At 43.8% G+C, this 103,300-nt stretch overlaps 1 protein-coding gene across 2 annotated transcripts; it reads right to left on the bottom strand.

Moving 5' to 3' along the window:
• Positions 1 to 3,492: 3,492 nt before the first annotated feature.
• Positions 3,493 to 102,897, bottom strand: LOC117403401 (angiopoietin-related protein 7-like). 2 transcript variants are annotated; one of them, XM_034921440.2, is made up of 8 exons: positions 102,674 to 102,897; positions 97,618 to 97,705; positions 75,735 to 76,429; positions 44,762 to 44,993; positions 19,797 to 19,934; positions 19,295 to 19,511; positions 18,417 to 18,612; positions 3,493 to 4,795 (listed from the first exon to the last, which is right to left on the bottom strand). In XM_034921440.2, exons 3-8 carry the CDS (start codon positions 76,089 to 76,091, stop codon positions 4,649 to 4,651), a joined length of 1,287 nt encoding a protein of 428 aa, XP_034777331.2. In that variant the 5' UTR covers positions 76,092 to 76,429; positions 97,618 to 97,705; positions 102,674 to 102,897; the 3' UTR covers positions 3,493 to 4,648. The 2 variants fall into 2 exon arrangements, with proteins under 2 accessions (XP_034777331.2, XP_058880311.1); XM_059024328.1 differs by lacking the exons at positions 97,618 to 97,705; positions 102,674 to 102,897 and adding an exon at positions 89,957 to 90,053.
• Positions 102,898 to 103,300: the final 403 nt, after the last annotated feature.

Here is a 103,300-nt window from a genome sequence, read left to right as displayed (position 1 = left end):
GGTGATAACTCTCTTTTACAACAGGAAATATTTTGGATATTTCAATTAAAAGCTACTGAATCTCCAGGATTAAATGAAGACTAGATTATAGACCCTACTTATGAACTGAGTGTTATTTTTTATAGACTCTTTTTGAATTTTTGGTATAATCTTTTTCGATATTTATTGTTTTGGTTAAGCTGTGTTTAATTAATTAACTTGTGTAATTAATGTAATTCATGTCAATAATTGAGTGTTAATTGATTGAATGTGATTGCTTATGTATTGCTGGTTTGCCAATTGAGACTATAGCCTGATGAAGGCTAGTTTCGCCGCTACGCGTCGGTAGTCTCTTTGTTTTTTAGAACATGCTGGCTTTGTTCTACTTTTTAACATTCTGTTTTTGGATATGCCCCGTTTAATAAAGTTTTTTTTTTTACCTATAAATTTGTAAGAGTGCCTTGGTTTTTGGTGATTTGCCTGATGGATTGAATTAAATCTGCATGAAAACAATGGATACAGGTATCTTTTCACCTATATTTTTTTTTGTACTAAACATGTATGATGTGTTTAGAAAAAAAAAATAAGGACTGCAACACTATAAAATGAAAATCAAATCTAATATGGTTTGTTTGTGTGACTGGTCTGCAAACAAACAGGAATATGGAAAGACACGAATAAAGAAACTCATTGTGTGTGCTTGAAACATCTGATAAACCATTTCATATTCTTCATTTATAACTTCCATAAACACTCAATCAATTGTTCATTAAAGTTTTAACAATCACTATGATTATATGCAAGTAATATTCTGTATTTTCATGTGCATTTCCTGAACAATAAAATGTCTGTAGATTCAGCTTTACAACCTTTGACAAATATTTTTATTCAAATTAAAATTTAAGAATATTACAGTAGAATTTGGAAAACTGTGATCAGTTACATTTATTCAGTAGTTTATCTTTATAAATGTACATTTTTAATTAATTTAATTACATTTATTTTAGACCATGATTGAGACCACTAAAATATATATAATACAGATCAACTGTAATCCAGAAAACAGTATTTTGAGTGAAAACAGGGTTTAAAATGTTAAGAAGAAATTGCAAATAGAAAGGTAGAGTTTTTGTGTATTTTATATGTTGCAATGGATGAATCTCTAATTTCAAATGCAAACATAATTGCTTACTTTGGATTTTACTATAAAATACATCTGTCCGTATTAATAAATGGCACGGAATTTAAGCATAGAGTGGTCTAAATCAGTGGTTCTCAAACTGGGGGGCAAGGACTGTATCGGGGGGGGGGGGGGGGGCATTAAAGGTTCAAGTTTTTTTTTTTTTTTTTGTTTGTTTTTTTAATTACAACGCAGATCTTAACCTAGGCTATACTGTATACCGGGCGGATACTTTATTTGGGCTTCATTGGCTATTTTGATTGGATCGTCAATAATACTTCCACCAATCAGAGGGTTGCATACAGTACTCATAGCGACCCTGCCCTCTGGCAGACTGGTATACAGAACATGTTAAAGAAGCACTGGACAAGAGGAATAATGTGGCAGATATCAAAGTGGATATGAAAATGGCAGTGATGAAGCGAATTTGCTTGAAAACATTGAAAGTAGACGGGACATTTCCATCAATCGATTTAAAAAATCTGGAATTGAGGATGCAGTCAAAAACCCAGAGGCACTGTAAACTGCGCATAGTGCAGGACTGTTGTTTCTTATGTTAAGCATTTGTGTGTGTGTGTGTATTATTTTTAATAGGGTTTAATTAAGTACAGCCAAAATTGTTTGTGTCAGACTTGTTGAAAGTCTGTAACAAAATGGTTGATTGTTGTTGTCGATACGTTGTAGATACTATTAATGCAGGCATCAAGCAGGTATCGCAAAGTCCAGAAAACAAACAAACAAACAAAAAAACATTAAAACGTTTTGCACCATATACAACTGAGCTGATTTTGACAGTGTTTGCTAGTCTATTAACCAGTTTGAAATGATTTTGAAGCAATTAAAAGCATTTTCGTTTCGGGTTTATTGTTAAAGATTTCACATGTGGCTATACTGAGCTACAATTACTGCATGGTAGTACTGTGATCATTCCATGATGTTATGTTGTGAACCAGAGTTTTAAAACTGAGAGATATCAAATGCTTATCATAAAAGTTTACTGGTTCTTAAAATTAAGGGCCATATAAGAGCGATAAATACTGTAACTGATTAGAAGGCTTTCTTTGTTGCTGTAGTTACATTGTAGATGCTATAAAGGCCACAATACACTGCAATTTCAGTGCAACATGGTTATCGCATCATTATTGCACAGTGCACTGGTGCTTGATCGGATTGCATCCTATCGCAAGCTGTCAAGCGGGGCTCTATTTTCATGCAATCGAATGCAATTGCCCTGGACAAGTATCCAATCAGTGAGCAAGGAGGAGTCACATGACAACAACTACACTAACAGATAAGAACTTGAACTTGACAGGAGAGAGCCCAAGCAGCAATTTCCCGCTCTGCTCCGGTACTCTTAGATATACACATGAAACTGTGGTAAGCGGGTAAAAGTTTTCTATGAACGTACAAGTTTACAAGCACCTGGTCAGTTGAAACATTTTAATAAAAATAATGGAAGGGGAAATAAAACTACAAAGTAATCAATCAATTTAAGTAGCTAACCAAGAAAATGTTAGCAAATTAATCCAACTGAAGTACGAAAGGCGAGTTATTTGTGGGGTTTAATAAAGTGTATACACATTGAGTAAAACTTAAACCCCCACAAATATTTCACCTTTTGTTCTTTGGTAATGTATAAAATAACGATGAAAATAATAAGCCCATCATTTAATCAGTAACATATATTACTTTTTTGTAAGGGATATACCGAAACAGTCATAAACTGAGTGCTCTGGATGATGAAATTTATGCAAAAATAACAATGAATGATTTTTTTAAAAATAAATCCTTAATACATTCTGTAAAATAAACACATTCAGACATGTTTACAAGCACAAAAGTACACATGCTGTATGTTCTATGTGCATAGCAACATCAAAATATGAAACAGGCGCTTCCCAAACCCCCTCTATATATATATATATATATAGTGCTTCGCATCCGATCACACCCTATTGCACGGAGCGATCAGCCGCGACCGCATGTGATCGATTGCATGCAATCAGATTGCACCAAAATTGCATAGTGTATCGTGCGTGGCCTTAAGGAGTTGTGACTGGTGTCTTTTAAACTTGCATATTTTTGGATGAAGTCCACTGCCATCCGGTAATGTATGTTGTTTATCAGCTTACTATGTAGTAAGCATCGGTCAGAATCGGTAAACTGTAATTTGCAGTGTTAAGTTTGCTCTTATTACGATGGATCAGTGGCTGGTTCAAGCAAAAAAAAAAAAAAAAAACCAGCAGTGACATAAGGAGAAGCCGCAGGCATGTTGGATTTTTTTTTACCAGTGTATGTATGTATGTATGTATGTATATGTGTGTGTGTGTGTGTGTGTGTGTGTGTGTGATGGGGGTGGGGGGGTGTCAAGTACCACAGACAAGAGGAAGGAGGGTGTGGCCCAAAAAGTTTGAGAACCACTAGTCTAAATAACCTGATCTGGACAGATCACAGTACTCGAGTCCCTAGAGTAGGCGTCTCCAACCCTGGTCCTGGTGAGCTACTGTGGCTGCTGGTTTTCGTTTCAACCAATCTCTGTTACTTAATTGAAACAATTATTGGCTTAATTAGTCAAGATTAACAGGTGTTCCAGATCTTTAGTCACTGATGATGTAAAGACACCTATAAAACCTGCTGGATAGGGGCACTCCAGGACCAGGGTTGGAGACCCTGCCCTAGAAGGTGTAAAAAATACAAAACAAAACAAAACTTTAGTTTTGTTGACCCATAGAAATGGGGACTTGAGCTGTGAATGTATGAGAAGTGTTTTATTAGTGTGAGTCCACTGAGGAGCAGAGTTTTGACAGGTACAGGCGAGTTTTCTAAAAAGCCATCCATAAAAGTAGGCTGCTTTTCCCATAAATAAATGGTGATGTTAATCCCCTAAATTTCAATGAGTTATCATTAAATAATCAACATTGCAAAATGTAGAACATCAACATACTCTTATATCCAAAATTAAAAACACATGCTATAACACTGCCAATCAAGTGTAAAGCCTTTTACAGATAGAATTCTCTAGAAACATGTTGATGCTAATATTATGATTGCATTGCATTTTAACATGTTGATGCTAATATTATGATTGCATTGCATTTTAACATGTTGATGCTAATATTATGATTGCATTGCATTTTAACATGTTGATGCTAATATTATGATTGCATTGCATTTTAACATGTTGATGCTAATATTATGATTGCATTGCATTTTAACATGTTGATGCTAATATTATGATTGCATTGCATTTTAACATGTTGATGCTAATATTATGATTGCATTGCATTTTAACATGTTGATGCTAATATTATGATTGCATTGCATTTTAACATGTTGGAATCTTATGAATTGCATGTGACTGTTTAGCATGACAGATCTGGGCTTGGTTCGCACTTTTAGGCCTGGTGCTGCTTTGGCTTTCAGTTCAGCTGTCCGATATTCCTTAATGGAAAGCTTAGGATGAGTTTATGAGAAAGTCCCTCAACTCCTTTATGGGGATAGGCGGGGCCGGAATGTGCGTGGCCGGATCATCATGGTGACTTTTTTCAGGGAATAATAATCCGAGTCCTTCCAGCTGTACCACACAATCCCATCAGGACCCAGCAAATTCTTGCCCTTGGCAGAGTATCGACCACCCTGTCAGATAAGAAAAAAAGATTTTATAATTTAATTTTTGGATATTGCAACAATTGTTGTACATTAATCATTACATTGTTGGGGTGTTTTATGCACAGTAGCGTAATAACGCTTATAAACACATTCCCTGTCTATCTGTTTGTACATGGTGAACTAACCTTCTCCAGACATTTATCATAGCTTCGTAGCCTACATACTATTTGCTCATAGTTCCCTATCAAGAACGAAATGTAACCGTTACCAAATGGGTATTTACCTGTAAAGACCCCGAAACCTGAATCTACCAGCATCATTTTTCCTGTTGGATGCCTCTATTAAAAAACCGGGGCATACCTTTGGTGAGATGCTGCAGCGCTTTCGCTGCGTGCGGGAATCCATGAAGGTGTTTTCATCCCAGTTTGATATCAAGCAGGCTTTGTTGACAGTCCAGTTGCTGTTTTTAGCAAGCTGAGGCAGCAACTCTACATTCTTACCGTACATTGCTTTCTATTTGCATAATGCCTAGGTTTTATCCCTGTGGCCAGACTGCCACCCGGCACAGTGGCAAGAGCTTTAGGCCAAGCCACAAGGTGAGCAGCAGCCCTAGGGGTTTCCTGCCACAGGCCCAGGGCCCCTTCTCTGGGGGCCTGTGGTAAGAATGACGTCACTGGCCAGGCTGTTGTAATCAGGACGAGACTGCAGGTTTGTAAGCGCTGGTGCGCACGTTTAATTATAAAAAACAAAAAATAACATGGACAGAAACTCTAAACAAACACATTTAACAAAACAAAAGGCACAAGGGTCAAAACAAAAGGTTATTCAAACCACTCACGAACGTAAACTAACACGGACGTAAATATAGTAACGCACAGAACACAAAAAACATACCTTCACCAATATTAATTGGGCATACTCAGGCACGTCGACCTGTATCTGGACCGAAGGAGGTTCAAAATTTTGATGATGCAACAGCTGTTACAGTCTTTCAGGCCAGGCAACTGGTTCACCGTGGTCGACCTCAGAGATGCCTATATCTATGTCCCCATAAAAAACGGCGCACTTAATAGCAGATCCGCCATGCCGGTCAATTTGACCATTTTAGGGTTTCAAATTTAAATAACTCTGTGTTAGTGAATCCCATGCACATGTCCATTGTTGACTTTTCCTAAATATATTAAATAAATAACCAGTGTTTGAGCAGCAGATTTACAAAAATGACGAAGTTATAAAAATGCATCCCTAGACCTGCCAGACCGGTCATATTGACCGGGTATTACAATACATGATTTTTTTTTTTTAATATAACATAAAATATTCAATTTTGAATATTTTTTACATACAATATACAAGACACCCTAACCCCCCCCCACCCACCTATAGGCCACATCACTATGTATTTCACTGTGGAATGTGGGATGGTGTGGCTGTATGCTAATCCTTTGCAACTCCCGTCTTTTTTGACATGCACAGCGTGTGGATGTAAACAACTGCGGATTACAATTTTTTTATTGACAATGTCAATTAATCTTTTTTGAGAAATATTGGGATATTATTTTGTTTTATTTGAGAGCAACAACTTACACCCGGCTTCAGGCAGATATTTGCCCTGATCTGATTTGTACAACAACAACTCCAAGATGGTCACTTACCTCGCAACTCACCTGGAGCTATCACTCTTTCATATTATACAAGGAATGTAATGGGGAAAATATCAGGAGGAGATATTTCATTTTGGAACTAGCCACAAAGCTTCGGCACAAACATTTTGATCACAATACTGCAAAGCTGCACTCAGTGTACACACGCCAGGTAGGTAAACAATAATAAAACTTCTGATGTTTGTGCCCAATATGCAGAGTCAAAGTACAGTCGAGACAATCACTTCTCAAGTATACTGTAGTAAAATAGGACTCTGCAGCCTTGAGTAAACATAATCGTAATCATATAACAAGTTGCTTACCCACGAGGCCTTGTTTTGATGTACTGTCCTCAGTGACTGAGCACCATTGACATTTGTATACTGTATTTAAACTGCTGACGCGTGGAGGCGCTTTTGCTAATTGTAATGCGATGTGGCCGAGGACAGTGTAAATGATCAGGCTGGAGTCTTGATTTACAGTTTTTAAACCGGTGTTGGTTTTATTTTTCTTACAGTGCGGTGGGGAAACAACCGCTAATAAAACAGACAAACAAAATGAACCTAGCTCACAGTTGGCGCACTAATTAAACATGTGGTACCTGTGCATACATGTGGGAACTCATGACATCTAGTGGTCAACCTATTACACTGCAGGTACCAAATCTCATTCTCAAACTAGCATATTGATTCTGCACCACAATAATCATATCGGTCTGCTTATAAGAATCAAATCATCCGGGACAGATGTGATTCTTATAAAAGGAGTGCGCTGTAGTTTCTTTTGAAATGTTTATTTTATTATAGTTTTTTTATTATTATTATTTCTTGTAGTTGTGCTGTATGTGCTAATTTTGAACTTTTATTTTAAATTTTCCATTAAATACGGTGTTTCTGCAATGCAAACTATATGAAAATGAAATGTCTTTCGTTTTCATATCGAAGCTGTTTAAAAATGTACCGGTTAAAATGACCGGCGTCGCGGTTCTAGGTAATAAGAAAATCCGGAGGTTCTAGTGTTAAGTACTAGGGATGTGCTTTTGGTACATTTTTATGAACGTTTAAACTCTTTGCAATGTCAGCGTTTAAACCATATCTACATACACACACACTCATTATATTACATTCTGATACTGACAGTCCTGGTTAGTATTTTCTAAGCAAATAAGAAAATAACGTTTTAACATCGCAAAGACTACAAAGTAAAAAAATAAATAAAAAAAATAAAAAAACACCAACACATCAAAGTATATATTGAAATGTTTATATTTATGGTTGTAATTAAAGTTGCAAGTGAAGATCTAACTTTATACTAGATACATATTGAACACATTTTCAGATAGTATAATGTTTTTAGAATAGTGTGTTTCTTAAAGGTTCATTTAACAACAAAACAGGAATCTATTACGTTTTTTTAGTTTTTTTGTTATAAGTAACTTTGCCCAAAATGATATGGTTTAAAAAAATAATAATAATAATAATAATTATAGAGACGAACATCACCCACTGTACAGCGAGAAAGTGAAAGCGAGTTGTGCTTACAATTGAAAAAAAGATGGAAATACTGTCACTTCTGGAAAAGGTAATTACCAGGGATAAAAGAGCACTGTGACTGATATTAAAAAGTCTGCCTCAGAGATTTAAAAGTTTGCGGTCTTTGATAGAAGCGGTGTGATCTTTATATAACATCTACTGTTGCTCGAGACGACTACTTGAGCATTACAATTTCCGAGTACTCAAATCAAACGCCACTCTCCTCTGTTCTAGTGTACATAAACCTCCCAAACAAGTCATATTTTAAATGCCAAATTAACACACAATCAAGTAATATATTAAGTCATTAATATAATGCTTGCCTTCTTGTGCAGTTAATAATAATTATTATTATTATTATTATTATTATTATTATTATTATTATTATTATTATTATTATTATTATTATTATTATTTATTTATTTCTTAGCAGACATTTCTTAGTTGTATATGGTCAAGTATTACTAAATAACGTAAAGTATTAACATTCGCATATTCACACAACTTTACATTAAATTGTAAAAAGAGATGCCTGGCCTACCTGTTTGAACGGTGTCTCAGTGATCCTTTACTTTAGTGCAGTAGTTCCAAAATACAAATAAGAGCTGTACTAAACATAAACGGCCATTCGGTCAAAAAGCTTACAGAACAATTTCAAGAGAAAAAGGCCTTCCACGTATGGGAGGAATGGGGTCCACGAGCCTGTGGTAATTGCAACTTTTTCTCCCTTTTGAAAGTTTTGTATGAACAGCTGCAGCACGATTTTCTTAAAGTTTTTCCAGCCTTGCTGTTATTGTTTTATGGGTCAGCACAGTATTGGGATAATCTTACATCGGCTTCAAAACTGTTGCATTCACGGTTCACACGCACTGTCCTCATAGGTGATAAAACTCAACAGAGCTCAACCAAGTGTGTGTAAAGTGCCGCACGATCCAGGACTTGCGTCAACGAGTAAGTCTGTTAGAAATGGAGCTGGAAGAAATGAGACAGCAACAGAGCTTGAGGAGCGGACACACCCACAATTCATGGAAGTCTGCACCCCTAGCAGACTGAAAGGCACCAAGGAGATGGAAGAGATTCGAAACAGCTGGGTTCAGATAGGCAGAAGCAAGGAAAAAAAGAAACTTCGTCAAACAGAACCACCAGAAATCCAAACATCCAACAAATTTGAGCCACTTCAACATTTAGATGACCAAAACCAACATCAAGAGAATGAAAGGAACAACATCCAGGACCCTATAAACAGTGCTGGCCAGGCAGCAAAAAGAAGGGAGGTCATGATTGTTGGGGACTCCATATTGAGAAACACAGCAAGTTCAGTTAGCAGTTTGGACCCCCTTACTACAACAGTGTGCTGCCTTTCAGGAGCCTCTGTCAAGCACATCACTGAGAACGTGGACAGGCTCCTAGAACGAACAGGAGATGACCCGGTAGTAGTTGTCTACATCGGTACAAACAACATTGGAAGAGACAGGCCAAGATCCCTGCAAAACAAATTCAGAGAGCTAGGAAGGAAATTAAAAGACAAGACCAAAACTGTGGTATTTTCTGGGATACTGCCGGCACCTTGCAAAGGTCCATATGGACAGCTGGAAATGCAAAATCAAAATGCATGGCTGAAATCGTGGTGCACACAGGAAGGCTTCACCTTTCTTGAACATTGGAGCACATTCTACAACAAGGACTATCTATATAGGTGGGATGGACTGCACTTAAACAGAAAGGGAACCAATCTACTCGGAGAAAGGATCCTTGAGGAGGTCCAGAAGCATTTAAACTAGAAAGGAAGGGGGGCGACCACATCAAAACAAGGGCAACAACTCAGGTAAGACAACTATTAAATGTATTTATCTTAATGCTAGAAGTCTCAGAAACAAAATGTTAGAACTTGAAGCTACTGCACTAACAAGTAACTACGATGTGATAGGTGTTACAGAAACTTGGTTGTCTGAGAGTGATGGAGACGAATATAATATTAGTGGGTACACACTGTATAGGAAAGACAGGCAGGACAGAAGAGGCAGAGGGGTAGCACTATACATAAGAAATAGTCTTGAAGCCCAGGTGTTAAACCTGGACAAAGAAAACAACGCCGAATCAATATGGGTCAGAATAATGGACAAAAATTCAAAGGGCATAATAATAGGAGCATGCTATAGACTGCCAAATTCAGACGCTGAACAAAATAATCTGTTATACCATGACATTCAAAATGCGTGTAGAAAAGGAGAAGCCATACTAATGGGGGATTTCAACTAACCCCATATAAAATGGGAAAACAAGATGGGGGGCACGACGGATGAAATTGAAATGGTGGAAATGACAAATGACTGCTTCCTAAAGCAATTTGTCAAGGCACCGACTAGAGGGGAGGCATGCCTTGATTTAGTCTTTTCAAATAATGAAGACAGAATAACTAAAACAGAGGTCAGAGAGCCATTGGCAAACTCAGACCACAACATGGTCTCATTTGAAATATTTTTTAAAACCCCAAAAGTAATGACTAAAGCTAAGGTTTACAATTTTAGAAAAGCAAACTATGAAAGGTATGAAACAGAGACTAACAGAAGTAGATTGGAGTAAAATAGAGAAAACATCCACAGAAAAAGGGTGGCTGTTTTTTAAAAATGTAGTACTAAAGGCGCAAAACAATTACATCCCAAAAATTAGACAAATCTAAATCTAAAACAAAATGGCCAAAATGGTTTAATAGATCAATTAAAAAAAAATATTCAGCGAAAAAAGGCACTTTACAGAGCGTTTAAAAGGGACCAAAAACAAAGTACGCAGAAAGAGTACTTGGAACTGCAAAGACAAGTCAAAAAGGAAGTTAGAAAGGCCAAGAGAGAGATAGAAATCAATATTGCTAAGGGGGCTAAAACCAATTCCAAAATATTTTTCCAATATTATAACAGCAAGAGAACATTCAAAGAGGAGGTTAAATGTCTAAGAGACACAAATGGCAAAATCATAGATGAAGAAAAAAAAATAGCAAATATATTAAATGACTTTTCACAGGTTTTTACAAAGGAGGACACGGACAACATGCCCCACATGTCGACCTGTTCGACCTGTTCCTATCCAATTTTAAATAACTTTTAAATAACTTTAGCATAACAGAGGCAGAAGTGTTAAAGGGACTAGGAGCTCTTAAAATAAACAAATTCCCTGGGCCGGATGAGGTCCTCCCAATAGTACTCAAAGAAATGAAAGAAGTTATTTACAAACCGCTAACCAAGATCATGCAACAGTCTCTTGACACAGGGGTTGTACCGACAGACTGGAAAATTGCAAACGTAATACCGATCCACAAAAAGGGAGACAAAACCGAACCAGGTAACTACAGACCAATAAGCCTGACTTCTATTATATGTAAACTTATGGAAACTATAAGAAGATCTAAAATGGAAAATTACCTATATGGTAACAATATCCTGGGAGACAGTCAGCATGGTTTTAGGAAAGGGAGATCGTGTCTAACTAACCTGCTTGACATTTTTGAGGATGCAACATTGACAATGGATAATTGCAAAGCATACAACATGGTTTATTTAGATTTCCAGAAAGCTTTTGACAAAGTACTGCATAAAACATTAATTCTCAAACTGAACGCAGTAGGGATTCAAGGAAATGCATGCACATGGATTAGGGAGTGGTTAGCATGTAGAAAACATAAAGTACTGATTAGAGGAGAAACCTCAAAATGGAGCAAGGTAACCAGTGGTCTACCACAGCGATCAGTATTAGGTCCTCTGCTATTCCTAATCTACATTAATGATTTAGATTCTGGTATATTAAGCAAACTTGTTAAATTTGCAGACGACACAAAAATAGGAGGAGTGGCAAACACTGTTGCAGCAGCAAAGGTCATTCAAAATGATCTAGACAGCATTTAGAACTGGGCAGACACATGGCAAATGACATTTAATAGAGAAAAGTGTAAAGTATTGCATGCAGGCAATAAAAATGTGCATTATAAATATCATATGGGAGATACTGAAATTGAAGAAGGGAACCATGAAAAAGACCTAGGAGTTTATATTGACTCAGAAATGTCTTCATCTAGACAATGTGGGGAAGCTATAAAAAAGGCCAACAAGATGCTCGGATATATTGTGAGAAGTGTTGAATTTAAATCAAGGGAAGTAATGTTAAAACTTTACAATGCATTAGTAAGACCTCACCTAGAATATTGTGTTCAGTTCTGGTCACCTCGTTACAAAAAGGATATTGCTGCTCTAGAAAGAGTGCAAAGAAGAGCAACCAGAATTATCCCGGGTTTAAAAGGCATGTCGTATGCAGACAGGATAAAAGAATTGAATCTATTCAGTATTGCACAAAGAAGACTACGCGGCGATCTGATTCAAACATTCAAAATCCTAAAAGGTATAGAAAATGTTGACCCAGGGGACTTTTTTGACCTGAAAAATGAAACAAGGACCAGGGGTCACAAATGGAGATTAGATAAAGGGGCATACAGAACAGAAAATAGGATTCACTTTTATACACGGAGAATTGTGAGGGTCTGGAACCAACTCCCTAGTAATGTTGTTGAAGCTGACATCCTGGGATCCTACAAGAAGCTGCTTGATGAGATTCTGGGATCAATAAGCTACTAACAACCAAACAAGCAAGATGGGCCGAATGGCCTCCTCTCGTTCGTAAACTTTCTTATGTTCTTACATACCACGGTTTTCTTGTCCGGTTCCTCAACATACTTCCAAACATGGCTTCCTTTGTTTAGAAGTGCCATTTTAAATATAGAACAAACTCTAACCTTATTTAACCCCGCCATGGAATTTATACCATACCACGCCTACTATAGGCATAAACACACACAGTGCACCAATGAAGCACCAGATCGACCAAGAATAAAACCCGCCCCAGTGTCAATCTTTCTGTTGCACCAAATTAGATAAGCTACTTGGAGGCAATTGCCAAACACCTTCCTTTTTATAATATCTGCCCTTACTGTGGCACTAGAGCAGTCTGATATACGGCGGGCTACTGATGATAAATTACTAAAATTAATGCATAAAAAACATGCGTTTTGGTGACATTTAGCTCCCTATGCCTTTTTGAAGTGTAGGGAAGCTATACTGGCCCCATTGAGAGTCAAAGGTATCAGAGTACTCTATTATTTGTGCCCACTGTTCCCAGTCTCCAGCTCAAGCAGATGCTCACACGTAACTGGCCACCTTCAACGAGTGCAGAGAATTGCCGCCTGTTAGAGCTATTCATCTCAACAGAGCGCTCATGGTAATGATGTTCCAGAGCTTCTGGACGAGGGCAGCAGCTTCTCAGACCCTACCTTTGGATCTCCTGCACATGTGCCCTCTGCAACCTAGTTCAACAGCAAGGCTTTTTCAGCCAGCGTTGAACCGCGACTGCCTATTGACAGTGTTTCATCAGTGTCTAAAGGCACTCTCTTGGTGCAAACATTCTGCCCATCTACGACTCGGTGTAGCGTTGGGCAGTGTCACCAGAAGGGAGGCCGTCGCCACGGACGCGTCCATCCTGGGCTTGGGTGCTGTGTAGAATGGTACTCAACATAAATGTTTTGGAACTGCATGCAGTTAACTAGCCTTGCAGAATTTGTTGCAGAAGGTTCGATGGAGGTTCATTTGGGCGAGGTTCGGGAGAGCAGAGATAGATCTCTTGTCTCCCAGGAATCAACCCATTGTCCTCTCTGGCTCTCCATAATATGGAAACGCTGGCAGTAGATGCCTTGGCACACCAGTGGCCAAAGCAACTGTTATATGCCTTCCCACCGCTTGCCTTGCTCCCGCTGTTTCTGGAGAAAATCAGGTAGGACCAGGCTAAGGTACTCCTAGTAGCCCCTTGTTGACTCAGGAGTCTGGGTTAAGCCCTGAAGCAGCTCCTGAGCGACCAGCTATGGAGACTGCCCAAATGGGGACCTTATGGCATACCAACCCATCAGACCTGTAGCTCTGGGTTAGGTGCCTGAACGACTGCTTTGAGCCATCTGGGTCTGTCCAATAGATTTATTAACCCTCTGCAAAATGCCACAGCAGTGTCCACATGTTCCCAGTACGGGTACAAGTGGAGTGTCTTACAGATGTGGTGTCTGCCTTGCTCTTATTGTATTATTATTATTATTATTTATTTCTTAGCAGACGCCCTTATCCGGAGGAGTCACCCTGGACCCCTACCTCTCTTATTCACAGCACATCTCCACTCTGGCACGCACTTGCCGATTCTTCCTGAGCAACATCCGAAGAATCCGACCCTTCCTCACCAACTACGGTACCCAGCTCCTGGTCCAGGCCCTGGTACTCTCCCGCCTAGACTACTGCAACTCCCTCCTGGCTGGCCTCCCTGCGTCCGCCACCCGTCCGCTCCAGCTCATCCAGAACTCTGCTGCCCGCCTGGTGTTCTCTCTGCCTCGCTTCGCCCACGCTACTCCACTACTCCGCTCACTCCACTGGCTCCCGATCACCACTCGCATCCAGTTCAAGACTCTCGTACTAGCCTACAGATGCCTTGACCAGACTGCACCCAGCTACCTCCAGACACTCATCTCTCCCTACACCCCCACTCGACCTCTCCGCTCCGCCTGCACTAGAAGACTGGCTCTACCTCCACTACGCTCCCCTGCCTCCAGAGCCCGCTCCTTCTCCACCCTTGCTCCGCAGTGGTGGAATGACCTTCCTACAGATGTCAGGACTGCCCAGTCCCTGACCACATTCCGGTGCCTCCTTAAGACTCACCTCTTCAAACAGCACCTGTAGAACTCCTCTGTTTGTATCCTGGGACACTATCACCCTTCATTTAAATGTGCTTTATTTTGCTCTTATCTGCCCCCTATTTTACTGCATTTAATCCTGTACTTCAGAATACTGTAATCTGCCAAGTGTTTAACCTGTACTATTTTGTATTTAATCATATCCTGATGTCCTGTCCAACCACTCTCTGCTTGACCCTCTCCAATCTGGCTTCCGCTCTGCTCACTCCACTGAAACCGCCCTCCTGTCTGTCACCAACTCACTTAAGTGTGCCCGAGCTGCCTCTCTCTCCTCTGTCCTAATTCTCCTCGACCTCTCTGCTGCCTTTGACACTGTTGATCACTCTATTCTACTATCATCTCTTGCTGATCTGGGGATCTCTGGCACTGCTCTGACCTGGTTCTCCTCCTACCTCTCCAACCGCACTTACCAGGTAACCTGGCGTGGAGCAACCTCCACACCTCACCCTCTCTTAACTGGAGTCCCCCAAGGGTCAGTCTTGGGTCCTCTCCTGTTCTCTCTCTACACCCGCTCACTGGGCCCCCTCATTGCATCCTATGGTTTCTCATACCATTTCTATGCTGATGATGCTCAGATTTTCCTCTCCTTCCCCACCTCTGACTCCACCATCTCCTCCCGTATCTCTACCTGTCTGTCTGCTATTTCCTCCTGGATGCACTCGCATCACCTCAAACTCAACCTCTCTAAATCTGACCTCCTTTTCTTTCCCTCTTCCTCCCCCTCCTCTGATCTCTCTATCTCTGTTCCTCTGGAATCTACCACACTCTCTCCCTCTTCCTCTGCTAAGAACCTTGGAGTCACCCTGGACCCCTGCCTCTCTTATTCCCAGCACATCTCCACTCTGGCACGCACTTGCCGATTCTTCCTGAGCAACATCCGAAGAATCCGACCCTTCCTCACCAACTATGCTACCCAGCTCCTGGTCCAGGCCCTGGTACTCTCCCGCCTAGACTACTGCAACTCCCTCCTGGCTGGCCTCCCTGCATCCGCCACCCGTCCGCTCCAGCTCATCCAGAACTCTGCTGCCCGCCTGGTGTTCTCTCTGCCTCGCTTCGCCCACGCTACTCCACTACTCCGCTCGCTCCACTGGCTCCCGATCACCGCTCACATCCAGTTCAAGACTCTTGTACTCGCCTACAGATGCCTTGACCAGACTGCACCCAGCTACCTCCAGACCCTCATCTCTCCCTACACCCCCACTCGACCTCTCCGCTCCGCCTGCACTAGAAGACTGGCTCTACCTCCGCTACGCTCCCCTGCCTCTAGAGCCTGCTCCTTCTCTACCCTTGCTCCGCAGTGGTGGAATGACCTTCCTACAGATGTCAGGACTGCCCAGTCCCTGACCACATTCCGGCGCCTCCTTAAGACTCACCTCTTCAAAGAGCACCTGTAGAACTCCTCTGTTTGTATCCTGGGACACTATCACCCTTCATTCAAATGTGCTTTATTTTGCTCTTATCTGCCCCCTATTTTACTGCATTTAATCCTGTACTTCAGAATACTGTAATCTGCCAAGTGTTTAACCTGTAGTACTTTGTATTTAATCACATCCTGATGTAACTATCACTATTTAATCATATCCTGATGTAACTATCACTATTATCTGCTGTATTATTGAATTGTGGTTTGTCACACTTGAACAAAAATTATTGTATTTCTTGCTCTTATTGTATTACTTGTATTGTAACACTTGAATGTATTTTGTATTTGCTTGCGATTGTAAGTCGACCTGGATAAGGGCGTCTGCTAAGAAATAAATAATAATATTAATAACTATCACTATTATCTGCTGTATTATTGAATTGTGGTTTGTCACACTTGTACTTTGCTTGAACAAAAGTTATTGTATTTCTTGCTCTTATTGTATTACTTGTATTGTAACACTTAATGTATTTGCTTACGATTGTAAGTCGCCCTGGATAAGGGCGTCTGCTAAGAAATAAATAATAATAATAATCTGCCTCATGGATTTGACCCCATGACTTGTCCCATGGCAGTATTATTGCAGTTTTGCAGGACCTGTTTGATGAGAGGAATTCCCTATTACATTAAAGGTCTATCTGGCAGTCATTCGGCTTGCCATGAAAAATTGACTCTGTCTCCCAAGGAGCTCAGCTTCCTGGCAGGGCAACATTTTTTAAAGTGGTTCAGCGGTTGTGGCCACCTAATGAAGGACATTTTTCATCGCTGGAGGTTAAACGTGGTGCTCAATGCACTCTTGAAGTCTCCATTTGAGCCCATGCATTCCAACTGAGCTGAAATGTCATCACTCAAGAATAGTTTACTTGCTATCACCTTCGCAAAGAGGGTGAGTGAGATGCAGGTTTTCTCTTAGTGAGAACCTACTTAATTTTTACAGAGGCCAGGACAAGGGTTACGCTCTGTACCAGTCCTGCTTTTTGCCAAACACTGTCTCGGCATTTCATGTCAACCAGTCTGTGGAATTGGTGGTTTCTTTCCACCTCCTTCCAGTCTGACAGGGAGCTGCAGCTCCAAGCGCTCTTCTCAGTGCGAGCTCTGGCGTGCTATGTTGACAGGACAGTTGGAGGCAGTCCGGACGATATGTTGTCTGATCTGGGACATAGTCCCATGGTCAAGCCTTCTCTATGCGAGGCTGTCCAAATGGATGGCAGACACATGCAGGACTGCCTAAGAGCTGACCAACTTGCCCCCTCCAATGCAGCGGTGTGGTCTACTCCCCATACCTTTACGAGTATTGAGGGCGGCTTCAAGGTCAACCCTTACAACATAACATAGAGGTGAGTTTCTCCCTAAATTTTTTAGCCCAAGCTTCTTGTTACTGGTGTTCCGAATGGTAACGCACAAGGCAACCTCAGCTTAGCCTTGTAGCATTCCAGTCGTTCTACAATATTGCCCTTGCGACAGCTTTGGTACACTCACCCATTAGGTTATTTATCATAACCCTGGTTCCTTGAACTAGAAATGTAACCATTAACCTTCAAGGTCGCTGCTTCCTTGATTGCAGCATGCTTGAAGGAAAAATGATGCCGGTAGCTGTGTCTGCAGTTATCTTATGCCCTCCGGGTTGGTCATGACTGCGTCACAGGTGCTGATGTGCAGCTTTGGTATATCTATTCAGGTTTCGGGGTCTTTAGAGGAAAGTACCCATTCGGTAGTGGTTACATTTCTATTTCAGGGAACAAGGATTATGGTAATAACCTAACGTTAGTAAGCATGTCAAATAATGATCGAAGCAGAAACAAAAATAGGTAATTCTATTAAACACAAATTATAGGATATTACAGGTGTAAAATGTATATGATATAAAGTATGTCTTTAATACCAGCCATTGGTACCCATGCTGCCTCACTGGCTCAGACAAGGTGTGTCAGGTATGGAGGGGGGGAGAGCAAGGCCCTATATTATTAGGTAAAATCGAAATGCCATTGCAGTTAGCATAAGGAAGGACAGATTTTGAATCTCAGAAAAGTGCAGAAAAATATTACGCTATTATGTAGTACTTGGCTGCCTCAGTTGGTATGCATTATTGCAGAGAAAAGACAGCAAAACCATTTTATCCTTAAGTTTTGGTGGCAGGAGATGGAGGAAAATATATAAGAAATTGAGACAACACAGGTAAACACAGGTGTATTTAAGTAATGAAATGCCGTACCGTGACTAACCATTAGTAATTGTTGTAGGAAAGGAGGCTGAGGTTGTTGCCCTGGGTTAACTGATAATGTACCTTGTAATAGACTCCATTGAGGTTGGTAAAGAAACACTGATGATACCACCACCCCCCATGAGAGATCTCGGCACAGATGTTTCCAGTATCTGGAGTGCTGAAACTGCGCTTGTTGTGATACCAGCTGAAGGAGTCCTCCACTGTCCCACTGAACCCGTTCACATGCAGTCTGTAGTGGTTAGCTTCCTCCTCAACACTGTCAGAAGTAAAAAGTAGGTGGGGCTTGGTTAAATCACATAATCCCAACATTACATATAGAATAAATATTACGTTTCAAACTATGTAGTACGTTTATGCCCCAAGCGTTCATCACTTTACTATGCTAATTTCTTACCTAATCATGTTTCACTGCAAGCAGTATTTCCAACATAAAGTATACCACACTTCTTAAATCTGTGTTATTGTAAAACTTTAACATACTTTACTATTAAATAATGTGTATGCTATAACACACAAGAAGGTATGGTTGTACCGAGGTCAAGTCAGTGGGTTGTCTTCCTTATACAACCCACTGACTTGACCTCGGTACAACCATAGTGTGTTACTGCGCATAAATGGCTTATAAAATCTAAAATAAAATATGCTTATAATATATGGATAAGTACTATAATTGCATCTCAGCCCATACGAAAAAAGCCATAATTGGTTCATCCAAGCATCCCACTCCGAGGGTTGGTATTAAATGATTATTTATCACACACTTGCTGTTGTATCTTGGTTTTGTGTAGTGTACCATTGCTTTCAATCCTAAATAAATTTGCCAAAAACAAGTCTCTGACCTTAATATGTACACTGTTTCTACAAGTGTCTTTAAATCAAACTGTCCTAGCTGTTTATCATTCAGTAGTTACTGATACGGTTCCATTGCAAGTCCCTACCTGAAGCTCTCATATAGTGCATGCTTGTGCTTGTTATTCCAGTCCTCCAGGTCAATGCGGAGAGAGTAGTCCCCCTGGCTCGAGATGTCATGGATGTGGTCGTTTCCCAGCCAGAGCTCTGTGTTCAGATCCCCAAAGCCTTCCTTGTACTCCTTCCAGCTGCGGTTGAAGTTTACTGATCCGTCCTGTCGCCGCTGAATCACAGTCCACCCTCCACCTGGCAAGCAGGGAATAGGAGGGTAAAGCAGCCTCAGACAGTCTGGTGTTTTTAAATTCCTTACCTACTATTAGCTTTAGTATAATTTTCACAGTTCTACTTATGACAAGCTAATGTCTAGGCTAATACAGTATGGTATTTGAATCAGCCTCTCTGAAAGGGCTGCTCCTAATGCTAACCTTGTAAAGTCATAGCTTTGGTTGCAAGTTCAACTCCACAGTAGGAAGGGTCAGTGGTCAACAGACAATCAACTTTATTTCGGTTTAGTCATGGTGCTAAACTTACCTTCAGTATCCATGTCACAGAAGACCTCAACTGGCACCCCTCCCATGGAAGGTACAATCGTGTAGATTCCAGACCTGCGCACCCCATTGTAATAGATCGAGGCACAGTCTAAGGGGCAGTTCTTCACGTGCTGTACTTCTAATAGGAAACAATAACATCATCTGATTTCTATTCTTGCTTGATTAGTGGCCTTATTTATTGTGAGTAGTGTTAATACTATTTTATTAACACCGATGTTAGCTGTTACCAGAGGCAATTTAATGGTGTAATATATTAATAGACTTGCTTCTGTAATATTGTTGTTACACCTTTCAAGATTCACATTGAAGTACACACATAATTTGACTACATGGAAAGCTAAACTAGATTAATCATTAACAATTCAGCAAATTATGCTATATAAGGATGAGTCACTTCTCAGTTGCATACTGCACTTCCTAGTACTATGAAAGCAAGAGGCTTGAATATATCTAGGTGGCACCCTGGGTTAGTTCACTCTTGATGGATATTGGAATTGGGAAGAGTCATGTTTGAAGGAAACCTCATTTGAAGATCTGTCCAGACTCACCATTCGAAGAGAGAAGAACTCACAGCATCCAGTGTTACATAATTCTTAATAAATGAATAGATCACTGAATTATTTTGTTAAACAGAATTCTGTTTAGGCCAGATGCAGGAAGAAATGGGCACTGCAGGGATTTGGTGCAATGGCGCTAATACAAATAAAATATGAGGTTTTAACAAAAAAACACTGCTCCAGAGCGAAATAAAAGAGATAAATAACAAATCACGAACACCAGAAATAACAATCCTAGGTCAGGCACGGCAATTGCTGTCACTATTGCTACAATGGTTGGTTTTACTTTTAATTTCCTTTCTCCCCTTGCTCTCCGGTACTCTCCTCTGTACTCCCACACCCAGAGTGCAGAGAGCTGAAGGCTTTAATGCAGGTGACCATCTCCCATTTAACAACAAATGAATCACTTAATTAATTCGGGAGATGGCCACCTTCTACACAGGGTTTTTAATTATACACTGGCAGAGGACTAGCTGCCTAATCTCGCCTCTGCCAGAAACAAAACAATAACAAAACACATGGCTTTCTCCATCATTATATACAAATAAATAAATCATAATACAAACACAAAATAAAAAACTGCACAGAGGCGGAGGAGTACTCCATTTTAAAATAAATAAACAATACTTTTTTTTTTTAGATACCATAAAATAAAAACAAAACAATACTTTAACAGCAGGGCTTTGCCCGGCCCCCTTTTATGTACAGGGCTCCTCGCCCTGTCACAAATACATATTTAATTCCCATGATGTAAGCATCTATCAAACTGAAAACATTTCACATGTAAGTTAAACAAAAAAAGAGTCAGTTAAAAAAGATAAGAAAGTTAATATAAAACTTGCAAGTTTTTCAGGCAGGAAATCTATAGTATCTAATACAAGCTCTTACATCACATTCATTTATTGGTCAAATCTACAAGCCAGTTACCGGCAAGATTCCATCAACCTAAAATTTATTATGTATGCGCGGGTTTGAACGAAGGTTCTGTTTAATGTCGATTTTACAACCAGCTCAAAAGGGGGGTAAATCCCCATCGATATGCATGAAAATTGGTGTGTGTGGTCGGACAGGCTCAGCAAACCCTGTGAACGGGGTAGCATTTGGTGAAATACTTTTTCAGATACATCGTGGCGATAAAAACAGCTGTTTTTTTTTTTTTTTTTTTTTTTTAAAGAAAAATTAAGACGCTTTTATATAGTACTTTTTGTATCTCAAAAAGTACTGCTAAGTAAGGAACCACACTTGGCATGTTTTGATATCGTCATCCAACTAACGTTAGCTAATCACTTCAATTTGGCTTTAGGTGACTAAAGCATAATAGCAACCAAAAAAAGAAAGATGGACATAAGAAAGTTTTTTTTTTACAAAAAGTCAAAGTGTAAGTAGGAAGATGTTATTAAAGTAATAAACACAGTTGATAATGATTCTCATAGCAAATGTAAAAATAATTTACTAATGAAGTTAGCAGAGTCATACTTTCTCTCTAAACAGCATGCATCAATTTATCATTTTATCAGGCGAGTGAAGCAGTGCAACCTGGTAAAAGCAGTACAGAGGCAGGAGAAGCAACAGGGTCGCAGGTGAGGTCTGTAATGGCTTAGTGATTATAACAGTGAAAGTGTTAGACTCAGTTTTTAGATATATTATTGTTTGAGGCACATTGTGATATAATAGTAGGCTAATGCTGTATAGTAATACTCAGCAAATAAAGTTAGCATAGCCATATATTTTCTCTCTATATGGCATGCATCAATTTATTATTTTATCAGCTGAAAGAAGCAATGCACCCAGGTAAGAGCAGCAGCACAGACACAGGAGAGGCAGGCAGAGCACGTGAGCATGCATGTGCTCATGCTTGTAGCGCCAGGGGTATTGGTAGCTTACAGTAAGGCTGGGATAGGTTATAATTCAGGTTATTAGTAATTCTACAGCAGGGATGTCAAACCAGCTTCCAGGAGAGACACTTTATCATAGTGTTTTAAGTGTATACCAGCCAACTTCATGTCAATCAAATTGTCCTCGATTCATGTCCAGCATTCATTTCAAGCCACCAGAAGTTACCATTTAACAGCTGTCTCCTAAAAAATTTCTTCCCGGGGGGGCATGCCCCCAAACCCCACTAGCAACCGTGACTCCGCCCCCCTACAAAATTGTGTCCCCACCAATGTTCAAACCAAACCTACGCCCTTGATCGCTGCCAAAGGACGTTTGAGATTTTTGAAATTAACAGCGCGCGCTGGTCCACGAAGTTGTTCTTCAACTGCTACAGAATGTTTGATACCTTCTTCACAACGCAAAGTAATTTACTGACAGGTGGGTAAAAGCTATTATTAATCATTTGTGTTGATTTAAGAAACCCCTGAAATAAGGATGTATCAGACAGCAGAAGAACATCCACGAGTAAAATAAAAAGTTATTGAACTTTTGTTAATGAAATAGGTCAATAACAATATATTTTTTAGAAAGTATAAGACATGGCTGATGACGATAATCAATCGGCCTGAATTGAGAAAATAAATACTATTCGCAGCGAGTTGTCTAAAGCCAGTAAAAATAAATAAATAAATAAATAAATAAACACATTACAATACAGTATATTATTAATACAGTGGCAATACAACTGTAGTAATATTTGTCAAGACAGAATATTCATTTTTCATTTCATTTTTAATAAATACTCTTAGTATATGTGGCAATGTGCCCCGCCCCTGTGTGCATTTGTGTGTTACAGTGCCTTGCGAAAGTATTCGGCCCCCTTGAACTTTCCGACCTTTTGCCACATTTCAGGCTTCAAACATAAAGATATGAAACTGTAATTTTTTGTGAAGAATCAACAACAAGTGGGACACAATCATGAAGTGGAACGAAATTTATTGGATATTTCAAACTTTTTTAACAAATAAAAAACTGAAAAATTGGGCGTGCAAAATTATTCAGCCCCCTTAAGTTAATACTTTGTAGCGCCACCTTTTGCTGCGATTACAGCTGTAAGTCGCTTGGGGTATGTCTCTATCAGTTTTGCACATCGAGAGACTGAAATTTCTGCCCATTCCTCCTTGCAAAACAGCTCGAGCTCAGTGAGGTTGGATGGAGAGCATTTGTGAACAGCAGTTTTCAGTTCTTTCCACAGATTCTCGATTGGATTCAGGTCTGGACTTTGACTTGGCCATTCTAACACCTGGATATGTTTATTTGTGAACCATTCCATTGTAGATTTTGCTTTATGTTTTGGATCATTGTCTTGTTGGAAGACAAATCTCCGTCCCAGTCTCAGGTCTTTTGCAGACTCCATCAGGTTTTCTTCCAGAATGGTCCTGTATTTGGCTCCATCCATCTTCTCATCAATTTTAACCATCTTCCCTGTCCCTGCTGAAGAAAAGCAGGCCCAAACCATGATGCTGCCACCACCATGTTTGACAGTGGGGATGGTGTGTTCAGGGTGATGAGCTGTGTTGCTTTTACGCCAAACATAACGTTTTGCATTGTTGCCAAAAAGTTCGATTTTGGTTTCATCTGACCAGAGCACCTTCTTCCACATGTTTGGTGTGTCTCCCAGGTGGCTTGTGGCAAACTGTAAACGACACTTTTTATGGATATCTTTAAGAAATGGCTTTCTTCTTGCCACTCTTCCATAAAGGCCAGATTTGTGCAGTATACGACTGATTGTTGTCCTATGGACAGAGTCTCCCACCTCAGCTGTAGATCTCTGCAGTTCATCCAGAGTGATCATGGGCCTCTTGGCTGCATCTCTGATCAGTCTTCTCCTTGTATGAGCTGAAAGTTTAGAGGGACGGCCAGGTCTTGGTAGATTTGCAGTGGTCTGATACTCCTTCCATTTCAATATTATCGCTTGCACAGTGCTCCTTGGGATGTTTAAAGCTTGGGAAATCTTTTTGTATCCAAATCCGGCTTTAAACTTCTCCACAACAGTATCTCGGACCTGCCTGGTGTGTTCCTTGTTCTTCATGATGCTCTCTGCGCTTTAAACGGACCTCTGAGACTATCACAGTGCAGGTGCATTTATACGGAGACTTGATTACACACAGGTGGATTCTATTTATCATCATTAGTCATTTAGGTCAACATTGGATCATTCAGAGATCCTCACTGAACTTCTGGAGAGAGTTTGCTGCACTGAAAGTAAAGGGGCTGAATAATTTTGCACGCCCAATTTTTCAGTTTTTTATTTGTTAAAAAAGTTTGAAATATCCAATAAATTTCGTTCCACTTCATGATTGTGTCCCACTTGTTGTTGATTCTTCACAAAAAATTACAGTTTCATATCTTTATGTTTGAAGCCTGAAATGTGGCAAAAGGTCGCAAAGTTCAAGGGGGCCGAATACTTTCGCAAGGCACTGTATATGTTGTGTGTTGCGTGCGTGTGTTAATGTTGGTGTATAGAGATTGGTACACGGGATATAAACGGGTCTGTGTTTCACGTGTATTTAAAAATGTAGATTTGTATTTTGGCACGAGGAGGGCACAAATCACTTCACATGCTGGTTAAATGTAATATGTGAGGGTTGCACAGAATTAATTCACGTGCTGGGATTCAAGTGAATAATTAATTAGTAATTGAATCCCAGCACAACAGTATATATAGATGCACATTTCTTTCACTCGGGTTGGGTGTTCAGGGCGAAAGAACGGGAGAGAGAGGAGATAAAAATAATAACAAGAAGAAGAATAATAATAAGTGTTTCTCACCGTGTTTGTTCATCCCTGTTTGTTAGTGTCTGTCCGTTTTATCTACCTGTTTATTTTGGCTACCAGTGCCGTGTCCTGTTTTGTGTTTCTGTTTCAAACTTTTTATTTTCTGTTCTGTTTATTAGAAAACCCCAAGTCTCTGTTTATTTCCTGGCTCTGGTCTGACGCCACCCACTCCGGCCGTCTTTGTGACAGTATATCACAGATTATTATATACATTTTCAGATATCCAAATCACTATACAGAATTATATTTGTTACATTTCAGAAACCTTTTTTTTCCTTTGGTGGTTGATCCAAATATCTCCTATCTAATTCAGTTAAGAACTGACAAGACTTGAAAGATGCGCCTGACAGATAGAAGAGAGAAGCAATGGCAAATCCAATATGGCATCAAGACCTTAAATTGCACACAACGCATCCGTCTGCCTAAAAACCTGCAGGATTCTTACATGATCTTTCTAGAGAGAGTGGACAGAGCCACATAACATGAAGAATAACTGCTCCCCGGCAGTACTGTTCAAATAATGTCACAAGCTCTTCAGCCTTAGGTATAGCCATTGCTTTCCCCACTTTTCCAGCCTCAGATAGAGCCATTGCTGTCCCCACCTCTCCAACCTCAGGTACAGTCCTTGCTGTCGCCATATCTGCAGCCTCTCTGGCAGCCGTTGCTGTCCCGACCTCTCCAACCTCAGGTACAGCTGTTGCTGCTTCCACCTCTTCAGCCTCCAAGGCAGCCGTTGCTGTCCCCACCTCTCCAGCCTCAGGTACAGCCGTTGCTGTCGCCACATCTCCAGCCTCCAAGGCAGCCGTTGCTGTCCTCACCTCTCCAGCCTCAGGTACAGAGCCATTGCTTTCCCCACCTCTCCAGCCTCAGGTGCAGCCATTGCTTTCCCTACCTCTCCAGCCTCGGTACAGCCATTGCTGCTTCCACGTCCTCAGCCTCAGGTACAGTCCTTGCTGTCCCCCACCTCTCCAGCCTCAGGTACAGTCCTTGCTATCCCCACCTCTCCAGCCTCAGGTACAGTCCTTGCTGTCCCCACCTCTCCAGCCTCAGGTACAGTCCTTGCTGCCCCCACCTCTCCAGCCTCAGGTACAGTCCTTGCTGTCCCCACCTCTCCAGCCACCAGGGCAGCCGTTGCTGGGGACTCCAGGGACAGTCTTTGCTTTCCCCCCTCCTCTAGCCTCAGGGGCAGGGATTAACAATATGCCTCAATAAACCTGGCTTTTAAAAAAAATCTTTACATACTTCTTGTTGGTTGTTTGATTTTCCAAGATGCCTTCTGCAAAACTATGGAAATTCAATGGCAAAAACTTCGTTAAAGTAACGTTACGGTTTGTTTGCAAATGTCCAAAAGGTTAGGAAATTGCAAGTTAAGGTAGCCACGCAACCTTAACTCTGCACCCTTATGGGTATGTGTGGCAGAGCAGGGCTCTGCCCTTAGAAATACTGGCAGGGAAGGGTTTAAATTCTCCTCCCTGCCCAGGTTGATTGTGTCAGGTGGGAGCAATCGGTTAATTAATTATCCAATTAAGGACCCAGCCACCTGGCATAAAAGGAGGCCTCAGCCTCCCATTTGGGAGAGAGAGTTTTAGGAGAAAAAAACTGTTTTAAACTGTCTCTGAGCCGCAACCTCGGTCATTCCTTGTCACATTTGGTGCTCAGAAGTGGGATAACGCCACCTGGAGGCTCAGGGCAGTATTTTTTGTTGTTTTTTTTTTAATTTTGTGAGGTTTTTTTTGGAAAAAAAAGAGAAATGGAGCTGACCCAGGAGGAGGTGGATGACAACTGGGAGCTGTTTTTAAAAGGGCTCGCGGCAGAGTTGTGCCCCGGCTGTGGGGCATATGGGCACACAGTGGCCATCTGCCCCACCCAGTATGAAGAGGAGGAGGAGGAGCTGCCGCTGCAAATACAGGGGAGAAGAAGGAGGCAGAGAGGAAGGAAGACATGGGAGGAAGAGGAGTGGTGCACCCAGTGCATGCAGTACGGGCACGAGTAGCACCACTGCCCGGAGCTGTTACAGGACACAGACCTGGAGTGGGAGGAGCCTGAATGTCCTGCTCTGAGTGGGAGGAGTCCGAATGTCCTGCGCCTGAGTGGGAGGAGCCCGAATGTCCAGAGCCCAAGAGGGGGGAGTCGGTGCGTCCAGAGCCCAAGAGGGGGGAGTCGGTTCATCCAGAGCCCAAGAGGGGGGAGTCGGTGCATCCAGAGCCCAAGAGGGGGAAGGCCGAACGTCCACAGTCCAGGCATCCATCAGCAGAGGGAGAGTTCCTGTCTGTTCCACCTCCATCGCAATGGGAGGACTGTGTGTCGCTCCCACCTCCACCAGCAGAGGGAGAGTACTTGCTGGTTTTGCCTCCGTCGCCGCCACCAGCAGAGGTAGCATGCCTGCTGGTTCCCCTGCAACTGCCGTCCCGAGAGCCAGAAGAGGTGGAGCTGCCGTCCCGAGAGCCAGAGAGGATGGAGCTGCCATACCGAGCCATAGGGGGTGGAGCTGCCATCCCTAGAGCCAGAGGGGGTGGAGCCAGTGACCTGAGAGCCAGAAGGGGAGGAGCCACGGACCCGAGAGCCAGAAGGGGAGAAGGCTGAAGCCCCTCAGCAGCCCTTGCACATGCTGCTGAGAGGAGCTCAGGGGAGGCGCATCCGACTGCGACGGCAGGAGGTGCCAGCCCGACTTCAGAGGGCGCTAGAATGGCCACAGCCACCACCGCCAATGCCAGAGTGTCTGGAACCGTTGCCGCTGGAGGAGCTGGAACTGCCGTTGCCAGAGTGGCCGTCGTCTCCGCCTGTTGTTCCTGAGGGTCCATCGTCTCCACCTGTTGTCCCAGAGGGTCCGCCAGCAGAGGGAGACGAGCCGCTGTTCCCGCCTCCGCCAGCAGAGGGAGACGAGCCGTTGTTCCCGCCTCCGCCAGCAGAGGGAGACGAGCCCTTGTTCCCGTCTCCGCCAGCAGAGGGAGACGAGCCATTGTTCCCGCCTCCGCCAGCAGTGGGAGACGAGCCGCCGTTCCCGCCTCCGTCAGCAGTGGGAGACGAGCTGCCGTTCCCGCCTCCGCCAGCAGAGGGAGACGAGCCGCCGTTCCCGCCTCCGCCAGCAGAGGGAGACGAGCCGCCGTTCCCGCCTCCGCCAGCAGAGGGAGACGAGCCGCCGTTCCCGCCTCCGCCAGCAGAGGGAGACGAGCCGTTGTTCCCGCCTCCGCCAGCAGAGGGAGACGAGCCCTTGTTCCCGCCTCCGCCAGCAGAGGGAGACGAGCCGTTGTTCCCGCCTCCGCCAGCAGTGGGAGACGAGCCGCCGTTCCCGCCTCCGCCAGCAGAGGGAGACGAGCCGCCGTTCCCGCCTCCGCCAGCAGAGGGAGACGAGCTGCCGTTCCCGCCTCCGCCAGCAGAGGGAGACGAGCTGCCGTTCCCGCCTCCGCCAGCAGAGGGAGACGAGCTGCCGTTCCCGCCTACGCCAGCAGAGGGAGACGAGCTGCCGTTCTCGCCTCCGCCAGCAGAGGGAGACGAGCTGCCGTTCCCGCCTCCGCCAGAAGAGGGAGACGAGCTGCCGTTCTCGCCTCCGCCAGCAGAGGGAGACGAGCTGCCGTTCCCGCCTCCGACAGCAGAGGGCATCGGGCCGCCGTTCCTGCCTCCGCCACCAGAGGGCGTCGGGCCGCCGTTCCTGCCTCCGCCACCAGAGGGGGTCGGGCCGCCGTTCCTGCCTCCGCCACCAGAGGGAGACGGGACGCCGTTCCTGCCTCTGCCACCAGAGGGAGACGTTCCAGGTTCCCTACCAGCGTTCATGGGCCTTGAAGGTCCGGGGCCCCCGCTATTGAAGGAAGCTTGGGTGATCCGGCATCAACCCCGCCCACCACCGCCCGTTGAAATAGCCCACCCAAGGGACATAAGGGGACTCTTGTGGGGAGGGCTTGGGTTCAAGGGGGGGGGGGGGGAGTTTGGCCGATTGCGGCCTCCGTACTTTGTACGTGGAGGGAGGTGTGTGGCAGAGCAGGGCTCTGCCCTTAGAAATACTGGCAGGGAAAGAGTTAAATTCTCCTCCCTGCCCAGGTTGATTGTGTCAGGTGGGAGCAATCGGTTAATTAATTATCTAATTAAGGACCCAGCCACCTGGTATAAAAGGAGGCCTCAGCCTCCCATTTGGGGGAGAGAGTTTTAGGAGAGGAAGCAACTGTGTTTTTCTGTATGTGCTGTTTTTTTCATTTTTGCTAAACCAGTGAAGGCAACGCCCAGCCTGGAAGCTTTATTTGTAAGTTTTGTTTTGTGTGTATTTTCTGTTTGAAACCTTTTTGTTTGGCCCTTGTGCCTGTTTATTTTGTATTTTTGTGAATTAAAAACTTTATTTTGAACTTTTAAACTGTCTCTGAGCCGCAACCTCGGTCATTCCTTGTCACAGTATGTTTCCTGTCACACTTGAAATCACATATGAAATCATCAATGACATGGGCAATGACATCACTAAGCACATGACAAATTCTCCCCGAAGACTGGCCATACGGAAGTCATTGTGATTGGTAACATGTTCAGTAACTGCATTATCTTTGATGTCGAAATGTGCTTTAACCAACAACAGATTTCCATGTTCTCAGAAATGTGTAATTCATGTTGAGGTATGTAGTGATGAGTGGAAAGGAGTACCTGAAAATGGATGGGACATGCAATATGTGAAACCCTACATGTAAGATAACACTTTCCATTAAATTTCACTCAGAAGGCACCAGTGAAATAGAAAAGGAACCTTCTGTAGTACTGTATGGTATACTGCTGCTCCATGTATACTGTGGTACACAACACAGTGTTTTATGTTTCTTGGAAGCATAAAATCCACGCAATGCAATCCACTTCTGCTTTATGTACTTCATTGAACTGCAGAAATCTAATTCTACCTAAACATTTCAATGTCATAATTGGCTTCCAGCCATAAGATTATGTTAGCAAGAATTCTTACTGAACTGTAAAGTCTGAAAGAAGAATGGGTAACAGTGCAAAAATAAAATGAATAATAATACTGTAGAAAATGCAGTGACTCCTTTTGCCATGTGAAACAGTGTAGTTCATACAAGAAAGCCAATGTTGTGGATTCCAGTATTAGAGTTTGGAGAAATATGGCTTGTGAAAGGTCCCAACTAATTAATTCGCTCTACTGTATTCTGTGTTAATTGGTTTTATTTAGAACACTGGTAAAATAATGAGCTTGACAGCAAAGATTGTGGGAATGCAGTTACTGAACATGTTACCAATCACAATGACTTCCGTATGGCCAGTCTTTGGGGAGAATTTGTCATGTGCTTAGTGATGTCATTGCCCATGTCATTGATGATGCCATATGTGATGTCAAGTGTGACAGTAAACATACACATAAGGGTGCAGAGTTAAGGTTGCTTGGCTACCTTAACTTGCAATTTCCTAACCTTTTGGACATTTGCAAACAAACCTTAACGCTACTTTAACAAAGTTTTTGCCATTGAATATAAACCTATGTCACAACTTCAGTGCTGCCTTACCTTTGAATTACTGTTTGTCGTTTGTTTGGTTATGTATCCCCACCGCTTGTATCGATGTTGTCGATTACCTTCGCATCATAGATTTGTCTCTTACAATCATAGACCCAGTTCCAAGATTTGTCAGGAAAACATCCTGACAGGAATCGTCCAAAATCAACATCCATCTTACAAATGTTGCAATGTGTCATTTGCAGCATTCATTCATTCCAGTCACTCTTTTGCCAAAGTCCTTGTTCCATTAACTTTATGCTCAAAATTCCCAAAGTAGGAACGTAAATTTAGTCAGTGTTACCTTGAAATGCATAACATCAAGTTCAGGACTGCGACACCTCGTTAGTGCAAAAAGTAACTTTTTTTAGATTGGTTTCAGCTTCGCTCTTAGACACAGCTCTGTGACACATTTCAAATGCACCATCAGGTATGCATCAATGCCATGGGCGTAGCCAAATGCAAGAGCAATCACGCACAACAAGATAACAGGAGAAATAAATTCAATTGTTTCATCGTCGTTATCGTAACACAGGATCATAACATAACATCACACTTTACAACACTTGAAATGTATTTGCTTATGATTGTAAGTCGCCCTGGATAAGGGCATCTGCTAAGAAATAAATAATAATAATAATAATAATAAGTAAGTCTTTCCAAACGCCGCATTTCTACTCCAATGTTTTGCTACGTTGTTTCAGCTCAGTCTGTATCAAACTTATCACACCAGTCTCTCACCTTCTATCCTACCTCGGAGTGTCGGACGTGGAACCACACAAATGTGCTGGATGTTTTGGGACACCGCGTAGCAGACAGAGTTATATTGAGATATGTGTATGTTTTATTGAAATGATAATGAATGCTGGGATGATCTTGCATCGATTTCAGGACTGCTGCTTTGGCGATGCGCGCTCTGTCCTCTCGAGTGGGAAGGGCATTGTTATCCGAATTGGGTTATTGTTGTTCATGAAAAAAATTCACAAAGAAATCTGCAAACAGAATCCTGCTTGATGATAGGCTCTTGTGTATATACTTACTGTTTTAAGTACATAAATCAATATGCTCACAAAACAATACAAACAAACATTTTCACTACAGAAATTCATTCCAGATGGCAAAGGAGCTTCCTCCCTGCCACCTCTATATTCCCCAAACACACACACCCGTGCACCACTACATACATACATATAACACAAAATATGCACAGGGGCAGGTGTACCCCGCCACAGAGTTACACCTGTGCTTTCGCAGGGATGATGTACCAGTTTTGTGGCTGTCGTTTACAAAAACATAATGACAGATTTTACAAGCAACGAATCCAGTCACATGTTCATTATTTTCATTCGCTAGGATTCCACAAGAATTCCACACTTGTGATTTACCTCTCGAATTATTATCCACCACATGATATAAACCCTGAGCTATCTTTTGTTTTACCTCATCCACAAGCATTTTCAATATCACCAACCAGACGTGATAAAGGATATTGCAACATATCAAACAAGCGAGAACACTGCTTAGTCAGCTGACTCCTCTCTAATCACCTCCTGCTTCAGTGCAGGAAATACCGGTACATTTACCTTCTAATGATTTCCATTACACGAGAGTAGATGTTAAAACTTCATGCTGATTTGAACTCGGCTCTCGCCAAGATAAGCACCAACTAAGACGTAGCTTTACAGTAAACTAATGTGATCCATATGCGTCTCCATCCATTTACGTTTCCTTCCATATGATGATGTAGATATCCTTCTGTCTGGTGTTAATGGCTGAAGTGTAATGCTGGCTCCAGGGATCAGCTTATTTTGCCTCCCTGGCGCATCAGCACACACAACGGCTGCGATGCTGGCTCCGGGGATCAACCAAAGTGCGGCCTCCCCAGCGCATCAGCATGACAACCGTCTGGATTGAGCTAAGTAGGGTACATCTCTGGGGTTTTCAAGTGGGCACCTTCCATCCTCAGTGTTTCGTCGACTAGCCCACGACACCTCAAGAGGGCTCGACGGTGATTCTGGCGTCCCAGCATCACCCCCCTCCGTCCCCCACTCAACTCAGCCCAGCTTACTTACCTGTCCCCAGCCAGAATCTTTCCGTCTCAACCACAGCCAGTTGCTGCTCCTCTCTGCTGCTTCAGATAAGTTCTTCACTGTGCGACGCAACTCTTGGCCACTGAATCCGACGTCTCTGAGAAACCGGGTTGTAGAGTGTGCCACAAATCCTCGACAACCCACTTCCACTGGGTAAACCCGAACTCTCCATCCTCGCTGTTCCGCTTCAGTGGCTAGTTGAGCATACCGCAGTTTCTTCCTCTCATACGCCTCATCTACAGCGTCCTCCCATGGCACTGTTAACTCTACCAGGTGAACAAGGCGTGCTGATCCAGACCACAAGACAATATCTGGTCGAAGGTTAGTGGTGGCAATCTCAGGTGGAAAAATAAGCCGTTGACCAACATCTGCCAGCATATTCCAGTCTCTAGCAGCTTCCAGTTGTCCTGGGCGAGGATTGGTTTTAACACCTTTTCTTGGTGGTTGCTCTCCTGGGCGGAGGAATGTTGTCTTTTGTGTGTAATGTTTTGATGGAACAGGTGGCAACTTATTGGTCATGTTACGCTTGTCTTCCAATGCTAAGGCCAAACATCGCAGCACCTGGTCATGGCGCCAAGTAAACCGTCCTTGGCTAAGAGCCACCTTACATCCTGTCAAAATGTGCCTTAATGTTGCAGGTGATGAACACAAAGGACATGAGGGATCCTCTCCTACCCAGAGGTTTAGGTTCTGTGGTGATGGGAGAACATCATATGTTGACCTGATGAGGAAACTGATCCTGCTCTGTTCCATTGACCATAGGTCTTGCCAGCCAATCTTGCGTTGTTCCACACTCTCCCATCTCATCCATTCTCCCTGTTTGGCCTGGGAAATGGCCTTTATACACCTCATCCTCTCCTCCTGCTTTTGCACCTCGTTGACTACCAGCTTCCTTCTTTGAGCTGGGGCCGCCTTGTGCCATGTAGGAGGAGTTGAACTGAAACCAAGACCCCCTCTTCCATGCTGAACTTGCCCCATGATACATTACTTGGGTGATTCAAATTCAGACCCGAGTCTGACCCGAAAATGACATTTTCTGACACGCACCCGAACTGCGAAAAAGTTCACATTTCGACCCGAACCCACCCACTTTGTGGGTCACCCATGGGCACCCAGCACGATGCAAGACTCTAGTCTAAGGCCCCCGGAGATTTTTTCCTTTTAGGTTTTTTTTTCTTCTCTCCATTACCTTTAGTCACTAAAAATTAGACATCACATTATGTGATATAGATTTTTGGGGGGGGGAGTTCACTATTTTTTATTTTTATATTTTTTTCACATTCAACAAAATGTGTGAAGTGGTGTAGGCCATGATTATATATGTATTCACACATCATTTTTCTTTTTGACAACTTGGTTTTGTTCACCAGGATGAACACACGCACCAGTTTTTTAGCTTTTTAGCTCTCCTCTGGGGTTGGGAATAGACGATGCTCCTCTGCCAAATATATTTTGTTCACCAGGATGAACACGACTCATAGATTTATTATTTTATTCTTTGTTTTTTAACAGGCGGCACCGGGATGCTCCAAAGGATGAGGCTGCGCGCCAACTATTTTTATTCTACTTTATTTTTCTTCAGTCATTGGGTTCAATGTGTTTTAAGAACATAAGAAAGTTTACAATCGAGAGGAGGCCATTTGGCCCATCGTTTGGTTGCTAGTAGCTTATTGATCCCAGAGTCTCATCAAGCAGCTTCTTGAAGGATCCCAGGGTGTCAGCTTCAACAACATTACAGGGAAGTTGGTTCCAGATTCCCACAATTCTCTGTGTAAAAAAGTGGCTCCTATTTTCTGTTCTGAATGCCCCTTTATCTAATCTTCACTTGTGACCCCTGGTCCTTGTTTGTTTTTTCAGGTCGAAAAAGTCTCTTGGGTTGACATTGTCAATACCTTTTAGAATTTGGAATGCTTGAATCAGATTGCTGCGTAGTCTTCTTTGTTCAAGAATAGATTAAATTATTTTAGCCTGTCTGCATATGACATGCCTTTTAAACCCGGAATAATTCTGGTCGCTCTTCTTTGCACTCTTTCTAGAGCAACAATATCCTTTTGTAGCGAGGTGACCAAAACTGAACACAGTATTCTAGATGAGGTCTTACTAATACATTGTAAAGTTTTAACATTACTTCCCTTGATTTAAATTCAACACTTTTCACTATATATCCGAGCATCTTGTTGGCCTTTTTTTATAGCTTCCCCACATTGTCTAGATGAAGACATTTCTGAGTCAATATAAACTCCTAGGTCTTTTTCATAGATTCCTTCTTCAATTTCAGTATCTCCCTGTGACAGAAATATAATGAATCTTTGTTGTAAATCTCCCTCCTGGCCTGTGAGGGCGCTAAGCAGCGAAAGTAGAGTTCCTTGGAGTTCTTTCCCAGGGTCGTGAAGTCGGTCAGTCTGGAAGAAGGCGAGACTCCATTGCAGGAACGTATTGACCCGGAAGGGAAACAACGTAGCAGCTGCGGATTGTAGAGATAGCTGCACTCGTTTACCAAGGGGTCATGCTTCATAGCATAAAAGGGGACGGAGAATCGCAATCTACTCCTTCGCTTGGTTTTTGGAGACCTAGAAACTGGAAGGACTGGGAGAGACCCAGAGAAACTTAAAAAGTATTTGATAGTGTTTAGTTTGTTTGTCGTTGTTAGTATTTGTCTTTGTTTGTGAATCACTAGACGGCTAACACGTATCCGGAGCTGTCGCCGAGGGCCAGCACTGACCTGGAACAACACTACACCACAGTCACTTAATAAATTGTTATCACCCACCAGAGCACTACGGCACGCACCCGGACTGGTGACCGTGTTCAGTATTTTTGTGGGGCAGATAACGTGTGTTTATTATTTGGGCTGCAACCCATTATTATTGTTACCTCCGTGCATTACACATTGGTGTGTATTGCCAGAGGTTTATTGTTTGGTTGCCAGACCGGGATTATAAAAATAAAATACCTTTTTTTTCCCAAACAGATTACAGTTTCTGGTTGTGATTATTTCCGCACTGCATCACCTCTGCACCTGTTCTCACTCAGCAGCCACTTTGCCACACGTGGTCTCAGATACGGGATATGGATCGCAACGCACTAGCGGAGCTGCTGGAGGCACTGGATAGCAGACGGGACAGAGGAGAGAAGGAGAGAGGAGAGAAGGAGAGAGGAGCGCTACACTGCGCTCATTGAACAGGTAGGGCTGCCACTTTCCACAGCACCAGCCCCTACCGGAACACCAGCAATGTCAGCACCGAAGGCTCGGGCGATGAAGATGACGGCGGAGGATGACCAGGAGGCGTACCTGGTTGCGTTTGAGAGGCTGGCTACCACCGCGTCATGGGGGAGTTCTGGGCAAGCCAGCTGGGACCCTGCCTGATCGGGGAGGCTTAGGCAGCCCACCAGGCCATGAGCGACCTCAACGCTGCCAGTTACGACCTGGTCAAGCTGGCCATTCTCCGCCACCTCAACATTTGGGCAGAGACCCACCGGGTACAGTTCAGGGAGTACAGAAGATCCCCGGAGACACGCCCCTGGGTGTTTGCGGAGCGGTTGTGTGACCACATGATACACTGGCTGACCCCCGAGAAGAAAACCAGCCTGCACGGGGGAAGCAGTGGTTGTGGAGCAGTTCTGCCATGTGGTCGGCTCCGATACCCAGGCCTGGATACGGCGCCACAACCCCGACACCCTGGAAGCAGCCGTGAAACTGGCCGAGGATTTCGAGGACTCCCTCGTCTCCGCCCGGACCAGGATACTGTCAGTTCCCGCCCTTTGGAACAGCCGACTCCTACCTTTCTCTTCTCCTCCACCACCACCATCAGTTCCTCTTCATGGAGACCAAGGTTGGCACCCAGCTGGGGTAGAGGTGCTGCCCCTGCCCCGTTACCATACCAGCAATGGGACAGATATTTAACCATTGCTCCCTCTGTCCCCCCAGCTTGTTTTAGATGCAACAAGGACATCTGGCCATGTCATGCCCCGCTGCCATGGAGTGTGACGTGGCCACGTGTAATTGGGCACCTGAGATAGGTAAGTGCGGGGAAAATGGTCGGGAGGGGCCTTGTAAGATTGATGTGGTTTTAGGCAATGTGAAAACCCACGCATTAGTGGACACAGGATGTGAGCAAACCTTAATTAGAACAGCTGTCTTGGGCAGTGTGTCGTGGCGGCCACAAGGTAAGGTGGCCATCTCCTGTGTCCATTGAGACACAGCAGCATACCCCACACTAACAGTTTACTTATCGGTAGAACCGATAAAACGTCATCTGGTAGTAGAAAGGTTGTCACATCCAGTTATTCTGGGACGAGACTGGCCAAAATTAATGCAAATAATGGCAGGCTCAGCTGCACACGTAAACATGGCAGAAACAAAGAAAAAGGAACGAATTGGTGATGTGTTTCCTTTTCAAGCCGAAATGTTTTCTTCTATTTTCCATCCTAGAAAAACAAATAAAGAGAGAAAGACCGCAAAATGGGAGGAAGCATCACTGAGACAAGGCTGGAGTCTGGTGGGAGAGCGCTCGGATGGTAACAAACACCAGTCAAAAGGAGTCAGAACGCAGTGTGACCCGAGAGGGCGAGCTTACTGGGCCATCTAGGGCAGATGTTACTCCCGTCCCTCTCAATATACCAGACATGTAGTACTCAAGCGCGGACATAGTGTGGGGCCAACATAATGACCCTTCACTAGTGCACACTTGGGGGCAGGTCCGGTCTATTGAAGGTAAGGATGTTGATGGCACTGGGGCGCTAGTATATCCACACATCAGTATCAAGGGGCAATTACTGTATAGGGTCAATCTAGCCGTGGGCACAGGACAGCCTGTAACACAGCCTGTAATTATTGGTTCCCCCGTCTTGTCGGACCGAGGTCATGAGGCTGGCGTATGATATCCCTTTTGTGGGGCACCTCGGAGCTGACAAGACAATGGAGCGGATATTGGCTCGATTCTATTGGGTAGGTCTTCTACTGATGTGTCGAAATATGTAGCCACATGCCCAGACTGCCAGCAAGTAGCGCTGGGTCGAGTGCGCCCCGCCCCTTTGGATCAACTGTCGATTATTTCCACTCCTTTTGAACGCATTGCAATGGACATAGTGGGCCCTTTGCTACTCTGGGTATACGCATATATTAGTAGTGGTAGATTATGCAACGCGATACCCAGAGGCAGTTCCATTGAGGTCCACTAGTGCCGCTGCAATAGCCACAGTTAGTGCAGATTATAACTAGAGTAGGGGGATCCCCAAGGAGATTTTGACTGATCATGGGACCAACTTCTTGTCTAACACATTACAGCAGGTATATAAAATATAAAAAATACGTCCCATCAGGACATCTGTTTATCATCCACAGATGGACGGTGTGGTGGAACGAAAGAGCAAAAACATTGGGCATCACTTCTTCCCTACCTCCTTTTTGCAGTGAGAGAGGTGCCGCAGAGTTCTCCCCCTTTGAGCTCTTGTACGGCCAACAGCCTCACGGCATCCTCGATCTGTTGAGAGATGGATAGGAGGAGCACAAAGGCTTGTCCAAAAACGTAGTGAAGCATGTGCTCATACTGAGAGATCGCCTGGATTTGGTCGGTCGTTTGGCCCAGGACAACCTCAAATCGGCTCTGCACCGGCAACAGCAGCATTACAATAAAAATGCATTAATTCGAACCTTTCGACCAGGAGACAAGTTAATGCTTCCCTCTTCAGAATCGAAATTATGTGCTAAATGGCAGGGGCCATATGAAGTGATTCAGGCTATAGGAAAGGTAAATTAAGAAATTAGACAGCCCGATCACCGTAATGAACGTGACATTTATCATGTAAATTTATTAAAGCCCTGGCAGGCATGGGAGGTCTTATTTTTAACCCCAGGCAATGTAGAGGATGATTTAGGCCCCTGTCCAGAGACTCCTAGCACTAAAATCATGTCGATGGGGGAACAATTGGTTCCAGATCACCAACGGGAGCTGCGTAAGCTTATTGAGGAGTTAGCGATGTTTTTTCTGACTTGCCCGGCAGAACTGACTTGGTTGAATATAATATTATCTCGCCTTCAGGTGTCACAGTACGGAGAGACCTTACCTGATCCCAGAAAATCGACGAAGTGGCGTTCACAAAAAGGTATTGTACATGCTCAAACTTGGGGTGATTGAACCTTCCAGGAGCGAGTGGTGCAGTCCTACTGTCATAGTGGCCAAGAAAGACGGCACCAACCGCTTCTGTGTAGATTTCCGGAAGGTAAACGCTATTGCCAAGTTCGATGCGTACCCTATGCCTCGGGTCGACAAACTTCTAGATAGACTGGGAAAGGCGAAGTTTATCTCTACTCTGGACTTGACAAAGGGATACTGGCAGATCCCATTAACCTGCAGTTCTAGAGAGAAAACCGCATTTTCAACACCAGAAGGGCTGTTTCACTTTAAAACCATGTCGTTTGGGCTACATGGTGCGCCCGCTGCCTTTTAGAGACTGATGGACCAGGTTTTACGCCCACATTATGAATATGCAGCAGCGTATATTGATGACGTGGTTATTTACAGCTCCACCTGGCGAGAGCATTTGGCTAGGGTTATGGTTGACCTTCAGTCTCTAAGGGTAGCCCGGCTGACAGCTAACTTGAGAAAATGTGCGTTTGCCAAGACAGAGACTCAATATTTGTGATTTTTAATGGGAAATGGAAGGGTGAGACCCGTAGTCACCAAAATCCAGGCTTTGGTCGACGCGGCGATCCCCAAAACCAAGACTTAGGTGAGGCACTACTGGGATTAGCCGATTATTACCGCCACTTTATCCCAGAGTACGCCACAGTGGTTAACCCTTTAGTCGACCTCACCAAAAAGAGTGCTCCAAATTCGATTAAATGGTCAGCTGAGTGTCAGGGGGCGTTTGATACTATTAAGCGTAAACTTTGCCAGTCCCCCACTCTTATCACATCAGATTTCACCAAGAGATTCATCCTCCACACCGATGCATCGGACGTGGGTTTGGGTGCTGTCTTGTCCCAAAAGGTAGATGGAGTAGAACACCCGATACTGTATCTTAGTAAAAAGATGCTACCTCGGGAGCGCAACTACTCCGTAGTCATAAAGCAGTGTTTGGCCATTAAATGGGCTACTCACTCTTTACGATATTACCTGCTAGGACACTCATTTGATCCGGTCACAGACCACGCCCCACTCAAGTGGTTAAGCACAATGAAGGACAGCAATGCTTGGTGGTATCTGGCGTTGCAACCCTTCATGTACCACATGGTACACCGTGCGGGGAAAGACCATCAAAATACAGATTATTTTTCCCGGGAGGGGGGGTAATGAGAAAGATAGATTCAGCCGAGTGTTCCTCCGGCTCCACTCTGAGCGGTGGGATATGTGACAGAAATACAATGAGTCTTGGTTGTAAATTTCCCTCCCGACACTGTGAGGGCACTAAGCAGCGAGAACAGGGTTCTTTGGACGGGCTGGTCTGACAGTTCTTTCCCCGGGTTGGGAAGTCGGCCAGTCTGGATGAAGGCAAGATTTTGTTGCAAGAACGCACTGACCCAGAAGGGAAACGACATGGTAGCCGCAGATTGGAGAGGCGGTTGCACTCGTTTATCAAGCGGTCATGTGTGAAAGCATAAAAGGGGGCGGAGAATCGCAATCTGTTCCTTCGCTTGGTTTGTGGTTTTTAAACCTAGAAGGACGATGAGAGACCCCAGAGACCGTAACAGTATTGTGAGTGTTTTTTGTTTGTTTGTTCTGTCTTTTAGTAATTGTCTTGTTTGTGAACCACCAGACAGCTACACAATTCGCCTGGGGCCAGGACAAAGCCAGAACAGCACTTCACCACTGTCATGAAATAAACTGTATCACCCACCACGAGCACTACAGACAGCACCCAGGACTGGTGACCGTGTTTTTTACATTGTGGGACAGATACGTATATTTATTATTTGGGACTGTAACCCGTTGATTTACTTCCAGTGCATTACACATTGTTGTGTATTGCCTGGAGTTATTGTTTGGTCTCCAGACCGGGATTATAATTAATAAAACCTGTTTCTAACTGGATTACAATTCTGTTTGTTCATTGCGCACTGCATCACTCCTGCACCTCTACACAATCAGCCTCTTTGCCCCAGCTGGCCATTAGCTTTGACTCGTTGCAAAAGAATACAAAACTCACTCACTCACTCACTCACTCACTCACTCACTCACTCACTCACTCACTCACTCACTCACTCACTCACTCCTCCAACAAACAAAGGATATCCAGCTCCTTTATACATGTGGCCACTCCCCAATTAGTACCAATTACCTTATTGGCGAATGGCCACACCTGTAATTGCTGGCAGGGATAGATTTAACCCCATCCCTGCCAACCTTACATTCCCACACACACACGGAAAAAGCAATGAAAATTGCGATGTCTAATTGTGAAGTGTGTTTTTTGTGAAGCTGTGACGGAGTACACCCTGCTCCTATGCATATTATATTTTGTATTGTTTTGTATTATGATTTAAAATGCAGGACGGACGAAAAGCTGTCCTCCATTACTGTTATTATTTGTATTTTGTATCTGAGTACTCTCGTGAGAATGCGTGACTGATCAGCTACTGATTACTGAATTAGCTGACAGTCACGCAGATTTACTAAACTCGTTCAGACTATGGCTGAGGGGTTAATAAGATCATTATTAGCCAGTTATTCCCTCAGCCATAATATAAAAGACCTGAAGCTTTGGCTGCACAAGGAGTGTTTTCAGAGTGGAAAACGGGAGAAAAAATAATAAATCCAAACAATTTCTACTCGTGCTAAAAGGACTAGCACGATACTTGTTTGGGTCACTGTTCTGTTTTGTCTGTTTCTTTTGGCCATTGAGCCGTTTATTTTGAGTGCTTCGTTTTTGTTTAAACCTTTTATTTATTAAATAAAACGTGCAAGCAGCGCTTTCATTACCCCAGCACTGTTGTCTTCCACTGTCTTCCGGGTCTGATGTCACCACCAGCCATCCATGTCACAGAAGCCAAACAGCCAGAAACAAATCAAACTTCAACGTGCACCGATAAAGGGTAGAGCAGGAGCAGGAACCAAACAATAATAATAATTTCTTAAGAATGTACCGTTTCACATTGCACAGAATATATATAAGAAATGACCTTTCCTGGAAATTACAACAGTAACTCACTAATGCTGCAAAAATTGCTGTTATACTGACACTATAGAAGCATGAAAATAAATGGAACAGACACAAGTAGCCGACTAAATCGCAAAAATTAAGTGCACATAAACTCATACACTATAGAGTTTAAACTAACTGTGATCGATCGGAATAGGGCGAGAAGCTTTCAGAAATACTGATGGACTCCAGTGGTTCGAAATGCTAGATGTGGACTACAATAACGAAACTTCTGAATTTTAAATCTTTAATTGCTTTTGCAAAGAAAATCTGACTGATAGCAACAGAAAACAAGGTAGCAGGTAGACTATGTGTTTTACTTGCAGCCATGCATACACTGTTAAATGTTCTATATAAATGTAAAAATGATTTATTTCTGTAAAGTGTATCCAGTAAGGTACTGTATAGTATCATAATGTGTCAATGTGGCACCATTATCTATTTTGTGTTAACTGTGTAGTAGTTAAGTAAGCTACAGTAAAAAATAAATAATGCAGCAAAATAATTGTATTGTTTTCACAGTACAATGCAGCAGCATGATCTATTTTGTGTTACCGGTAGCCTGTAGACTAAAGTAAAAAGAAAGTACCACTAGGTATTAGTCACCTCCTAGACGTGGATTCGTTTTCATGAAGGAAAGTTGTTAAATTCAAAATGAAATGCGGTGTTGTGGCCAGAGGAGGCCCTTTTGTGCATGATTTGTAAACAATGAACCGGATGTAAGTAACTTGTGCAAGATGGAGGAAAAATGAAGCGTATCAGTGGAGCACCTTTTCATTTAGCAGTACCTTCTTTTCCAAAGGCTAAAATAACCATTTAGTTCCTTGAGTGATATGTATTTTCATACATATCTTCAATGCATCATTCAAAGCATACATTGCCAATTATGTTTTATATTTTTGCCCGTCCCTAATTTGGTTATGCCCAATTGTAGTGTTTTACTGAACTGTAGAATCTCAGGGCAGATGGTACCAATTTTAATATTATATTTTGGTTTATTGTAAAGGCTGGTATTGCTTTGAGGCGAATACCCCGGAAATGCTTATATCAATACTAACACTGACATGGTAGATTTGCACAGGAGTAAAAAGACACAGGACGCTTGAGTTTGATATTTTACAGAAGGTCCTGATGTCCTGTAAAAAAATCGGAGGACCTCTGAGAATTATCTGGGATAAAAAGAAACGGACGGTTCACAAGTGACAAAATTTCACCGATGTCGGTGAAAATTGCGAATCCACATGTTTACATGGTGACTTTTACTCCTGTGCGAATCGGGCTTTAGACACATCCCAATCAGGAGTGTCTCAGTTAAATGTACCACCATTTTATTAAAACCAGAGATTAATTTAAGGCAACACGTCTGAGAGACTGCTATATAAAATATGAAAAACTTGAAGAGACTAGATCTCAAGTATAAAATATTGATGCCAAAAAATAATGCCCAATGAACTCTTTGAAAACGTGTTTGTGAATAAAGTGAATGGCAATCGCGTGGTTTCAATGCATGTTCATCATGCATTATTTAGGTAGTGTGGATAGGGTACAAATATACTGTTACTAGTTATTGACTTAGTTAATTACCAGTAACATTTGATTAATGTAACTTTTAATGACAATATGTCATTTGTATGGTCAATCCAAAATACAAATGTACAATGATAAAGTCTTAAGATCAAGAATGTTTCTATACCACTGTTAAAACATTCAATCAAAATGAACATGTATTGCATATGGGGAATAATTTTAAAATGAAAAGAGGGTTTCAATACTTATGACTACCATTTTTCAGTATGTGGCTCTCTTTGGAAGACCAAAATGAATAAACAGCCTACCACCAGTCATTAGATAAGCTATATCAAATAGGAGGGTAAAAAAAAAAGATAATTTCAAGAGGAACCTCAGAGTATCTGTATTTTGTGCCACAATAAGGAAGGTGAAATCTGTGCAGTGCTAGAAGCTCCATCTCTGGGTCAAAACACATTTTGAAGGCCAACCTTTGAAATGCCTGGTTATAAAATATCAAACTGCTGGAGAGCTGGGCCTTGTAGTTTGAGAGTGACACACAGTGGAAAATTGAATTCAGGGCTGTTTCATATGAACTCCGATATTAGGAATGTATCCTCTTGTACAGGGGTTTGCAAAGGCAGCAATATGGTATAGAGGAGCCTAGTTATTTTAAGAAATAAACAAATGACTGCAGATTCAGAATGGATATCAGGAGTGTGATTCAAACAGAAATCTGGCAGTGTTAAACCTTAGCGGTCCATTTATTAAGTGCGTGTCAGGCGCGTCAGATCCAATTTATTTTCACACGCGCAGTTAATTTTAGACACGCTGTTTAAAAGTATTTTTTTCCCCACAGTCAAACGGGTTTAAAAGGCCCTGCATATCAACAAAGCACTCACTAGGCATCTCCAGCCCCGCCCCACCCTTTCGTTCGCTATAGCTTTCACATATGCTAAGAAATAAATAATAATAATAATAATAATAATAATAATAATAATAGTTGTACATACCGATCAATCATCTCCTGATCACTCGTTTTATCACCAAACGCCTCAATAATGCGATCCAAGTCATTATTTTATTACTATAACATCTGAAAAAAGCTCTGTAAATGTCTGTGACATTCTCTGAGTGCTGATGCAGTAGCAGCCAGCTTGTTTCCGTATGGCCGCCATTATCTGATGCCAGGGGCAAGTATGACTATTCATGAGATACGCCCTTTTTTTTTTTTCGGCTTGTCTCGGCTCCTGTCGCTCCCACTCAGCCATTGACGACTAGAAACCCGTTTTTTCTGTCTTTTTGATGATGTCGGACAGGGTCCGACATTGGACCGGATAGGAATAATTGTAATGTCGGACCAGGTCCGACATAGGACCGCAAAGTGTTAAAAATGATCGGATCGTTGCACCTATGCCCTGTAAAGATGCTGTTTGACCCCCAGCTCTCTGATGTGCCTACCTGGGTGCAGCGCCTTCTGGGGATCAAGGTGTGTACTCCGGACAATGTTAATCATGCACCCTGGGTTCCGGCGCACCTTCTCAACCAGCAGGGACAGGTTGTGTATCTGTGCCTGCATGTCATAGATTAGAGAGCCGTGGATGTGCAGCAGAGTGTTGGCCTCATTGTAGCGTTGCTCCAGCTTGCGAAACCGGTGCTCCAGTGATGCGTTCAGACCATTCTTCTCCTCACTCTGTCAGGGGAAAAGCAAAAATACGGTTGTTGTTTTTCTTTTTAACTGTGTATTCCTTTATTTAACACTAGAAGCCCCGCGGCGGTCATTTTGGCGGTTTTTGGTTTTAAAATGTAATTTTCTCCAGTTGTATAACACATATGGAGCTGTGCGTTAGTGTACCTTTCTGTCTGTATGTATTAAATATTCTCACAAAGCATGAAACGCGGGAATGCAGAAATGAAGGAGATATATTAGATTGTACCTAAAAGCCCCGGGAGCAGTCACATTGACAGCTACTCAAAAAACAATTATATTTTGATTATACAGAACGGTATTCTACTTTATTTTTTTTATTAACCAGTCTGCAATGTGTTTAGCTGTAATTAGATTAGTCTCTACTCTCTGCCTGAGTGAATGAATGACTGTCTATTGTTTTCAGTCAGCCTTTTGAAGGCTGACGCCTGCTTGCCAGCTGCGCTGTTTGGTCAGTCAATTAGCATCGGGACTAGTGAAAATAAATACCAGAGACTGGAGTTTTACAACGCAACAAAATATGAAATTGATGCTCTGGATCAGATGATATGGAAGTATTCCGTGAAAGCTGGCTCCCGACGGTGGTCGGTTCAGGTGTTTTACAATGTATTGGACCTAGCAGCCAGCAACTCCTGGGTACTTTACAAAGAATGCATGGAGAAGAATTTACCAACGAAGAAATATATTTTACAGTTAGCAAAGGAACTTCGCAAGAAGCATTTGGAACAGAGGGAGACCACTAAGCATGTACCCACAGCTGAAGCTGGCAACCCCGCTGAGAGCCGCAAGAGACGCCAATGCCATGTTGGCAAGTGCAATAAAAATAAAACTTCGGACAGCTGTGCCCTGTATAGAAAGGCGGCGTGGAGAAGCGCATTATCTGTGTTGACTGTGAACAGCCTTAGACTCTAGGTAAATAGGAGGCTGTGTGGTCCAGTGGTTAAAGAAATGGTTTTGTAACCAGAAGGTCCCCGGTTCAAATCCCACCTCAGCCACTGACTCATTGTGTGACCCTGAGCAAGTCATTTAATCTCCTTGTGCTCCATCTTTCAGGTGAGAAGCAGTTGGAAGTGACTCTGCAGCTGATGCATAGTTCACACACCCTAGTCTCTGTAAGTCATCTTGGATAAAGGCGTCTGTTAAATAAACAAATAATAGTAAATGAATACCCTTTTGTGAAAAAAAAATAAATAAATTAGACTTTTTTTATAACTTCTGTGCTGTGCGCTTCTGTAAAATGTTTTTTTCTAAGTTTATGTATCCACGTTGTTCAGTTGCTTTTGCTCAAACCGATTGCTGTTAAAAATAAGTTAAAAATGTATTGCTATCGTTTCAGTTTTATAAATAGGTATGTTGTAAACCGATGTCTGTTCAGATGTTTATTTATTTACATTTTCTTGTTTTGATTTGTAAAATAAATGTTCATATATATATATATATATATATATATATATATATATATATATATATATATATATATATATATATACAGTGCCTTGCAAAAGTATTCAGACCCTTGACCAATTCTCTCATATTACTGAATTACAAATGGTACATTGAAATTTCGTTCTGTTTGATATTTTATTTTAAAACACTGAAACTCAAAATCAATTATTGTAAGGTGGCATTGGTTTTATGTTGGGAAATATTTTTAAGAAAAATAAAAAAAACTGAAATATCTTGCTTGCATAAGTATTCAACCCCCACACATTAATATTTGGTAGAGCCACCTTTCGCTGCAATAACAGTTTTAAGTCTTTTGGGGTAAGTATGTACCAGCTTTGCACACAGTGTCGGAGTGATTTTGGCCCATTCTTCTTGGCAGATTTGCTCCAGGTTGTTCTGGTTGGTTGGACGACGCTTGTGGACCGCAATTTTCAAATAGTGCCACAGATTCTCAATGGGATTGAAATCAGGACTTTGACTGGGCCACTGTAGGACATTCACCTTTTTGTTGTTGAGCCACTCCAATGTTGCTTTGGCCTTGTGCTTGGGATCATTGTTCTGCTGAAAGGTGAATTTCCTCCCGAGCTTTAGTTTTTAGCGGACTGAAGCAGGTTCTCTTGCAGTATTTCTCTGTATTTTGCTCCATCCATTCTTCCTTCAATTTTAACAAGATACCCAGTCCCTGCTGATGAGAAGCATCCCCACAGCATGATGCTGCCACCACCATACTTCACTGTAGGGATGGTGTGTCTTGAGGCATGGGCAGTGTTAAGTGTTAGGTTTGCGCCACACATAGCGCTTTGAGTTTTGGCCAAAAAGCTCTATCTTGGTCTCATCTGACCACAAAACCTTTTCCCACATCGCAGCTGGGTCACTCTCATGCTTTCTGGCAAACTCCTGACGTGCTTTCAGATGGTACTTTTTGAGTAACGGCTTCTTTCTTGCCAGTCTCCCATACAGGCCAGTGTTATGCAGAGCTCTTGATATGTTTGACTGGTGCACCATTACTCCACTCCCAGCCACTGAACTCTGTAGCTCCTTCAAAGTGATTGTTGGCCTCTCTGTGGCTTCTCTCACAAGTCTCCTTCTTGTTTGAGCGCTGAGTTTTGAGGGACGGCCTTTTCTTGGCAGTGCCTGGGTGGTGTGATGCAGCTTCCACTTCCTGATTATTGATCCAACTGTTCTCACTGGGATATCCAAACACTTGGATATTATTTTGTACCCTTTCCCTAATCTATGTATTTGTATTACTTTATCTCTAACTTCTGTAGAATGCTCTTTGGTCTTCATTTTCCTTCAGATTCACAGCCTGACCAGTGATCCTTCAACAGTGGGGTTTTTATCCAGAAAATGTGACAGCAACATTAATGGTTCACAGGTGGAGGCCAATGGTAAGGTAATTGTGTCCTCGTTAGAGCAATTTCTTTCATTGGTGTATATATATATATATATATATATATATATATATATATAATATACAGTGCCTATAGAAAGTCTACACCCCCTTGAACTTTTTTCACATTTTGCTGTGATTTTTTCCACTTATCTACACACTATACTCCACACTGTTAAGGGGAAAAAAGTTTTTATTGAGAAAAAAATGATATATTAAAAATACAAAAACTGAAAGATCATAATTGGATAAGTCTCCACCACCCTGAGTTAATACTTGGTGGAAGCACCTTTGGCAGCAATTACAGCTGTGAGTCTGTTGGGATAGGTATCTACCAACTTTGCACACCTAGATTTGGCAATATTTGACCATTCTTCTTTACAAAACTGTTCAAGCTCTGTCAAGTTCCTTGGGGAGCGTTGATGGACAGCAATCTTCAAGTCATGCCACAAATTTTCGATTGGATTTAGGTCAGAGCTCTGACTGGGCCACTCAAGGACATTTACCTTTTTGTTCCTTAGCCACTCCAGTGTAGCTTTGGCTGTGTGCTTTGGGTCGATGTCATGCTGAAAGGTGAAGTCCTGTCCCACTTTCAGCTTTCTTGCAGAGGGCAGCAGGAGGTTTTCCTCAAGGACTTCTCTGTACTTTGCTCCATTCATTTTCCCTTCTACCCTGACAAGTGCCCCAGTCCCTGCCGATGATAAACATCCCCATAACATGATGCTGCCACCACCATGCTTCAAAGTAGAGATGGTGTTCTTTGGGTGATGCACTGTGTTGGGTTTACACCAAACATAACGCTTTGCATTTAGGCCAAAAAGTTCAATTTTAGTTTCGTCAGACCACAAATCTTTTTGCCACATGGCTACAGAATCTCCTGAGTGTTTTTTTTTGCATACTTCAAACAGGATTCAAGGTGGACTTTCTTGAGTAATGGCTTCCTTCTTGCCACCCTACCATACAGGCCAGATTTGTGGAGTGCTTGGGATATTGTTGTCACATGCACACTTTGACCAGTCTTGGCCATAAAAGCCTGTAGCTCTTGCAAAGTTGCCATTGGCCTCTTGGTAGCCTCTCTGAAGTCTCCTTCTTGCTCAGTCACCCAGTTTGGAGGGGCGACCTGATCTAGACAGGGTCTTGGTGGTGCCATACACCTTCCACTTGTTAATAATTGTCTTGACTGTGCTCCAAGGGGTATTCAAGGCCTTTGACATTTTTTTATACCCATCCCCTGATCTGTGCCTTTCAACAACTTTGTCCCAGAGTTCTTTTGAAAGTGCCTTGGTGCTCATGGTTTAATGCATTTTAATTCCAGCCTATAAGGCAACAAAAGGTGAAAATTTTGAAAGGGGGTGTAGACTTTCTATAGGCACTGTATATATATGCTTCAATTGTTCAGATGTTTATGTGACGTACTCAATAAAAAAAAAAAAACTAATTACATCCGACTGTCAGAAAGATGGCTGCGAGGCTTCTAGGAATGAGTATATCTCCGGTCCTTCTAGTGGTAAAACGACTGTAAGTTGTACTGCCATTATGGATTCTGTACCATTATTGAAATGAGAGTTTAAAGCTCTATAACCTCAGATGCAGATGAGCCTGGCTCTTTTGCATAGTGGTTAAGACTGTGGTATTCAGTAGTAGAATTAAAGCAGGAAGCAGGCAGTATAATTTTCACATCTTTATTTCTACGCCACTTATTCAACTCCTCACAGTATTTTCTCAGCATTCCTATATATATATATATATATATATATATATATATATATATATATATATATATATATATCCTTATAACAGCGCCATCTACTGTTGAAACTAAATAATGAATTATCATAGGACACAACAAAGACATTCACTTGCCTGCCCTGTCTATGAAAAAGACACCGTGACGTACCGTTTGACCACCAGAAGGTTGTCTATATTTAAGTAGAATTGAAAACAATGCAAAACAACAATGTTGCGCGAATTGTGAATCATGCTGTATGATAAAGCAAACATTATACGATAGTCAGTCAGTCACAGCAATCCCTGACTGGCAATATAAATACCACCATCATTTAAATCATTCAAAGAAGGGGACTTCGTGAAAACCAACATCTCTACGTGTGTGTGAGTCTCTAAAGTATTTTTTATCTTTTAAAGTATCATTTGAATAGACCCCAACATGTCTATTCTGCAAATAGTGTGTAATCTCATGTTTATAATGCTATTTAACATTATACATTGGAAAGCAACAAAGTCAAGTATTATTTAGATCTACAGCTGCAGTACTTTTAAGCATGATAAATGCTTCAATGAAGGGTAATGTATTTTGTAATGTGCTGCTTTAAGACAAAAGTATTCCTACTCCCAGTATTCTTTATAACCTGTACTTATTTTTAATGCAGTGACACTAATATTGAAAAACAAAGTACTAATAGGGGGCTAACATAAGGGTTATTGATAGAATGGTATCAGGGATGACATTTGGATATTTTGACATACCAATGCTACAGTAGAAGGCAGTTCACAGTGATAATCTACTGCAGTACCATGGTAACATATCAGGGCCACAATGCAACAGTTATCACCCATGTGACAGGATGGCGCAAGGGATGAGGCCCAGAGACAGACTGCAGTTTAAAGAAAAATACTTTTATTAAATAGAAAACACAAAATAAACAGACACAAGGGCCAAACAAAAGGTTTCTAAAACACAGACAATAAGCACAAAGTAAAACTTACAAAAATAAGGCTTCCAGGCTGAGCGTTGCCTTCACTGGAATGCAGAATTAACAAAAAAACCAGCACACAAAGAAAAACCAGCAAGCAACACAAACTACCCACTTGCTTCCTCAGCTACCTCTCCCCACTGAGGTGCTGAGGCCTCCTTTTATGTCAGGTGGCTTAGCACTAATTGATTGTTAATTATTTCCACCTGACACAATAAACCTGGGCAGGGAGGATAATTTAACCCCATCCCTGCCAATATTTACAAAGTACGCAGGCCGCAATCGGCCAAACTCCCCCCCCCCCCCCCCCCCCCCCCCCCACCCACCCTTTGAACCTATGGCCTCCCCACCAAGAGTCCCCTTATGTCCCTCGGGTGGGCTATTTCAGCGGGCGGTGGTGGGCGGGGTTCATGTCGGATTCCCCAAGCTTTCTTCAATGGCGGGGGCCCCGGACCTTCAAAGCACGTGATTGCTGGCAGGGAACCTGGACCCTCCAGCAGGAAAGGTAGCCCGTCTCCCTCTGGTGGCGGAGGCGGGAACGGCGGCCCATCTCCCTCTGGTGGCGGAGGCGGGAACAGCGGCCCATCTCCCTCTGGTGGCGGAGGCGGCGGCCCCTCGGGAACAGCATGCAGACCCTCGGGAACAGCAGGCGGAGACGGTGGACCCTCGGGAACAGCTGACCCTCGGGAACAGCAGGTGGAGACGGCGGACCCTCGGGAACAGCAGGTGGACCCTCGGTAACAGCAGACGGAGATGGTGGACCCTCTGGAACAGCAGGCGGACTCTCTGGAACAGCAGGCGGAGACGGTGGACCCTCGGGAACAGGAAGAGGACCCTCCGGAACAGCAGGCGGAGACGACGGCCACTCCGGCATCAGCAGTTCCAGCTCCTCCAGTGGCAATGGCTCCAGCCACTCCGGCATCGGCGGTGGTGGCTGTGGCCATTCTAGCAGCCTCTGAGGTCAGGCTGGCACTTCCTGCCGTCACAGTCGGGTGCACCTCCACTGAGCTCCTCTCAGCAGCATGTGCAAGGGCTGCTGAGGGGCATCAGCCTTCTCCCTTTCCGGTTCTTTGGTCCGTGGCTCCTCCACATCTGGTTCTCTGGTCCGTGGCTCCTCCCCTTCTGGCTCTCCAGTCCGTGGCTCCACCCCCTCCGGCTCTTGGGTCCGTGGCTCCTCCCCTTCCGGCTCTCGGGATGGCGGCTCCACCCCCTCCGGCTCTCGGGACGGCGGCTCCACCCCTTCTGGCTCCAATATTTACAAGGGCAGAGCCCTGCTCTGCCACAACCCAATTCAAAGTCAAATTAAATCTGGAAAACGGTCTAAAGAAAAATTACGATGGAACTTGCAAGAAAGTTGCCATGCTAAATAGAAAATAGTTTTCAAAGCCTCAGTTCCCTTATAATGTTGCTGTTTTCCCAGGCTTTTCCCATGTTTATTTTATACATTAACCATATCTAGATAGAGATGCTTCTGGTGGCTAAAGGATTAAGAATGATAAGAGTGTTACATATGTTTTGCAAACTGTAACTGCAGAATGTCTGATGCGATGCTCAAACTGACAATTAGCTGAAGAAAGTTTGAGTGTATGGTATTAAGCATACTCCCTGTGTGTGTGAGAGGAACAAAATGTTTCAGCTACAGAAAAAAGGGAAAAAGAAAGAGAACTTTAAATGTCAAGGCTATGTGTTATCATCTTGGGTATACAAGAAAGTACTTCAGGACTTCATGACAGGGATGCTTTGGATTACACCCAGACACTTTCCAGCTTCTCCAAGAATTTTACGTCACTGCTCACAAGGAACAAGGGACAAAACAGGCTCATCTGCTTAACAGAGGAAATGACACAAGTATGAATGACAGACATGTTTGTGTAACCTAGACTAAAACCTGTCAACTGAACAGTTAACAGGGTTACGCTCAAATAAGTACATATCAAAAAATGTACGTTCATAATGATATCTATAATATTGGTTGGGCACACAGACTATACAATGTAATAACCAAGGCTTTATAAATGTTTTTTCTCCCCCCACTTACCATAGCAACTTTTTCACATGTCCCTTACAGTTAAGCTTTGTTGTGGAAGAATATATGAGAAAAAGTAAAACAAAAATAAAAAAAAGGCTGGAAAACAACAAGATCTACAGCAAAACGAGTTTGTAAGAAATCTCAAACTTCTGTAGAATGTCCTGGACAATGAGATACACATGATCTTGCTCAAACAACAGCCTTTGTGAGTTACAAGCAGTGTCTATGCTCTAGATTATTCTCTAGAGGTGTATACTGCTTGGTTAATAGAAATGTCCTCTTCGAGATTATCTGAGTGGAGCAGAAGAGTCAGGATGATAAGCGCCCCCCCCCCCCCCCACACTGCACATGTGAGCAGCTTACTGTCATGGAAATGAGGCACGTGGTGGAAGCTTAGTCATTTAGACTTATCCCTTTACTGTCCGGGTTAAGGAGGTATTAGCTATGTCGGCTGGTTTATCCCCAAGCAGCAGCCAGAAGGAGGGATTGTCTGCTATTTCCACAGTAAGGGTAGTACAGTAAATCTCATTTATCCTTCCTCAAGCCCTTAGGTCAATTCCGAGATGAGAAAAATTCCCTCCAGCCACACATTCCTTGTTACACACTAAAGTGTATTTAACTTACATCAGTGTACTTAAGCATTTAAATTAGACAAACACAACAATATTATCTCTGCAATAGCATAACTGTTGAATACTGAAATAGCTCATCTGCAGGTCCAGTACCACTACGTTAGATGGAGACGTACCAATACTAGTAGTGTGTGGGATGAATATTAAGTTTATACTGTATATCATATTGGTCATATCTTTAACTCAGTATTTATCATTTAATTAGTATGATTTGTACAATACTTGACAGAAAACAAAATCCCTAAGCAATAACCATATTATTGACCATATTCTGTATATAAATATGCTGATATTTGCCAGTAAATGTGCACTTTCTTGATCACATTGTGAACCTTGTTGCACTTGAAATGAAAGCCCTGTAAAATAATAATGTGATGCAGCAGCTGGCCAACAGAACACACCCTAATACCTCATCCACAAACATCATGAAGCTCTGAAGCTTTATAGACAAACCTGTTATGATGGATACACATTGAGAAAGAACACTTCTCTTTGAAAAGTTTGTCAAAATGTATAACTACTGTATGTAACAAAATTATTTTTCACTTTAGTGACTGTTTTTCACTAAGATGTTACTTTTTAGCTTGTATTGCATACTGAGTTTGATACTGTTCCTTTGGAAATATACTACTTACAGATATAACTGTCTATACTGCCACTCAATTTGGTATTAATGTTCTAAGCCTAATAACAGAATATATTAGACTTCTTATCTATTGATGATTGTAAAACTCCCTTCTCTTAATAAACGTAATTTCTATTTTTTTATTTACTGTTTCTGATATTCCTTGTGTGTAATTGGTGAACCTTTGTGTGCTAAAAGTGTGTTAAATAAAGGATTTGAGACCTCTAGGTTAAAAGCAGGGTGCTGTATTCGCCTGTCTTTTAAACTTCAATATTGTTATTGTTGCTACTGCACAAGTTGTGACCCCGGTCTTTCAGCAGGTTCAAGCCATCCTGTATTAATACCAGATTGGAAGAGTACAGTAAGTAGCCTCAAATTACATTTTACTTCTTTTGTTTTACTATAATTTTTTAATATTTTTTATGATTTTTACAATCTAGTTGTCAGATTCTGTTTCACTATAGGCATATTAAACATTTTATGAGATATTGCAATAATAAATGCAATATCAATAAAATGTCAGAGGACAGTAAGAACATGCATACAAATTTAATTTGAAGTTGCTTACTCTTTAAAGTTAAGAATGAACATATCTTTTACTTGCATGAACAAACCAGGCCCTTTAGGCAAACCAGGTACTTGGATTGAATGAAAATGATTCCAACCTGTGCATTTCTCAGTACAAATGCACAGCTTCAGATCTCATTGACCTCATCACAACAATTTACTGTATTATTTGTATTAGAGCTGTGCCGATACTTGTGTTTTCCAAGTAATTCCCTTTAAGAACTTTTAAGTTGTTAGTATTCATTAAATTAAATCAAATGTGTTTATCAATACAAAACAAAGTGGTCCCTCAACAGACCTTGTTTACACAACTGCTTGAGTACCAATTAATAACAATCTGACAGTGTGATTTCATTACATAACTTGTCATGATTAAACTCACTAAGCCACTCCTATTTGATATTAGTTTTTTGTCTTACCTTTCCTTTATCCATATCCAAAGTTGCACAGCAGTAGCTTTTAAGTCAGGTCTAAGGAAAGATCACATTTGCTAGTTTTGTGGCATATTGTCATTGTTACGGCTAAGGCAGTGAAAATGTCAGCACTGGGTGAAAGGAAAATGTGCTTCTGTGACAAGAATGGCTGAGTGGGTGACGTCAGACCAGAAGACAGGAACACAAACGACAGAGATGTGGAGTTTGGTTTAAGCTGAGCGCGTGATTGCGATCAGCATTTAATAAACAGAAAATAAAAGGTTTTAAACACAACCAAAAACACAGGACACGGCACTTGCGCCAAAATAAACAGGTAAACAAAACGGACTAGACAGTAAACAGACAGTGCACAGACAGACAAACGAAACACGGTGAGTGAGACAGTTATTTACGTTCTTACTTTCTTACTATTTACTTTCTCCTTCTCCACACTCGTTCTCCACTCACCGAACACCAACCCCCAGTGAGTGAAAACATGCAGCTTTTATGCAGTTGTACCGAGATTCGATTGCTAGTCAATCATTCAATTGGAATCTCGGTACAACTGCACGTGAATTAATTAAAGTGCAATTCCCCGTGCTCACATATTACTTTTTACTTGCACGTGATGTGATGTGCCATCCCCGTGCCTAAATACAAATATACAATTTACACACACGTGAAACACAGACCGCTTATATCCCGTGTACCAATGCCTATACACCAACATTTACACACAACACGTAACATATAACATACACAGGGGGGGCACTTTGCCACATATACCCCCCCTTGTGCAACGCACACATGGCCTCAATGGCCACCTCCCCCCTCAGTCCCAAAGTCCCGGAAGAGGGGGAAGCAAGTTGTTTCTGGGGGTGGCCATGGTGGAATGTCTGGCACCCCCCAATTCTTCGTGGCTGGCAGCTCCCTCTTCCGGGGCTTCAGCCACACTATCTGCTGCCGCGAAAGTGCAGCTGGGGGAGCTGGTCTCCTGACCTCCCCCTCTTTCTTTATGGCCGGCAGCTCCCCTTCATGGAGCTCCGGCCACAGTGTAGCGACCCGAGGCAAAGCAGAGGCCCCGGCGACCCCAGGCGAAGCAGGACCCTCGATGACCTCAGGCGACGGCAGCAGCAGCGGACCCTCGGGAGGTGGAGGCAGAGGCAGCTCCTGCTCCTCTCCCTCGGGTGGTGGTGGAGGCAGAGGCAGCTCCTGCTCCTCTCCCTCGGGTGGTGGTGGAGGCAGAGGCAGCTCCTGCTCCTCTCCCTCGGGTGGTGGTGGAGGCAGAGGCAGCTCCTGCTCCTCTCCCTCGGGTGGTGGTGGAGGCAGAGGCAGCTCCTGCTCCTCTCCCTCGGGTGGTGGTGGAGGCAGAGGCAGCTCCTGCTCCTCTCCCTCGGGTGGTGGAGGCAGAGGCAGCTCCTGCTCCTCTCCCTCGGGTGGTGGTGGAGGCAGAGGCAGCTCCTGCTCCTCTCCCTCGGGTGGTGGTGGAGGCAGAGGCAGCTCCTGCTCCTCTCCCTCGGGTGGTGGTGGAGGCAGAGGCAGCTCCTGCTCCTCTCCCTCGGGTGGTGGAGGCAGAGGCAGCTCCTGCTCCTCTCCCTCGGGTGGTGGTGGAGGCAGAGGCAGCTCCTGCTCCTCTCCCTCGGGTGGTGGAGGCAGAGGCAGCTCCTGCTCCTCTCCCTCGGGTGGTGGTGGAGGCAGAGGCAGCTCCTGCTCCTCTCCCTCGGGTGGTGGTGGAGGCAGAGGCAGCTCCTGCTCCTCTCCCTCGGGTGGTGGAGGCAGAGGCAGCTCCTGCTCCTCTCCCTCGGCTGGTGGTGGAGGCAGAGGCAGCTCCCCCGACAGCGGGGGTAGGGCTGGTGGCGCTGCCGGCTCCTCCGACAGCGGGGGTAGAGCTGGTGGCGGGCGTCTCCGCTGGGCTCCCTTCAGCAGCAAAAACAGCGGCTGCTGTGGAGCCTGAGCTTCACGCCCTCGTCCCTCCCAAAAAAAAATAGGGGTTTGGGCCTTCAGCTCCTCCCCTCCGGACACAGGACGCACCGACTCCTCCCTCTCGGGCCGTGGACGCACCGACTCCTCCCTCTCGGGCCGTGGACGCACCGACTCCTCCCTCTCGGGCCGTGGACGCACCGACTCCTCCCTCTTGGGACGTGGACGCACCGACTCCTCCCTCTTGGGACGTGGACGCACCGACTCCTCCCTCTTGGGACGTGGACGTTCGGGCTCCTCCCACTCGGGCTGTGGACGTTCGGGCTCCTCCCACTCGGGCTGTGGACGTTCGGGCTCCTCCCACTCAGGCGCAGGACGTTCGGGCTCCTCCCACTCAGGCGCAGGACGTTCGGGCTCCTCCCACTCAGGCGCAGGACGTTCGGGCTCCTCCCACTCAGGCGCAGGACGTTCGGGCTCCTCCTCCCCTGGCTCCTGCTCTGGGCAGTCCTCGTCCTCATGCCCATATGCAATGCACATGGTGCACCACCTTGGCTCCCTCTGCTTCCTCCTCATTTTTCCCCCTCTCTGCCTCCTTCTGCTCACCTTCCTCCTTTGGGCTGGTTCCTCCTCCTCTTCCTGGAAGGGGCAGACAGCCACCGTGTGCCCATACACCCCGCAGGCAAGGCACCAACCTTGGTCCTCCAACCTGCCGAGGAGATCCTCCAGCTCACTGCAGCCGTCTCTCCAGTTCCAGCCTTCCATTTTTTTTTTTTTTTTTTTTTTTTTACTTTTCCACAAAAAAAAAACTGCGGTTCCCGCTCTGGCCTGAGCCCTGGAGGCGCTGTTATCCCGGTTCTGACACCACGTGTGACAAGAATGGCTGAGTGGGTGACGTCAGACCAGAAGACAGGAACACAAACGACAGAGATGTGGAGTTTGGTTTAAGCTGAGCGCGTGATTGCGATCAGCATTTAATAAACAGAAAATAAAAGGTTTTAAACACAACCAAAAACACAGGACACGGCACTTGCGCCAAAATAAACAGGTAAACAAAACGGACTAGACAGTAAACAGACAGTGCACAGACAGACAAACGAAACACGGTGAGTGAGACAGTTATTTACGTTCTTACTTTCTTACTATTTACTTTCTCCTTCTCCACACTCGTTCTCCACTCACCGAACACCAACCCCCAGTGAGTGAAAACATGCAGCTTTTATGCAGTTGTACCGAGATTCGATTGCTAGTCAATCATTCAATTGGAATCTCGGTACAACTGCACGTGAATTAATTAAAGTGCAATTCCCCGTGCTCACATATTACTTTTTACTTGCACGTGATGTGATGTGCCATCCCCATGCCTAAATACAAATATACAATTTACACACACGTGAAACACAGACCGCTTATATCCCGTGTACCAATGCCTATACACCAACATTTACACACAACACGTAACATATAACATACACAGGGGGGGCACTTTGCCACAGCTTCCTATTAGCTTTTAAATCACTCAGTGAGAAAGTTAATTGCCATTAATTGGTCGTCAATTCGAAGACGACCACCGGTGAACATTAAGTTTGGGATATGCCTGCCCATTGGGTAGGTATCGCTGAGCTCTCAATACCAGAGCTGCCGATAGGCCCCTTCCTGGGATGACACACTCGGTCCTGCCCACCAAGCGATTAAAACCGTCATCCTGAGGAAGCCATTTCTCTTTTTCCTTCTCAAGATGGTAAGGTAAGACCTCTATGTCTAGCTAAGCGTGCTAACAGAAAAGAGCTTCTCGAGTCGAATCAAGTCGATTGTATTTCCCTTCCATTCATGCTGAAAGCTGGCTCGCCACTTTCCCGGAATCAACGACTTTGAAAAGACTGGGCCTTTTGCATTTCTGTCTTTCAGCGGCCTCCTCGCTTGCGTGGTAGGCCGCTCTTTGATATCAGTCTGTCGTGTATGAGTGACTGCCTGTGCAGTCACCCGCGAGTGGTTGTCTCTTTCTTTCTTGAGAGTACCCCCTCCATGGGGCTAGGCCTTGTCGCATCCCTGCTGTCGAGTAGACCTCGTCGGCTGCGTAGGCCCGCCCACCTCAGTGAGTCGGGCCATGTAAACAAACGATGTGCTCTCCCCTATCTATCTATTCTACCGTGTTTTTTTTTTGCTGTCTGCTTCAACTCGCCCACTGCGACTTCGGCCCTTGTGTCACCCTGGTACATTCTATGCGCTGACCAGGTGTGTGACCGCGCGGTTAGGGTAGGTACAGTTGCATAGCTGCCCCCCGGTGCTTCGGTACCGCGGCACACAGCCCTTGGTACTTCAGTATCTCGTTGCGCAAGGTGCTCATTGCACACGACACATGGTGCCCAGCGCTACAGTGTCAGTGCACAGACACAGTGCTGCACGGTACACGGTGCACATAGTGCTCTAGGTACTCGGTGTGCGCGGTGCTCGGTACGCACGGTGCACACGGCGCTAGTGCATGAACGCACGGTGCTGCACGGTACGCACGGTGCACATGGCGCTACTACAGCGCTAGTGCAAGAGCGCACGGTGCTACACCTTACTCGGTGCACGTAGTGCTATGGCACTGTGCACGGTGCTCGGAGGTATGGACTGTGCACAGTGCACTCGGTGATCGGTGCCAATTGCGACAGCGTCAGTGCACGAACGCACAGTGCTGCACAGTACATGCATAGCACCCTTGGGTGCTCGGTGCACGACGTGCCTCCATGCCCTCTGCCTGTAGACCGTGCTCCACTCCGGTGTAGGCTATGCGCTGCCCCGGTCGTGTGACTGCATGTAGTCCAGGCAAGACACCCATGTCCAGTTGATGTGATCGAGACTGTGTGAAATAGCTCTCTCTGGAGTTCCCTGCTTCTGTAAATTCAGCTATAAACGCTGCACAACTGCTCTGTATTTACTCTTTTTGTTTTCAACAGCCTACATTGCTTTGCAATTGCAGTCTGCTTTCTAACCTTACAGCGCTCCCTGTTTTGTGTTTTCCTCTGCTATTGCAGTTTAAAAAAAAAAAAAGAAAAGAAAAAGAGACGCGTGATCCTCCACGGGACCCCGGCTCTGCTGCGTCCCGCTGTGGTGCTGACTCCACTGGATTATCTCGGCCCGCCCTCTCGGTGCGCTTAAAAATTCCAGTTCACCTGCGTTACCGTGCTGTTTATTGTATTACCCTTGCTGTTGTGTGAGTGTATGTATGGTTTTATTTCACTGCCTTGCAGTTGAAATATATATATATATATATATATATATATATATATATATATATATATATATATATATATATATCTATATAAAGCACAATTCCTCCACCGGGACGCAGTCCCACTGTTGAGTTGCTTACGCCGGCTTGTTTCAGCTCGCCTACTCGGTGGGCTGGTAAAAACAAAACAAAATCAGTTACCCGCGTTGCCTGGTGACTGTTATTCTTACCTTCACAGCTTACTGTGGTGTGTGTGTGTGTATTTGTTTCTTTACTGCCTTGCAGTTTAGAAATAAATAAATAAATAAAAAATAATAATAAGCATGATTCTTCCACCGGGACCCAGCTCTGCCATGTCCCGCTGCTGAGTTGAATCAGCCGGCTTGTTTCAGCCCGCCGGCTTGTTTCAGCCCCAAAGCTTGTTTCAGCCCGCCGACTCAGCGCGCTTGGTCACCCACCTGGCATGGTGAATGTGTTTCTCCCATAGCTGAATTGCTGTGTGTGTAAGCCTCTATGTTTTCCTATTACTGCCTTTGCAGTTAAAAAAAAAAAGCAATGTCTCTGTGCACTTGTGGCAAAGCAAGGTTCTAACGAGAGCCTTTACTTCTTAGGCCCTGTCCACACTACATAACCGATCTCGAGAATCGTACTCGAAACCGCTCTAATTAATACAGCTCAAAGCGTCCACACTGAAGTACCGTTTCATGTTTAGTCAGGCTTAATGCGTCCAAGTATTGTGGAAAAAGTAAATCCAAACACACACACACACACACAAGTAGGTCTTGAAGTTTTCAGGTTTTATTTTTAATCAGGTGTAGTCCCTTTAAACAAATTGAGCTGATTCTGTTTTATAATTAAACTCAGAAAAAGCTGTTAATTACAAAACAATCTTTGTTTTTACCTTCATATCTTGCCTGAGCCTAATTCTGGTCCTCTTAATTTTATTTCAAACAGAGCTGACAAATTACGTAATTTGTTCATCCCCGATCCTACTTTTAACTCGCATTTCATTTTTGCAGTCACCTAATTTAACGTTGTGTTTTTGTTATTTTCCCCACTAGTTTAACAGAGATGTCCTGACAGATTTTTTGAAGCATTATTATTATTATTATTATTATTATTATTTATTTCTTAGCAGACGCCCTTATCCAGGGTGACTTACAATCGTAAGCAAATACATTAAGTGTTACAATACAAGTAATACAATAAGAGCAAGAAATACAATAACTTTTGTTCAAGCAAAGTACAAGTGTGACTGTGGCAAAGTGCCCCCCCTGTGTATGTTATATGTTACGTGTTGTGTGTAAATGTCGGTGTATAAGCATTGGTACACGGCATATAAGCGTGTCTGTGTTTCACGTGTGTGTAAATTGTGTATTTGTATTTTGGCACGGGGATGGCACATCACATCACGTGCAAGTAAAAAGTAATATGTGAGCACGGGGAATTGCACTTTAATTAATTCACGTGCAGTTGTACCGAGATTCCAATTGAATGATTAACTAGCAATCGAATCTCGGTACAACTGCATAAAAGCTGCATGTTTTCACTCACTGGGGGTTGGTGTTCGGTGAGTGGAGAACGGGAGAGAGAGGAGGAAAGCAAAGTAAAGTAAAGTAAAGGAATTAGTGTTTTCACTCACCGTGTTTGTCCGTTTGTCTGTTCACTGTTTAGTCTGTTTTGTTTGTCTCTTTATTTTGGCGTATAGTGCCGTGTCCCGTGTTTTTGTGTTGAAACCTTTTATTTTCTGTTCTGTCTGTTTATTCATTAAATGCTGAGCGCGATCACGCGCTCAGCTTAACCAAAACTCCAAGTCTCTGTGTGTTACTTCCTGGCTCTGGTCTGACACCACCCACTCCGGCCGTCTTTGTGACAGTGACAAACCACAATTCAATAATACAGCAGATAATAGTGATAGTTACATCAGGATATGATTAAATACAAAATAGTACAAGTTAAACACTTGGCAGATTACAGCATTCTGAAGTACAGGATTAAATGCAGTAAAATAGGGGGCAGATAAGAGCAAAATAAAGCACATTTAAATGAAGGGTGATAGTGTCCCAGGATACAAACAGAGGAGTTCTACAGGTGCTGTTTGAGAGGTGAGTCTTAAGGAGGCACCGGAATGTGGTCAGGGACTGGGCAGTCCTGACATCTGTAGGAAGGTCATTCCACCACTGCGGAGCAAGGGTGGAGAAGGAGCGGGCTCTGGAGGCAGGGAAGCGTAGCGGAGGTAGAGCCAGTCTTCTAGTGCAGGCGGAGCGGAGAGGTCGAGTGGGGGTGTAGGGAGAGATGAGGGTCTGGAGGTAGCTGGGTGCAGTCTGGTCAAGGCATCTGTAGGCTAGTACAAGAGTCTTGAACTGGATGCGAGCGGTGATCGGGAGCCAGTGGAGTGAGCGGAGTAGTGGAGTAGCGTGGGCGAAGCGAAGCAGAGAGAACACCAGGCGGGCAGCAGAGTTCTGGATGAGCTGGAGCGGACGGGTGGCGGACGCAGGGAGGCCAGCCAGGAGGGAGTTGCAGTAGTCTAGGCGGGAGAGTACCAGGGCATGGACCAGGAGCTGGGTACCGTAGTTGGTGAGGAAGGGTCGGATTCTTCGGATGTTGCTCAGGAAGAATCGGCAAGTGCGTGCCAGAGTGGAGATGTGCTGTGAATAAGAGAGGTAGGGGTCCAGGGTGACTCCGAGGTTCTTAGCGGAGGAAGAGGGAGAGAGTGTGGTAGATTGAAAAGTCTATGGAATTATGGAATTATTCTATACAAAATAAGAAGTTGAACTAATATGCGAAGCACAGTAACTGGATGATGCATCGTAATGTATAAGCAACCTACTACAAACTCTGAAGTGGTACATTTGTTTAAGAAGCCACCGCACATTCCATATTTTATTCCTTTGTCTTGGTGATGTAGTTCAAGTTTGTAACACATTTTCATGTGTTACAAGTATACTGCTTGTACCAAAACCTCCAATTCCATATTAGTAAATTTCAGTTTTCGCTTCTGAGCATCCTCATCACCATGGCTAGTACCAGGCTGAGGTCTTTGTGTGCCATTCCTAACGCAATTTGTCAAGGCACCAACTAGAGGGGAGGCATGCCTTGATTTAGTCTTTTCAAATAATGAAGACAGAATAACTAAAACAGAGGTCAGAGAGCCATTGGCAAACTCAGACCACAACATGGTCTCATTTGAAATATTTTTTAAAACCCCAAAAGTAATGACTAAAGCTAAGGTTTACAATTTTAGAAAATCAAACTATGAAGGTATGAAACAGAGACTAACAGAAGTAGATTGGAGTAAAATAGAGAAAACATCCACAGAAAAAGGGTGGCTGTTTTTTAAAAAAGTAGTACTAGAGGCACAAAACAATTACATCCCAAAAGTAGACAAATCTAAATCTAAAACAAAATGGCCAAAATGGTTTAATAGATCAATTAAAAAAAATATTCAGCGAAAAAAGGCACTTTACAGAGCGTTTAAAAGGGACCAAAAACAAAGCACACAGAAAGAGTACTTGGAACTGCAAACACAAGTCAAAAAGGAAGTTAGAAAGGCCAAGAGAGAGATAGAAATCAATATTGCTAAGGGGGCTAAAACCAATTCCAAAATGTTTTTCCAATATTATAACAGCAAGAGAACATTCAAAGGAAGGAAGTTAAATGTCTAAGAGACACAAATGGCAAAATCATAGATGAAGAAAAAAAAATAGCAAATATATTAAATGATTACTTTTCACAGGTTTTTACAAAGGAGGACACGGACAACATGCCCCACATGTCGACCTGTTCCTATCCAGTTTTAAATAACTTTAGCATAACAGAGGCAGAAGTGTTAAAGGGACTAGGAGCTCTTAAAATAAACAAATCCCCTGGGCCGGATGAGATCCTCCCAATAGTACTCAAAGAAATGAAAGAAGTTATTTACAAGCCGCTAACCAAGATCATGCAACAGTCTCTTGACACAGGGGTTGTACCGACAGACTGGAAAATAGCAAACGTAATACCGATCCACAAAAAGGGAGACAAAACTGAACCAGGTAACTACAGACCAATAAGCCTGACTTCTATTATATGTAAACTTATGGAAACTATAATAAGATCCAAAATGGAAAATTACCTATATGGTAACAATATCCTGGGAGACAGCCAGCATGGTTTTAGGAAAGGGAGATCATGTCTAACTAACCTACTTGACTTTTTTGAGGATGCAACATTGAAAATGGACAACTGCAAAGCATACGACATGGTTTATTTAGATTTCCAGAAAGCTTTTGACAAAGTCCCGCATAAAAGATTAATTCTCAAACTGAACGCAGTAGGGATTCAAGGAAATGCATGCACATGGATTAGGGAGTGGTTAACATGTAGAAAACAGAAAGTACTGATTAGAGGAGAAACCTCGAAATGGAGTGAGGTAACCAGTGGTGTACCACAGGGATCAGTATTAGGTCCTCTGCTATTCCTAATCTACATTAATGATTTAGACTCTGATATAGTAAGCAAACTCGTTAAATTTGCAGACGACACAAAAATAGGAGGAGTGGCAGACACTGTTGAAGCAGCAAAGGTCATTCAAAATGATCTAGACCGCATTCAAAATTGGGCAGACACATGGCAAATGAAATTTAATAGAGAAAAGTGTAAAGTATTGCATGCGGGCAATAAAAACGTTCATTATAAATATCATATGGGAGATAGTGAAATTGAAGAAGGGAACTATGAAAAAGACCTAGGAGTTTATGTTGACTCAGAAATGTCTTCATCTAGACAATGTGGGGAAGCTATAAAAAAGGCTAACAAGATGCTTGGATATATTGTGAGAAGTGTTGAATTTAAATCAAGGGAAGTAATGTTAAAACTCTACAATGCATTAGTAAGACCTCACCTAGAATATTGTGTTCAGTTCTGGTCACCTCGTTACAAAAAGGATATTGCTGCTCTAGAAAGAGTGCAAAGAAGAGCAACCAGAATTATCCCGGGTTTAAAAGGCATGTCGTATGCAGACAGGCTAAAAGAATTGAATCTATTCAGTCTTGAACAAAGAAGACTACGCGGCGATCTGATTCAAACATTCAAAATCCTAAAAGGTATAGACAATGTCAACCCGGGGGACTTCTTTGACTTGAAAAAAGAAAAAAGGACCAGGGGTCATAAATGGAGATTAGATAAAGGGGCATTCAGAACAGAAAATAGGAGGCACATTTTTACACAGAGAATTGTGAGGGTCTGGAACCAACTCCCCAGTAATGTTGTTGAAGCTGACACCCTGGGATCCTTCAAGAAGCTGCTTGATGAGATTCTGGGATCAATAAGCTACTAACAACCAAACGAGCAAAATGGGCTGAATGTCCTCCTCTCGTTTGTAAACTTTCTTATGTTCTTATGTTCTTAGAATGTGTAGCCTACACACGCAGGGTTGACCCAAACCTGCTATTTATTGTGAGAGGTGTGTAATTGTTTGATTGCGGAATCGCCTACTTCACCTAATTAGTCTTATAAAATAGGTTGTTATTTTGACGCTAAGTGCGGCCGTACTGAACACACGCATTACGTGGCTTTATGCGGTCGGTTTTTCCCCTTTATAAATTTGGGCCTCAGTGTACTCGGTGTTTCTGCACCCTTGGTGCCTTGAGTGCTTCAATAAACAGGTCTACACCCTCCGGTGTTTAAACAACGCACTTGGGTCTGTGCAGATATCAAGCATGGCTAAAGTACACGCTTGCACATCCTGCACAATGTCCCCTGCTAGCACGGCTGAGCCGTACGCAGCGTTGGGAGCCCCTGGCCAGGCAGCAGGCTGAAGCCCTTGCTCTGGCCCCAGCTCAGCCGATAACGCCGGCCGTGGAGCTGACCCCGCCTGCACCGGTGGTTGCTCCGGATGTTACAGAACCAGATGTCAGCATTGCTGAGGAGGACCATGATGCGATTTCGATCACGGCCTCATGGGAAGGTAGCTCCTTCCTTCAGAAGCAGCCCCTACCTCACCTGACCATTCCTTTGGACCAGTGGTAGAGGAACTGCTGCAGCACTCTCACAGAGAACGCAAGGCGTCTCAGCAGATAGAAAACGAGACGCTGGTGTCCACTGTACTCGCCAGGCTGTCCGGCTGGGCGAATGGTTTATCACACTGGACCGAAAGAACGTGGATTCCACACTCCTATTCGTCCAGCACACAGGAAGTATCTCTGCTTCGCCTTTCAAGGGGGCGTCTTTGAGTTTTACCATGCTGTGATTCGGCCTCTCCTTAGCCCCCCGCACGTTTTCAAAGTGCATGGATGCCATCCTAGCTTCCTTGCACATGCAAGTAATCAGGGTGATGAACTACCTGGACAACTGGTTGATCTGTCCCAGTCGCAGGAAGGAGCAGTGGCCGACACAGCGATTGTGATGAAGAATCTGTTGAGGCTGGGTCATCCTCAACGATGCCAGAGCCAATTAATACCGGTGTAAAGTACGGTCTACTTGAGTCGCCAGCTGGATTTCCCTTACGATGCAGGGCTACCTGTCAGACGAAAGAGTAGCTGCCATTCGCAACTGTCTGGCCCTGTTCAACAAGGGTTCACAGTACAATTGGTGTTGTGTTAAAAGGTGGTCGTCTTCGAATTGAAAGGGAACATTAGGTTACTTACCGTAACCCTGGTTCCCTGAAAGAGAAGACGACCACCAACTGCGAGGTCGCATCGGTCGCCCTCATGGGTTCGATGGAAAAAGAGAAATGGTTTTAAACCCTCAGTGGCCGGGACCGAGTGCGTCATCCAAGGTAGGGGCCTATCAGCAGCTCTGGTATAAAGATCTCAGCGATACCTACCCAATGGGCAGGCATATCCCATACATAATGTTCATTGGTGGTCGTCTTCTCTTTCAGGGAACCAGGGTTACAGTAAGTAACCTAATGTTATACATCCCCACGTGTTGTTACACTTATTTAAATAACGTACATGTCATTTCTTTTCGTTGTTACCATCCTGACAAGTTTTTACATGCAAAGTCTCTCTCAAAGGTCTTTTCAAGATTCTGCTCAGTGCACAGGTTTGAGATCAGAGGTGTGTGTCTCAGATCACTGCTGGTGTCATGCCGAATTCTGCCCCTTGCTGAATTTTGCACTACTTTGAGATATGTGCATGCGTGAGTGTTTCATTGAAGTTTGTCCATGTGATTACTTGAGCTATTAATTTATTCATCAGCGTGGTTTACCGTGAAATTTCGTTATTACAAATTAAATGTACATTTTAGACAGCAAAACATTATAAAAACACCAAAACACAAAATAGCTTGTGAACGGCCATTTCCTCACATTACGTTTCTTTAAAACGGACCAGATGACATTTTTATTTTAATATTTTACACTAAATCGTGTAATATGAATAAGTCCTAGTTAAGTGGTCATCTGCTTAATCTATATAGTTTATTCATCGCTGTGGTTTGCTATTAACTTTCGGTATTACACATTAAATGTACATTTTAGACAAGTACACTATATCTATATCATACATGCCAACAGTCCCTATATGGTCAAGACAGACCTGATTTCCTAGCAAATGTCCCGTGTCCCGATGCATAGGAAGAAAGTCCTGATATTTACCTATAAGAAAAAAATTAATTATTCTGCACAGATAGAGTTAGTGAAATCCACATGCTGTGCTCTTTGTGCGGCTGACAAATCTGATGATCACTAACTTATACAAAGGTAAGAACGCTTCATTATGTCTTTTTTTACTGTCATGATGGTTGTGTCGTGTTGAGTTGGGGAAGATAAGTCTATTATATGATAATCAGTGTTTTTTGCGTATGACTGCTACCATGTGTATGATGCGTATGACCACCCCAACCCCGCCCCCCGAGATGAGCGTCCCGCTGAACAGTTTCCAAATGTTGGCAAATATGGTATACCCATTCATAAAGTGCTTTGCGACAGTCGCCCGTTTGCTCAGATCATTTTATGAATAGCAATATGGACGACTTTCATTAGTTTTAAACAAAATTCGTTTTATTACGGCAGTCGGCAAGTACTTTTATGAATAGGGCCCGAAGTGACCACAGACTTGTAAGATGCAAAATACACCTAAACACAGCACTGGAGAAGCAAAATTCGTGATGATGAAATCCAACACAATCAACGTAGAAATGCTCCAAAAGCAAAGCCTGGTGTTTCAACTGGAACTGAAGAATAGATTCTGCGCTCTTCAAAATCTGCAAAAAGATGAAGCAATTGAAGTAAACAAAATCTATGAGGAAGTGACGCAAGTAATTGCAGAAACAGCAAAAAACATTGTTGGAACACAGAGTACAAAATGCGACCAGAAGATCACGCAAGAAAAAGACCTCATGATGAAAAGAAGGGAAATTAAACAAACAGCAGCTCACCAAGTCAAAGATACATACATGCCACTCCACAGGCAATTTAAGTAAATGTGACCAAGCTTGAAGAAGTCAATAACTATGTATACTTAGGACAGTTAGTTTCGGCAATGGAGAACCAAATGTGTGAAATCAACAGAAGAGTATAAATGGGCTGGAGTGCCTTTGGGAGATTAAGCATGGTTCTAAAAAAGAAACTACCCTTATGGGTCAAGAGGAAAGTCTTCGACCAATGCGTGCTGCCAGTGCTATTATGCATGTGAGACCTCGACCCTCAATGCAAAAATGACTCAAAAATTAGAAACGATTCAATGGAGTATGGAAAGGTGCATGCTGGGAATAACAAGAAGAGATTGGAAAAGGAAGGAATGGATAAGAGCGCAAACAAAAGTATGTAATGTTATTCAAGTCAAAAAACTGAAATGGCAGTGGGCTGGACATATAGCAAGAAAAGACCATTGCTGGACCAAGGAGATACTAGACTGGATCCCAAGAGATATAATGCAACCAAGAAGAAGACCTCCAGGAAGATGGCAAGATGAAATTAGGAAACACGCTGGAGCAATGTGGATGAGGGATTGTGATCAGGTGCAGTGGTGCAGTAAATAAATCCAGTCCACACAATCCTTTTCTCACAAAACAGTCTGTGGACTTTAATAATAATAAAAATAATAACAATGAACACAAAATAAGTCCACCCCTTTACCAGCGATGGTATTGGGGGGTACACGGCAGCTTTTCTAAAAATAAACAAAAACGGGACTTTGTCCGTCCCCGCGTTCTCTGGGCGCGCAGTGCTCTCGCTCCAGAGAAGCGTGGTGCCGTGAGTGGTGCTGTGCTGTGCTGTGCTGTGCAGTGCAAGGACGTGCTCTTTATAAATCGCCGGTCCGCGGCTCACTCCTCCTCTGCAACACAAAACACACGTAATCCAAAATCATAAAAACAATACAGGCTCCGGCCGTTTGCATTTCATTATCAGCGCAAGGGGAGGTTTTGACATAGCTGCTTCCCCTTTGTACCCAGCAAACTCCTCCCTGCAGCCCACGCGTCGCCATGATTTCTCCAATAGAGGGCTGCCCCGCAGCTGACTGCAATGGAATCGTCCTGAGTACTTGCAGCTACGCGCCCCTCCTAATATGGTCACCTTCCGGTTTCCACCTACCATCGAGGTGGCAGATCTAGGAGGCAGCTTACCTTCCCCCTTACACAGCGCCCTTTCTAATCGGGAGGGAGATTTGCAGCATCGATCCTTTCTCTCTCTATCACATATCTCACCCCTCATAGTGATGCCGAAGGAACACTCGGCCAACACTACATTCCCCAATGGTCCCCCCTCCCTTGAAAAAAAAACTGCATTTTGATGCTCCTTACCCGCACGATGTTTCACTGTATAGTGGAAGGGTTGCAGCGCCAGATACCACCGAGTTATCCGAGCGTTATTGTCCTTCATCGTGTGTAACCACCTTAAAGGAGCATGATCAGTGACAAGCGAGAAAGAACGCCCCAACAAGTAATAGCGAAGAGCATGAGTAGCCCATTTGATGGCTAAACATTCCTTCTCAATGACGGAGTAGTTAATTTCCCTAGGAGCCATTTTTTTGCTCAAATAAATGATAGGGTGTTCCACTCCGTCAACTTGTTGGGACAGGACCGCCCCCAGACCAGTGTGGGAGGCATCAGTCTGAAGGATGAACTCTTTGCTGAAATCTGGTGAAATCAGAGCGGGAGCTTGACAGAGTCGCTTCTTAATCATATCAAATGCTTCCTGACACTGCCCTGTCCATTTAACTAATTTTGGAGCAGCCTTTCGGGTGAGATCGACCAGGGGGTTGACTATGGTGGCATACTCGGGGATAAAACGGCGATAATAGCCGGCTAACCCCAGTAGTGATCTCACCTGTGACTTGGTTCTCGGGATCGCCGTCTCCACCAGCTTCCAGGTGGAGCTAAAAATCACTACATCATCGATGTATGCGGCTGCGTACTGATGATGAGGAGCTAAGACCTGGTCCATCAGTCTCTGAAAGGTGGCGGGAGCTCCATGCAACCCGAAGGGCATGGTCCGGAAATGGAACAAGCCATCTGGGGTAGAGAAAGCAGTTTTCTCTTTTGAGCTCTGAGTGAGTGGAATCTGCCAGTACCCCTTCGTCAGATCCAAAGTCGAAATTAACCGCGCCTTACCCAGTCGGTCGAGGAGCTCGTCCACTCGGGGCATTGGATACGCATCAAACTTAGAGATGGCATTGACCTTCCGGAAATCCACACAGAACCGGGTGGAGCCGTCCTTTTTGCCCACCATCACGATAGGACTGCACCACTCGCTCCGGGAAGGCTCAATGACTCCAAGCCTGAGCATATCCTCCACCTCCTCGTGAACGGGACCCCTGCGACTCTCTGGGATCCGGTACGGTCTCTCTCGGACCCTGACACCTGGCGGAGTAATAATAGCATGAGAAATAACATTAGTCCTGCCGGGCAAATCAGAAAAAACATCACTAAACCTTTCCACCAACTGGAAGAGCTCACGTTTCTGATCCGGAAGTAACTGTTCTCCCATCGGAATGTTAGTTGCAGCTAATGGATTGACAGTGGGACCAAAATCCTCTTCTAAACTGTCACCAGCTATAAACAGGGCCTCCCTTTCATTCCAGGGTTTTAGCAAGTTAATGTGATAAATTTCTGTCTTATTTCGGCGATTGGGTTGTCTAATTTCATAATTCACATTACCAATTCCCCGTATCACCTCATATGGCCCCTGCCATTTAGCATACAACTTAGACTCTGATGAAGGAAGTAGCAGCAGTACTTTATCACCTGGCCGAAAAGTCCGAATTCTTGCTTGTTTGTTGTACTGCTGCTCTTGGCGATGCTGAGCTAGTTTTAGGTTTTCTTGTGCCAAACGACCAACCAATTCCAGGCGGTCTCTTAACAGGATTACGTATTGACTATGTTTTTGGAAGTTTTTGTTTGCTCCTCCCACCCTTCTTTCACAAGATCCAGAATGCCCCGTGGTTGCCTCCCATACAGCAGCTCAAAGGGAGAGAACCCGGTCGAACTCTGAGGCACCTCTCTCACTGCAAACATCAGGTAGGGGAGGAGTTTAGCCCAATGTTTCTGCTCTTGGGTGACAAACCGCTTCAGCATCTGTTTTAAAGTCTGATTAAAACGTTCCACCAAACCGTCCGTCTGCGGGTGATAAACAGAGGTTCGAATGGACTTAATTTGCAACAATTTATACAATTCTTTCAAACACTGTGACATGAAGTTCGTTCCGTGATCAGTGAGGATTTCTTTTGGAATCCCTACTCTCGTTATAATCTGTACTAACTCTCGAGCAACTGCTGCGGCACTAGTAGATCTCAATGGTACTGCCTCTGGATATCTGGTCGCGTAGTCCACCACTACCAAAATGTGCGTGTATCCAGAGTCAGACTGGCTCAAGGGACCCACTATGTCCATAGCAATGCGTTCAAAGGGAACTGAGATCAGGGGCAGTGGGACCAGCGGGGCCGGGCGAACCCGCCCCGGCGCTACTTGCTGGCATTCCGGACACCCCGCTACATATCGCGTCACCTCACTATAGACTCCCATCCAATAAAATCGAGCCAATATTCGTTCCCGAGTCTTATCGCTACCTAAATGGCCTGAACATGGGACATCGTGAGCCAACCGCATGATCTCACGTCGAAAAGACTGAGGAACGAGTAATTGTGTTACAATCTGGCTTGTGCTCGTGGCTTGGGATACCCTATACAGCAAATGCCCGACAATAATGTGGTGAGGATATGTAAGCGGCCGGTTATCCTCTACATCCTTCCCCTCGATAGACCGAACCTGCCCCCAGATGTGTGCCAGCGAAGGATCATTCTTTTGTTCCAACGCTAGGTCCACATCTCGGTCCCAGAACTTCGGGATATCGAGCGGAGCTACAGTAGCTTCAGCACTGGGGGCCCCAGTAACCTGCCCCCGCAGGTCACACTGAGTCCCAATCCCCTTTCCCTTACATTTAACAGACTCTGAAGTTTCCCCCACCAAACCCCAGCCTTGTCTTATTGACATTCCTTCCCATTTTTCGACCCTTCGCTCTTTTTTTGTTTTTTTCGGGCGAAATCGGGAATAGAACAAATCAGCTTGCAGCGGGAATATTTTCCCAATAGTTTCCCCCGCTGCTCCCATGGTCTTACCGGAGACTGGCATTACCGTTTTATTAATCATTGTTTCAAAATATGGCCAGTCTCGACCTAAAATAACTGGATATGGCAACTTTGCAGCCATTGCCACGATTACGCGGCGGGTATGACATCCAATCGTCACATCTAATTTAGTGAGGGGGTAGTCCTTGTTATCCCCGTGAATACAGGAAATGACCACGACCCCGCGTGACCACCAAGGTACCCCCGCCAACAGAGCTTCTTCAATTAAAGTCTGCCCACATCCTGAGTCCACTAACGCGTGGGTACTCACATCACCAACCCGTACATCAACAATGCAAGGCCCCTCCCAATCATTACCCCTGGACTTACCTGGTGCTGTTGGTAGGTAATGGGAGGCCGCACCACATTCCATCGCCGCCGGACAATTCCGCGCAAGGTGGCCGACCTCATGGCAGCGGTAACACGTGGGGTGAAAGGGCGCCCACGGAGCTTGTATGTCCCGCTGCCGGTTCGGCAGTGGGGAGGGGTTCTCTGCTCTCACCCCGCTGGGGGTCGACCTCGCCCTCCATTGGGGTGGAGGAAGGCCGCCCGTGGGGTGCCGATGAGAAGTAGCCCCGTGGGGGGAGGGGGTGAAGTGCTGTAACGACCGGGGGTAACGACCACGGGAGCTGATGCCAAGGCATCCTCATACCCCTCAGCCAATCTGACTGCTGCCTCTAGCGTGGTGGGTCGATGCCTGGTGACCCAGTTCTGGGTGTCCGGCCCCAGCACCTTCACGAACTGCTCTATGGCAATCAGCTCGGTGATCTTTTCTGCATCGTTGGTGCCGGGGCAGAGCCACCGGGTCACATGATCCACTAGTTGCTGGGCCACCACGCGGGGTCGCAGTCCTGGGGGGCGCTGGTACTCCCGGAACCGGCGGCGGTGTGTCTCCTCTGTGATGTCCAGCCGCTGGAGAATGGCCTGCTTCACCTGGTCGTACACCAGGGCTTGCTCATGTGTCAAGGCTTGGTAGGCTGCCTGGGCCTCTCCGATCAAATTGGGGCCCAACTGGGTAGCCCACCACTCCCGAGGCCACTGAGCTGCTGTTGCCTGCCTTTCAAAGGCAACTAAGTAAGCCTCAGGGTCATCCTCCAGCGACATCTTGGTAGGGGTACTGCTGGTTGAACCACCGGTTCCCTCCCCCGATTGGCCTCCAGGAACAAGCCATGCATCCTCTCCATCATGGCCGTCAATGATTCCTGATGCCTCCGCTCCTGCGCCTCCAACAGCGCTGCCAATGCGGTTGGGTCCATTTATAATCCCACTTCTGACACCAAGTGTGATCAGGTGCAGTGGTGCAGTAAATAAATCCAGTCCACACAATCCTTTTCTCACAAAACAGTCTGTGGACTTTAATAATAATAAAAATAATAACAATGAACACAAAATAAGTCCACCCCTTTACCAGCGATGGTATTGGGGGGTACACGGCAGCTTTTCTAAAAATAAACAAAAACGGGACTTTGTCCGTCCCCGCGTTCTCTGGGCGCGCAGTGCTCTCGCTCCAGAGAAGCGTGGTGCCGTGAGTGGTGCTGTGCTGTGCTGTGCTGTGCAGTGCAAGGACGTGCTCTTTATAAATCGCCGGTCCGCGGCTCACTCCTCCTCTGCAACACAAAACACACGTAATCCAAAATCATAAAAACAATACAGGCTCCGGCCGTTTGCATTTCATTATCAGCGCAAGGGGAGGTTTTGACATAGCTGCTTCCCCTTTGTACCCAGCAAACTCCTCCCTGCAGCCCACGCGTCGCCATGATTTCTCCAATAGAGGGCTGCCCCGCAGCTGACTGCAATGGAATCGTCCTGAGTACTTGCAGCTACGCGCCCCTCCTAATATGGTCACCTTCCGGTTTCCACCTACCATCGAGGTGGCAAATCTAGGAGGCAGCTTACCTTCCCCCTTACACAGCGCCCTTTCTAATCGGGAGGGAGATTTGCAGCATCGATCCTTTCTCTCTCTATCACAGGGATGCAGCAGACAGGCTTTTGTGGAAGAACCTTGGGGAGGCCTTCATCCAGCAGTGGATTGAAAAAGGCTGAAGATGATGATTTATATATATATATATATATATATATATATATATATATATATATATATATATATATATATAGTAAACTTACTCTCTGTGGTTCGTTGCCCCTTTAAAAATAGACACAGACACAGGAACTTGAGGTTTAAGCATTTATGCTGTATTTTTTAATAATACAAAAGAAAAATGAGCAAACAAAAACCTAGCTCTTTTCGAGCACTAACTAAATACAAACAGGAACCTAAACTAATAACTGGACAGGCAAGCTCTTTACCAGTTAAAAACAAAACACACAGTTTTACAAAGATTACGATCACAAAAAAGGCTTTACACAGTACCTTTTTTTTCTACAATTGAGTACAATCGGGCTCCTTCACACAGCAGCCTTGAGCAGACTGGCTGCTTTCTTTAAATGCCCTGCACCTGGCTCTAATTTACAATGGTAGCCAGGTGCAGGTGATAATTAACTAATAAATCATAATTAAACAATTAAACAAATAAATAAACAAATACACGTTTCTGGCAGGGAGGATATTAACCCCCCTCCCTGCCTTGTTAGAATATATATTTATATAAACCTTAATGCTTTTAAATACAATTATCAAACCGCCCGATTTATTTATTTATTTATATTTCAAAAATACAAAAGCTGATCTTCTTCAGATCGAATTTGGGTAAAGTTAATTTTCTGCATCCCGAAGGGGGCCTTTTTTGGGTTGTCCTTAGATAGATAGATAGATAGATAGATAGATGATAAAGAAAAGAAAAAAACACCCCCATCACTCCCCCAGCTTCATTGAGGCATGTCTCTTCAGGAATACGGGTAGGTATGGTGATCTCAGAGAGAGGACACCTCTGATCTCAAACCCGAGTGCACTAAGCAACCATCTTGTAAAGACCTTTGAGAGAGAATTTAAATGTACAGGTATAAGTGTAAAATGGATGTTAACAACAAAAAGAAAAATGACAGGTACGTTATTTAAACAGTTGTAGAACATGTGGGGATGTGTAACGCTATATTTTTCGGAACCTCTTTAAGGTGTGTCATTATACACAATTTCAGAGGTTTGAAGATGTAGTGTCACAAGGTGTGGATTGTTTCATTACAATCTTATTGGGTGTTGTTTCTTACAAAGCTGCACGCAAACACATAATTTTAATTGTAATAGCATATACAAGGTCCAGCCCTTACCTGTAGCTCCAGCACTTTGATGCGGTGCCGATGGTTTCGAAGCTCCTCCTGCAGTTCAGATATGGTCTCTTTTAGATCCAGAATCTGCTGCTTTCTCTCCTCATTTTCGTGGAGCCAATAAGAGACCTCGTCTGTACAGCGGAACATATCCGGGCACCGCTGCTCGTCCAATTGTGGCAGAGTGGCCGTGATTCTGCACTTCCCATTGGACAGCGCCTGGTTACTGTACTCCCCACATTGGATAAGAGCACTGCTGATGCGATGGCTGTTCTCGTGGAATTCTGTATCGTTACCCATCACCAGGTGGGCACTCCACAGGCCAAATATGAAAAGAGTTTTCAATAGCAAAGGCCTCATAATCCTCACCCTGATAGGCAACAACAGGACCCCCAGCTTCACAGCCTGCCTACTCCTGCAAACAGAGTCACAATGAAGGGCAGTTTCTGCACAAAGGAGAACCAGTCAGTTCCAAATGTATTTGGTTTTAGATCTCCAGCTTCCAGAGTCTCCAGTACTCCACTCTGCCTGGGAGAGTTGTCCGACGAGGCTTCTTCTGCATTTACTGGACCAGACTTAATGTTTGTGTTTGAATGTGTGGTTTCTCCAGCAGTCACAAATCACCTGCTCCTTTTTGTTGTGACAAAGACAGTGATGTTCCTGCAGTTTCTTTAAACAGAATTAGACATCTCACTGGCCTTAAAAAAAAAAAAAAACAGAAACATAAATGACTGTATGTTTACTTGTATGTCTGTGTTAAGACATGGCTTAACTCTCCACATGCAGAACTATCATGTATATTTTTGGATATTTGTTACCTATAATTTTTAATATAAGGTAAATATACAATATTTAGGCTGTGCACTTGCAAACTGAATTGTTGTTGCTCATTTTAAAACGATATTCTTAGATTGTTGCAGTTAATGTTTCCACTTGTGTAAGTCAATTTATACCCTAAGCACACTACCTAAAAACTATGTGACTGCGTATTATTTAGGTGGTGCTTTCCCATTCCGGACAGCTGGCGTGAAAAAATAAACATGAACAGTAAATACTGCAGCAATCTGAGAAGACCTCTTTAAGGTGACATTGTAACGCTTCAAGTTCACATTAACCACATAACAACCAGCAACACCACTTAAAACTACAGTGATTTTTACATATAGAGAGGATACACCATGAATGTTCATATTGTAGTTATTCCACGAATTAGGATTGACGAATAACTCATGGGCCCCAAAGGTGAAATAATTACAGCACTATGAACCTTGATGAAAAACATATAAGCATATAAACAAAATGCAACCACTGCTGTCTCTCTGGTGGCCTCTTTCACTTTGTTTAACCATTTGTGATACATTTCCAATGTCTTGGAGATGTGCACCCATTATAATCATGCCTCTTTTGAATGCTGGTAGATCTTTACCTCTTCCCATTTCTGGAGGACTGGTTGCAATCTTTATAGGGATCTCTTGATCAACCTAATTTGGATCTTTAATTTAGGGCAATGCCAAAACCAATTGGGTATACATGTCCCAATAAAGTGGCCAGGCAGTGTATATATCTATCATAATACGCATATAATGTACAGAACATGGTACATGAAACCAATGTGGAAGTACCGTATATGTCTTCTGTCTCTCTCCCCATTCCCTCTCCTTTTATCTTAATGTAAATCGGCATTGTTTAATAAAGTTACATTTTCCATTATATTCCAGAAGAACACGTCCTGTAGCCTTGAGACCATAATAGCATTAATACAACTCTTGGTGCTCAGTCGTTGAAAAGTTACCATAGTACAATGTGAACTGAACTGTACTTTACTTTACGAGTAAACTAAAGCTTTTCAAAACTAAAGTAAGTAAAATGCAAAAACTAAGAATGATTGCAAACATCACAAAAAAACTCATATAACAATAATTCCTGACATCTCTTTGAAAAACAGAGTCAGCAGCATTTATTATTATCATTTCCATAGTGACATATAATACAAAATGTATAATTAAATCACCAGGAGAAAGAGGTTTTGTTTTACTGTACAAGCAGTGTACCCAGATGATGCTCTCTCTAGCAACAAAGCAGCCCGTTTCAGAACATCCACTTTGTTGCAGGAGGGATCATGATCTGGATACACTATGACAGTGGTGCACAAACTTTTTATATGCTGCCCCCTTTTCTTAGCATAAATTCTGTTTATTGAAATTGATCCGCAAATTGACACTGAAGCAATTCGAGATTAGTTGAAACAATGTCATGAATAAGATGAGTTGAAACAATGTCAACTAATTTTCCTCGAGGAATTCATCTCAGTTTCCATTCTGAAACTGATTTTTTTCAAGTTTTTTTGCGAAATGCAGACACTTAGTCACAGCAGCAAATTTTTACTATTCCGAACTTGAAGTGACAAGTTAAGGTCACTGAGTTTATTAAACATATCAGTCAGGTGGCACAGTACTACAAGCCATTTTTCATCCATAAAGTGTGCTGCAAGTGTGGGGTTGCAGTACTCAGCTGCACAATGTGTCTGAGTACTTTTCCGCGAGACAACCAGCGCACCTCTGTGTGGAGCACAAGCTGGTCATACTTGGAACCCATTTCACCACAAAGAATGGAAAACAGCCTGCTGTTCAATGCTCTTGCTTTCACAAAGTTCACAACACTCACTGCATCTTGTAGCACTTTGCTTCGGGCTGCAATTTCTTTGAAGCTAGTGCTTCCCTGTATATGTGTGTTAATGTTACACCTGGAGCAACAGCACTTACATTGGCTCTGAACCCTTTCTTGTTTCCCACGAATGCAGCTGCCCCATCAGTGCATATACCAACATCACCAGAGAGAAGATAACTTCCCCAGTAGCTCTCCCTTCCAGTGCAATAGTGACCTGCTTTTCAAGCAAGCTGATTTGCCCTTTCAATTGTTTCGCTTGTTTTTTGAAGAACTCAATGATTTTACTGACATGCTCTGGGTGTTTTGTTTGCATGTGCCTCGGAAGCTTCACGGGCTTCATGCAGTCATTAGCTAAAATGTCTGAACAAACAACACACTGTGGTCGTTCCTCATTATTCACAACTGTGTAAGTGAAACCAAATTTTAAATAATCCTCTTGGTACTTATGCATTTTAGTTTTTGATTTGGAGATCAGTTTACCAATGGAAGCAGTAGAAACAGAAGCTGAGGAAGTGCTTGGTCCAGCAGGGGCGTTAATATGTTGTTCTTCATTATCACCCTTGTTTACAATTCCTTGTGTTGTTCACTTGTGAACCATCACTCAAAGAAACATTACTATGGGATATTTTTTCTCAGCCGTCCAATCACTAATCACGTTGTTTTTTGCATTGGGATGTAGCCATGACAACGGACTTCATCCCCATGTCATTAGTTTATAAACATTATATGATAATTAATAAAAATACGCAATTAACATTAAATGCAGGAAAAACACACAGTAAAATATTAGTGTTTTCTTTTTTTTTTACATGGAAGCCGCCATTTCGGCCCTGTTCACTGCAGGTTCGCCAACACTCGCCTCTTAAAATATAATTTCTCCGGTTCTCCTAGAGTGATCGTCAATGGCTCATTTGAGAGGTAAGAACTTGGACTAATTAGCTGTATTTTGCTCATTGTCATACGCCGCCCCCCTTACTGACGCCCCCCAGTTTGAGCACCACTGCACTATGACACTTTGTGGCAAAGTGGCTTGAAGTGCACAGGTCTAGAGGAGATGCGATTATGAAACAGAAGACAGACAACAAAGTTCACAATCCAAACAGGTTTTATTTTTAGAATCCTGGTCTGGAAACTACAAAGAATAATCCCCACAGCAATGTGTATTGCACTGTTTCTAAACAACGGGTTGCAGCCCTGAAATAATAATACAAGTATTAACACACATGATCACAAGTCCAGAGTGAATGGTTTACGTGCAAGTGGTGAAATACAATTTATCGGTGTACAATGGTGAAGTGTTGTCCGGGTTGGTGCTGGCCTTACAAGCGACAGCTCCCGGTACATGTTAGCCATCTAATAATAACAAACAAGTACAATTAGAATCCGACAAACAAACAAACACTGAACACTCACTGTAACTTCACTCTCTGTCCTTTTAGGTTCATCTCAACCATAAACAAGTAACAGATCGCTTAGCCACGTCCCCTTTTGTACCATCAGTCACGCCCCCTTGGTTATTGAGTGCAACTGTTTCTCCTCCAATCCGCGGTTGCCACATCACTTCCCTCTTCTGGGGTGATGACTTGGTGTACTGTGGCACCACCCCCTTTCTAGATGGCTGACTTCTACCTTTCCCTGGAATGAATTGTCAGACCATCCAGTCCGGGGCACTCTATTTCCTTTGCACAGCAACCTCACAGGTCCGGAGGGAGATTTATAACCAAGATTTATTCTTTCTCTGTCACATATCCCACCACTCAGAGTGGAGTCGAAGGAACACTCGGCTAAATCTACCTTTCCCATTACTCCCCCCTCCTGGGAAAAATAATCCGCAATGCCTGGATAACTCAGTAGTATCTGGCATTGCAGCCCTTCATCCTGCTTAACCACTTGAGCGGGGTGTGGTCTGTGACAAGATCAAATGAATGTCTCAGCTGGTAGTATTGTAAAGAGTGAGTAGGCCATTTAATGGCCAGACACTCCTTTTTGACTACGGAGTAGTTGCACTCCCAGGGGAGCATGTTTTCACTGAGGTACAGGATGGGGTGTTCTACTCTGTCAACCTTTTGGGACAAAACCGCCCCCAGACCAACATCCGAGGCATTGGTGTGGAGGATGAATCTCTTGTTAAATTCTGGTGTGATGAGGGTGGCGGCTTGGCAGAGTCTTTGCTTGATAGTGTCAAACGCCCCCTAACATTCTCCTGACCATTTAATTAAATTTGGAGCGCTCTTTTTGGTGAGGTTGACTAAGGGATTGACCACTGCAGTATACTGGGGGATGAATTTTCGGTAATGACCGGCTAACCCCAATAGACCTCACCTGCGACTTGGTTTTGGGGATTGCCACGTTCATCAAAACCTGGACTTTGGTGACAATGCGTTTCACCTGTCCATTTCTCATTATAAATCAAAATATTGAGCTTCTGCTTTGGTAAATGTGCATTTCCTCAAGTTGGCTGTTAGCTGGGCTACCCTTACAGAATGACGGACAGCCATGATCCTAGCCAGATGCTCTCGCCAGGTGGAGCTGTAGATAACCACATTGTCAATATATGCTGCCGCATACTCACAATGTGGGTGTAAGACCTGCTCCATCAGTCTCTGAAAGGCAGCGGGCGCACCATGTAGCCCAGACAGCATGGCTATAAAGTGAAACAGCCCTTCAGGAGTTGAAAATGCGGTTTTCTCTCTAGAGCTGTGGGTTAATGGGATCTGTCAGTATCCCTTCGTCCGGTCCGGAGTGGAGATAAACCTAGCCGTTCCCAGTCTTTCGAGAAGTGCGTCGACTTGAGGCATGGGGTAGGCATCCAAACATATTTTCAAATGCATCGCTGAAAGCATCCATCACTGTCTTCTTCTACAAAAAGCATTGAGGCACATAACTCATAAATACTGATATTAATTCTAACATAACACTGACATGGTTGATTCACACAGGACTACAAAAACACATGACGACCGAGTTTGAAATTTTACAGGAGGTCCCGATGCCCTGTAAAACAAGTGGAGGACCACTGGAAAAATTATCTGGGTTAAAACGAAATGGACGATTCACATGGGACTAAATATCGCTGATGTCAGTAAAAATTCTGAAGACAACTGAAAATCTGATAAATACTTATGCAGTTACAACTCTCCTATTTCTTATGTATGTCTGTATTTCTGAATCTATATATGATTTTAAAGCATACATTATCTGTATGGTCTATAATATAGCTACATTATTCAGATGTGCCTACAACCAGCTGTACTGTATTTGCTCTAGCTGCAAACTAACTGCGTCATCTGCCCCTCTGTCCTTTAATTTTTACAGTTTTCTTTCAAACTCAAATTTAACACTACTGCCTGAACCAGTATTGTTAAATACCAGAATGCCATATTACAAAACATTAATTCTGTAGGCATTACTAAAATAACGGTGGAGGATGAGCCCTCATTGTATTACATGTATATGTGACTTTTTCTTCATTGTGTTTTTGAAATATGCAGCATTAAGTACAGTGGAACACTTCTGGAAGTTACATAAAACATTAAAGGGCACACTGCTGTTAACAGGAGACTCTGATATGCCCAGCTTCATATGATCAGGAAGATGTGTGTATTTAGTTTTACACATTGAATTAAGCATTTTGTTCAACAGTCTTCAATACAAAACTAACAATTGCCACATATTGCTAATTTTATAGTCAAAATTACCCCTTTTTGGGGTGAAAAGGGTGAATATTTTAGGCTTTTAAATTATTCAATTGTATCAAATTAAAATGATCATGTTTCAACAACCCACCATACCACTTTTGTATGACCAAGGGTACATTTCGAGTTTTTTTTGTAATTTCCACAATTTTCATGTTTTTCATACGTAATTTTTACAAAGTGGCACAGTACAACAGGACTAATCTTGATCTGGAGAAAGTTAGCTTTAAAATGATACATGTTGTAGCCGTGTAGCCAATGGGTCCATTAAAATACTATTTTTGTGAAGTCCATTTTGTTACCCGTAATTGAACTTTCATATTTGTGTTGCTTTAAATACCTTTGCTTCCCAATGTACCGTAATGTTGTCGAGTTGCTGTACTGGTATTTGATGAATTTTACTTTTTTCGCCATTTTCTTTCAATTACATTATTACTAAAAGTTTTAGTAAATGTATATCACTCAACATCTTTTTTCTTGTGGCAGCATTTTCCTGATTTTCAACGAACATGTCTCTGTTTTCATCAGTAACATTTTGAAATCTGGTCGTCATTTTCATTAACTGCCGGTTTGTGTGCTATTATGAAGTCAGTTTGGGTCTGGGGGTAACTTACCCTCTAATTTTAACAATGAAAGAGTAAAATGTATTTTCAGGGGGTAGAATGCAACATTACCTTGAAGTCATAAGTAATTTCGATAAATACTGTACAATCTTTAATGGTAATGGGGTTGGCATTAAAAAGAGCCTTCCATTTTAACTGCAATGTTACTTTGAATTACTATACAAAAACTTAAAAATCAGAGACACAGCTATTCTTATTTACTTTATTGACCACAGCCAATAAGACTTTGAAGATAAGCACAGAAACAGATCATATATATATATTTTATTTATTTGTTTATTTAGCAGACGCCTTTATCCAAGGCGACTTACAGAGACTAAGGTGTGTGAACTATGCATCAGCTGCGCCACTGAGACAGGAACGAAAACAGATTGGGCCGTTGTTGCACGTTTGTTCATGGCTTTTGCGCTGGGGAGTGATCCTTTTAACGATGACTTCGTTAAACTGTTTTTTAAATTTGTGATGCATCCATCCACTCCAGCAAAAAAAAAGAAGCAGACTAATGCAAAAATATCGGGGAGAATGGGAAAAGGAGTTCTCTTGGTTACTGTAAGTAAAGTGCATGATAATGTTTTTAAAGCTTGTTGCTGTGTACAACAGAGACTTATTATTATTATTATTATTATTTATTTCTTAGCAGACGCCCTTACCCAGGGCGACTTACAATTGTTACAAGATATCACATTATACATTGTTTCACATTATACAGATATCACATTATTTTTACATACAATTACCCATTTATACAGTTGGGTTTTTACTGGAGCAATCTAGATAAAGTACCTTGCTCAAGGGTACAACAGCAGTGTCCCCCACTGGGGACTTAAACAACTATATAAATACTTTATATTTTCCAATGTAAGCCTAATATTTTTAATTAAAACATTTTCTATAGTATATGGCCTTTTTATGAAAATCGAAATGGAACTCCACAAGCTATACATGATTTTTTAAAAATAAAGCCATATTAAGACTAAAAGTATTTTTCCACAGTGTAGCTGGATAGTAAGAACGTTAGGTTACTTACCGTACCCCTGTTTCCCTGAAAGAGAAGACAACCACCAAAACATTACGTATGGGATATGCCTGCCTATTGGTAGGTATTTTCTGAACTCTCTATACCAGAGCTGCTGATAGGCCCCTTCCTGGGATGACGCCCTTGGTCCTGCCTACCGAGGGGTTAAAACCGTCATTCCACGAAAGCCATTTCTCTTTTTGCATCGAAGCCTTGAGGGCGACCGATGTGACCTCGCTGGTTGGTGGTGGTCTTCTCTTTCAGGGAACCAGGGTTATGGTAAGTAACCTAACGTTCCTTTTCAGTTCGAAGATGACCACCAAAACAGTACTTATGGAAAAGTATACCAGAGCCGTCGCGAGGGAGAAGGAATGGCAGTATATGAGGGATGCATCAGAACCGCCTAACCCAAGGTTAGCGGTGCAAGCGTGCAACCTCAAGGACGCTTGTGCCTAATGAAGGCAAAGAAGGATCTACCACATTCAAGCGGTAGATCCTGGAGAATGTATGCGGCGTAGCCCAGCTAGCCGGTGTACGTATATCGGACAGTGAGGCCCCTCTGAAGAGGGCCCAAGAGGTAGCCAACACTCTAGTAGAGTGCACAGCTACTCTCCCACGTGGGGGTAAGCCAGCACTGTCATACACCACAGAGACTATATCCAGAATCCAGTGGGACAGTCGTTGTTTTGAAAGGGGCTGTCCTAAGGTCCATAACCCGTGCTGGTCAGAATGACGCAGAGCCCTTGTTCTATCAACGTAATATCTCAGCGCCCGCACTGGGCAGAGGAAGTTCAATCTCCTATCCTCCTCCAAAGAAAACGAGGTGGATGGAAAGACTCCAGTTCCACAGACTGATCCATGAGGAAGGCTGTGATCACCTTGGGGAGTAAAGCAGGGTTTATACACAGTGACACCCTGCTGCCATCGTCCCAAATCCGCATAGAGGTGCTGTGCACAGACAGCGCCTGTAGCTCACTGACCCGTTTTGCAAAGGTGAAATCCAAGAAGAAGGCTGTCTTCATAGACAGATGCTTCAACTCTATGGAGTGTATGGGCTCAAACAGGGCCTTTGTGAGAGCCTCCAGTACAACATCAAGGTGAGAGCGCTATAAGATCTCCTCCACAGCTGGCCCGAACGTATGTCCCAGGGATATCGGTGCGTCCAGCAACGCAGCCTTATCCACGTCAGGCACCCTTCCTGCGACAGCCACAGCTGTCTGCAAGCCACCACCAGGCTTGCCAGGCTCCGGCCTAGGGCTTTCCCTTGAAGACCGGAGATCTGGAGCAGTGTGCTTGAAACGAGGTCGAAGCTCAGTGGCCACCGGCTGTGGGAGCAGGGTCTCTGTGAGCACGCCATACAAATACGCAGTCAGTATACTCGCCGTGTTAGCCAGGCGGGACACCTGCGCCTCCGCTGGGTAGGCCTTCTTCAGATGTGTCTCCGTAACCCTGCACTGAGGATTCAGGCACATCCGGTCCCTAGGCAATCCCCCCACTGGCAGAGCCTTTACCAAGGCCGCGATGGTGGAGTCAAGCTTTTCTGCACCCTTCAATGAAGCTAGCCGAATGGCTTGCTTCAACACACTCGGCGCTGACGCCAGTTGATCCTAAGAGGAGCGTATCTCCTCCATAAAATCAGGGAACGGTGGGAAGGACTGTGGTCTGGGAGCCACTGCCTGCATCCGAAACATGGACCGGCGGGGCTCTGTCGTGTCACCCAGGGGATCTACAAAAAGTTTGCAGCGTCGACGGCGCCGGTTCCTTTCCCACCTCCATCTCCGTGGGGAAGGAGCCCTCACCCCAGGAGGCCACTACAGACAGCGTGTCCTCCTCCACCATCAAAGGCTGTGCTTCTGGCTCGGCCTGGGCTCCTATGGGAGACCCAGGAACCAGAGCTGGTGCAAGTGGTATCAGGGCCGGGACCTCCACCGGTGCCACAGTTGCTTGCTGCCTAGACAGTAGCTCAAGGACCTGGGCCATCTGCATCTTGAGGTCTATTATGTCCCTCACCTGCCTTGAGCGCTTCACCCTTCCCACTTGCAGAGAAGGGAAGCAACTATGGGGTGTCGGCGCAGGAACCTGAGTGCAGGGGATCTCCTGCGAGGGGCTCTGTGACAGTTGGAGGAGCGGAGGAGCGGCTGCCTTATTGCGTAGGAAGCAATTATTAAATGTAACAGTCACAGAAAATGGTTGGAGCTCAGTTTTATTTCGTAGTGTAGGGGCATCTTGAATCGCTTTCACCTTCTCATTGGTCTGTCGGATCCCTGGTCTGTCAACACGGAAACCCAGAAATTCCACTTGTTTCGTGGCGTAAATGCATTTTTCTTGCTGTAGACGTAGTCACGCTTGGGTGAAACGTCGTAAAACTTTCTGGAGACGCTTGTCATGCTCTGCTTGAGTAGTGTGTCCATGAAGCGTTGAAAAATGGCTACAGCCTTCGAGACTCCAAACTGTAATCGTAGGGCGTGGAAAAGCCCCCTGTGTGTGTTGACTGTCAATAGTTCTGCTGATCTTTCATCAAGAAGTAGCTGTTGATAAGCCTGCTTGAGGCCCAGTTTTGTGAAAATAGCCCCTCCGGCTAATGATGTAAAAAAAGTTCAGTTAATGTGGGCAGTGGACAGACGTCAGGTCTGACTGCTGTGTTGACAGTACAGCGATAGTCTCCACAGAGCCTCAGGCTACCATCCTTCTTGTGACCGGAACTATCGGTGTAGCCCATCTTGAATGGTGTACTGGCTGGAACCCCTTGCTTCACAAGCTGGTCCAGGGCCTCATCTACCTTGGAATGTACAGTGAATGGAAGAGGGCGTGCCTTTAGGAATTTTGGAGTGACAGCGGGGTACACTTTGATGGTAACTGGTGGGCCGCGGCAAGCTCTTAACATATTGTGACAGAGAAAGAATGAATTTTGGTTATAAATCCCCCTCCCGACCTGTGAGGGCGCTGTGTAAAGGGAACAGAGTGCCCCGGACTGGATGGTCTGACAATTAATTCCAGGGAAGGTGGAAGTCGGCCATCTAGAAAGGGGGTGGAGCCACGGTACACCAAGTCATCGCCCCAGAAGGGAAGCGATGTGGCAACATTGCTGTGTATTGCCAGGGATTATTCTTTGTGGTCGCCAGACTGGGATTACAAAAATAAACCATTGTTTGGATCGTGAACTTTGATGCTGTGTCCTTGGGTGTTGGTGTCTCTTCTGCTTTTGTTGTTGCGACAGAAATACTTGACTTAAGAACATAAGAAAGTTTACAAACGAGAGAAGGTCATTCAGCCCATCTTACTCGTTTGGTTGTTAGTAGCTTATTGATCCCAGAATCTCATCAAGCAGCTTCTTGAAGGATCCCAGGGTGTCAGCTTCAACAACATTACTGGGGAGTTGGTTCCAGACCCTCACAATTCTCTGTGTAAAAAAGTGCCTCCTATTTTCTGTTCTGAATGCCCCTTTATCTAATCTCCATTTGTGACCCCTGGTCCTTGTTTCTTTTTTCAAGTCAAAGAAGTCCCCTGGGTTGACATTGTCTATACCTTTTAGGATTTTGAATGTTTGAATCAGGTCGCCGCATAATTCTTGTCATGCACACACTAGCGATATGGCCTCTTTTCTTACAATAACGACAGTCCGCTGTGATAAAACGGCATTCAGTGGGCTGATGACTTCCACCACAGCGAAAACAGGGCTTGCTGACTTCATGTATTTTTTCATATTTCCTTTCCCCCCATTTTATTATTATCATGTCTTGTCTGATAAACTTCAGCTGATGTAGGTTCAGTGGATGTTGTTGCAGAGCAGAGCATGTGTTCATTCATTGATGCAGTTTCAGTGGCCAGGGCCTTCTCTTTAGCCATTTTGAAAGTTAGCTGGGGTTCAGCCAGAAAGCTGTGTTGTAGGGCTTCATTCTGCACGCCACAGACTATCCAATCACGCAGCATGTTTTCCAACTGGTCCCCAAACTCACAGTGCACTGATAACTTTAAGTTCAGCAATGTAACTTGCAATAGTCTGACTTGGCTGTTGTTTACACTGGTGAAAATGAAGCCGCTGCATAATTGCAGATGACTTAGGGTTAAAATGGCATTGCAAACAATCCACTAAATTGCATTAAGGAAGCTGTATAGGTAAAAAGGACGCTATCAGAGAACACAATGTAGAGTAGGTAGCAGGGCCACAAACACTCAACAGCACAGAACCCTTCTTTTCCGCCTCTGTAATGTCATTTACATAAAAAAAAAACATTCAAGTCTCTCGGTATATTCCTGCCAGGAGCTTGTCTTGTCCCTATCAAATTCTTCTACACGGCATAACATTTACTAAAGGCTCTTCTGTTTTAAGGTTGCCTTATCCTAGGATGAGGTGCACTCTATTGAAATCCTTATTCATCAACCTAGATAAGGTGCACCTTAAAGCATAAGGTGCAGGCTAACACACATGCCTTAAAAAATAAGGTTGATTAGCATTAGCAATGCCTAATGCATTGTAACATATTCAAATGATGTGGAAAGATATCACTAATGAGGGGAATGGTATGCACATTGTATTTATTAAACAGTGCTAATCATAAGGTGCACCTTAAATCGCGTTCTTAGTAGCATAGATGGAAAGCAGGTGTTATGAGCTTTTAAAAAGCTATTTTTCAGCACAAGTTTTTTTTTTCTCATCATGGAGGCACTCCTTGCTAATAGAGAAAAGCAATGTTTTCAAAAGAGAGAAAGAAGAAAGGGGTCTGATCGACTTAAATCCTACAGCGCACAATTACTTATCTATAGGCTCCATATAAAAAAAATATTATAGGAGTTTTCACTTTAATGGTTCCAGACCAAAACAATATTAGTTATCGCTTTCCCAAGGTTATCACTTTCCCAAGCTCTGTTTCTTGTGCTGAAAGAACAGCTCCGCATATCAACAAAATCTAACAGACCGAACAGGCAGATACGAAATAGGAAACAACTGGAGTAATTTAAGATAATGAAGCTTTACTGTCTCTGTGCCTCTCAGTAATCATTATGCTAATAATAATAATAAAGCTGACAGTGGCAGTCCAGTATCAGATACCCTCCGATCTGGCCCGAACAGGGCAGTTAATTCAACTTAAATAACACACATATGATACGTGCTACTGAAGCTGAATTAACTGCTCTGTCTGGGCTCGTCCAGCAAATTTTTACATTTTTTTTTTAATTACAAAAGAAGGTGATTCAATAATAATTATTTTTGATAATTATGGGGGGAAATTACATTTATGGCCAAACGTTTTGCATCACTCTGTAGAATTAACTAAGTCGAATGAAACCTGCTGAATAATGTAATGTTAACATATTGAATTACATACCGATTTGTAGTTTTACATAATGAAAAACTAACAAATGGAAAAATGTGATATTTAGAAATCTAACGAGATACTGTACTACTGTTGTAGCTTCCGGTAGACTTTTGCAATACCATTTTGTAGTTTATTTCATTACATGATGTTAAATAAAATATCTAAATTATGTTCATTTTTTAAAAATGTTATTATATCTCAATCCTAAAATTCTAGGTGATGCAAATCTTTTGGTCATAGCTGTCGAGTATTTGATTGACGTTAGTTTTAATTAAGTGCCCCATCTGAATAGAAATGTGCTGCGTTGATGGGAAAACAAAATTTTATTTGATGGAAACATAGTTTGTGTCTGGCAGCCCCTCCACTTGTTCTGTGCACAGGATAGAGGCTAAGATTGCTGTATTGTAAAAACACCAAATTTCCATAGTTGTGTGAGTTGTGTTGTACACAGGTATGTTATAATGGTAAGCCAAAGCTATTTTTCAAACTTTTTTGTTAAGGTTTTGGCGATGCTGCAGTATATCACCAAGACTAACTGTAACAAATTAATTCTACTAAAAAACACCTCTACTGAACGTTTTACTATTTAAAAACAAAACCAGATTCATAGTTTGATACATTGATTCATTATTTCAGATTTATTGTTACATGCTATAAAATGAAGAAGAAAAAAAAATACAAAACTAGATAACTTTAGAAAATCCTTTTTTTATCCAGCTGTCATGTATGTGCAATGAAAATGGTTAAACAATTCATAGTTAACTTTTTACCTCAATTGGTAATTTGCAAGTAATCCCTGTCTTTGACGATACCACCCTGAGCAAACATAATACATGAACTTTAGTAACAAAATTATATTATTAAAGCATAACATTGTACATTAAACAAGGCAATACCAAAAAGTTACCTTGTAAGGTTCGGTAGGAAGGTATGTTCTATATCCCAAAGGTGTTCACTCCTCAGATCATTCTGTACAAAGACGTGGTCATGTCAGAACTGGGCTGCAGGATCATTGTAATCCTTGTAATTGGATTTATAGCTAGCACAATGATAGCACACTTCAGATACTGTAGTTGAATGGACGTTAATAAATGGGTTTAGAGCTTACCTTTCAAGGTCACCTAAACATTTATGTGTAGTGGTGACCACAACTATTTCCTAAATGTACAGTAAATGTTTTCTGTAATTTTGCAAATAATTTTATTTGAACCAAATATTCACACCAACATGGAGTTCATGGTGGAGGTCACTGTGTTCTAAATACTGACTTTTAAAGGACATGAGGTTGTTGTGTAAATATCTCCTCGAATGTAGTACCATGCTTGTCTAAATTATGAAAGAACCACACACCTTCGAAACATGGAGTGGTTTATCCTCATCCGGCTAAACGTATTATGGAGGCTCGTTGAGGAAACAGACACTAGCCGTAGGCTGTACTAAGTAATCCTTTATTATCTAATAGCTGCTGGAAGTAGCCAAGGCAAGCTTCTTTGAGCAAATAGGAAAATAATTAGCATACAGTACGAGCGGTTTAGAGACCGACGGCGGCAGCAGACCCTTGGGAGGCGACGGTGGGAGGGGAGCCCCTGGCCATGAAGGAGGCAGCAGGAGCACTTCTCACTCTGGTGATGGTGGAGGCAGAGGCCCCTCCCTTTCTGGCTGCGAAGGCGGCAGGGGCTCCTCCCCTTCTGGCGACTCCTCCCTTTCTGGCAGCGAAGGCAGCTCCTCCCCTTCTGGCGGCGAAGGCTGCAGGGGTTCCTCCCCTTCTGGCGGCAAGGGGCTCCTCCCTTTCTGGCAGCGAAGGCGGCAGAGGCTCCTCCTCTTCTGTGAGGGGGCAGTAACAATATTGCACTCCCATGCTATGGAGGAGGGTTTCCCAGCTAACCTCCTCCTGTGGCTGTAGCCCTGGTTCTACCTCCTCTTCCTGAGGTGGGGGAGTGGTAGTAGTTGGGCGACACGTGCCCGACCTTGCTAACTTCAAAACACCACTTCTCCCCCCCTCAAGCAGGTCATGCAGACATCCATCGGGCCAGAGACGTGATGGGGCTTGTGACCAGCCCCGCGCTGCTGCTACTTCTGCCGCTGCTTTCTTCCCATTTTTCTTCAACAATAATTTAGAAAAAATAAAAAATAAATAAAGTACCTGCAGTACCTACTCTGGCGCTGCAATCCCACGCAGGACACCACGTGTGACAGGGTAGCCAAGTGGGGACGTCAGGGCAGATGCAGGAAGAAAAACAAACAGGCAAGTATTGCGGTGCAAAGGCGCTGCAACGCCGTTTATTTAAACAAAAAGAAAATAAAATATTTTAACAAAAACGCTGCTCACAGAGCAAAATAAAAGTTTAAACAAAATAATCACAAACACTAAACACAAACAATAAGTCAGGCTGGGCAATCGCCTTCACTTTTCCTATAGGTTTTGTTTAAACTCACTGTTCTCACTGTTCTCTTGTACTCTCGTACTCTCGTACTTCTCTGTACTCCCACACCGAGTGCAGAGCGCTGCAGGCTTTTATGCAGGTGACCACCTTCTATACGAGGTTTTTAATTATACACTGGCAGAGGACAAGCTGCCTAATCTCGCCTCTGCCAGAAACAAAACAATAACAAAACACATGGCTTTCTCCATCATTATATACAAATAAATAAATCATAATACAAACACAAAATAATAAACTGCACAGAGGCGGAGGGGTAGAGCCTTCCAAAATAAATAAATAAATATCTTTGTTTTTAAATAACTAAACTAAACTAAACAAATACGTTTATGGCAGGGCTTTGCCTTGCCCCCTTTTCATGTGCCACAGAGATAAATAAAGTCATAAGTTTTCTGACAACACTTGTTTCTTGAAAGAACTGTGCTCACTATTCAGGAGGCAATTTAATTGTGAATGGGCATAACTGTTGTCACATGAACACATTTCAACATAAGCAAACATACGTTGTAACACAAATTAGTTAACAAACAAAACAAGCACACATTATGCCAGCGCTGCAATAGAAGCTAACCATCTCCTCAACCCTAGCATGTCTGCTAACTGTTTTTTTTTTTCTTTTAAACTACAACTATACTTATGTCAAAAAATATAGTACTACTGATATTTGGGGAATCTTTTTTTAAGATAAAAACTACATAATAAAACCTTAATCAGGACTCGAATAAAACCAAAAACGAAATACTTGACAAGTATACAACTGGACTTCATTTTCATAAGGGACAGCAGAGTGGCACTGATAATCAGGTACTAGTTGTAATTAAAATTAAAATTGTAAATGTAATTCTTCTGATTATTATAACTTGTTTTTAATTAGAGTGTAAATGGCTTCAAATAACATTTTAACAGAATCTGTGCAGAATGATCTCTGTGAACACACCCTGACTCTTGCGTTGGCCAGGATTCTGCTTGGGTAAAGCAGAGCCGCATGTGCAAAGTGTCTGCTCGCTTTGATGACATAGTACGGATTGGCGCCCCTATGGCACGCGTGGCATGCAGAATCAGCAGCAGTTTGCTGGTTGTTTTACCTCTTTTTCCCCTCTCAAGATGTGTGGCAGGATGGCTGATGTGGTGATGTGTGTGACGTCAGGTTCCAGGAAAGCAGTACACCAAAGGCAGAATGTGGGGCAAAACACTGCGTGGCTGCGCAGTTTTTTTATTAAACAAAATAAACTTTTCAAAACACAAATAAAAGGGCACAAGGGCCAAACACAAGAAAGCTAGAATACCGGAAATAAACAGAACGAATACCTTAACCAAACAAAGGTAGCAGTCATTTTCTCTCACTGCTGTCTATCTCCTCCAAACTCTCCAAACTCTCCAAACTCTGTATCTGTTCCTTCTCCTAACTCCAACCAAACAATGAGCCTGGAGCTGGGCTTATATAGCAGGTGGTTAGGAGTTAATTGCACAATTAACAATCAATAAACTCCTGACCACCTGCACCTGAACAATCATCCCTGGATGGGAATTAACCCCATCCTAGCCAAACACTGTTACAACTGCATTTGAACCAATACACAGCCGTTTTTCAAAACAGAAGAATATACAAAATACAATCAATAACAGTAAATCATAATACAAATATATAGGGGGAAACAGGCACCCCGTCACATTTGCCCCCCCCCTTGTGCACAGCACACATGGCCCTATGGCCACCTCCCCCCCTAAAGTCCCAAATATCTTTGTCAAACTCCTGAGGTGGGGATGGAGGCTGCCTTGGGCCCACAAGCAGTCCGGTGGTCCCAAGCAAAGATAGTTCAGCTGCCTCGGGCAATGACAACCTGGCAATCCCAGGCAGTGGAAACCCGGCGATCCCGGGCAAAGGCAGGCCAGCAACATCCCTGGACATTGATGCAAGGCAGACAGCAACTCCGGGAGATGGAGCGGAGCAGGCAGCTCCCCAAAGTGATGGCTCGCAGACGGCATCCCCAGATGGCAGTGGCGCGCAGGCAGCATCTCCAGGCGATGCAGAGCTCTCAGCGACCCCAGTCGATGCAGAGCTCTCAGGAGGCGACGGCGGCAGCGGACCCTCAGGAGGCAATGGCGGCAGTGGACCCTCGGGAGACGCACCTGGGAGGGGAGCCCCTGGCCATGAAGGCGGCAGCGGGAGCTCCACTTCTCCCTCGTACTTTGTAACTGGTAGCTCCCTAGGCGATGCGGAGCACCAGGCAACCCCAGGCGAAGCAGGACCCTCGGCGACCCCAGGCAAAGCAGGACCCTCAGCGACCCCAGGCAAAGCAGGACCCTCGGCGACCCCAGGCAAAGCAGGACCCTCAGCGACCCCAGGCAAAGCAGGACCCTCAGCGACCCCAGGCGAAGCAGGACCCTTGGCGACTCTAGGAGAAGCAAAAGACACAGCAACTCCAGGCGATGCGGAGCAGCAGGCAACCCCAGGCGATGCGGAGCAGCAGGCAACCCCAGGCGATGCTGAGGAGCAGGCAACCCCAGGCGATCCAGACGTGGTATCCCTGAGTGGAGCGGCCGTGGCATCCTTGAGCGGTGCGAAGCAGTCATCCCCGGGCGGTGCAACTTCATCCAGCGGGCTATCTTCCTCAGCTGAGACTTTGACGAGCCCGTTGTCTTCCTTCACAGGTGGGGACTGCCAAACATCTCCTTCTACTAGAGGTGGAGGGAGTAGTAGCTCCAGCTCTGCTCCCTCTGGTGGGGGTGGAGGGAGCGGCAGCTCCTGCGCTACTCCCTCTGGTGGGGGTGGAGGGAGCGGCAGCTCCTGCGCTACTCCCTCTGGTGGGGGTGGAGGGAGCGGCAGCTCCTGCGCTACTCCCTCTGGTGGTGATGGAGGGAGCGGCAGTTCCTGCACTGCTCCCTCCGGTGGGGGTGGAGGAAGCGGCAGATAGATACTTGGGCTCCTCCCTCATGGGCTCTGGAGTAAGCAAGGCACTGCCCGATAAAACTGGTAATGGTGGAGCCCCTCCCATGTCTGCAGCCAGGTAATCAAGCACCATGGCTGCAATGTCCTGGAAGGACTCTGGGTGGTGCTGCTTCTCCCAAGCTTCTCACCGTTTTCCTGTCTCGAGCCCACAGGACGTTAATCGCCACTGGGAGGTCCCTCTTCATGTCCCCATCGAGGTCCACCAGCCAATACCAAATCTCCCGCGAAGTAATCTGCTCTGGTAGCACCAGAGCTGGCGGCCCTTCTCCAGACGGCTCTTTCTGGGTTCTTTGGGGTGCCTTGTTTTGGCTCATTCGAGCAGCCAACACCTCTCCCTGATATTGGGAGGGGCAAATGGCCACTGTGTGCCCGAATTTGCTGCAACCAGAACACTCTTCATCCACCAGGTAGACCTGACAGACAGCAGACGGCAGTGAAGCTACGTTGGACTCTTCCTCCAGTGCAGGCTGCAATGGCTGTTGCACTGCCGGTCCCACAAAAGGGCACTTCCTCCAGCTGTGTCCAGAACCCTCACAGCGACCGCACCAGTCTGGAGACACCTCCGGGCAGTCCAACCAGCAGTGCTCCAAGTGGCCGCACCAGGTGCACCCGGGCCAGACTTCCCACGGTTCCACCCATGGCTCTTCTTGTCGGGGTGGCTGCTGCTGCTGTTGCTGCTGCTGCCACTGTTGCTGTCGCTGTTGCTTCTTGCGGCTGATCCTTCCCATATTAAAAAATAATAATACTTCTTCTCAAAGAAAAAAAACTAAAATAAGGCACCCACAATACTGCTCCTGGCTTGAGTCCTCCGAGGCGCTGTTTGATCCCACGATGACTGATGTGGTGATGTTTGATCCCAGTTTGATCCCAGGATGGCTGATGTGGTGATGTGTGTGACGTCAGGTTCCAGGAAAGCAGTACACCAAAGGCAGAATGCGGGGCAAAACACTGCGTGGCTACGCAGTTTTTTTATTAAACAAAATGAACTTTTCAAAACACAAATAAAAGGGCACAAGGGCCAAACACAAGAAAGCTAGAATACCGGAAATAAACAGAACGAATACCTTAACCAAACAAAGGTAGCAGTCGTTTTCTCTCACTGCTGTCTATATCCTCCAAACTCTCCAAACTCTCCAAACTCTCCAAACTCTCCAAACTCTGTATCTGTTCCTTCTCCTAACTCCAACCAAACAATGAGCCTGGAGCTGGGCTTATATAGCAGGTGGTTAGGAGTTAATTGCACAATTAACAATCAATAAACTCCTGACCACCTGCACCTGAACAATCATCCCTGGATGGGAATTAACCCCATCCTAGCCAAACACTATTACAACTGCATTTGAACCAATACACAGCCGTTTTTCAAAACAGAAGAATATACAAAATACAATCAATAACAGTAAATCATAATACAAATATACAGGGGGAAGCGGGCACCCCGTCACAAGATGGTATGGTAAGACCTCTGTGTTGAGCTGAGCGTGTTGATAGAAAAGAGCTTCTCGAGTCGATTCGGTTGTATTTCCCTTGCATTCGTGCTGAAAGCCAGCTTGCCGCTTTCCTGGAATCAACGACTTAAAAAAGACAGAGTCCTTTTTGACTTTCTGTCTTTCAGCGGCCTCCCCACTTGAGTGGTAGGCCGCTCTTTATATCTGTCTGTCGTATGTGAGCGACTGCCTGTGCAGTCATCCGTGAATGATTGTCTATTCTTCCTGATAGTACACGTGTCCTCCACGGGGCTAGGCCTTGCCGCATCCCCACTGTCGAGTAGACCCTGCCGGCCACACAGGCCCGTCCACCTCAGTGAGTCAGGCCTTGTAAACAAACGGTGTACTCTCTCTACCTTTGCTATCTTTCTACCGTGTTTTACTGTCTGCTTAAACTCGCCCACCACGGCTTCGGCCCTGCGTCCCCCCCGGTACACGTTACGCGCTGACCAGGTGTGTGTGTTGACCAAGCGGTTAGGGTAGGCACATTGCGTAGCGGCCTCCCCAGTGCTGCGGTACCGCGGCGCACGCATAGCCCGTGATATATTTATCTCGGAGCACAGGTGCTTAATGTAACCGGCACACTGTGCCCAGCGCCTCAGCGGTAGTGCACAATAGCGCTGCACGGTACGCAGTACACTTATTGCCCTCCGTACTCTGTGTGCGCGGTGCTCGGTACGCACAGTGCACGTGGTGCACACGTGCTAATAACTCTACCACTCTAGTGCGGTAACGCATGGTGCTGCACGGTACGCAGTGCACACAGTGCATGGTACCCGGTGCGCATGGCGCTTGGGACGCATGGTGCAAGCAGTGCACGTGGTGCACGTTGCACTCGTTGCGTAAGCACTGCTCAACCTAGCATATAGCTCACTGTCACAAAGACGGCCGGAGTGGGTGGCGTCAGACCAGATGCAGGAAATAAATAAACAGAGAGATGTGGTTTGGTATAAGCTGGGCGCGTGATCGAGCTCAGCATTTAATAAACAGAAAATAAAAGGTTTTAAACACAAAAACACGGGACACGGCACTACACGCCAAAATAAACAGGTAGACAAAACGGACAGACACTAACAAACAGGGACGAACAAACACGGTGAGTGAAAACACTTATCTTTACGCTTTTGCTTTCTTTTACTTTCTCCTTCTCTCTCTCCCGTTCTCCACTCACCGAACACCCAACCCTGAGTGAAAGAAACGTGCATCTATATATACTGTTGTGCTGGGATTCAATTACTAATTAATTATTCACTTGAATCCCAGCACGTGAATTAATTCTGTGCAACCCCGTGCTCACATATTACATTTAACCAGCACGTGAAGTGATTTGTGCTCTCCTCGTGCCTAAATACAAATCTACACTTTTTAAATACACGTGAAACACAGACCCGTTTATATCCCGTGTACCAATGACTATACACCAACATTAACACACGCACGCAACACACAACACACAAATGCACACAGGGGCGGGGCGCATTGCCACACTCACATATAGTGTAAAACAGGATACTTGGTGCGCACGGGGCTCAGCATACACGGTGCACGTGGTGTACATAGTGCACGGTGCACACGTAAATTGGTACTACATTAGTGTTCATACGGTACTGCACGGTATGCGGCGCACGGTGCGCAGTGTTAATACCCTTTCTGTAACCCTAGTGAGTGTACACACTACGTTAGCACTTACCAGTGTTCAACGCAGTGCCTCAGTGTTAATGCACAAAGTCAGGCCCATGTCGGGGTTCCATCCCTGTACGGCCTGCAACGCCAACATCCTGCAGGAGGACAAGCATACATAAGAACATAAGAAAGTTTACATACCCTCTGCGTGCGGTGCTTGGGCGTCCCACATGCCCCATGGCCCTCGAGAGGGACGTGGCATGTAGTGCCTGTGAGGCTTTTCAGCCCCGACTGAAAGAGGCTTGTTTAGACAGAGCCATGAGGGTGAGCTCAGTGTCCTCCACGGCAGGACTGTCAGCGGCTCTGGGTGCCCCAGACGACCTGTCCCAGGACTCCCTGCTGGACATTCCCAATGCGCAGGCCCCCCGCAGTCACTCATCATCTCTGCAAGCGAGACGGGTGAAGCGTTCTAAGCAGACGAGGGACATTATGGACCTCAAGGCCCAGATGGCCCAGGTCCTGGAGCTCTTGGCTAAACAGGCACCAGCGGCCCAGGCCCCTGTCCAGGCCCCGCTGCAGCCCCAATTGCCGTAACCCCTCTCCCCCAAGGGAGTGCAGGGGGGGTGGGAAGGGTCGCTGGTGCAGCAGGATACGCTATCCATAGCAGCCTCGGGGGACGGAGCTTCTTTCTCCTCTGAAATGCAAGTGGGTGAGACCCTTGCTGAGGTCAGAGCCTGGCTCTGAGAATGCCTCAGAAGCCAGTACCACCCCGTTGTCCAGCAGCTCGGTCTCGGCACTCATGGGACGTGCTTCAGCTTTCCTGCAGGTCCCCTGGATGCCAGCGGCAGAACCACGCTGGTCCGTTTTCGGGACACAGGCGCTGGCTTCTTGTCCTCAAAGGTTCCCGGCTTTCCCAGACTTCATGGAGGAAGTAAGCTCCTCCTGGGATCGCTCGGCTTCGGGTCCTAGTGTACTAAAACAGGCCACACGCTCGCCTCCTTGGAAGACGCGGATAAGCTCAGCCTGGCGGGGTTCCCCCCGGTAGACTCCACCATTGCGGCCCTGGTTAAGGCCCCGTCAGTGGGTGGTCTTGCTAGAGACCCGGCGTGCCCAAACCCTCAATGCAGAGTGACGGAGACGCATTTAAAGCGAGCTTACGCAGCAGAAGCGCAGGCAACTCGCTTAACTAATACAGCGAGTGTGCTGACCGCATATTTGGATGATGTAGTGCGCGAGGCCCCGCTCCCCGAGCCTGTGGTCACGGAGCTGCATCTCCTGTCCAGAACGCTGCTGCAGATCTCCAGTCTCCAAGGGCAAGCCCTTGGCCAGAGCCTAGCTAGCTTAATCGTGGCTCATAGACAGCTGTGGCTGACACAAACCAGAGTCCCTGATGCGGATAAGGCCATGCTGCTTGACGCGCCCATATCCCCAGGACATACTTATGGGCCAGCTGTGGAGGAGCAAAAATCCCACCGGGAACGCGAGGCATCTCATCAGGTGGCCACGTTGCTGCCTCCCCGTGCCTCTGCATGGGGTAGGTCAAGCTGCTGGCGAGCTCCCCAGACTCGAACTGTCACCAGAACAGTTCCAGTCCCCACGGCTCCGCTCGGTGACCTAAGGCATCATCTAAAGGGCACATCAGCAAGTAACCGAGCCCAACCGGCAGGCAGAGGGAACGCAGGTCATGGTCAGTCCACAAACCAGCGTCACTGGAGACGTTTTCAGGGCCAGCGCCCTAAACATTCACCCCAAACTGCCCAGCCCCAGCCTCAGCCGCTCAAGCATGGCCCCTGAAGGCCCTCAGACCCCCTTTTCGGCACAACAGCTGCAGTACTGGCATGGTTGCACCGCAGATTCCTGGGTGCTCGCCACCGTGCAAAACGGCTATGTGCTTCAGTTTCGCTTGGGACCTCCTCGCTTTCGAGGTGTCAAAGTAAATGGAAACAAAAAGTCAACACAAAACACGAAAGTCAACCTAATATTAGTCTATGTCCAATGTCAATGAGTCAGTTGCCAATTTTGCAGCTAATCAAGACAAATGTCTTGAGTGTTTCCATGAATTATCTGAAAGATATTCGAGATTCAATAAATGATTTAACCTCTGCTGTTAGACAATTAAAAAGCATCATTCCTGTTCAGATTACTTCAAATGAGCCGGTTAAAATGCAATGAAGAATGTAGTACAGAAACATTACAATGTAACAATGTGTTATGACAAAATGAATGTGCAGTGCAAGACCATGGGCACAGCGATAACAAACAAAAACGTAGATCTGAAAGAAAGATTTCCCCCAAAATGGCAAGCATAAATAAAACTAAGATTGTTTCTATATACGGTGTACCACTGATTTTTGTACTTGAGGTTTTTGAGGTTTACCACTGTAAATATGAACGGTAATTCTACAGTTTACCATGTTTGTACTCTCTGCTTCCCTACACTTTCATTGATTTAATTAGTTTAATTTCAGTTGTTAATGCTGAACTGCGTTTAGTATGGTTGGTCACATCAGGTTGCATTAAAGCACACAGTTTGTGTTCTGATTGCTTACCTAAATGGAATTTTAATTTAAACTCTGCATCTTACAGATGTTCAAAAACATTTCTGGCTCTGAAAAATCTTGGTCGCCGTATTCTCTCTGTCAGTATTGCCAATTCTGGGTTGAAATAATAGCATAGCATTAGCGTAAGCGTTAATTAGTTCAATTTGAGCTACAATAACACCATTCATTGTTTTCACTTATTTCGTAGGCAACACAGGAGGTGTGGCTGGGTGCTGTGTAAGTTTACAGAACTTTAAAGCGCATTAAAATATAAAATAACCCAAAACAAAATGTATTGTCATTGTTATTTAATATAAACTATTATTAAATATATATATATTTTTTATTTTATTATTTTAATGCGCTTAAAGTAATTATATACCCGGCAAACGTTAAGCAGGAGGTTTCACATACGAACAGCCAGTTGAATCTACGCCAGTGAAAGGCATGCGTAAAATAACAGGCTCAAACCGCAGTTGTAAGGAGAAAATGATAGTACATCAAGGTTAAAGGCGAACCTTCAACATTATAATGATATTCATACATTTGCATACAAAAGTAGTTTGAAAGGAAGTCGTAGCTAAACTACCGTACAGTGACGAAACTATGTTACGGGAGTCAAAATGGCTTTACTACATCGCAGGTATGTCTACAAATTCACAAAAACCTACGAAAAGTCAAAATACGAATGAAAAATCAATGATACATAGAGCCCACTATGTGTACTTCCTTCCATTGACCTCCTAATTCGTAAAAATGTATCAAAGCTGCCTGAAATTAATTTACAGGTCTGTTGATCATCAATAATGCACCGACTGTGCACTTTTATTGGCCAGCTACAATTCCTAGCTCATCCCTTTCTAACTCTGTGAAAAGACAGCTGTGTAAGAAGCAGTTTTGAACTGTGTCCCTGGCATTGATTTTATTAAAAAAATGAGGTGCAAAAGAAAACTTAATTAGTATTATAATGTGCACATAATGGCTTTTAAATGCAGATCTTTCTTACCTGGTAAAGAACCCTTGGCACCTGATTTTGTGTCATCCTCCACCCACCCTTAAAATGAGATTTCACTAATGTAGTAAAATGAGAGTTCACTAATGTAGTTTCATCTCGTTTCCATTGTACGTAGCTACGACCTGTTTAAAAAGCATTTCATGAAATAAACAAAAAAAGTAAGAATTTGCTTGTTCTTCAAATTAGTTAATTATTAAAAAAAAATAATAATTATGACAGTACAGGGTAATTGCTCAAAACATATAAATTCTGAGCCTAATATAGAAAGAAACACCAGAGAACATTGCTATGGCAGCTACTTGTAGGTAAAGCTTCTGGTTTTCTGTATTTTCCTCTGAATTTCTGCTTTCCTTTAAGAATTCAGCTGATACCCGTTTAATACATTACTAAATCTTAATTACAACTGATAAAGGTGTTAATAGTGAAACTACAGAGCGGGCCTGGTGTTTGAAGTCACTGCTAAATCAGGACCAAATGTGAAATAATAGTAAGAGAGAACGACCTATTTAATTTCTTAATTTGCCACATCTTAAAATAACTAGTATACAACAAAAAATAATCTTCAAGAAAATGTGTTTTGGTGAAAACATACACAAACGAACAAAATTCCAAAATAGATAATTTTGTAGGGGCTTTATTTCTTTAGTTATTCAAAAGAGTGGTATACTCTTGTGAGCAAGTAACACATATGCAGAATTATTCATTTGTATTACCAAGTGGTAGTTAAAAATCTGGTGAATTAGTGAAGGCACAGGGTACCAATATTTATGCCTCCATCTCCATTGACTTTCATAGAGATTAAGTCATAAATATTGGTACCCTGTGCCCTAACTCAGTTAATTCACCAGATTTTTAACTACCACTTGGTAAGACGATTGAGTGTTCAACACACTCACAAGAGATATCAGTGACGTGTAAATATAGTTTAACAATATTTTTTAACACTTAATACATCGGTAAATAACATTGTTGGAAACAGAGGGTATATAAACATTTGACTACAACTGTATGTACCGATGTTAAAGATACAAATCAACATCCTTAAAAAACAATGAATCTTGATTAATCATCGTCAATGACATAAATAACAAACCTGGCTTTGTGCAAAAAAAAAAAAGAACTACACCTGTTCTTTCTTTTCTCATTTAAAAGTCTGTTTGGTTCTTGGCTTTTCATTTTTCCTTAAAAGAGTCATATTGACAAAAGCAGTATTATATACCTGTATGTAAACAACTTGCCATCACATCACTCTTGTCTACTCAGAGATAATCATTATACTTAATACTTAATAAAATCATGAATAAATTAGCTTATTTCCTGTATGATTGGTTTACAATCAAATGCTTTTTGCCTGATATTTAATGAGCAGCGTTTACTTTTTTTTTAAATTAATAACTACAAGAGTTTGTTATTCTGCTTAAGTACTGTTAAAAAATAAGAATTTGGCCAAAACATTTTATTTACATCTAAACAAATAAATCTTAGATAATCTTATTGGCTAAGTATTGTTTTCCAGTTAATTTATATTTAACTATTGGATTATGTATTTTGTAACAAGTTAAACTTACGTGGTTTGTTCTCTAGGTTGCCATAGTATTTACCAGCTTTGGTAATCACAGCTACAGCCATTGGACATTGGTTCATATCCCGTGAGTGACCCATGTGGCGGTAAAATATATCCCTCTCTCCTTCTGGGACTTCAAGACTTGAGTAAATTGTAGAGGCTCTATGGTGCATTTTTGTTGCTGTTATTTTATTACTTATTTTTGCAGCCTTGCAGATCTCATTTACAGCATGCCATCCACTTACATGGTCCTCTGATTTTCGTGTGTATGGAAAGAGGAACTGGTTTAATGGGTTTACACCAGCCTCTTATCGTATGTCAGCATTACTTAGTTTTCTCAGAGCTTCAAGGCAGTCATTTGGAATAAGTACAGGAACCAAGTGTTTCGACCCTTTTCCTGCCTGGAATGCTATTTTGTACTTCCCCAGTAGAGCCTTTTCAACTGGATTTGAAATATTTTCAGCAGCATTTTCATCAATCCACACTCCAGATTCGGCATCTTTCCATTCTGTAAGCAACATTCTACTGGGCTCACCTCCTCTGCGAGCATTGAAGAGAGTAATTCTGGAAACCACAAAATCACAAAGTTCCTTATACTCGCTTTCTCCCCACATTAAGTACTCTTCATTTA

The sequence above is a fragment of the Acipenser ruthenus genome, chromosome 5 (assembly GCF_902713425.1).
Source record: "Acipenser ruthenus chromosome 5, fAciRut3.2 maternal haplotype, whole genome shotgun sequence".
Taxonomy (NCBI): domain Eukaryota; kingdom Metazoa; phylum Chordata; class Actinopteri; order Acipenseriformes; family Acipenseridae; genus Acipenser; species Acipenser ruthenus.
Note: the sequence above shows the minus strand (reverse complement) of the source record. Positions and strands in the feature narration are given on the sequence as shown.

Coding starts and splice junctions, on each gene's coding strand:
- LOC117403401 (XM_034921440.2), bottom strand. CDS start 76,091: ATGAGGCCTTTGCTATTGAAAACTCTTTTCATATTTGGCCTGTGGAGT. Junction 44,994..75,734: donor TCAAAGTGCTGGAGCTACAG/GTAAGGGCTGGA, acceptor TTCCCCTGACAG/AGTGAGGAGAAGAATGGTCT. Junction 4,796..18,416: donor TCAATGGAGTCTATTACAAG/GTACATTATCAG, acceptor CTTATCTGACAG/GGTGGTCGATACTCTGCCAA.